Below are 139,215 nucleotides of genomic sequence, written 5' to 3'. Positions count from 1 at the left end.
GGGTTTATTAGACACACGTCTTAAAACACATTAAAGAGAAAAGCTGTGCTATAGGAAAACATATGCTTTTAGAGGTGTGTTCATCAGTTTGCCAATCAAAACATTGCTGATATAAAGAAAAGTCCAATTACTTGCTTCTTGGTTTTCAGTGGAGATTAAAGTTTCTAAGGGTTAAAAATTGTAATACATGTGTAATTAAACTACTAAAAGTAATAAGGGAACCATTTCAGTGTGTAAAGAAAGTAGGATATACATTGTCAGTGAGAGAAGGTATAAAGAACGGAAATATTTTTGTTAAGGGAAAAAAGGGAGAATAATTTTGTCCCAGAGCTGGTTGTTCCTGGATAGGGAAAAAATAATGGACAAACTAATATAGATACAGAAAGTGATGAAAGGTTTGTAGAAAAGGAAGCTTAAGGAAAGAGTTTTGCATGGGGTCAAGATTGGCTCATATTAGAGTGAATTTAATTAACTAAATGAACTTTGCTATTAAAAGCAAGCTGGTGCAAGACTGGAAGTGGTTTTCTCTCTCTGTTAAGAGAGCAAAATTTTCCTGGAATATTGAGCTGCTTTTGACAACAGGTTTTAAGTTTCCTTCTCTAGCTGACTTTGAGTTTTCCAAAGGGCTCCTGAGGCAACTCAGAGAGAAATATTAAACTAATGAAGATTATGTAGTATATTAAATTACACAGAAAACATTATATGGAAAAAAATTCTCTGCTGAAGTTGTCCCAGAGTATAACTAATCATGACATGTAATACTGTGCGTGGGCAAGCGGACCCAAGTTCAGCTTGGTAACAATTTTTGGCACCCCAGATGGGCTGGAAACCCCATTTGGGTCACCAAAAATTGTTACTGAACTGAATTTGGGTCCACTCACCCGCGCACAGTAAGGCCAATCTACTGACACTGGGTTGCAGTGAAAGAAAGTGCAGCTTTTATTGTGGGTGCCAAACAAGAAAGTTCAGATCTTTTGAGCATTAGCTGCCCAGACTCCTTGTTTGGCACCTGCAATAAACGCTGAACTTTTTTTCACCGCAACTGGTGTCAGCAAATTGGCTTTACTGCGCACAGGCAAGTGGACCCAAATTTGGTTCAGTAACATTCAGCCTCATCAATAAACAAACAGCAAGGAAAATAGGAAAGGGGAGCCATAACAGATTAAAAGGTATTTAAGAGCTATGAACCAAATGCAGTGTTTGGATACTGATTTAAGTAAGTCAACAGTAAAAAGACAGTTGTGAGCCAATCAGAGAAATCTGGACAGGGATGGAGATTAAAGAAGATGATGACAACGTGGTTGTGCTTTTAAACAGCCCTTTTCTTTTTAGAGATACATTTGTGAATGAAAATGATATGACATCTGGAAATGCTTTAAAATAATTCAGTGATGGTGGGAGGATGGGGATGTACAGGTGAAACAAAGTTATGCCTGAAGCTGAGTTATTGGACACGGGAGTTCATTATTCTAGTCTCTCTGTTTTTGTGCATGTATACATTTCTGTAAGTTTTTTTTTTAAAGCATAGCATTCTTACACAATTAAGTCTAAGTTTATGTTTTTATTGTGGTAAAATATATATAACATAAAATTTGACATTTTTTACCATTTGTAAGTGTACAATTCAGTGGCTTAAGTACATTCACAATGTTGTGTAAACATCACCGTTATCTATTTGCAGCACTTTCTCATTTCCCCAAACTGAAACTCTGTCCCTGTTAAACATGTACCCTCCATCCACCTCCCCCAGTCTCTGGCACCCGTCATTCTACTTTTTTTTTTTTTTTTTGTGGTACGTGGGCCTCTCACTGTTGTGGCCTCTCCCGTTGTGGAGCACAGGCTCCAGACGCGCAGGCTCAGCTGCCATGGCTCACGGGCCCAGCCGCTCCGCGGCATGTGGGATCTTCCCGGTCCGGGGCACGAACCCATGTCCCCTGCATCGGCAGGCGGACTCTCAACCACTGCGCCACCAGGGAAGCCCCATTCTACTTTTTGACTTTATGAATCTGATGACTCTAGGTACTTCATGTAAGTGGAATCATACACTATTTGTCTTTTGGTGTCTGCCTTTTCCCGGTCAGCATCCTGTTCTGGAGGTCCATCCATATTGTGAGGCACGTGTCAGAACTTCATTCCTTTTCATGGCTGAATAGTAATCCATTGGCTGTACAGACATTCTGCTTATCCATTCATCTGTTGATTGGATTGTTTCCACCACTTGGATTGTTTCCACCTTTTGGTGACTGTGAATAATGCGGCTATGAACACTGGTATACTAATATCTGTTTCAGTCCCTGCTTTCTATTCTTCTGGGTAATTTCTATTCTTTTGGATCATATGGTAATTCTATGTTTAACTTTTTGAGGAACCACCAGCTGCACCATTTTACATTCCCACCAGCAATCCCGAGGGCTGCAATTTCTCCACATCCTCACCAACACTTGTTATTTTCTTTTATAAGAGCCACAGCCAATGGGTGTGAACTGCCATCTCACATCCATTAAAGTGCTTTTGATTTGCATTTCCCTGATCATTAGTGATGTTGAGCATCTTTTCATGTGCTTATTGGCCACGTGCTTATCTTCTGTGGAGAAATGTCTATTCAAGTCCTTTGCCCATTTTTGAATTGTGCTTTCTCTTTGTGGCTGGACTATAATAGGTTTACATTTAATTTGTGTCCAGGAAGGGAAGTATAAGCGCTCTCTCTGCTGCCACTGCGCTGACTTCTGAGTCATCTGGAACGGCTGGAGCACTCCACCTGTCCACACGCTAAGTGGCATCCCAACCAAGGCCATCTGCCATTTGCAACAACTGTCTATGCTCAGAAGCTATACTTGCACATAAATACATTCTAATTTCCTTCCCAAAATTTAAAAGATTTTCAACGGGTCTTAATGCAATGTAAGATGAACCATGGTTTGATATATTGGTTTCTATATTCTGACACCCAAAGCCCAACTATAAAATATTTGCCTATATTTGAGAAGGTAGAATTTACCTTTGAGAATACCTAAATAGAAATCAGAAGGAAGAAAATAATCATCTCTCAGACGTAAGAAAGTACTTCAAGAGATTTTTCTAAACAATCGTCATAAAATGAGGAGGATAGCCCTGGGCACCCGTCTTTATTTTGAGTAGTTCTGCCAGCAGTGGGGTTAAGGTGTAGCTCAATCTAGACTCTCACGAGGTCCCTGGGACTCAGTTCATGGGAACTTGGGGTGACCGTGAAAGAGGGAGACAAGTGGACACCTCCCGCCCTTGACTGCGTCAAAGGTAAGCTACTAACTGTTACTCTGCTCTCTCAATTAGCGTCTATTTCAATGAAACTTAAGTGAAATAGCTGAGTTTTAAGGGATTTTTACAACTCATCAGACACCTTGAGATGACGTCTGGTCAAAGTCGGCTATTCACATTAAATTTGTAAATAGGAGAAGGTCAGTGATAAAAACTATTTTTAGTAGGAAAAAGAAAGATTGTTCCAATTACATGTCAAGAAATTATACCAGGAAGTTAGGAAGAGGAGGAAAACTGGTGTCATCTGTACAGAGAGATGAGAGAATTAAAGGAAAAGGGTTAATGAAACCAAGAGGGGTGACAAACCTCGGGGCCCAGGTGGGAGGGTGTGCCCCCGACACTCAGCCACGCTGAGAGCCCCACAGAGATGGGACAAGGCCAGTCACGGTGGGAGATGCCACGGGGGCTCTGAGAACAACAGGTCTGACAGACAAGAGAGGACAGGAAAGGCCTGAACCACAATTCGTAACCTCAACCTAATAAACAAACAGAATTCGCCAGAGAATGCACGTCCTTTCCAAATAAACACAGAATTTTAAAAAATTGACCACATAAGAGGTCACAATGGAAGTCTCAACAAGTTTCTAAAAACTGCCATCTTCACTGATCAGAATGCGATAAATAAATGTGAGAAATAGATAAAATGCTGTTCTTACAAAGAACACTCTTATCTACAAAACAGAAACAGACTCACAGACATAGAGAACAGACTGGTGGTTGCCAAGGGGGTGGGGGTGGGGGATTGATGGAGTGGGAGCTTGGGGTTAGCAGATGCAAACTATTATATATAGGATGGATAAGCAAGGTCCTAACCCTATATAGGGTTACAGTTCCCTGTATAGCACAGGGAACTATATTCAGTATCCTGTGATAAACCATAACGGAAAAGAATATGAAAAAGAATGTATGTATATATATATATACGTGTGTCTATATATATATATGTACAACTGAGTCACTTGGCTCTACAGCAGAAATTAACACAACATTGTAAATCAACTAGACTTCAATAAAATAAATTTAAAATAAAGAGGACAGAGTTCCTACTGCACAGGAAAGGGAGAAGTAACAGTACAGCTGCACCTGATAACTGGGGCTGCTGCGCAAGGACAAGTGGGTGCAGGGCGGCCCCCAGCCCAACTTCAGGTGGAGGAGGGAAGACAAAGCAGGGGGGCAGTGCCACCTTCCTGCCCAATGACTGTGATGGTGACAGGACAGAGGAGAGGGGAGCACAGAGTGAGAGACTGCCCCACAGCCCCGGAGCCTGGCTAGGGTTCAAGGTCATGGCCCCAAAATGTCACCTCACAACAACTGTGTCACCAGTGATCCTGGAGTGGGGCTGGACGGGGGAAAATGGTGTAGAGGATGTTATTGGGACAAGAGGCAAAATCTGAATTAGATAAGAGTATTACACCAATGTTAAGTGTCCTGATTTTGGCCATTGCATTCTGGTTATGTAAGATAATGTAATATTCTTTAACTGTCTTTATCACAGACTGAAGTGTCTGGGTATCAAGGGGCATGGTGCCCACAGTTTACCGTCAAATGGTTTAGGCTGCGAGAGACAGAACAAATGGGGCAAAATGTGAACAACTAGGGGTTCTGGGTAAACCTGGATGGGCACACAAGGAGCTCTGAGCACTCATCTTGGAATTTTCCTGCAAGTTTAAAATTATATAAAAAATTTTAATTACCATAAATAAATACAACGAATCATCTAAATCCAGGGTTCTACAGGCACCTGTCTGGCCCGATCTCTTCAAAATCTCAGTGCTGTAATAGAAACTGTGGGGTAGGGAGGACTGCTATAGCTTAGAGACAGAAAAATGTCACTGAATGCAACCCAGAAGCATGGCTGGGTGCTGGTTTGGAAAAAAACGCAGCCATAAAAGTCTCCTTTAGAACATCTGGGGGACATGGGAATATGGACTGGGTAGTAGATGGTATAAGAGAATGACTATCGACCTTATGAGGCGTGAAAACGGCACTGGCGTTACGTGGGAGACTCAGGCGTAAATATTTAGAGGTGAAGGGTCATGACATCTGTCACTGTCTTTCAAATTGTGCTGTGCGCGTGCACGTGTGTGTTAAACATGGTAAATGTTGACGGCTCAGACTAGGTGTGGGGAGGGCAGGTGTTCAGTGAACTCTATGCTCATTAGAAAAACAAAACAAAGGGAACCACCTGCTTGCAGACTCGTTTACCTTCTCAACTTCTCCACCTGACACCTCCTGGGCACCGAAAACCTAGCCCGTCGGACACAGAATGTGGATTCCGCCCCACCCCATCCTGCTGCTCCACACGTCTTCCCATCTCAGGAAACAGCACCACCCGCCCAGCTGCTCCAGCCAGATGCCCCACCGTGGTCCCCAATTCCTCTGCCCAGCAGCCCTACATCCAGCACTGCGGGCCCTGGCCAGTCTCAGCAGAGCGGCTGCGGCCTCTGACCAGGTCTGATATCTCCACTCCTGCCCACCCCCAACCTCTCCTCCTGGAGTCCAGTCTCCCTGCTGCGCAGCAGGGAGAGCCATCTTTGCAGCATGTCAACCAGACCCCACACCGGGATGGAAGTGGTCCATTCACCCTCGACCTGTTAGCCGCTTCCCTCCAGCCCACGGGGTCTCTGTCTTATTCAAGGTGCCCCCAGTGCCTGGGACAGAAGCCTGGTTAGAGTCGGAACAGACCTGTGGGATGAGATGTGTACTGAAATAATTTAGGAAAATCACTGAAGACTTTTGTGTATCATATCTTTCAAAATGTTCATGCAAGTAAGAGGGGGAAAGTCACTAAGGAAACAGAAAGGACACAAGGGTTTAAGCTACCTACATTCTAATTCCCCCCAAATTGCTACTGAGGTCACTTCAGCCTGTTTCTTGATGGGTCTTGTAATCTGACCCAGAAACAATCTACAAATTCAATGTAACTAAATTTCAGAAATATTCAGGAAGCCTAATACACATAAAAATTAATGTCTGGAAGTTTTTAACCTATTTAATCTTTGAGTATAGATAGTAACAGTTAAGTTTTTTAATTGTTGTAAACACCTTCATCATATTTGAATGAATCATATAAATAATAATTTACCACTATTAGGTACACACAGCCAACCATTAAATCATTTTTTTAAATATAAAAGCTTTATTTTATGACAATAAACCAAGTCTATCGCTAAAAAATAATGTTAAAGAGTAACCACACTATAAATCACCAGAAATGATCCATCAGCACAAACTGGACACAGGGATCGCTTTCAAAGGCAACTAAATATACAAGGAAAATAAGGAACTTGACTGAAATTACGAAACACACAAGATGGAAATGCACATGGGCACAGAAAAGGGAAGCGGAGAAGACAAACTCTTAGCACTGAGCCCGAAGGGCCTCACTCCAGGCGGCCTGGGGCGCTCGGCCGGCTGCTCCCCCAGGATCTAGATACGGAAGGCTCTTTTGCAAAAGGTTCCACGTTTACAGCGCCAACCTCAGCTCGGTTCTCTAAACAGATTCGTGCTGCCGTCAACGGCAGCGACTACACGACAGCCGGGACCAGCAGCAAAACCCGGACGCTCCTCACTAAGGCCTCATCCCATGCACCCCAATCCCCAGAGTGCTGAGGCCGGCACCTGGACCCAAGGTCCCCCCAAGGCAGAGCACAGAAGCCAATGCAGGGAATGTTCTCTCATCTGAACTCCCAAGGAGGGGGCAGGTGGGACCCTCACTCACACCCAGCATCCGCTCCCACCGGGAGCCCAGCTGGCTTGCAAGGAATCAACGGCTCCTCGGCCCAGACAGACAGGGTCAAGGTCGAGCTGGCTGTCCTAAGGAACTGAGATGCTTGAGCCCCCAAGTCCTCCCCGATCCCCCAGGCCGCAGTGTTTCTCTTCTCTGCCTTCTGAACACGTTTGAAATCCAGATTATTTATTTGACATTTAATTGCCTCTTTTTTTTCCTATTTGGGCTTTCTCCCTTTCACAATATCTTCTGAGGGGGGAAAAAAATCATATCCTACAGGCAGGTCTCTGAAACCCCTTTAAGCCCCCAAACAATCCACTGCACAGAGCAGGTGCCTAACTGCTAGCTGACCACCAATCCAGGCTGTGGTTAGTACCTGGATAAGTGATGCGCTGGGCATTATTCACACTGGACTCAGCATCTGACATTTGGTTCCAGGAAACAAAGGACAGTTTGGGACATCTTAGAGGAAAAAGGATACATAACAACACTGATACATTTACAGGACTGTGAAAATCTCCTGGCCTAGATACTAACCTTTTTAAGAGAATCTCCATGTGTTTCCTGAATATATTTCAGGAACGCTGTGGTCCACTGCAGAGTCGTGGCCTTATCGGTCTCAGCGTTGCAGAACGGGACTAAAAGATTCAACTCATCACAGCAAATGCGGATTCTGCGCCTACAGTCAAAAGCCAAAGGAATCACATAGAGAAGCTGAAGCAGAACAAAGGAAGAAAGCAGGTGTCTGTGTGTCTTGAGGAACCAGCTCGCGGCCTGGCCACTGGGAGCGTAGGAAGGGCAGGCCCTCACCTCGGGGCTCCCCTCCACGGCGGCCAGCCCCCCCTCCACAGCGGCCAGCGCCCCCTCCACGGCGGCCAGCCCCACCTCAGCGGCCCACTAAGCCCAGTCGCGCTCCCTGGAAAGCTTCCTGTTTACTTCTCCTGGGCCAGGAGTAAGGACCAGGTCCAAGTCTCTGGACCAAGGATGGAACCAAACCCCCTGAAACTGGAAGCAAAATTGTGTGTGTGTTTCTTCTGGGCAGGACATTCTTTCACTCACCTGCCCTCCAGGTGCCAAGGAAGTCACAGAAGCTAGGATTCACAGCTTTGATTCTCCAAGGGGCCCCGGTTCATAAAGGACCACAGACTACCAGCCTGTTAATATCCCCAAACCCAGTCTTCTTAGGGATGATTTACATCACAACTGGAGTCTTAGACCATCTTTAACTTTTACGTATTACGTTCAGATAATACGGCCCTTTTTTCTATTTCCCCACCTGTATGCTCAGAACTTTAGAGCAACTTTGTAAGGTAACAACAGCAGGAATTCACTAGATGCTCTGTAACTGCAGGTACTGGGACAGACACTACATTTCAGCTTGCTTAATTCTTGTGTCCCATCTACGCAGTAGGCAATATTCCTATTTTATAGACGAGAGACTCAGGTGGAGAGGTAAAGAATGCGTAGGAAGTTGTTAAACTAGGAAATGGCAGAGTAAGAATTAAAATTTTTACCGTCAACACGTAGTACGTATAAGGCTTTTTTTCAGATGGTAGGTGCTCAGGAAATGTTTATTAAATAAATATAAACAATGCCCATTATGATTCACGGTGAGTTCAGTGATGCCCATTACTTGGTGTGTATGTGCGGACACACCCTTAGGAAAGGGATCTAGCTGCCTAGCTTTAATATATCCCTTTAAATAAATAAATTTCCACTGCTCAACACTGTAGGTTCAGAGATGAATATCTGTCTTGCTCAGTGCTCTATTTCCTTAGCCTAAAACAGAAACTGGTACAAAGTACTCAATAAATGACTAAGTTAATTAACTGTATGTTAGGGAATCATCCCGTACCCAGCTATAACAGAAAAATTAACCACCTTTTGCTTCTACACAGAACAGCACAAATAAAATCCACGGATAAAACAACTTACATAAGCTGTAACTTCCTCCTTCTTCAATATCCTTAAAAGAACCAAGCAAAACTGAGTAACCCAGCGTGCAGGCAGACTCCCTCCCAGGAAGGTGGCCCCGGCCAGCACCTGGGAACTTAGATTTCGGGGGGGGTTCCCACCACCACTGGTCACTGGCTTCTGCTAAACACCAGCTTTCCTTCTGGGCATCTGGGATTTGGCCGCGTGCCAGGTAGGGAATGCCCCTCACGACCAGCCCCCAGTAGGATCCAGGGCCCCGAGTCTCTAAGGAGCTTTGCTGTCCGGGAACATGTCACCCGTGCTAGGGGGTGACAGGCATCTTGAGTGGCTCCACTGAGAGGTGTTCTGGGGAGCTGGCGTCTGGGGCCCCTAGACCTCTCCCCATGCGCCTCTGCTGACTTTGCTGGGTTCTTTGTCCAAAATAAATCAAAGCCATGAGTCCTCCTAATGAATCATCAAACCTGGGGGTGGTCTTGGGTACCCCCATCCACCTAGCAAAGCAAGGTGACCATTGACGCTTGCCAGCTTTCCCTCCCTTGAACACAGAAATGGCTACACCCTTGTTTTCTACAAACAGGTGCCTGTTACCAGCACTGACTGTCGTCAGCGTGGCGTCGAGGACAACTGTACACCACCAACAGCACGCATTACCTTCTATCTCTTTCCATGCGGTTGTGCCTCTCCCTGCGCTGGGACTTGCCCCGCGGGGGCCCGCTCTGCCTCTGCTCCCCGAGGGCGGCCTGGGGCGACTCCACCGACGGCCAAGCACCCTGCGCTGCTGTGGAGCCTCCACCCACATTCTGGAGCTCTCCCAGGGTTCTTCGTTCTAGGTTTGTGTCCAACTGATGTATCCTACTCCGACTCCTCTTATTTATTGCTTGTTTACATAGCGCTTCTTCTTTGCAAAAGAAGGAAAAAGTGGTATTTTAGTTTGTTTGTTCTTCTAACCTTACCCTCGTGAATGCTGAATATATTTTTTGGTATTTTCGATCCAAGATATAAACATGAATGGGTAAGGAGCACAGAGAACCAAACAGGAAGCACTCCAAAATTCCATAGAAACAGCCGGCACAAGGCTCCAGGTTTCAAACTATAAAACTGAACATAAACTAAATTAAAACACCCCAGAGGGCTTCCCTGGTGGCGCAGTGGTTGAGAGTCCGCCTGCCGATGCAGGGGACACGGGTTCGTGCCCCGGGCCGGGAAGATCCCACATGCCGCAGAGCGGCTGGGCCCGTGAGCCATGGCCGCTGAGCCTGCGCGTCCCGAGCCTGTGCTCCACAACAGGAGAGGCCACAACAGTGAGAGGCCCACATACCGCAAAAACAAAACAAAACAGAACACCCCAGGTATTATGTAATCAATACAGCTTATACAGCAATACAGTCAAAAGTCCCCCTTTTAAATCAACAGGCATTTTAACTGTCATCTATGAATAAAAAAACTAAGAAGTTGTTTGATTTTTCTGATATTCAGAATGGGAAAAAAGAAACAAACCTAGAAATATTTTCTCCAAAAGATTTTCTTAATATGCACTTATTCTAATATGACGTCTGATGTTCTAACTGCACTGCTCAGAAGAGGACAAACCCTAAATGCTTTAGGGTTAAACCTGCCCTCACCTTACAGGTGAGATCCCCCCACAAAAGGAGTAAGCACAGCATAGCTTTGACCTGTGCTACAGAAATAACGTCGAATTCCTATCAAAGCACAGCAGGCGTCTAATAAGTACCTGTGGTGATGTGCAGTCCCGAGGTACCGTACAAAGCCAAACCCTCTACAGTGAAAGAATCACTTAACACACATTTCAGAATGGTGATAACTTTTCAAAAGACATAGAGAGGAATTCACAAGTGTTGGTAATATTTTGGTTCTTCAGCTGAGTGGTCAGTACAGGGACTATTTTAATATTAATCTTTATACCTTACAAATGCTAACAGATACCTTCACGAGCAATGTCATAAGAACAATGGAAAATTAATCACTGGCGTGGGGGAAGGGAGGAGAGCTCCATCCCTACCCTGTCTTTATCAGCTCTTGAAAAGCTGAGTGTAAGCCGTGTTATTGTTGGATAACTAGAAAAAGAATGTTTTCCAGGAAAAACGGATTGAGGGTTAACGTCAGGGGTAAGCAAAGTTTGCCTTCAGAAGTTTCTTCCTTCCTAAAACTTTCTGTATCACCTTATGGCCTCTTGCTCCCAACTCAATCCTTTGCCCATCTGCAGATCGCCCCCTAAAGCTCTGAGCGGATTTCAGACTCCTGCCTCACTCATGAAGTATGAAATAAGAGAAAAAAAAAAAAAACCCTACAAGCGCTGTCGGTAACTTGAAGGTAACGAAGATGTACCTAAGTCTATCATTTTTCTGTTTAAGGAGGTTACTGTTAAGAAAAAGCAGCCCCTAAACTCAACGTTTCCAGGCCAACTATAAACGTGATGTTCCAAATTCGCAAGGATGTTCAAAGTGAGGTGACTGGGCGGAGGCACGGAAGGATTCCTAAGATGCAAGCAGGCTTCCGAGATCCGTTCATTTGTTTATAAACCACCTCTCTCCCCTCCCCGACCCGTGGCCAAAAAAAAAGGGGGGGGGGCAAAGACATCAAGCAGGAGGAGAAAGCACCTGCCGGCTTCTGTTTTATCGCTTACCTCCTAATTTAATCCAAACCTGCTCAGGCAAAGCTTTGTTTCTACTACCCAAAGTCTGTTTAGTGGATTCAATATCTTGCTGACAACAGAAAGAAAATGCTCTCGGCAATCCAATATCCTGATGCTTGGTAGCTTCAAGTACAGAACATGAGTTACTAGAACTCTGGGAAAAAATGAAGCAACAGGAACGTTATCAGCAGGTGACAATCTCCTCTCTACGCACAAATAAAATGCACTTTAATAGAAGTAACGTCAAAGCTATTCACATGAACTTGAAGAACTTTAGGTGCACTAAGGATTTTTAAATATCCCCGAACCACATAAATACTCTCGATTTTAAAAAGTTATCGAGCTCAAGGAAAGAAAAAAAAAATCCTTGGGACCTAACTAAAATACAATTTATCCATTTAATACAAAAGAGCAAAGCTTCGCACATCATTTTCTCTACCTGTGTTTGTGAAAGATTAGAATTTCCACTAGTAGAGCAACTATTTGCAGTAAACAGCGGGTATGTAAATTGCAGAGCAGTAGTTGCAGCAGCAGTTTTATTTTTCACTAATGTTGTACATTTGTTTTGTTGCTGATGAAGAGGAACGTTCATTAATTCGGATGGATGGCGAATAAGAGATACCAAACTGCCAAGACAAAAGAAACCCAGAAACACATGAAGAGTATGTGGCAGGTTAAGTTTCCTGAAACACCACAATCACTAACTATCACACACTAATGGCTAACACTTGATTTTCTAGATAGGAACTCGAATCTGTTACCATGAATGCCCCCCATCATGGAAATCTCTACAAAACAATTATCAGCTAGTGTTGTAGGGGACAAGTTCAAACTTTCTTCCTCACATTGGAAGGTGTAGCTGTGTGTCATCTTTTAGTTACACCTCCCTTCCCATCACACTTCTGACACCAATCTCTGTTTTTTGGGCCATCCTCCAAAATCTGACGACTATGGGCAAAATGGGGAAAACTACAGGGTGGGGACAGAGAGAAAGCTGAGGAGACGCCCTAGCAGACAGGCTACTCCTCCCCGATAGTTGTTGCTGCGAGATCACTTATGGGCTGGCAGTCTGGCTGAAGGATGAAGCGGCATTTTACACTCAAAGCCTCACAACATGACGTCTTTCCTCCCAGGGGATGCATCTGTGCAAGATGAGGTCAGCCTCAACCTGAGTCAACAGAAAGGGAAGCAGAGGTCTCTCCTGACATTTAGCTGGGTGATTTGGGGACAAAACCTTTGTTCCTCAGGAACATGTGTGCACTTATCTCAACTCATCTCTCTTCCACATGCAGACGCAGAGTGCACACCGCAAGGGTAATGCTGCAGGCTGTGTACTTAATATCTGCTTGCTGTGCTTGCACAGAGCACACAAACTTTCAGCTCAGCCTCCAGACCCACTGAGGTCTGCTCCCTGTTAAGATGCAAGCTGCAGTGAGGCCGCTGGCCTCTGCAAAAAGCCCTGGTCTACATCCAGGCCGAGGCTGGTGCTTCTTTGCACACGACCCTGGTCTACACCCGGACCCAGGCTAGTGCCTCCCTGCAGAGGATCCTGGTCTACACCCTGACCCAGCCGGGCCCGCTCCCTGGGGGATGCACCCACTTGTTGAGCGCCATGCCGGGCTCGGGGGGATCCGCGCCGCGCGGGGCTGGCGAGGACTCGGCTGCTATGCTGTTGAAGCGGTCCTCCAGGCGGACGCGCACCGCCGACTTGGCCCGCGCCTCGGGCGCACCCTCCACGTTCTCCTTGCCGGCGCCGTCGGCCGCCTTGGGCCGGGTTGCGCCGGCGCCCGGGCCGTCGGCGCCCGGCGTCTTCTCGGCGGCGGGGGGCGCGCCCGCCTCGCTCAGCAGCATCATGCGCAGCTCCTGGAAGTCGATGTGGCCCAGGCACTGGTTGGCGCCCGCGAAGCCGCCATCGGCCAGCGCAGGCGGGCACAGCACCGGGTACACGGGCGGCACGCCCCCCGACGCCGCGCCCCCGGCCGCAGCGAAGTCCCCCGACGCCGCGCCCGGCGCCGCCGCCGCCAGGAAGGCCGAGTTGAGGCGCGTCTCGAGCTCGCCGTCGGCCGCCACCGCCTCCATGTGCGAGTAGAGGATGTGCTGCAGCTGCGTGTACTCGACCTCGGTCATCTCCACAAGGCTCAGGTCGGTGGTCGTGAAACTCAGCCCCGCCTCGCCGACGGCCGCGTCCGCGCCCTCGGGGCCCGCCGGCCCGCCCGCCTGCGGCGTCTCCGGCTGCTCGGGGCCCGACATGCCGGCGCCAACGGCGTGGGTCGCGCGGGCGGGCCGGCTGGGCCAGGTCGGGCGTGCAGGGGCGCGGAAACCGCCGGGTCGGGCGTGCAGCAGCGCGGAAACCGCCGGCCGCAGCGCGCCTGCGTCGCCCGCCCGCAACGGCAGCCCCTCCCCGGCACCGCCCCGCCCCACCCCGCGGCCCCGCCCCGCGGCCCGGCCACACCAACCAACCGCCCCGCCCCCGCCGCGGCGCCTCGTCCCGAGCTGCGCGCGCAGGTCGGGGGCGCGGGGTTCGGGCGGCGAGGCAGCGGCGCGTGGGGCCAGGCCGTCCAAGTCCAGTGCCTGAGGGGCCAGACCACCCGGGTCGAGTGTCCGCAGGGCCGGGCCGCCCGGATCCCAATGTCCAAGGGGCCAAACGCCCGAGTCCAGTGTCCGAGGGTCAGACACCTGGGTCGAGTGTCTGCGGGGCCGCCCGGGGCCTGGCCGGGTATCAGGGCGCATGCAAGAGGCGCCTCTCCAGGTAACGGTTCACCTCGAGTCCACGTATCCACGGGGTGCCCTGCGGTCCCCCCCTTCTCGGGACACGAGGCCTGCAGTAAGCCCGAACAGTAGACAGGTGAGACAGCGGCCCCAAATACAGGTGTGACGAGTCAGGCTGTACGGAGGTGAAAACTCAGGCAGGTAAATCAATACACGTGGTGCGCGGTTCCTCCTAGAACCGGCAGGGCTCGTGTAATCAATGCACTGGACAGACACTGGCCACTGATGAGCTGGAATGCACGTGCCATGTGGGCTCATCCTTTTAAAGTGCGCTCTTCAGTGGTAGTGTGTTCACATGCCATCACCACAACCAGTTTCCGAACATTTTCATCACCCCAAAGAATCCCATACCCATTAGCACTCCCTACCCACTAACCTTCTTTCTGTCCCCGTGGGTTTGCCAACCTGGGTACGTCCTATAAATGGTATCATAGAACAGGTGGTCTTTAGAAGAATTATTTTTGCGGGCTCAAAATAATTACTGTACCCACCTCTCACCCTTACCCCCATCTCAACCAGTGGTTGTTTTCTGTATAGGAACCACGTGGTTTAAAGAAAGGCCTGTGATTTAGGCACAGTTTTCTTCCATCAGGCTCTGAATCGCTCATTCTGTCAGAGCTCAGACATCTGAGCTATTCATTTCTTCTGCAGTATCTTTCCTTTGAACAATGTAAGATCATCCTGCACTTCCCTGGAGGTCCAGTGGTTAAGACTCCGTGCTTCCGCTGCAGGGGGTGCAGGTTCAATCCCTGGTAGGGGAACGAAGATCCCACATGCCACGTGGCACAGCCAAAAAAAAATTTTTTTAAGGAAAAAAAATATATATATGTATTTGCTTTTCTTTTTGTCGACTTAATATGTCCCCAGTAGGAGAATGATGGACCACTTACTCAATAAAAGGTATCAGGTGTGGGGGGGAAAAAAGAGCACTTTTTCTCACACCTAACATAAAAATTAGTTTCAGATCATCAAAATACCTACATTTAAAAAGAAAATTATACAACTACTAGATATATAGGATGATATCGATAATATCTTTGAGAAGATTCTAAACATGACATCAACACAGACCGTAATGTGCACAGGCTCGCCCTGAGGATCTTGTTTAAAAGTAGATTCTAATTCAGCAGGCCTAGGTGGGACCCGGAATGCCACCTTTCTAAGGAGTCCCCAGCTGACGTGTGTGCAGCTGATCAGTTGACCCCACTTTGAGCAGCAAAATCACGGAGTATGGTGAAATTTACAATGTTTAAAAAAGAAAATAAAATCAAGATTATATACGACTTGGTTTTTCGCTTATTGGAAATAAAGACCATTGGCACCTACATTGTTTTTTGTGTTTCTTGATTTGGGCGGATTCCTTGCAGATAACAGTTTTTGAGCCCTCTTTTATTTAGACATGAAATGTGAGAATGATCTGGCTTTAGTGGGACTTATTTTATAAATAAAATGTGAAGAAAATATAAAACATGTTTTTTTCAAACTCTAAACGTGGCTCCAAGTGGTTCTGGTGTAGCCCTCCAGGGGTAGCCCTCCTTAGCTGAGGATCCTAGCTGAAGAGTCAGGCAGAGCCTGGCGGAGCAGGTCAGGGCAGGAGAAAGGCCCCACCTGGGCTCCCCTGAGCTAAGAACTAAACATGCAAAAAAATAAATCAATGAATAAGTCAACAGCATCATGGACCGATGCGAAGGGCTGGCTTTCGAGAACAGGAGGAGCTGCTCTGTGGACAGGCCATCGTGCAGGGGGAAACCCCCAGTGGGTGGCAAAGTCAGTTTAGTGGCTCCGGACTAACGGCCAGAGAGCCAAGCACAGCACCCGTGTGAGCCTCAAGGAAGGCGGGCAAGCGTCGGACATGACACGGTTGTACAAATATATGGATTCGGTGGAAGCAGCAGGGCTGGATGGCAAAACCAGATAGAGAAGAGAGACATAACAGGAGAGTAACACTACAGGCAGTATTGGACATGAACAGATAGGCAGGCATTCTTAACAACAGCTTAGCAAGTTGAATCCATCAAGATTTCTTAAAAAGAATAACTCATCGTAACCAAGTGGTGTTTATTCCAGGGATGCAGGTTTTGTTTACATTGGAAAATCAACCAATGTAAATTACTATATTCATAGAGCAAAGTGAAAACCCATATGATTACCTCAAAAATGCAAAAAAAAAAAAAAAAAGTGGCTGGCAAATCTAACATCCGTTCCCAATAAGAATTCAGCAAACCAAGCATGGAGGGCAAGTTCCTCAACGTGATAAAGGGCGTACATGAAATTACCACCACACCTCACATCATACTTAAATGGCAAAAGACGGAATGCTTTCCCTCTCGATGAGGAAAAAGGAAAGATACCCACTGTCGCCACTTCTGTTCAGCATTGTGCTGGAGGGTCTACTCGGCGTGACAGGGCAAGAGAAAGAAGAGCATGCAGGTGGGAAGACGAGAAATGGAACTGTCTACTTTCTCCCTAGACAGCACGATGCCCTGGGGAGAAACTCCTACAGAACCTACACAAAAGCCAGTGAGTTCAGCAAGGTCGGAGAACATAACAACATCCTAATACCAGTCACGTTCCTATACCCTAGCGGTGGACATGCAGACCCTGCAGCTAAAGTACAGTAGCACCTACGATCACTCAAGCGCACACCAAGGTGTGAGTGTAACAGAATGCGTATAGGACATGCATGTTGAATAGCATACAGGGTGCTTTCACTGCCCTAAAAATCCCCTGTGCTCTGCCTACCCATCCCCCTGCCCCTTTGCCCCCTGGCAGCTGCCGATCCTCTTACTGTCTCCATAGTTCTGCCTTCTCCAGAGTGTCATAGGGGTGGCATCATGCGGCCTTTTCTGATTGGCTTCTTTCACTTAGTTAAATGCATTTCAGGTTCCTCTGTGTCTTTTCATGGTTTGATAGCTGATTTCAGTTAGTGCTGAATCATATTCCATTGTCTGCGTGGGACACCGTTTATTTATCCGTCACCTGCTGAAGGACATCTTGGTTGCTTCCAAGTTTCGGCAACTATGAATACAGCTGCTGTAAACATCCGTGTGCAGGCTTTTGTGTGGCCGTGAATTTTCAGCTCCTTTGGGTAGGTACCAAGGAGTGTGCTCCTGGAGCGTATGGTAAGCGGATGCTTAGTTTTGTAAGAAGTAATCAAACCGTCTTCCAAAGTGGCTGCACCATTCTGAATTCCCACTGGCGTGAACGAGAGCTCCTGTCATTCCACATCCTCAGCCCCATCTGGTGTTGTCAGCGTTGCATGCTTTGGGCAGTCTACGAGATGTGCTTGACGGCCTTTTGAAGACTCAGTTACTGTGCCAGCTAGGTGGCAACCCCGCGCGGGTCAGGGCGGGGGCGACGTCTCCCGGGACACGGTCTGGGCTCCGCAACCAGTGGTGCTCTCGCTCCAGGATTGCTGGATCTGGAATCAAGGGGTGCGAATGGGGTGGCCCCTCTCCCTATTACCTCTCCTGATGCCCCGCAGAATCTGTGCTTCCTGTTCTGTGACTCTCGGTTCTAGAGGGCTCAGTCCCAAGGGGAAGAGACCTTCCTCGCGGGGACGCAGTGAGGCTTCCTGGGGCCGTCGGTGGAGGCTGTGGCCTGGCCACTTGGGACTCTTCAGGCCCAAAGCAGGGGTGGCAGGGCCCGACTGTCCAGGGTGAGGAGCCGGAGAACCAGGTCCTCTTCGTCCTCTAAGCCGGTGGACAGCCACAGCGATGCCCTCGGGCCCGACGGCTGAGGCTCAGACCCGGCACAAGCAAAGGTTTGGGTCACCCACCAGGCCACAAACCCCCAGCAGCTGCTCGGGGGCCCAGGGAGCGTGGACAGGGTCATGGAGGAGGGTCGGTGTCGGTACCAGCGCCGCGGCAGGCTGCCACCAGGAGTGAGGGCTGTGGCAGCCGCGCCTCGTCCTACTTCTGATGCAAACGTGCCTGCGTGTTTACACACCGCCCGCTTTTGTTTTCTCCTCCTTGCTCGTCCCTTGCTCGTAGGATGTGACGGGAATGGCCGGCCTTATTCCCATGGTCTGCAGGACCGGGCAGCCTGCCCAGAAGTGACGGGAGGTCCGGTCCCCTCTCCTGGGGAAGGGGACAGTGGCGATGGGGGCGTCGTGTTGGGCGGGAGGTGAGTTTGTGCCGGTCTTCCTTTGGGAATTTGGCTCAAAGGGCGGCTGTAAGCAAGGCATGGAGGCGCGTGGGGGGCCGAGATGATGGGCGGGGGGCGGCTAGCCGGGCCCCTTTTCTCAGAAGCCCCTCTGCTGCGTGTTCGCAGTTGAGGGCATCAGCAGAGACAGTTCTGCACAAGATCTGGAGACCAGAAGGGAAGCAACAGCCGCATCAATATTTCAACTCGGAGGGTCGATCTGGGGTCACGCGTGTGGCAGTCGCCTTGTTGGGGGTAGTGTCCCCACTGGCCACGCCGCCTCCCGGGATCCGCTCAGCCTCCCTCGGGCCAGGTGAGCCTCTAACCTGTATGACAAAGAGTGCCAGCTTCTCAAGCCGGCTGTCCGCACCGTCCAGGCTGGAGGTAGAGAGAAACACGTGAGAGGGGCTAGTCCATCCTCGTGGGGCCCGGCCTGGCCTCACCTCGCCCTCCACACCCTCCCCTCTGCCCGTCCTTCCCGTCCAGCTCTGGCCGCAGCAGCTCCCACAGCCGGGGCTAAGCCTGCAGACCAAGCCCTGATGCATCCCCCAATCCCTGTCTCCCTCTTCTCTCCCTCCCTCTCCTCTTCTCTCTGTCTCTCTCTGACCCAGATAACGAAGAGACGGTGAAACCCATGGCACCGGCATCTGTAAACCACTTGCTGCGCATCTTGTTATTGCTGTGATTTGTGAGTTTTGTTCGCTCCTTAAGTAGTAAAAGAATCGGAGAAAACTTTGTTAGAGATGTGATTTCAATCAGTGGCTTAGGAGAATTCGATTAAATACCTTTGTGACCGATTTCTAAATATTTGGAAAAATTGTTCAGTATTTAATTTGGTGTTTAAGTGTTTGATATTGTGTTTAACTACCTCTAAAACTATTGTTTAATAGATTTATAGGACTGAGAAATAGGACATTGAACAAAATACGAGTTTCCTTCTGCTTGCTCGAAAGTTCCTCAGCTATTAAAGTATTGGTTAATCACACACACACACGCACATGCACACGCACGCACAGAAGGAAAGACAAACCAAAGGAAAGTTTAAGGCAACTGCTTTTGAACTTCCAAGGAAATTAACGTGAGTCTGAGCTCGCGGGGTCAAGAGATGAACACTCCAGTGACGAGGGGCAGGGCAGCAGGAGTCAGAGGCCAGCAGAGGCAGGGAAGGGCCGAGTCTTCAGTTAAAACTGCAAAATCACAACACAGTAAAAGCAGCAAGTGGTGGACCCAGTGCTGGAGAGAATCGGGTCCGAATGCTCAGCAGGGTGGAGGGATTCCAGGACTGGCCTAGAAAAAGACACGATGCAGCAGGACGCCAGAGCCAGGGATGCACAGGGCCGTCCTGACGGGGGTGATGGCGTGGCTGAGAAAAGCAGCGGCAGAGGGACCTGAGGCTGCTGCCCGGGGCTCCTCTCCCTTCCTCTGCCCTCCTCCTCCCTCCCCACTCCTCGTTTTCTAAACAAAAGGAAAGCGTTCCTTTACTACTTGATTACACGGGTGGGGATCTTTTCTGAAAACCGAGAGCGCGCCACCACAGATGAAAGGATGCACATCGTCCAGGGAGAGAAGCGTGACCGCGGCCGGTTCGCCTTCCAGACTTGAGCTGCTTTCTTTTCGTTCCTGACACGTGTGTGCGTGTGTGCCAGTGTGTGCGTATGTGTGTGCGTATCCGTGTGCATGTGTGTGTGCGGGAGCTGGGGCTTATCCCTGGGAGCTGCCAGCCCAGCACTTGGTCTCCCTGTGCGTCTGGGTGTTGCTCACGGTCAAAGTCACAAGTGCAAACAGCTGTGCCTGCAGCGCTGCCATCGGACAGCATGCCCCCGTCCCCCAGATGCCTCCCTCGTGCTGCCCCTTAGAGGCTCCCCACCCCACCCTGTCTGCAACCTGCCCCCTCCAGCATGTCCCTCAGGGGGTCCTGCGGCCAGTGGCCTTGGTCTGGGGCCTCTCTCACTGGATGCACTTCCCTCCTCCCCGTGGCTGGGCCACGATCCACCCCCCGTGTTGACTGAAGGGCACCTGGGTGGTTTCCTGGTGTAGGCAACTGTGAATAAATCACTCGAAGTACTTGGGTTCTCATCCCCTTGGGGTGACATTGCCCTCACTGATGATGCATGCTTTGGGGTGAATGTCTAGCGGGGGGTGGCCGGCTTGTGTGGAATTTAATGACAAGTTACTGATTGGAAACCCGCAGCTCTTCTCCAGGGAGGTGCCACCTTCCCTCCCCGCCACCCCGCATCCTCGCCAGCACTTGCTACAGTCAGTTTTCTGACCCTTTACGTAAAGGGACACCCTGGGGTGGTGTCCACAGTGGCTGAATTCCTCTTCTTTTTCTCTGGCAGACCCTGATACCCTGATTTGCTGCCTTGCAGCCAGAGGTGGCCGTGTGCCAACCTGGCCAATGAGGTCAAACCAGACATTTAAAAGGGGAACAGAGGCTCTGTCGTTCCTGCTGGCTTCCTCCTGTAACAGTGAGGTGGTGACGTGATGGCTGCAGGGGCAGCCTCCTTGCAAACACGAGGACAAGCGTCATGAGCTGAGGTTGGCAGAGCACGGGGGACCCTCAGTGACATTGCAAGCCGCTCCAGCCACCAGGGCTGCCTGCCCCACCCTCGTGTGAAGCTCGAAGATGGAAAAAGTCTCTGTGCTTCCTTGGTGACCCCCCACCTGAACACCAGCAACATGGGTACAGGAAAAGTGGGCCAGAAACACCATTAAGAACAGTTGTCTCCAGATGGCGGCATTTGGGAGATCTTGATCTTCTTGGTACACCTCTTTCATATCCCACATTCTGGGAACACACAGGACCCCACAAATCTCCAGGGAGCCCACATTCTCTGGAAAGTAGAAGTTAGAAACTTTTGAACAACGTGAAAAATGTAAATGATGTTTTTAATATAAATATATTTATATATTTTTATTTTTGGCCGCGTTGGGTCTTCGTTGCTGCGTGCGGGCTTTCTCTAGTTGCGGCGAGCAGGGGCTACTCTTCGTTGCGGTGTGCGGGCTTCTCATTGCAGTGGCTTCTCTTGTTGCGGAGCATGGGCTCTAGGGCTCTAGAGCGCAGGCTCAGCAGTTGTGGCTCGCGGGTTTCGTTGCTCCACGGCACGTGGGATCTTCCTGGACCAGGGCTCGAACCCGTATTCCCTGAATTGGCAGGTGGATTCTTTTTTTTTTTTTTTTTGTGGTTCGTGGGCCTCTCACTGCTGTGGCCTCTCCCGTTGTGGGGCACAGGTTCCGGATGCGCAGGCTTAGCGGCCATGGCTCACGGGCCCAGCCGCTCTGCGGCATGTGGGATCCTCCCGGACCAGGGCACGAACCTGTGTCCCCTGCATCGGCAGGCGGACTCTCAACCACTACGCCACCAGGGAAGCCCTGCAGGCGGATTCTTAACCACTGAACCACCAGGGAAGTCCTAAATGATGCTTTTGATGAATACTTGATGCCTTTGGGAACTGCCCAGATTATAAGAAGTGAAGAAAAGATACAAGAATGTATAGAATCCCAATTTTGTAAAAGAAAAATAGAGGGGAAAAAAGATTAAGGGAAAAGATACAGGTGGCTACCCGTGGTGACCGCTGGGTGGAAAGTGTGGGTGGTGTTGGAGGGCCTCCCCTTTCCTAAATATCTGGTGGGAAGCAGGCGTCAGAGCCATCCCAAGCCAGGAGCTCCCATCCCCACCCTGAGGGGCCTCCCCAACCCTTGCTCAGGCCCCTTCAAGGGCACAGCCAGTTGGTCCCCGTCGCCGTGCCCTCACCCTGCTGTCTCCCTGGCCCTGGACCTGCTGGTGCGGCGGTGGGGAGAGTCCGGCCCCTGGGGTGTGATCCTCCCTTGGAGGCTGCTTTCAGCCTCCGCGACGGTTGCCTCTGCGGAGCTGGATGGGATACGGGGCCCTGCCAGGCACCGCGGCCCTCGAGGCCTCCAGCGGGAGGGAGTCCTCATGCCAGGTTTCCGGAGAACCAAGCGCTGCACGGCGCACCTGATTGCGTGTGAGGGACTTTGGCTAAACGGGGTCCCGGGTTGGAGCCGTCAGGGCTGGTCCTGGAGGAGAGCAGGGGTAGCCGGCAGCGTAAGGACAGAGCTGCGGGCGCCGCGGGAGGATATTCTGTGGAGCAGATAAAGCAGGGCTGGGGGAGGATGCAGACGTCCCAGCTGTACTCAAGGGACGGAGGATTTTAAAACTTGGGCATATTTTCCCCGACGTTTTGGGAAAACTGCTTGGACAGCAGCCTGCAGGCCGGAGGGACTCACGCGTTTTGGAGCCGGGCACAGTGCCCAGCCCTGCTCGGCGTCTATCCTGCAGGATTCGGGATTTCCTCTTTGGCAGGACCTCGCCGTAGGGCGGTCTTCCCCGAGGTCAGCCTAGCGCGGTGGGTTCTCCGTAGACGAGCGGCCACCCTCCTGGCCTCGCCTGGCCCGACGCCTTTCTGAGACGGCAGTGATGGTGGCGTCCCCCCGCGGGACCCCCGCTTTGCGGCACTCGCCCCTGGTTTGTCGTGCGCTCAGCCGAGTAAACCAGACCGCAAGCTACTGACTCTCCAGCCCACAGGGGTAGAGCCTGTCCTGCCCGAGGGATGTTTTCTGGCTGTCTGGGCTCACGGCGGGCGATGGGTGCACAAACTTGCTGAGAAGCTAAATGCTGGCACAAGGGCCACCAGGTTGGGGCCAGTCACTGGTGGCCCTGAAGTTCAAGGGCAAGGCCCACACCTTTGTCTTCTCCTCCCAGCAGCAGCCACTTCCCTGACCTGAAGGCACCGCATCTGCTGGTCCGGCCCCTGCCCCTTATTCCACCCAGCAAGGCGCCTGGGCCACGAGCTCCGCCTCACCACACGCTCGTGACCAGCCTGGTGCTCCTTTTAAGGCCCGAGTCAGCGGCCGGGACTTTTGGGTGCCTGCCGACCCTGCCGGTACCTTTGTCGACCGCCTGCCCCACCCCGACCTGGCCCCACGTCTCTGTCATCCCCTGACCGTGCGCTTCTCCGTCCTTCCCTTGGTGGCCTCGGGCTTCCTGCTCGACATCGGGTCCTGTGCTGGAACCATCCCGGGAACGGGGTGCATCCGGCAGGGGTCTTCAGGCCAAAGGGCACTGCTGCCCACACCACGCCGACTGCCAAGAAGCGGGAGCTGAGGCATCCCTCTCCAGACCCGACTTTCCAACGCGATGCCACACGAGACAGAAAATCTTCTGTAGATGTTTATTCTACTTCAAGTAACAAAGCTATGAAGTTCCATGTTTTAATGTACAGTGATATAATACTTTGCAATATAAAATACAATTTACAGAAATTTCTATTAAGTAAACCTAAAGAAACACACTCGATTTTTTACATTGGTTGTATTTAAATTAGAAAAATTTTGTTTTACACGTAAAAAAACCTTCACATCTCGTTAGATGTTGGAACTCGTCGCCACTTTAACGTAACCTACTGACAGGGTCTCTAACACCAATCACTCCAAATTGCTAAGTTCTCGATGTTCTCATAACTTAAACGTTTGTGCTAGAAAGTGAAAAATCTGTAGTGATGTACAGTGGAACAGACTCCAAAGAACAAATGAAATTCTCTAATTTTATATTTGCAAAAGTAAGTTTATGAAAATATAAAAAAATTATCAAAGTTTCTTTGTACAGTCAAATAAATTAGCAAGTTTTTTCTCTCTTTTGCACTTCAGAAGTACTTGGAAAATATACATGACGAGAAGCGGTATACTGTGTCTCACAGTGAAAAGCTTTCTAGTTTGCAGTTCTTAAGCTAGTATCACTATTTTCATCTCAGGCTTTACACAAATATTGTTCCATTTCAATGACAAACGTTGAGATTTGTCACCTGACAAGTACCACAGTGCGGAGCAGCTCGTGCACGTTTCCCGGGACAGAGAACGAACCGAACCGCTCAGATGGTAAAGTTCAACAAACAAAACGTTCCCGATTATCCAAATCAAAGAAACCTACTCCCTCCACCCGCCCTGCCTTTTAAAGTACACTTAACTGCTTTCTTTTCTCACTTTCTTTAGGCTGGTAAAATTTAAACCTTTTAAAATAAATTGTTATTTAAAATTCCACAATTTCTATTCAGATGTTGCTTTTAATCATGTTTGGGGGTGGGGGGAACATGTAAGGCGATACCTAAACACTGAGCAAAACCAAGAAATGTGTTTTTGTTTCCTGGTTGAAATTTGTAATTCAAATTTCTTCATGACAAGAGAAAGATGCACCTGTAAGTCTGGTGTTTCTCAACATTCCAGAGACGAGCTGACACAGCCATGCACAGAAACACGCGGCCGCCTGCCCCAAACCCTGTGAAGTCAGCTTCTGGAAACAGGTATCACAGATGAGATGTCAGGAAAGGTATGGCTCTGAGGTCCACTAAACTCCCTTAAAATTTACAATTGTCAAGTTATTAGAAAAGATAACTTTATAATCTGAAAAAGCAATATGCTTTTGTAGGTACTTTCCCATTTCAGTACATTAAATGGAAATGTTAAAGAGTTCTTAGTTTTTATTTAAAAAGCGTCAGAATTGTAAAGGTGTGAAATTTTGTAAGAAACCATCACACACAAAACTACAGTAATTTCTCAAGTCCAGAAGGTTCTGTCCTGTGCCTCAGCTCCCAGCTCTTTCCAAGACCACCTGCTTAGCACGTGAGCGCGGCTTCACGGGAGGCCCTAGGTCTGGGCGGCGGGGGCGGTGGCCCGCGGGGCCTCAGCCTTGGGGTCCCGGGGTCGCTCCGGGCTCCGACTGCGGTCCCTGCGGCGCTCCCGCTCGCGGGCCTTGTCGCGGTCGCGGTCCCTGCTGCGGGACCTCTCCCGGTCACGTCTGCGGTCGCGGTCGCGGTTGCGGCTCCGCTCTCGGGCCCGGTCCCACTCGCGCCCCTTGTCCCTGCCCGCATTGCGCTCGCGGCCCCGGTCCCACTCGCGGCCAGTGTCCTTGTCGCGGTGTCGGTCCCACTCGCGGCCTCGGTCCCAGTCCCGCTCGCGGCTCCAGGTCCGGCCGCGTTCCCGCTCCCAGGGCTTCCCACGCTCCCGCTCGCGCCGCCGGTCCTCGAGGGCCCGGCCCGGGCGGCTGTCCGGCGGCGGGGCCTCGGGCTCCTCTGGGGCCTTGTCCCGGGGCCGCCCCTCGAAGCCTGGTCCTCTGTACTCGTGGCCCCTGCCCTCGCGGAATTCGGCCTCGGGGCCTGGGGCTGGCGCGGCGGGTGGCGCGGGCGGGTGGCTGGGCAGCTCCAGCAACGGCCGGGGCGCCGGCTTGGGTCCGGGGGTGGCCGGGCCCTGGAAGTGGAAGCGTGGAGGCGCCGACTCGCTCTTCTCGGGGAAGGGAGTGCCCCCCCGGGGCCCCCCAAAGGGCAAGGGCGCCGGTGCCCTCTGGCCGGTGAACCTGGGCGGCGAGTGAACCCTCTGCTCTTCGAACTGCTGCGGCTGCATCCCCCTGGGTCCCGGCACGAATCCAGGACCTTGGCCCCGGGGGCCCTCAAACTGCCCAGGGTGCGGCCCCCTCGGGCCCACAAAGTGGCCCGCGGGGGGGCCTCTCTGACCTCCGAACTGAGAGGGAGGAGGGCCACCTCGGGGTCCTTTAAACTGCGACAGCAGAGGCCTCCTCTGGCCCCCGAACTGGAAAGGCGCGGCACCCCTGTTTCCCAGGAACGGGGCCTGCTCGGGCCCCTCGCACTGGCCAGGGGGGCCCGAGGCCTCACCGTACGGGGCCTCCGGGAACTCCCTCTTCTCCCCGTGGGGGTCCTTGCGGTCTTCAAATGGAGGCGGCCCTGCTCCCCTGGGCCCGCCCAGGTGGGAGGGGGACGGGCCCCTCCCGTCCCCGTAGGGAGGTGGCCCGTGTGGCCCTGAGAACAAGGAAGGGATCGGCCCCTTTTGGGGCCCGAATCTGGCTGGTGGAGGCCCCCCTCTCGGCCCGTCGCTATTAGAATTCTCTTCTGAGAACGGAGGGACTGGCCCCCGTGGGCCTGTGAAATTGGGGCCGTGAAGGCCCGACATCCCGAAAGCGCGCGGTGCAGGCTCCCGCTGGCCTTGGACCTGGGGCAGCGGCCCCCCTTTCTGTGCTGCGGTGGGGAACGCGCCGGCCCCCTCACCTGGCCTGGGCTGTGGCTCTCTGTCTCCTTCGGTTTCAGCTGCCAGGGAGTCACTTTTTTCGGGAAACTGAGCATTTCTCTGATCCTCGTACTGACAAGAGCCCAGAGGTTTTTCCTGAGAGGTGTACACTGGACCCGAGAAAGGATCCCTTCCTCCGGGAGGGTGGAAGGTCTGGCCCTCGTGCTGCGAAGGGAAGAGGGCCTGGAAGGAGGCGCCCGGCGGCGTGGGCAGCAGCACCTTCCGGGCAGGCCTGGCCGTGCCGTCCCCGCCGGCCGCGCCCTCAGGCCCCGGGCTTTCCGTGGGCTCGCGCAGGGGGCCGTCCTGCTTGGCCGGCAGTGGGGCCTCTTCGCCCGGAGCCCACGGTGGAGGGACTGTCTCTGGCTCCTCCGGGGCTGGCAGTGGCCCCAGGCCGGCAGCGGCCCCTCCGGGCGCTTCTCTGGCCGGCGGGGGCCTCGGGGCGGCCTCGCTCTCACTGCCCTCCGTGGCCAGCCGCCGGGCCTGCCGCGGGTCCCGGCTCAGCCGCGCCTCGGCGCTCGGGCCCGGGGCCTGGCTGCCAGCGGGGGGCGCGGCCGACTTGTACGCGGCCTGCGGCTCCTGCGGCAGGAGCGCGGCCTTGGGCGGCGGCGACATGAGCGCGTCCGACACGGAGAAGTGGGCCATGGAGGCCCCGACGGCCGCCCTCTGCTGCCTGAGCGCCTCCTCCTGCTCCTCCACCTGCCTCTGCTGCTCCTCGATCTGCTTGGTGAGCTCCTCTATCATCTGCTGCTGCTCGGCCAGGGAGGGCGCCGGCAGGCCAGGCCCGCCGTGCACGTCCGCACACATTCTGGTGGGTAGGTCGTCGACGGTCACTTTGGCTTCTTCTAGGATCGTCTCGTCCTCCGGGTCATAGGCCACCTCCTCCCGCTCAGCTGCCTCCGCGGCCTTGTCCGCGTCCTGGCGTCTCCCGCGGTCTCCGAGCTGAGTGTCCAAGGCTCTCTCAGGACCGTACTCTTCCTCGGGATCATACGGCCTGTCGTCTTCCTCCTCCTCCAGAGGTCTGTCTTTTGAGAACTGACCAAACTGCTGGACAATTGGGTCCAGCAGAGGCGCCGCCGGCAGCCCGCCGCCAGCTTTGGCTCTTGAGTCCTGGTGGGGGGCTGGGGCCGACTCGGCAGGCTCTTTGGTGGGGGAGTCAAATGCCTTCTTCTTCCCAAAGAGAGTCTGCAGGATATGTTCTAGGGGCGAAGCTGTTTTTGAAGAGGAAGTGACAGAGGAAGCGGCCACCGCAACCGTCACTGACGCGGGTGATGCTGTGACAGTGTTCGTGGCTCCTGGCTTGAGCGACGACAGTATCTGTAACATGGAAGACGAGGCCGGCGCACCTGGTGCTTCTGGAGGAGGGGGTGGGGGTGGGGGAGACCCCGGGGGTGTGGTGCTGACAGCCGTGTCCCCTGGGCACAGCGGGTACTTGGGGGGCTTCTTCTCAGGGAGCAGGGCTGCTGGCACCCTGGGGTGGACGGGATCCATTTCTTCTTGTGTCTGAATACGGGGCCGCTTCTCCTCTGTCTTGTCTAATTCGCCAGCATTTGAAGGCCGCTTTATTTTTTGGCAGATTACTAACCCCAGGATTATGTTTGGACGCGGTGACTCAAGACCTAAAAAGCAAAACAGTTGTGCAAGTTTTAGAATCGAATTGTAGCTTTTGTCCTTCAGGGGTCAACTCTGGGCGCGAAGGGCGGCGGCGGGGGGTGGGTGGGTGGGGGGGGGTGGCTTCCAGAGGGAGGAGGAGGAGATTCTGTGGCAAAACAGAACCAAGTGTTTGCAGACTGGCTGCAAAAGACGCAGACTGCTCCGCACACCTGCCCAGCCTGACGGGCCCACAAACCACAAAACCAAGGGCCCCATGCACACGTGCATTCGCCCAGTGCTAAAATTATTACAGATTTTCAATTATACACAACGCTAGGGTAGAGGCGCGCTGGGGGAGGTGGGGAAGGCCAGCACGCACACACTCCAGGCCGTTCACCTACTGGGAATGAAGCCTGTATGTACCAGGATGTTTTCTAAACAAACTCTTAGCTGTGTTCCTTTATCTGCCTCTTGCTACAAATCAGGAAGGCAGCACCCCCTTTCGACTTTAACTTATGAGCTGCAATATGTAAATTAAGCTATTCATACTAAAATTCAAGGTTCAATTAAGGACCAGTTCTACAACTCAATTATAATGATCAACAAAATTACACTGATCGATATAGCACACGCCATTCGGTAAGTTCATGAGTCACTGGTGTCAAAATTACAATTGATGGGAAAAGTGATGCTGACCAAAATGCCTAAAACAAATGTTCTTGCAGGTTTAGAAAGACATTCAATGACCAGTAACTTCTCAAAAGCTACCGAACGCTCAGGTCTCTGTCAACACAGGACGTGCGGCTTAAAGCCCAAAGGTGTTCGGGACAGGGGCAACAAAGGACAGACCACGTGGAGAACACGCTGGGAATTTCAGAACATTGCACAGTTCTTAAAAAATAATTATTTCTTAACAAATTCTTGGTCCACACATTCTGGACTGTGGTGTACTGGACCAGGGATGCTACTGTTTCTGTACGGCCCCTCCACCCACCCTCACAGTAATAACAAACCCGGAATACCAACAGGGGAACAGAGAAGCCCAAGTCACAGATCAGTAAGTTAGGGAGAAACGATAAACACGGGACCACAATTTTGCTTCAACAGCATACTTAAAATTAATCAAATCGTATAAACTCAATTTACACATAAATCACTATTGTGTAAAAGACATTCATGCTATATATTTTTTGTTGACTCACTAAAAAAGAAAATCAGCACTGTTTTTCCTATTCTTTCTGTGATTTTAAGTTGATCACAGATCAAATAGCTGTCTCTGGACACCCACTGTGTAGTTCTGAGCGCCTGTCACCCTCCCTAAATTCCAACAGAGATGGGTTGACATGCTGAACACGAGGGTGGCGGATGTCCCATCCCACCCCCGAGGAGGAGGAAGACCTGGCATGCCAGAGTGAGCTGGGCTGGCCCAGCATCCGCATGGATCGGCGAGGTACTCCTGGCCCCCCTCCCCACTGTGCTCAGCGCCTCGTTTCACAGGCTGACATTCAAGGGCTGAGGTGCCCATGAAGACACCCACTCATGATAAGAGGAATGGCTTCCAGAATGTCCTCTGCCTGCCCTTCTAATGACAGTGGTGACTCAGGGGAAGGAGGAGCTGGGCAAAGGAGGGCGTGGAGACAGGAAGGCCAGGCCCACTGCACTGAGCATGGCATCCAGATGGTTCTGCTCAGATGTGGAAGATATTCTATCAAGTTCGCTTTCTAATCAAAATGAATTATTTTACCTTAAAATTGTAAATCTCTCACTCACTGTAACAGCCACTTACTGAATAATTTACAGCTCACTAATATCCAGTCTGGGGCACAGTGAATAGCTCAACTGGCTCTCGTGGCCCTTTCTGGACCGACTGTCACTGACACTGCCCCAGAGCTGGCAGAACAGGTCCCCAGCCGAGCCACAAGCTGGAGCGCTGGCCAGCCCCGGGAGCAGAAGCAGCAGAGGAATGTGCTCGGCCCACGTGGGCGGGGGCGGGGAGGGCTGGGGAGCCCTGGCCGGGGGCGTCCTCTCAGCAGCCCAGGGCCCACGACTGTCCTCATTGTCCTCAATGCAGATGGGCTATGCTACCTCTGAAGAGCTAAACCTCTAAGGTGCCAACACCAGGGCTTGCAGCATGAATCGCGTTTCAGGTCAAAGACGCTGTGTGTGGAGGCTAAGTCACTGCGTTAAATCCAGGGAGATGGGGTCCTGTCCTCGGGAGGTGTGCCAGCCCTACAACTTGCAACAGCTTTATATGCTTCCTAACAAAAATGATATACCCCAGACTTGGCAAAATTCTCTAGACTCTACCCTTTGTGGTCACAGGCATCACAGGTGAGGTTAGGATTAAATTACTTAACATTTACATTTGTTTCAAAAACAGTAAACTCCCTGCAGACCAGCATCTAACTAAGCAGCTAGTATTTTTAAATGCTTTCAGCCCTCAACTCCTTCATCTACACACACCCGTAAGCGATCTAATAAAGCTCCAGAGTTGGAGGAGTGTTAGTTTTGCATTTCCCCACTTATCTTCCCCAGGATTTTACATTTAAATTGGGCTGTGTTTGAAGCAGTCCAATCTTATCTGCTTCACCTGTGCACGTTATGGCTGCATGGAGACTTGACATGTAACTAGCACCGCGGGTGGAAGAACATGATTCACTGTGCTACCGGGGCCTCGGCAGGGACCGCTAGGGAGGTGAGGGCACGTCTGGTTCCCCCCAGCTCCGCACCCTCATGACAGGCGCCTGGCAAGGGCACGCTGGACACAGTCAAAGGGCTACTACCACTGGGACGGTGGCAGGGACAGCTTTCCCCCGAAGGCCCCATTTCCTGCCTGGGGCCCCTGTGGGCGCGCCCACTGTTGAGTGTGACCCCTGGAGAGGAAAGGGCGCCCCGAGAAGGCGCAGCAGCAGTGAGCACGCTGGCTGCGTGCAGAGACAGGGCTCCCGCCGGGGGCCCGGGGCGCCCCCCCCGGCTCCGCACAGGGCCTCTGTCCCATGGCTACAAGCGGGTGCTTACTTACCGACCTCCCTTTGAGGGTAGTGGTGAGGCTTATGACTCATCAGGTAGATGAGAACTAGGTGGGAGGCCACTGAACTATCATTTCCAGACAAGGGGTACTGGTCAGACTGAGCACCGGGGTGTCGGCACCCCTGCCCGACCCCCTCCAAATTGCAGGAGCAAACGTGTCCACGATGTCCCGTGTGGATGAAACAAGCCTTCTTAGCTGCATCTAGGTCCCCGAGTCTTCACGGTGAAAGGGTCAGCCCCAGACCACCCGTACAAAGAGAGAAGTGGACAAACCCAGGGACGAGGGACAGCTGAAAAGGTGTGTGTGGATTTCCTGAGCCAAGACCCAAACCACGATCTGTGTCCAGGTGTGTCAGCAACAGGGCCGCGGGGGAAGCAGCCCCCATGCACCTTGGACGTGGCACAGCGGGGGACGAGGTTTAGTTTTAATTAATAAACCAGCTGAAAGCTGCCCAACTACCAAATGAGGCTTTTACCCCTAAATCTACCTGGCATGCTCCACTATTCAGTATTTACAGTGAACACCTTCTTATGGTCTGAGTCCGACGAGACAAAACGTCCACACCTGCGGGAACAGAAACTGCTGGAGTTAGCAGCAACCGTCCTCAAAGAGGACTTGGGCAGAGACCCAGCAAATACAGGGAGAAGCAGCTGCCCGCCCGCCACACTCAGCTCCCATGCAGACTTCGCCCGCTCCCACTCTTGGGTCCCTAAGACCTGTGCAAAGCCAGGGCTCCACGTCCCAGTGAGGAGAGCGTCATCCATCCGTCCGCCCGCCCGTGTCCAGGCGCCCCCAGCGCAGCACCGCCGCCCGCACAGCCGGAAGCACACTGGCGTCGGCTGAGGCAAAGCAAGGTGGAGACAGTCCTCCGTCACAGTGCATCTGGATGGGCACCAAGAGCTACCAAACGGTTCAAATTCAGACAAACAATGACCAGTTTCCATGAAATATTTTTATTGATTTCAAAGGAGAGAGAAGCACTTTCCATTCAGCACGATTTTGCCTTTGATACAACATCTGTACACAGCTACGCAGGCAGACACGCAGAAACTGAAGACGTGCTTTTACCTGACAATATTGCAAGTCACGGAAACGGTCTGCTAATTTAGGAAGCAGTTAAGAGTGAGGACAGAAGGCAGACACCACAGATGGAGCCAGCCTAAGAGAACAGCCCTCTCCCTGCAATGCCTCGGAGGGCAGGTCCCTGTCCTCTGCTCAGGGTGGTCCACACCTTAGATGCCCGAGGGCCCTCGACAGGCGCCCTCCACCCCCTCGGGAGGGCCGGGCGCCCTGGCCTAGGCCCAGCGTCCCATCTGACTGGTCTTCCTTCTGTGAATAAAGCCCCTAGACGCGCGGACCAGCTGAGACCCGAGTCCCCATGGGTGGAGCCCCGTCAGTGTGCGTGGGACTGAGCTGAGCCATGTCCACAGTGGAAGGACTGTCCGCTGGCTCAGACTTACGTGGGCCTCCCAGCCGTCCTCCAGGCTGTGTGACGTGGTGACGGCCTGGCGCCTCTGGGACAAGTCGAGGGAGCCCGGGAGGACAAAACGCCCTGGAGGCAGATTGGGCTCAGATGGGCTCTGTTGCCGTGCAGGGACTGGGCTGTGGGTTCTGCGTGGAGACCACCCCACGTCCACCATCCAAGCGCGGGGTGGAGAGGACGCTGACCACGAGCAGGCCACGCAGGCCTCTCCGGCTCTGCACATGGGTTCCAACACCTCGTGTCCTCGCCTGCTTCTCCAGTGAGCCATACTGTCAAAATCTATGGGGCTCCCAAGTCCAGAGACGGACGTGCCCAGTCAGGCGCTCTCCACTCCCACAGACCTGCCCTCCTCCTCCCAGAGGCCCGCCCGCTGGCGGGCTGCCCGAAGGCCTTGGGATAGAGATGCGGCCAGGGCGGACCCTGACTCCATGCTCACTGGCCCTGAGACCTCAGGCAACGACAACCCTGGGCAGTGAGGGCACTCCCAGCTGCGGGGCTGACGTGGGGGGTCAAGGGTGCTCCCGTCAGGTTGTGGGGCCAGCGCTGCCGGGCAGCATGTGCTCAAGCCCACTGGCTGCTCCATCGAGGGACACGGCAGCCCCTCAGACTGGACCTGTGCCGTCAAAGGATGCTGTGCAGAGACAGGAGGAACACCCCCGGCCCACCTTCCAAACACTCATGCACACACAACACGCACATGACGCACACACCACGAGCCTGGGACACACGGACGTCTGTACCCAGGGAGCACCAAGTCACGATACTAATGTGCCAAGCAGCTCAGGTAGGTAACGTGGCCTGGGGCCAAGGGAGTCTGGCTGATGTACAAGTGTACAGAACACACACAGACGTTAATATCAAACAAAGGTATCAGGAGAATTAAAAACATATATACTAAATTAAACAAGCTGAAATTTAGAAGCCCTTCGATTTAAAAAAAAGTCTTTAAAAGTTTATGGTAAAATTTCCCATACAATCACGTTTCCAAAACCCCTCTTACTACTTTATTTTAATGAAACACTCGTTCTCTATTGTGGATGAAAACCTGCAGGCTTTTGAGCATCCCCTTCAGGAAGTGACAGCCTTGGGAATGCAGGTGGAGGAGTAATGTCCACTCCGCTGGTCATCAAGTGTGGTCACTTAGCAGATGAAGTGAGCGCCCTGCCCAGCCTTCCTTGTCCCAGTGTCACCCCGAAACACCCAGCACGGCCCCCTCCCTCTGCCAGCCGGGCCCCAACCCAGCAGCACTGCACCAGCTCCCGCCGCGGCTCCAACTGGGGGTTTCCTCGGTGGCCCCCGCGCCCCTGCCTCCTCACCACGCCTGACCTCATCCACCTCTGCCCACCTCAGGGTCTGTCTGTGGCCCCAAACCCGGCAGCCCCCTGCTCGTGTGACAAGGTGCACTGGGACGGAGTCAGGCAAAACCCCACTGCAGGCTCTGCAGGTGGAGCCGTGAGAGGGGCTCCAACATGGCTGAAACAGGGCTTCGTCACCTCCCAGGTCCCGCTGCTACAGACGCGCAGAGTGTGCGTGTCACAGGATCTATGCTCACACTAGGCCCCGCACAGGCTTCCGCCCTTGTGACTGACCGGAGGCTCCTCACGGTATCGGGAAGTCAGCTTCACCACCGTCACCGCTGTGTCAGGAACACGGCATCCAGGGAGCCGGCCGGCACCCCAGGAGCTGCCCGCCAAGAACCTCGGCCACAGCCCTCCCTGCTGCCCGTCAGGTGGCACCGCTTTAGCGCGAGGAGTGGGACAGCCCCCTGGAGAGCTTGGCTTCTAATGTGTTTGACACTGAGACAGTTTCGTGTGTTGTGTCAGGGGACACGAGCCCTGCGGTCACGGGGACCGACCAGGACGCTGGGCCCAGCCACAGAGCCACCGGGGTGCGTAAGTGCCTGGCTGTGGCAGAGGCGCTGGCCATGGACACGGAGGCGCTGGGCGCGGGCGTAGCTACCGCCTGTAGGAGTAAGTGCTTCAAGAGCGCTGACCGCAGGTTACACTCAGCATCTTTTAGGCTTAGCCGTTTTGGGGGGCGCCACGGCCAAGGAGACACTCCCATTTAGGCGAGACTTAAGTCCCGTCAACTTCTCAGGGTTAAGAGGAGTTGGGTCCCCAGAGACCACGTCCCCCTTGGAATCACCTTTAGCTCCCTTGAGAAGCCTGAACTTTCTTTCTGGTCAGCCTGTAAGTAATTCTTTAGAAGCAGCACTTTCTAAGGAATGAGTGAACAGAACGTGGTCTGCCAAAGACAAGAATTTGAGCAGATTTCAAAGTGACTATTTCTAGAACCAGTTCCTGTCTCAACGCTATTTCTCATTTCTCCTCAAAATAAATGCCTGCAGCGAAGAGGCTCGGCCTGACGCCTGCAAGGAGGCAAGCCCGCAGGCCGGGCCCAGGCCCCACCCTCCCGGCACTGCCTAGCCCCTGCCGCCAACACCCTGCTCACGCCAGGTGGGCGGGCTCCGGACGGGTTTGTCCCTCTTCACGGGACTTTTCGAAGACAATTCACACCTTCCTCAGGGGACTTCAGGTGCCACCCTCCACTATCCAGGAAGCCCCACAGCTCGACGCTGCTTCACCCCTGCTCCCAAGTTCCGCTGCCAAAGGCCGGGTCTGGGTGAGGCATGCAGCTCGCTGGGACAGACTCTGCAGGGCGTGTGAGGGATGTGTGGGCAGAAGGCTGGGGCCTACCTGGTCCCTCAAAGGGCAGGAGTTTGGAGGGGACGGGGTCCGTGGCACTCAGCGGGATCAGGTAGAGGTCCTTGACGTGCCTGCTGTTGTTTGCCACGACGCCGAAGCGGCCGCGGCTACTGAAATAGGAGTACAGAGAGATGTAGGCCACCTCCTCCTCCTCCGTCGCGGGGTGGAAGCGGATCAGACACAGCTCCTGCAACAAACAGAGGGCGGGGAGCATTGACCTGCGGCCACTCGGAAAGGCAGCCGCTTCACCTTGCACCTAAGCCCCAAAAGCAGGAGGGAAGCGAGGAGAGAAGCGACCAGCTCTAATTCTGACTGTCACAGCCCTGCTGCCCAACACATCAGAACAATAAGCTGCTGAAGAGGACACAGGCCCGAGTCTCAAGACTGCTAGGTTTGATCTTGGTTTCAGAGGACCTGCTTTAAAACTACTTAGTCCCACTGTCCTCAACACAGAGCCCACCTCCTGGGGCTCTCGTACTGATGGGGTACTCTATGTGCAGGGCCAGTCTGGGGCAGTGTCTGACACAGAGCTAAGTGACCACTAAGCGTGTGATGAGCTGCCCGCAGCTCCGAAATGGGAGGGCTGAACTAGACCAGGGTCGTAACCCTTCTGTGACCCCAGTGAAAACCAGAGCCCCTCCCCCAAAGAGCACTGCACACGCAGACACACAGATGTGTCCGCATCTCAGGGATTCACAGACTCCAGCCCAGCCGCCTGCCCCCACCTCCACTCCCTCAGCTCAGACAAGAAGGGACAAAGCATCTGTATTTCTAACTCTGAACCGCACATGCGCTTTCACAAAGCTTCCACCGTCGTGCTACTCAGACACCCCTTCGCAGGTTAGCCAGCTATCAACTTCAACGTCCACCTGCAAATATCTCACGAACTAGAGGCATTTCAAGTATTAACACGCAAGACGAGACTTCAGAGAGAGCGCCGTGTGTCAACAAACCCCTTCTTCCTTGGGTGCAGGGGTCAGACTGTGGGCAGGTACCTTAGACACTGAAGATCTGAGTTTGCCGACGTAATCCCAGACTGTCTTCGGGGCAATCCGTCCGCCGATGTGAATTGTGTCGGGCAGGTCCTAAGTGAAATGAACTCTGATTCAATAGCCGGTGGAACCGTGGCGGTCACAGAGAGACAGACCCCAAACTACCCGAGATTCACAACTAAGACAACTGCAACTATCCCAAACAAAGCAGCAATAACTGTGTCAAATGCTGCTTAGTTGACTAACATCCGGGATTATGAGGGACCAAACCCAAGGGTGGTAGGAGGATAAGCTTCTGCTAAATAGGATGACATTTAGCAAAGTGTTTCACTGCTGTCTTTTATGAACATACACATGTAGTAAAGACCCAGGTATGTCTCAGAAGTGACTGAGCACTCTTTGTTACGTCTGAAATGCTAGGGCTGCTGTGTTCACTTTGAAACATAGAAGACCTGTCACGTGTGCCCCTCCACACCGAGGCAGGTCACGCGTGTCTGACCACACCTGCAGTGGGCACATGCACACTCAGGTTTTGCACAAGCTCTAGCGGAACAGAGGGAGAAGGAAGACAAGCTTCAGCTTTTTCAGAAAAGAGGGAGGGTCTGATTTCTCATTTGAATTTTCGCCACTGTCCAAACTGCGTAGCCTGCTGACTCGGCCTGGCAACACCTATTTTGCCTTCAGAGGTGCTTGTGCGTCCAGACACTCAGCAGGAAGGTGGTCACACACCTGACTCCAGCGCGGGATCAGAGTGCCTGTGGAAAACGCGCACATGCACACGCACACACATACTTCTCTCCCTCCTGGTTCTAACCTCACTGAGATAATCAAAACATCCAGAGACAGGATACGCCTTAGTGACAAACTTCGCTACACTCTGCATGTTAATAAATCCTTTCCAAATGGTGCTGAGTCGAGACAAAAAGAGGGTGGTATCTCCTTCTGGAGGGGACCGGGACTCTGAAATGCTGTAAAACAAAACCACAGAAAATACGTGAATCTTTCTCTCTGCCCAAAGAATCCCCAATATTTATTTATTTATTTATTTATTTATTTAACGTGTTTATAAAAGCAAAGTGAATTCCTGCAAGTTTTGATAGCTTACTTTTTCAAATTAATTACCTTAATCATAATGATATGAACACATTCTGGTCAAAGAAATATAAACTATATAGGCAATAAACTGGATGGCTGTAAATTCAAATTCCAGTTTTCAAGAACCATATTTCTAAGGTGATAATTAGTCATCCTAAAACTGAAGCTTTAAAAAAACGCCTTTTTAAAATAGAAAATTGAGGAGAGTTGTATATCTGGGTGGATTTCAGAGCTGAACGACTGAATCACTCATTACTGCTCCTTCTGTTCATCTGCAAGAGAGGCCACAGCTCAGCGGCTCAGACCACACACGGGGGCCGCACCTGATGCTTGGCGACGGCGGGACCGACAGGAGGTATCTGGGCTCGGGCGACGTGGACGGCTTGGCCAGGATGGACTTGGGCACTGTCACGGAGGTCGGCACAGGCTTCGGGACATCCTGTCGGGGCTCCGCTGGATGGACGCTGTCTGGGCGGGCTGCCGAGGGAGCCGTGCCCGTGCTCGGCCCGCCTGGTGCAGTCCTGGGGTCTCGGCCGGACACCGTGACTGTGGTGAGCACTGCGCCGCCACCAGGGGACGGGCAGGGGGCGCCTTCCAGGGCGGAGGGCTCGGGGTGGCCGTCCTCTGGAGGCACCGGGAGGGACTTTCCCTCCACATGGGCGCGAGCAGGGCTTTCCAGGTCTGGCTCCGAGGCGTGTTCAGGCCGAGTTTCTGGGGCCGCGTCATCGGCTGAGCTGAGAGCGGGCTCACAGGCAGAGCTGTCACGCTTGGACGCTGCGTCCTCCTTCTTGGCACAAGTTGACCACTTTTGTCTTTGCGGAGCTGGCTCATCTTCCGACGATGGAACCTGACCTGGAGAACAGAAGGCAGGCCTTCGTGAGAAGTCCCACACGCTCGAGAGCAAAGCCTGCCCCTGGGTAGACAGACGATCACTGCTTTAAATCAACAACACTATACAGGTAGGGGCTCACTTCCTAAGCTTGAAGAAACGATTCTAGCCTTTCCACTGTGTAACTTGGTTTGAATGCAGCTGTCCTGAGAAGGGTCTCCACAGTCTCCCCCCCGATCTGCTCACCTGTGCAGATCTTACAGTTCAGGTCAAAGAGGTGCGCACGGTGCTGCCCGGTCGTGTCCTGCAGCATGCCGCCGACGAGGCCCAGCAGCGGTGCTGCGCTCCGCTCAGGGGCCGCCCGCACCGATTCTTGCTGTTCCTAAAGCACAAGAAGCAGAGGATGTCATTTCTTTTCCACCCCCTCTCCAAATGAGCAGCACCCATGGAAAAAACATCTCACGTGATTAAGAACCACTGAAAGGACTACTGAATACAAGTACTTGAGAAGCAATACAACTACACACACTTGTGTCTGCTCAGTGTCTTGCCCAGTAATTCAGGCACCTAACGACGTCTGGAACGGGATCACCTTAGTCAATTCTCGTGAGCACTGGAAATCCTAAACGCTTACATCAGAATCTGATACTGGCGGAGAATCTTCCATATCGGGAATAGTTTCCTGTTTAACGGTCGGCTTCTTAGTCTCATTATGCAATTTAGTTCTGGACTCCATCAACTAAGATGAAAAAGACAAACAAACGTGAAGCCTCAGCCCTTCTTTCCCAAGGGGACTCTCTCATGCCAACAGGCTATTAATTCACTCTGGGGTGGGGTGGGGGGGCATTGGTGTCAGGCTTCTGACACCCGCAGCTCCTCTCCCATCGGCACTCACAGGCTTTGACGATCTCTCTTTCCACATGGAAAGCTCTTTGGACACAAGTTCTTCTGGCTTCATTCTCACAAGTTTTGCCAAAGAGATTTCTTCACGCAGAACACGATGGAAGAGCCCCTGTAAACAAACATCTCTTGTTCACTCGTTCAAAACCCTGTAAGATACTAGAGAAGATGTGGAGGCGGGCAGCAAGGCAAGCCCCTGCCCCGCGGCAGGACGAGGGCCCGGAGCATCCCATCGATGCTCGGAGAACAAGGGCCCTGAGGTCGGGCAGCTGATCTCGAGTATCCCACTGCACTGACCCTGCTACAAAGACCACTTCACAGAAAACACAATCGACTGAAGAAGGTACAGCGTTAGGGACAAAGGTAGAAGAAATCCCTTCTGCCAGGGGGTTAACACGCGAAATGGAAAGTCAAGAGTATGTGCCCTGCTTCTAAACACAGGTAAGAGGTCAAGAGGCCGATCCAGACAGTGTGGGCCCCGCAGGCACACAGGCGCGCAAGTGGCAAGCACCTGAGCAGGCGAGCGCCTGGCCCCACGGGAACAGCGTGCCACTCACCCGCCGCCGCAGGGGGACCCAGTGCCCTAACCCAGGCCTGGGCAGCCCCTGGCCAGGACTGCCCCCACTCCTGACGGTCGGACACGCACCTGGTTCTTGGGGTCCTTGAGGTTGAACATGAGGCTGCGGTACTTGCTCTTGTACCGGCTGTCTGTGACTCGGAACAAGTTAAACATCTCCTTCTCGATGTGCAGAGCAACTTTTCCCACTTCATTTTCTGTCATGATTAAGTCATCGCTGTCCGTGACTCTAGATGGAGTGAAAAAAGCCCCACGGTAACTGCTGCACTTACCATGCCACGTGGGATCTCAGCTCCCCAACCAGGGATGGGACCCCGGCGCCCCCTGCGGTGGAAGCGTGGAGTCTTAACCACTGGACCGCCAGGGAAGTCCCACATGTGACATTTTTCTTAAACAGCGGGGCCATCGTGAAACCACCACCCTTTACGGGGAAAACGTTCCACTTGAACAGATAAGAAACAAAGTGGAACAGCCCACCTTTTCCACAAGATCTCCTTCAAGGAGCGTCGTATGTTTTGCCGAATCTGAGAATTTGGCTGTGACGAGGCGGGGCCCGCGGGGCCCAGGCGTCCCGGGGCTGGAGCGGCCGGGGGAGCCGAGGTGGCCCCAGGCTTCCTGATGGCGCCCACCGAAGCAGCGGAGCTGGGGAACTTTCTGGAAGCAGACGTGGCAGCAACAGGTGCCAGCCTTGCCTGCTTGGCCGAGGGAGCGCTGCCCGAGGGGGAGGGGGCAGCCGAGAGCCACGGCCTCTTGGGGATGGTGCCCTTGAACCCCGGTGGCGACCTTTTGATGGCCGGTTTGGCTGCTGCTGCATTTGCAAAAGGAGGGGACTTCTTTGGAAGGAGACTTCTGGGCGAGGGTTGCTTGCTGCCCCCCGAGGAGCCTGGAGGAGCCACCTTCTTCGGTACCGCTGCCACCGCTGACTTGGCCTCCGCGCGTCTGTCCTCCTTCACGGCTGAAAAGAGAGGGGCCGCTTAGTGAGGCAGGGGTGCAGAGGACCCCACACAGCATGTGCACCCGAAACCAGCAAAGCTAATAACCAGGCATCACTGTGAGACAGATTTAAATAGGATTTTTAAAGTAACTGTTAAATTCAGAAAAGGAGTGTAAAAAGGGCTACCAGCAACATTTATAATAGTGAATATACTTTGTTTCAGAAAGAAATGCTTTATTATTAAAACTTTTACTTCAACCGATAAACCAGTAAGCTATCAAAGGCTTGATTTAAACCGTTAGCCTAGCTTGGAACTCGAAGGGCCAATTTCGCTGTATCAAGAGAAGGCATAGATTTCGAAGACCACTCGCGTGGAGAGTCCCAGTGCAGTGTTTGGTGAACAGGAGCTTAGAAACTCTTTCCAGGGTGGATCAGACACATTCTCTCCGAATGCATATCCAAGCCCCACCTCGGGGGCCCTTGGGGCACTGGAAGGACTAGCAAGAGTCCACCCTGGGGTTAGGGGCTCACAGGTGTTCATCGTCCCCTTGGACAAAAGTCAACTGGACATGGTTAATAAATCTATAGAATGTTGGCAGAAAACTGCAACGTGGGGGGAGACCAATTACTTTTACACTAGGAGCTGGCTGGCAGGAACGCCACCTGCTGTCATTCACGTTCCCATTCACACCCCTCTAGCTGCAGCTCGCTATTGGGTAAGACAGTAGGTTAGCACTTTTAATGCAAACAAGGATTACAGCCGAAAGCTAAAATGAGAATCTTTATGCCAGTACTTCGCATGGATTGATTCCACTTAATCCTGTATCAGACCATCAGAATTACAGTCAGAGGCAAACAAAGAGGTTCATCCTAAGACCAGTCTCTCGGTCTTAGGGGCGTGCGGCCCAGCAGACGTACATGGGCAGCCGCGACGGAGAGCAGGGGCGTGTTCCCAGATGGCCCCGCTCAGGCCCACCGTCCAGAACCTCTGGGACTCAGGGCAGAACGGTGTGTGTGCGTGGCGGGGGGGGCGGGCAGGCAGGTCCAGGGAGCAAGCCAGGAGAGCACAGGGACACCACCTAGGGCCACGTCACACAGGACCGACGGAGAAGCCGCTTCCCCAGGCGCAGGCTTTTCTCAAACTACCCACAGCGCAATGAGCCCACAGATGCTAAACGGGAGACTTCGAGATGCTCTAGCAGCCTTCTGATTTTACGCAGGGGTTGAAGACCCACCAATGCCAGTCAGCTGCAGGTGATTCTTGCAACTGTCCTAGTGAAGCAGGGAGAAAATCTGAAGACCGGGGACAGAGGTGAGACCCTGTCTACAAATAAGGCCTGACCCTACAAGAGCCCCCAAGGCGTTCACAGCCTACACCCTGCGTGACCATCCTGGCGAAGGGCCAGAGCGCTGCCCTCAGGACTGCCTTCCTCCAGCACTGGTCAGGCCAGTTCAGCCGCAGGTGTTAAAAGCCCAGGCACCGCGAGATTTTTCCATTTCACAGTACAGGTGAAATTACTTAATTTTACAAAGTTTGCCACAGCGCTACACACATCCAAGACTTAGAACCATGTTAGGAGTACTTCATTGTCATCAAGCAACAACCCTGACTGCAAATCTCCTATTTTCATCTCCCAGAGCACCCCCCCCCGACCTTATGTCCCCTTGTCCACGGTGTCCCAATCACTGGCCCCACGTGTGCAGGCACCCCCGGGCTAAGCTGCCCAGGCTTTCCCAAGACCACCCACTCCCCGCTGAGCAGCACGCTTGTGCTCTACATCCACCCTGCTGGCTGTCACCCGTGTCCCGTCAGCAAGTCACAGCTGTCTAACAAAGTAGGAACTGGGGACATCATAGGAACTAAGAACTACGTTTCTACGTATATTATTCATCAGCTCAAATCCATATTCCTAAGGCGCTACCATACCTCAGTACATGGAAACTTATCTTTACCAGCTCAGCCTCTGCTAACAGGGTCCACAGCACCTAATCTGGGCTGGAGGGTGGGGGGACTGCTAGAGCTTAAGTTAAATGAAATGGACAGAGGCCCCTCTTCTTGGGGGAAGGAACGAGAGTGGAGTGGAGCAGGACACGGTGCCAGCTGTGACTGCCAGCAGGGGATGAAGGAACAAACCCGTCAGGATTAAAATCACGTCCTAAAACCAGCTCGGTCACTGACTTTATACAAACTTTGCCGAGATTACTTTAGTAGCACACTTTTAAGCAACTCTAAAAAGCTGGCCTAAGGTGCTTCCAGAATTCTCAATGAGGCACCCATGATGGGGCCCCAAACAAATCTTATCATGTGACATTTACACTGTTTCAAGTGACAATTCCTGTTGACTTCGAACACATTCACTCCCTAAGATCAACGCTTCTACTGGTCTAACCGGTGTTTTGTCTCATTCAGGGAAAACAGAAGCCAGGAGCTTATTTTTAGGACATTCACAGTACAGGGGATTAAAGTGACCTGCTATCCAAGAGTGGTAACGGTAAATGAACGTAATCTATTTAAAAAGCAGGGGATGGTTTTCCTTAACCACTGTGCTGCTCTTCTATAAAATTAGCTGCTTCTGGCTTTTAAAAGTCAACTTTCATTATCCCTCACCTGCGTCTCAGAGCGTATGTAAGTATAATTACATAAATAAAAAGTTGGTAAAATGTGGAAACCGGTGGACCCCAACAGCAAGTCGGCTCTATCCCTCTTCTACTTTGAGGAAAAATGCTCAAAACAGAAAACAGTTGCATCTGGTCCCACCGTCAGCTGGATGTGGGTTAGCTGCTGCTGGAATGAATGGCAGTTACACCGTGTAGTGCCCAAGTGTCTGACAGCGACAGAAGCATTACTCCTGAGTAGAGCTAAAATCAGATTTGCAAATTCTTCATCCAAATTCCCTTTTAACTGTATTACGTGCATACAATCACAGAAGAGCAGGCGTAACCGACCGACCACGAAGCACCAGTTCTAGGACAGCAGCCCACCCGCCCCCCGCAGAGTGGCTCCAGCAGTGGCAGGGCCCCCAGTGCTGCCAGCTCGAGGCAGGGTGACCACCTGCCCACGTGCCGGACAGAGACGGCCTCCTGGGAGTGTACACCCAGTGTGGGCCATCCCGGGGGCTGCCGAGGGGGAAAAGAGTGGCCCGAGTTCCAGGCCAGGTGCTGTCTCCGGGAGCAGATACAGGAGGCAAGGCTGGCCGGTGGCCAGGCCACCGCCCCAGATGACGTCGTTTCTGCTGGGTCTGGCCATTGGTTTATACTGGAAACGAGTTGTTTGTGGTGAAGCCCGGTAGGAACCAGGCAGGCCGGTGCGCTCAGGGACCAGCAACAATCTAATTGGCTAACTTCCCAATAAGCATGAAACTGGGGGCCTTGCCACCCAAGGTGGGCCGTGGTGCTATGGCATCGCTGGCCACTGGGTGGCACTGGTGAGCCTTGGTGGGGACAGGAGGAAACGGGAGTGGAAGCTGTGTTACTCCGAGCAGCCAGTGCTGTGCAGCAGGACGAGGAACCAGCGCTGGGCAGGAGCCGAGTCGCACCGCACAGCACAGCATCGCGCGGCCCCTGCCCAGTCACAGCTCAGTGACAGCCGTTGCCGGGGTGGCCCCTCACAGGGACCCGTGAGAAACCCCGAGGGACGGTCACTGCTTTATACCTTTTGTCCTGCCCCAAAGAGGTGCCAATGTATCCTAAAAATCCCCAGATATGAGGCTTTCAGTCACACTGACACGGTGGGGGGTAGGGGGGGAGACACTACTCAGAATGATTGGCTGTAAATGCCAAAGGAATCAAAGAGCTTCTGATGTGACCAGGCGCCAAGCAAGCCCACGTGGTGCAGGTCGGAGCGTCCCCTCCCCCCCCATTCCCACAGGGCCCCAGATCCACCCAGGCTCAGTGGTGAGGCCGAGGCAGCTACCGCCACAAGGCCCGGGTAACGTAACAGGACCAGCCAGGGCTCAGAGGACACAGTGGACCAGCGGCAAGGGTTGGGGGGAGTGGACTCTGCTCACTGTGACATCAGCCCTATTTTCAGCTCAGCCTGACACGTGTACGAGGACGTTTCTCATTTCAACTTTGTTTCTTGGCTGTCAAGACTTTTCCTAGCGTGAAAATTCAAGTAGCAAGAGAGAACCATTTTACTTTTGTGCCTTTGCTTAAATATTTTGCAGTGAATTATTCCTGTAGAAGTTATTCTTACACAGAAACAGAGAGAATCGCCACCGAAGACGGGAGGCCTGACCTCCATCTCTGGGGCCCTCACGCCAGCTGCCCTCCATCGCTAGGGGTCCGTATGTGGGTCCACAGCCAAACTGCCATGATCTGGGGCTACACAAAGCTTGTCCAGATTGACTTTTTTCTTACTGATGTGCAGTATTTGAGCGACTTACACCTCAAGAGAGATGCACAGAACTGGCCGTAACAAGCTTGCAAAAAACCAAGTACACCTCCGGAGGCAAATGGACCCTTCCTTGTTTTCAGAGTTGCACAGATTTTGAAAACCAAAACCCAATTCATGTTGGACTGGTAATATATGAAAAAAATGGTCACATCATCCCTCACCATGAACCACGAGAAGGAAACGGGGCCGAGGCTGTGTGTGAGGCAGGCGTTCCACTCTCCTGTCTACGCCAACTGGACTGGCGGGGACGGGCCGCCAGACCTGACACTCAGCTGGAAGTAGAATTGCTGCTTTCCCTCACCTCCAAAACCCGCCAACAGGCACTTTCACCACTTTGACAAGGTTCAACTTTAACCGTTATCTGTGCCTGCATCATCTGCTACTTCAAGCAGCATGATGGGGCCGAGGGTGTGTTAAGACTCTGGGGCACATAGCCCGCGGCACCTGCTGACCCCGGCGGGTTAAGCGGCCGTTACCTTTGTGCTCGTCTTGCTGACGCCTCCAGGTGCACGGCAACGCCCCGACCTTCGTTGACAGAAATCAAAGTGGAAACCCTTCTTATCGATCTTCCAGGTTTACTTCTTTAACTTTCAGAAGGTTAGACTATGACTAGGTGCACGGTGATGTGCAACACGCAAAAAATCAAAAACATTACAGCTTCCAGTATACCTGAGACTCCTACACCGTGTGGGAGGGCGTACCGCTGCAGCTTCAGAAAGATCCCTTGGGACTCGATGCCACCTAAGGGACTCTGCCGCGGGACCATCTGTGAACAGTGCCACAGGAGATGCAGAGCCCCAGAGGCCACACAAAGGCCAAAGGGCAGGTGAGGTGAGCAGGATCAATCCTGCTAGAAACTTCTACCCCGCTCCCCCGCTAAAGCACATGAGCTAAGGGGGGCAGCCAGGATACATCTGAGGGTCTCTGTCAGAAAAAGTATATGTACATGCGAAACCTTCCCTGCACTAATTTTCTGAACAGTTGGCTATTTAAAAAAAAAAAAAAAAAAAAAACCTGTAAAAACTAAAACACTTAAAAATACGAGAGAATGCCAATGACCAAGAAAATTCCAGCTATTTGGATAACTTTAAAAACAGCTGTCAAGGTAAATCCTTATCAGGACAAGTTTTGGTTCTCTCTCCAAATGGGGGGAGGAAACTGGTGAGATGTACAAGGCTGCTTTGTCCCCACCCACATTTTTTTTGCCACTGAAGATCTGGAAGAGACAAACAGCTCGTGCAGCTGTTAAAACATGCCTCTCCCACCGTTCCATTCCTACCAAACACCCCTTGGTCCCAGGCACCCCCCCATCTATGTCACCATGGGGACTTGTCTTCTCTTACTACCTGTGAAGCGTGCTCCCAGAACTCACACCACCAATCCCTGTGAAATCCGCGCCCCCAGATCCACTTCGCCACAGCACAGGGACCGGACATGTGGCACTCGGGGACGACGGGCAGCGCTGGCATCGGGGCAGGATGCTAACACCTCACTGGACCTGGGTGCACAGGTTCTGCCAGGGGTCCCCATTTCAATTCTCAAAGCTACGTGAAACTGCAGAAATCTGATTTTCCAGTCAAAATTTGTTCAGGTCCCCGGAGTTTTAAGTCATCTCGGAGCCATTTAGGGAGCCCCAAACATGGGGACATGTGCCTATGCCTATCACAATTCCACTTCCAAACCCTAACCAACCAGGGCCACTTTAGAAGGACATCTTCAGCCCTCTTCGTGCCTGTGCCTGGACAGTAACGAGAGGCGATGAAGAGGAAATGAAGAGCAACCATGAGGAGGACTACGAGACACAGGGACCTGGGGGAAAATAAAATGGCAACTGTTTCCGTAAGTTACACTGTTTTTGTTTTCATAAACTCTGAAAAACAAACAAAAAAAACTCATCAGAGAACAAGTGCGTGTTAATCCCATCACCCTGAGGACCTGAAGATCTACTGACTGTCCCACGAGAGGTCAGAGCCTCTGTGTAGCAAGGTCTTGCCCATGATGCTCATGAAGGGCTGCCCTGAACCCACAACCCAAGGCCAGTGCCAATGGCCTGGGAGAAGTGGGGTGGAGGGCAGAGTACCTCCAGGGGCCGCACACTGGCTGCCCAAGGATCTACCCAAGACTTGACCTGAATTCAGGTCAACATGGAAAACGCCCCCTCCTAAGAGCTGTCCCAGCATCGCCCGCACCCAGAAAAATATCCCGCGCTGCAGCCAGGGAGGCGGGTGGGGGCCCTGGTGGGGATGCAGGGTTCTGCTGAGTGTGTGCGAGGGGCCATCCTCCCATTGTGCCTGTGTGTGGGGCCCCGGGGAAGGTCCACAGCCACTGCCACCGTCAAGTAATGGTTTGGGGAAGAGGCAGCTGCTACTCACCGAGGCTGAAGTCGGGTGTTTACCAGAGACCTTTTACACTCCTCCCAATCATCTTTTGGGAAGATGACATTTCTGGGATAACAGAAAATGATCAGAAGCAACTAGCTCAAAAGCATGTCCCTTATGCAGGCTAGAAGCTGTGGCTGTCCATCCACGTAGTTCTGAGACGTAAATGTGCTGGGAAGGTGCTCAGTGAGGAGGTGATGTGCAGGGGAGGGGGATGGGGCAGAGGGAAGAGAAACCCGGCCTGTGAGCAGAGCCACCACCTCCTTGCGGCCGGCCTCCCTGCCCCTCCACTCCGATCTTCCCTCAAACACCAGGAAGTCAGAACTGGGGGTAAGTAAGCACCCACCCCTCCCCCAAACCCCGCCAACTTTCCTTTCTCACTGTGCGCCCTACATCTGACTCCACACTCGGAGCCTGGGGGCAGTCTCCCAATTCTGGTTGACAGAGATGGAAATCAACTGAATTGAAATCAATCACCCAGGGTTTTGTGGCTACACCTCGGTTTTCCTTTTATTCTGTCACATGCCTATAGCCAACTGAGAACATTTAGCACAGGATTCCAACATGACTGCTCCCCACCCATTCACAGCTGGGTGATGCTTATATTTAGGTCCATTCGTAACCCCTGTAGAGGCGCTACTGTGTAGAGGCGCTATAATTTGATGGATATTTGCGACACGTTGTCAGCATGAAGTTCTTGGTTCAAACAACCTGAGGTGTATTGAGACTCATTTTAATACAGCAACTGGTTAATTTTGTATTTAACCACTCACTCCAAAAATCCAAAAATAAATAAACAAATAAATATGTATATATACATATACACACACAGTATTGCTTTGCAGTTTACTTGCAACTCCATTTCTTAGGTCTTGGGTCATTTACATTCTCAAAATGCATCTAGTTATGCAGTTTTCTAACCACACTACATCCACAAGGCCTTCCCTCAGGTCTCTGGCCTAATCAGCCGGCTGAGAGGAGGAAGCAGCACATGGCTATAATCCTGGAATTTAGGGCCATTTAACCTCTTGTGCTTTTAAAAAAAGTTGCAAGAGTATATAAAAGATAGCATAAATAAAAACTGAACACAAAATGACCGTAATCATAGAATAAGATGTGCCCCAGAGCAATTTAAATTTCTAAAATTTAATTTTGGAGAATGAGCTGAAAAGAAGAAAGAGAAAAGATTCAAGCTGCATGATCTCATCTGGGATTGCAAAGGTCTGTCTGAACTTGAAGCCTGGGGTGGGATGACCCAGCAGTGCACGCCAAGACTCCTGGTCTGGGTGCTGCTCAGAGTGGAGAGACGTTGTGCTCACTTACCTTCAAGCACAGGAAGCAGGGTAAACAGCCTTCAAGACTGGCATGTGTGTTTATGTTGTGTGTAGTATGTGAATTGGACATAAAAAAAATTCCGGTTCGGTCAAAAATAATATAACTCCTGAAAATCATGCTTCAGTTGAAAATCATGCTTCAGTTGAAAATCAGCTACAGCACTACTGTGCTAATAGTAATAGGTTCCCACGATATACAAAGAAGTGAGGGTCACGTGTGCTGGGAGCAAACTGTGTGGCAAGGTCCCCGCGTGGAGAGCCCACGGCGGTGACAGCGCTGTGGTGAACACCTGGATGACGGAGGACCTTGAGTGCCGGGCAATGCACCCCCTTGTCAGATTCTGCTGAAGATACTACATATACTTACCAGAGCCTGATAATAAAGAAAAGCGATTAAAGACATCAATCGTCAGGTGAGACATTCAGCAACGGGGCTGGTACAGCTTTTTGGAAACACGGACAGGAAGTCCCGACAGACTAAGGACGGGCACACGGGGCTCAGGAGGCCTCCTGGACTTGGGCAAGGGCTTTGACCTCTGCAGGTGCAGCAGAAAACACGGCTAGAACTCCTAGCTCTGGACAGGCCCGAGTGCACGGCCGTCCAGAAAGACCGGGAAGGGTCCAGAGCTCCCCCCGGGTGATACATACATTTATACAACAGTGGCGGCCAGGGGGCGGTAGTCTTTTCTGGCTTTACTGCATTGTAATTGTGGTCGCTGGCCCAGGACGGCGTGCTGCTCTCACAGGGCGGCTCCTTAGCGAGGACCTCACTCCTTGGAGGCACCACGGCCACCTTCTTCGCTGTGTTCTCCTTCTTGTCTGGAGCCAGTCTCTTGTGCACAGAAGAGATTTTAATGCCTGCCTGGATAATCAGTAAAGCCCCAATCATTAACGAGGTCAGAAATTAACCTTTGCTCATTTCACTCGGCAGTTGAGGGTCCCGACTCAATCAGCTCCTGGGCCATCCTAAGCCCAGTACACTGCATCTGCTCAGCAGAGGGCTTGGCTACTCCCCCACATCCAGCAGGCCCGCATCAACATCTGAGCGATGAGAAGGTCCCTGACAGAATAACCCGTCATCCTACCATCCTGATGAGGCGTTAGGCCGCCAGGATAACCGAGGGGCCATGGAGTCAGGCAGTGAAGCAAGGTGGAGAGCACGGCGGGCCGGGGCCCCGTGTGAGAACGCGCCCAAGCAGCACTGACAGGCAGGAGCTGCAGACACAACAGCACGTGGAGAAAGGACAGGTGTACAAACGACATCCCTGTACCCCACCAGGCACTCAGTGCGGCACGCCCAGAACCCACTGGCCACCTCGCTGCCTGCGCTTCAAGTCCCTGCACAGAGTCCAGCAGGGACTGCTCTCCTCCCAGCGGGGCTGGCGTGTGGGTGGAGAGTTATTCCACGCAGCAGCCGGTTCCCACGTTTCTATCAGTTACTCCCTCGGCTAGATGCGGAGAAGGAAAACATGAGAACACGTGCCTATTTGTGATTCCGACGAGAACACTGGTGGGCAAGGCGGAGGGCAGTGTGAAGGTGCCTGCATCCCGTCCGGGCCTGTGTGCCCGACACTCTCCAAATCAACCCACCGAGCCTGTAACCTCCAGACGCTTTTGGTTTCAACTACACAAATGGTTGGTCTCAGTCAACTTACCTGAACGCTACATTTCTGAAGAATGATTTTTTCCGGCTTTGTCTTGGGTTTCTCTTTAGGTTTTGGTTTCTGCTCTTTCCCTGCGCTCAGGAAGCGCATGGTGGCCGCGGCGTGTTTCAGGATACACTCGCTGCTGCAGTAGACAGAGTCGGGCTGTGCCACGCTCGAGCACCCGGGGCCAATGCATCTGGCGGCACCAGGTGCCTCTACGACCTGCAGGATCAGACGTGGCTTCAGTGTACTCACCCACTTCGGTGGGTATGGCACTTTGTAACATAACTATTTATGGTACCGAGATGACTGCTTTTAATCGTGTATGAAAAATGATGAATAAAAATGTACCTTTGTTTATTCAAAACACACAACTCTACCTCCCCTGAGTAAGGCCCTCAAGTTCTTAACTGCCCTGCAGGCCACGCAGAAAGGCAGAACTGTAAGCGGACCCCGGCACTCACGCTGCGCACTTCTGAACACAATGGGATTTCACACCACAAGTAGGTTCCCTTATCGGGCAAATGGGCAGGGATTTTACCAACGAATTAAGATCCCAAGTGAGAGGATTCTGAGTTAGTCCAAAGGGTCCAACTTCATCAACTGAAAACCCTTCCAAGAAGAACGGAGCCTCCAGAAGCTAGAGATTCCACTGCTGGCTCTGCTGAGAGGGCGCCCATGCCTAGGCTCGGCGGGCAAGGTTGGGAGACGACACCCAGGACACCCAGTTAAACGTGGCTCTCAGAAACAACAGATGACTTTTTGGTATTGCCAGGCCACAAAAATTGCCCGGGACATATTTTTCATGCTAAATCAAGTCAGAGCTTTTGGAAGTGGATCTTTCTCCCCAGCCGAGCCTCTGATACCTCAGCCCCCACCGACACCTGGAGGGCAGTCTTGTAAGACCCAGAGCAGAGGGGGCCCAGCTAAGCCAGGCCTGGATTTCGGAGCTAATAAATGTGTGTTGTTCAAGCTGCTGAACAAGTCTGTGGCTGCCTGCCGTGCAGTAGGAACCTGGTTCACTACGAGGGCTGAACACAGCTGTCCATTATCACTAGAGCATGTTTTGATGGTCGAGACTAATAACGTACATGAACATACTCCTCAAATGTACTGGAGCAAAATCTTAAATCTCAAATTATGCACCAATTGTTTTTCCTTCATAGAATCCAACTTTTACTCAGAGAAATACTTAAGTTTATGTGTAGTCTCAAACACATCAGCAATCACAGGACATTTCCTATTGACTTCCATTTCCATTCATTCTTCTTCCTTACCAGTTATCATCATACTTCCACTCGATGCCTCCTCATACGCCCATGACAGGTAAAATGTAAACAGTCCAGCCCTCGAGGCTACCTCAGTGCAAGGGGGAGACGGCGGGGAGCTAGGACACGGCCACCGCAAAGTCGTCTGCATGCCCAACACTGGCTAGAGAACGGGCTGTGGGCTGCATGGGCCCCCAATTCAAGGAAGGCCTGGGGTGAAAACATGCTCTGAGTAGGACAATCATGAGCGCCAGAGACAGCTCTCAAGATGCACGGAAACCATGACAAAGAATCACGGCCCCCTGGGCAGGAGACACGAGTGATCAGAGCTGGGAAAGGAGAAAATAGAGCTGCACAAGCACCGGTGAGTGGGAGAACACCACACCAGAGGGCGTGCTAGCCGCAGCTGTCTTGTCAGCCTGGGGAGCCGTGCGGTCACTACCGCTGGCCTTGGCATCTTGCTGCGAGGCAGGGACAAGACCACTGGTTCTCTTAAGGCGGTGACGGGTAATATAGGTGCACACGTGCCCCCGTGACTCAAAAATAATTTTGTTTGTTCACATATGTACTTCAAACTCAGGATCCATTCATGAGAAAATTTAAGGGAAGACTTAAAAAAGTGAGTCCACTTATGGAAAATGTTAAGTCAGTAATAACAAAATAGGAGATAGATATGATTAACAAACATAGAGAAAGAACAGATAGGCCTGCCAGCCTTGAGCAGGTGCATGGACCTGGGAGCTCGCAGAGCTCAGCCCCGCGCCCAATGCCACTCCTGGGAAAAGCTAACTTATCTCAGGAGACAAACGCTTCTGTCTTGACGTTTCTGCCAACGGCAGTTGAGAGCTCCACGGTCACCTCTACCGCTCACCTCGGGAGACAGGTACTTACGGGCTGGAATATCTTGAGTTTTTTCTTGCCACTTGGGTTTGCAGCTTTCTCAATTCTACCCTTAATTCCTTGGTCTTCACTCGATTTCTGCTCCACAGTTCCTATACTTGTACAGTCCGTGCCGTCGGCATCTGCAGGTCTCGACCTCGAGTCCTGCGTGCCTGTGGTCTCGGAGCTGGGCTCGTCCTGCACTTGCAGGATGGTGCAGTTTGGGCAGATGTAATCCTCCCCGTTCCTTTCCAAGAGCCTCCCTCGAGCCTCAGAAATGCCCACACAGTCGCCATGAAACCATTCTTCACATCGGTCACAGCAAATCATAAACCTGGAATGATAAAATAAGGAATGGATTAACAGTAGTATTAGGAATGGAAAGTGAGAGACCAACTCAATTTTAAACACAAGTCAAATTTCAACATTCTATTATGAAAAAAAAATATTACAGGAATGTGGAGAGAACAGAATAAACAGCATCCACGTGCCCTTCTCAATTTTACTAACATTCAATCAGATTTGCTTCACCTTTTCTCTGAGGGGAGCACTCTGCCCTGGACACCACAGTTCTTGTCCACAGGAGGGCAGCCACGCCTTTACCCCGCCCCCGCCTCCATGAGCTGCCCCAATGTCCACACCACAGCCCAGTCGCAGCCGGTCTGGAGCAGCGTCACCCAGCGAGCTCTCTGGGACAGCAGATCCCCTCTGGTCCAGGCCGCCCTGTCCGTGGCTGGTGGGACCGAGGCAGCCAATGTCCCACGCCAGCCCCCACCTTGGTGGAGGGTGTGGCTCTTGGCAGTGCCCACCCATGCCGTGTTTGTTTTTGTTTTTTGACAATGACTTGTTCGTCCTTCCCAAGAGAACAAGTCCCTCATTCAGGCCACCCTGGGACTCTAAACTAAGACGAACGGAAAACCCTCCCTGGCCCTTTCCACAGCTCAGACCCCCCCGGAAGCCTGGGCAGCCGCTCCATCCTCCCACGACCCACCTGTTGTTGTGAGGCTGGCGGCACAGGCAGTACAGGGCATTGGGGTCGTACACCTCACATTCGGGCTTGTGTCGGACTGCGTCTCCGGGTTCCTCTGCATTCCCCCCTGGGGCCGCCCTCCCTTCCAGCTGGCTCTCTCTGTCCATTTTCGCCGCCTGGGATGCAGCCCCCAGGTCGGCCTCCGGCTCCTGCGGGACGGGCCGCGAACCCTCCATCGCATCGCCTGCCTCAACGTCCATGGTCTCCACCGGGTCCTCCTCCCGATGCTTCTTCCTCAGGCGGTTCTGGATGCCTCTTGGGGGCCTGTCGGTGGGCTCCTGCTCGCGCTTTCTCCGCAGGCGATTCTGGAGTTCCTTCAAAGTCAACCCGTCACTGTCGCTATCGGAGGTGTCATCCTCGTCGCCACCCCTTCTGGCCTTTGCCGAGGAGGCCGTTCGGTCCTTAGCACCCGTGGAGCCAGACCTGGGAGCGCTCTTCCCGTCCGAGGTGCTCTCCACGCTCCCCTCGGAGGCACTCTCCGCATCTGTCACTGGACAGGACGCCGGCTCCGCTGAGTCCTCTAGGGACACAGGGGTGCCCCTCCGGCCCCGGCGCCGTACCGTGGTCAGGAACTCCTCCACCCGCTCAGTACGCTTCGGCTGCCTTCCGCTGCGACGCAGCGACGGGCTCTGCTGCTGCCGGGGCAGCGGCTCCAGGGCATCCACCTCCGCATCCCCGGCGCCCTCACGCTTGGCGATGGTGGTCCTCCGGAACCCCCACGTCTTCCTGAACTCTTTGCTGGTGGGCTTGATGGCCTTGGGCGCGTCCTCACCACTCGGGTCACCCTTCTCCTCCATACCTAACAGGGAAATGCAACCAAACCACACCTGGCGTCAGCCAGGGCCGCGGTCCTGGCCCAGGACCGGCCCCCACCAGCCACGAGAGCGCACGAGAAGGGGCACCACCCGCACGAGGAAACCCAGACACAGTGAATCGCAACAATTCTCCACCTACAAGAACCGAAGGCGTTTCCTAAAGTGCGCTGAGAGGATTCAAGGTGATCTCTGAAGAAAAGCTAATGTTCAGCAGAAAAACACAGCTAGCAAACCAAATCTGTGCATCTGTCAACTGCTGAGGACGAGGATTTGTACAAGAGGTAGCGGGGAAAGAGGAAGCGAGCAGCAGTGCTGCTAGGACAGGACAGGGTGGCGGGTGCCTCGGGCTCTCCCGCACAGAGACGCGGGGCCCACTTGGCTCTGCCCGCAGAGCTCGGTGGACAGAACGCCATGCTGGCTCTGGGCCTAGTGCGGGGAAGCCCCGAGCTGCGTGTGAGACGTCTGAGCACGCTGCTGGAGGGATGACGTGGAGATGGGGGATTCGGACCCTGAACACCCACACCCAGCCCCCGCTGAGCCCCGCCCAGATTCCCGAGCCACGACTGTGTTGACACAAGATGGGCCCATCCAGCTCTGCGTGCAGTAGCAGTAGCAGCCGATCGATCGGGCACTGAGAAAATACTGAGCCACGTGGCACCTGTGGTGTATACTTCTTCTCTCCTCTTTCTAACAGACTGTTTAAAGGGTCGTGTTTGTGAAAACTTCACTCCTGTTTAAAATTAAAAAGGCTGAAAAAGATAGTATATACCTTGAGAGTTTTTTCCCAAGCTGCGCAGGCTTCAATTACATTTAAATGCTAACGATGACTCAGGTTTTATGCCATGTTCCATCCCAGCGGGGGGGGGGGGGGACTAGTGCAGAATGAAAACCTTCGAACAGAAAATATACAAAATTAAAAATCACACGTAACTGAACTCTCTTTTTGGTTCCCACTAAGTATGGTCACCTCCCATTTCCATGTCCAGGTCTGCAGCTCCCCCACCCTGGGCCTAGGCCCACACTCTCCCAGGCCACTTGGAAGCTTGCAGGAGTAGCTGTGACATCAGCACTTGTGCCACCAAGGACCACGGCACTGTCCTGGTCACCCAAGTCTTTCTGCAGGAAGGACTCTCCTCTACAAAACACAGTTCTCACCAGAGAGAATATACAACGTCATCGTAAATGCACTAAAGAAATCACCCATGTAAAAATAAAATAGTGCTCTGAATCAGATTCTTAACACACAATTAGACACTCTTCAAGAAATCTTGGGCTAAAGCTTAAACCATTTCAAACAAATACTAATGTCACATCAGTTTCTTTACATATAATGCCGCTTTTGAAATAGAAAACATGACATCAAAACTTAAAATTGTGTTGCTGGCGTTTAACACTATTGCCACGTTACCTGCCCCACACGGAAGCTTGGGCGCTTCTTCCGACTTCCTAAAAACAACGAAAACCTGGCCGATGCAATTGCAGGGTCCAAGGGAAGCGCCAAGCCCCAAAACACTGCTGCTGCCGGTCACTATTCACAGATTACAATGCAGATTATCTCGAGACTGTCACCACGGAGTAAGCTCCTAAAAGAAAACAACAAAACAGTTTAAAAATTTAAAGCAACTAAAATCATGTTTAAGAAAAAAAAGGCATGAAGCTTTCCAAACAATCTCTTATTTGAATGTACATTACGTGACCCACAAAGACACTGGGCGAGTCGACAAACAAAATCCACAAAACAAAGTCCCCTGCTTCCTTAAGGACTTTTAAAGAAGGGAAGATACTTTGACTACACTCTGAAAGCAGGGGGCTGGACAGGCCACGGCTGGCGCACTGGTGGGGAGGAAGCTGGTGGGCAGAGAGCAGAGGCCTCAGTGGGAAGGAGGGTTTCAAAACTGATCATTGGTACCAGCTGCTTTCCAATTACAATCTTACTTTTGAGATGGACCCAGGTCAATAAAAACACAGACAGAGAGAATGGAACAAAAGATGAACAAAAAGATGACACGTGAAAATCATTATTTAGAAATTCTTTTCTTTTTAAATCTATTTATTTAATTTTTGGCTGCGTTGGTCTTTGTTGCTGCGCGTGGGTTTTCTCTAGTTGCAGCGAGCGGGGGCTACTCTTCATTGTGGTGTGTGGGCTTCTCATTGCGGGGGCTTCTCTTGTTGTGCAGCAGGGGCTCTAGGCGCACGGGCTTCAGTAGTTGTGGCACGTGGGCTCAGTAGTTGTGGCTCGTGGGCTCTAGAGAGCAGGCTCAGTAGTTGTCGCCCATGGGCTTAGTTGCTCCACTGCATGTGGGATCTTAAGTTCCCTGACCAGGGATCAAACTCGTGTCCCCTGCCTTGGCAGGTGGATTCTTAACCACTGTGTCACCAGGGAAGCCCTAGAACACTATACCTATGTCATCCTTTTAGTTAAAAATCTAAGGAAGATTTCAGAGGACTAATGTTATGATTATTGAACATCACCGGGGTACAGCTCATCTATGTGTATTTACATATTTAAAGAACATTTCTCCTCCTGTGCCCTCATTCAATCACGATACCTAGTTTGCTCCACAAACGTGTCTGTTTCTAGGTAGGTCCTTGGTGTTAACATTTTAACACATTTCGCATTCTAGATCCAGGACTCCCTGCCCGCAACTCTCCTCCTCCTCACCTCCCACCAACTGCCTCCCCTGTAACTGGGGTCTCCTTGGTGACCTCAGAGCAAACATTCCGTCCCACCTCCTTTTAAAGAGATAGCGACCATCTCACTCTGGTCACCCCCGCCCCCCACATGGCCACCACCTCTCTCACATGTGGTCAACCCATCTCAAAATGAGAAACTTCTCAGGAGAAACTGTTCACAACAGTGAACATTTATAAAAGCAAAGAAATTACTATGTTCTCAGGAATTAAAAAGTTTTTAAAATTTGTTAATCTGAACCCACCCCCAGAAAAAACCCATGCCTCTGGATTTGAGTTCTGAATAATCAGAAAAGGAAAATCCAGTTATTTCTGTTAAGTGGAATGAAGTACTTTATTCAGAATAAATCATATCATTTTAGATAATCTGGTTCATTTTGGTTCATTCTTTTTTATTTTACATTTGCAAGATCGCTTTCATAATTTCTTCCCAGAAATTCTAATGTAAAATTTCAGGTCACGAAACAAAAACAAACCCCTATGATCAAGGCAAAAGTTAAAAAAGAAAAGTTGTGTTATGTTCCTAACACAACTTAAAATGTGGGTCCACACACAACAGCAGGTCACCAAACGGTGGTCACACCGTACTAGTAACAACTTTTCCCCAGAGGAGAACGGTGGGCGGGCATCCCTGAAACTGCTGGGAAGAAGAAAACCTGGATGCGAACATGATGCACTGATAGTTTTATATCTTTACATTTCTAAGTGCAAATGTCCTCTCAGCTGAAAACGGCTCCATTTCCTAAGCAGACCTACGAATACCAACAAGAAACCTTAGGTTCCCCCAGGCCACCCAAGGGCAGGAAGCAGCCCACCACCTCCCAGGGAGCTCTGCAACATTTTGCTGTCAAGGTCCCTTTATACCCTTAAAAACTGAGGACCCCAAAGAGCAGTTGCTCATGTGGGATATGTATTTCCAAAATTAAACCTGAGAAAGGCTTTCAGAATTGTGGATGTTCCCTGATACCACATCAAACCTCGACAGGCCGCAGTTCCATTGAAAGTAGTTGTGACACGAATCTGCAACCACAGCCATGAATGCTCCACACCTTCCTGTGTCGTAACGCACTCTGAAAACATCTTTTGCCTATGTGCACGGTGGCCAGTTGGACACATGTAGAGTCCACACGCTGACACATTTCATTAGACGACATGAGACGCATCTGTTAATGTTAGCGCCCATCTCCTGAAATGTCTTTCATTACTGGGAAGCCAACAAGCTCAGGGTGGCAGATAAAAGCTTTTCAAAATGCTAATTTTCGTTTAATGCCGGAATTTTGTCATCAGTAACAAATATTGTCAGTTGCTTTCCTTGAGTCTCACACTGTGCATCTTCGAGAAAACGCCTGCCACACACCACCTGGAAAAATGCAGTCCATCGGCGCTGCTCTGCGGCCCCCGGCTGCGGGCGCCTCTGGCCCCTCAGGGGCACTACCAGGAACCTCTGTGCCAGCAGTGCAAACGCCGACCAGGCAGGGCTGTCTCACGAGGCCGACTGTGACCCTGGACGGGGCTTCTGAGCTCTTAGCCTCCAAAGGGTTTCAAAACACACCATTTCCGGTAGCTCAAGAACACTCTGGCTACACGCCAAGCACTCACATGTATCCGCACTTCAGTGTCAGAGGAGAGGAAACATTTGCTTCCACAAAACTGTTCTAAAGCCACCACTTCGTTTTCCCTTCAGACTATCCAACCCTTGGAAAACGTTAAGCTGCCAGAAATGATCTTCTTTAAAGCAAAACCCAAAATACGCTCCCCAAGCAAACAACGAGAGTGCTGCTGCCCGACTCTACAACCACGTAAATCTGAAGGCTCCACTTCTACAAAGCTCGCGACAGGTAAGTAACCGCATCTTACCCGTCTGAAGATGCTTAGTTCTATGGACTGGAGACTAATTTCTCTGAGATACTTTAAAATGTAACATATAACCACAATGAAGCTCCTATTTTCACAGCACAGCAAACACGAGAAAACAGTTGCGGCTTCTCAAAAACATAACACACAAGCGTACACCTGCCCTGCCCACCTAGCGGCAAAACAAGGTGATCCTCCGAATCTCACACCCCGAAACAATATTCAAAGCTAACAATTTTAATTTTGAAACAATTCTAACCTGCCGGTCACAGATTATATCCAATGCTACAACGTAACCTCATGATTTCGGACTCTGCTAACTCAATTTACGGTTCTAACAGGCTGGGCCAAAGTTCACAGTTACTGATATTTCACGTTAAGAGTCTTCCGTCTCATGACGAATCCTTTGCTGGGGATGAGGAGGGATTGAGAAGATGCTGAAAGTTCTATGAAGTACTGAAAACAGCAAGCTTTCCCAATTCAAGCCTCTTTCACAATTCCGTTTTTATTAATGGGACAATCACTAACGAGGGCACGCCCAGGAATTTGAGAGGACATGCGACATCCTGCCGACCTGGCAGCGAGCGGTCCCTCTCCACGACCCCACGTTCATCCTGACTCGACTGCACAAGTGGCACTGCAGTCCTTTAGGTGGCCTATCCAAAGTCTGCTGCTTTCCAAATAACACTGTCATTATTCAAATTCCACTGAAGCAAAAGGACCCATAGCACAAGCGGTAACTACAGAGAGAAATCTAGGAACCACCTGCTGTTCAAAATTTCTTAGGTGTTTTTGCTTTACAGGTCTGTGCAGACAAAAAGTAAAACTTGTTGCTTAAAAGCTCGCCAGGACTGGTGCCTCGGCCAAGCTCTGGTGAGGCCAGGACCCCAGCTCCCCCATTGCGGGTGGGCAGTGGGCACTCTGGTTTCTCTCTACCCACTTCCTAGTGAAAACACAGGCTTGTGACCTCGGTGGGCAGCTCTCCAAAAGCGCTTCAGGAACAACCAGCAGAACCACCTGAATGCGTCCAGGTTAAGGTGGAGGAAACGAGGCTTTCCCTGTTCTCTACGGAACCGCTTGTTACCTTGGATGGACTCCTGCTGTGGTGTGCACGTTTGTGCCCCCGGGGCCCTCCTGAATGGGATATCTGCCCTGGAAAAGAGGCCCCAGAGCTCACCTGGCCCTGCCACCGGGACCCAACTGCCCCGGCATCCTGACCTCGGGCCTCCCGCCTTCAGAGCTGCAAGAAATCAAGTCCACTGTGTCAAAGCTCCCAGTCTGTGGTCCTTGCCACGGCAGCCCGAGTGGACTGAGGCAGCTCCCTCTTGTCTCTCAAGGAACAAGAAAACATGGCTTCAAACGCTGGCAAGGGACTCTCTGAATCCTACACCCTGGGGGTTGGTGCTTGTAAGACAAGGCCCCCGCCAGGGTCTTAGGGACCCTCTGAACTGCACAGGCTCCTGTCTTCACCGAGTCTGCAAGATGGGGCAGGTCTGGCTAAATGCCCAGGACAACACTAGGATGGGCCCCCAAACGGGAGCCTCCCCTCTCCTTCCCCAACCAAGACAAAGGGTGTGACTGTGAGGTGGCGGGGGAGGGTCACAGACGGGACCTGGGCACAGTAAGTCGCTCCCCAGAACAGTCAGCCCTGCTGGGCACCTCAGGGGTTGCTTCCTAGGGACCCTGATCCTCCAGCTCCGCCCCCCTAACAGCCCACCCTATCGCTTTCACATCCGCCGTGGTCTGTCTGGGCCCCGAGTGCACCGGGCTGGCTACTCCCTTCCAGCACCCACCGGGGCGCTGCTGCCGGATCCCCGTGTCACCCGTAGCACCCAGTGCAGGCCCGGCGCACCGTGTCTCGCTGCGGCAAGAGCTGTTGGTCAGGATCCGGTGAGAGGCTGTGGGTGAGGACAGCCTACGATAAAGGCAGAATGCCACCGTTCCCTCAGGCCCAAAGACCCCTGGGGCCTCCTCACCTAGAGCGCACCCCGGATGTACTCTGGGACTCTGGTTCCAGGCGGTCCACTTTGTGAGGGACGTGTGCACTGAACCGTCTTCACTGGGGACCACAAACTAGCCAGATATTCCACGCTCTTCCCAAAAAGCAAGAACGTGGTTGAGTGCCCCCTGAAAACATTGCCTATCTTCTTAAAAGTAACCCATTTCCCCAGGTGTTAAAGTTCAGAGTCAACTGCCTTTTGAAATTCCCATTTCTCAACAACAAGAGCATTTCTAACCATGACCTAGAGCAGAGGTTCTCAAAGTGTGGCCCCCGGGCCTTTCAGGAGGGCCCCCCCAAGGTCAAACTATGTGCACAACACTAAGGGCACGGACGTGGTGGTTTCTCAGAAGCCAAATGACAGAGATAGGACAAAGGAGACAAGAGAAACCAGCTACTGTCGCTTAAGCCAGACGTTCAGGAGAGCTGCAAAACCCTAGGACAACACTACCTTTCTCATTAAATTGTTTTTGTCTTGGAACATAGTTTCCATAAAGTGTTATTTATGTTATTATTTTTAAGTATATTTAAATGTCTCATTTTTAATGCCAAATATGGAAGATATCAATAGACACAATGTAAACAAAAGCCCTTTGGGGTCCTTGTTAATTTTAGGGGTAAAGGGGTCAGTCTGAGAATGGCCAACAGCACAGACTCGACACGACTGGCTACTTCAAAGGGCCGCTCTTGATGGGCCAGTGAGCCTGCAGGGCCGGGACAGTGACGCTCCAGGAGGCTGCGCTCCCAGACCCTCCCCACCTCTCCTCGGCTGACTGAGAGGCACCGGTTATGAAACGGCGGCATTCAGAGGGACGGCCACCCAAGTCCACAGAGAAAATGGCTGGAGGACAAAACCAAAGGCCTGTGGCTGTCTCCCAAGCACCTGCTTCATGAGTGGAGCTGCACCTCATGCCTCAGGCCAAGGGGCAAAAACAATGCTTGGAGACCTTGGAAATGCAAACGTCAAGAATTCAACTGGGGCTTCCCTGGTGGCGCAGTGGTTGAGAGTCCGCCTGCCGATGCAGGGGACACGGGTTCGTGCCCCGACCCCGGAGGATCCCACATGCCGCGGAGCGGCTGGGCCCGCGAGCCATGGCCGCGGAGCCTGTGTGTCCGGAGCCTGTGCTCCGCAACGGGAGAGGCCACAGCAGTGAGAGGCCCGCGTACAGCAAAAAAAAAAAAAAAAGAATTCAACTGTATACTTGAGCTGGAATCTTCCTTTCTTTCTCTGAGATTAGAAGAGGCCAATGTCTAGCTTTGGGGGGCAGTGGGGAAGGTCCAAGCTTAAATAAAGCAGTTATTAAATAAAAACAGGATTTTCTGTACTGATTTTTACAGATCCATGCAGAGCTCAACTTGAGGCAACTTCTCCGACTCCTGCCACCGCTGCCCGGGTCGGGAAAGTGCAGAAGAAAGCCACCTTACTACTAAAAACACAAATACTGTTTAAATTACAATCTAACAAACCTAAAGAGTCAATGGCTAGCCCTGACCTAGCCCTGTCTCCATGGGGCACTGGGGGCATTTCAGGGGGACCACTCCTTGTGCCGGCTCAGCATCCCCAGTCCTGACCACACCCACACACTAACAACTAGGGTTAAGTCCTCTGATAAGCAGATAGGGGGCTGGGAGGCTCAAGGGGCAGCACCACGGAAAAAGGCAGGCTTCACGCCAGGGTGTCCCTGCCTTCAACCCCAACTGCAAACCTAACAGCTAGGTGTGCTGCCCAGGGAAATGGGGACAACTGTGAAACTCCATCGTGTCAAGTGCCAGTCAGAGTATGATAAATAGCCTGTGTCATTTATAAGGGTGCTCCCAGCATGCTTTTTTTTTTTTTTTTTTTTTTTTAAACTAAGGGACACAAACCAATGTCCATCACCAGGAGACCAGTTTGAGAAAAACCTAGAAACAGCCACATGATGCAATTCTTTAAGACTGTAATTAAAGGATGATGAACTCTACAGCCCCTGCCATGGAAAGAGCCCCACACCCTTGAGCGAAGCCAGCAGGTAACAGTTCCCAGCACATCTTGACTCCCCCCCCACCCCGCCCCAACCAAGTTCACAAACACATCCACAGCTGTAACTGGGCTTCCATTCCAAATGGTGCCATTTCTGGGGTTTCTGCTTTCTTTATATCCTTTCATATTTTATATCCTAATTTTCTCTCCCTATAAACTTATCTTTGCAACCCAAACACAGTATAGCTCTCTTTACATTGGGAGGGAACCTCATTTCCCTTCCTGTAGTAAAGGTGTATTAAATACCTCTTGAGTGTCTCTATCAGCATATGAAAAACAAAACCATAGCACTCAAGAGAGAAACATCTGCTTTACAAATTACAAACAAGATAATCACACCTACTAAGTAGGTTTTACAATCACGGCTACAGCAATTCTTATTAAAATGCGTACAATTACCTATTCAACTTCACGTAATAACTTACCCTCAAAATTAGAGGTGACCTTTGAACAATGCAGGAACTGGACTCCCATCCAATTCCTGTGTATAACTTACACTTGGCCTCCGTATACAGCAGACCAGTACCGTAGTATCTACTACCGGAAAAAGTCCCTGTGTAAGTGCACCCGGACCGTTCAAACCCATGGTGTTCAAGGGTCAACTATACTACTCAAAAAATAAAATGAAGAGAACAGTATGGAGGTTCCTTTAAAAACTAGAGTTGCCGTATGATCCAGCAATCCCACGCCTGGGCGTGTATCTGGAGAAAACTCTAATTTGAAAAGATACATGCACCTCAATGTTCACTGCAGCACTATTCACAATAGCCAAGACGTGGAAGCAATCTAAATGTCCACTGATGGATGCAATGGATAAAGAAGATGTGGTTAATGTATACATCAAAACATTACTCAGCTATAAAAAAGAATGAAACGCCATTTGCAGCAACGTAGATGGACCCAGAGATTATTATACTAAATGAAATCAGAGAAAGACAAATATATATCACTTATATGTGGAATCTAAAAAAACTGACATAAATGAACTTACTTATTACAAAACAGAAATAGACTCAGGCGTAGAAAACAAAGTTTATCCCACTGCCCGCATGCTCGGGCAGGGGGATAAATTAGAGTATGGAATTTAAAAAAAAAAAAAAAAAAAAAAAAGGCCTAAGCAAGAGACTCCAGGAAGTGTGGGCACTTAAGATCAAGGGAGCTCAATGTAGACCATTAGGCCTCCTCCTTCCCAAATAGTACATGTCCATTAGCTGTTAATCACAGAGCCTTTGCAGTGGAATTAACACACATCATTTGATGCTGGCCTTAAAGAGAGTAACATTAGGTTTCCACTGTACCTGACGCCACCATTTAAGTAAAAAGAAATGCAAAAGGGACTGTTTAAGGAACGTTTTTCTTAAAGGACTTCCCGAAGCCACCAGGTGTATGAGAAATCAGGCCTCTACTGGACACAGTGCCAACTGCAGGGACCCAAGGACAACAGTGAACTGACCTGTAAACATTCAATCTTCGCTCTGTAAGAGCCAAATGGAAGTCACTTGGTAGCTTGCAACACGTGTATAAAAAAGGTAAAACACGTCATGTTAACAGAAATAAACAATCAGTACCTGGAACGTCTGGAAAACACACACGAAAAAGACCCAGTCCGCGGGCTGCCAGGGAAAGAGCTCCGAGCCAATAAGGCACCCTGTGGTCAGTCACGGAGACTTCCAGTGTCAACAGCAGGACCCACAATTCCACCGCCAAAAAGAAAACGGGAGCCAAGTCCCCACTCCAAACCCTCCCCACCTCACCAAGAAGATAAACCCCACCCACACGAAGGGCCACCTGAAGCACTGGGAGTCGCCCCGTGTCCAGGTTCCAGTGACACATTTCCTCAACAAGCCATGGTGATGCTCACACACGCATACATGCTGGGAGGCGCACTGTTCGCCAGAAAGAAATGGTGACCCCCGTAACAGCAGACAATCAGGGGAGGAGCCAACTGCCCAACTTTTAATTCTGCCCTTTCTTATCAGAGCATAACTCGCTTCGCCTGGAACAGCCTGAATTTAATCGAATACTAATAGAAGACAGTTCTCGGTGGAAAATCAGAAGGAAATTAAAGATACACCTTATTCCTAAACTCACTGTTAACCTAAGTCTGCAAAAACACGGGCAGCTAGGAAACAGAAGGTGCTCAGGAAATGCATTAGGCAGAACGCTTCACAACAGGGTTGGGGCTGGGCCTCCCCAGGCGACACCTGAGACGTCTCTGCCGTGTTAAGATGGGAAAGCAGAGGACTAGACGTGGAGACGTATATGTTCAACACATGCCACCCTCAAGTGCCAAAAAGGGGTCCCAGGCTCCAGGGACATGGCTGCCGACCCTCACAGGTCCCCATTACACACGTCTCCAGGGTTGGGAAGGCCACCTTTCTGGTCCCTGCTACAACCAAGGTGCTTGGCACGCAGGATGCAATAAATATTTGTTGAATATAACGAGAAATCGTTCTAAAGGTCACAAATCTTATTTCCTTAAAATCCATGGCTAAGATATGGGGATATGTGCATGTGTATAGCTGATTCACTTTGTTATAGAGCAGAAACTAACGAACCATTGTAAAGCAACTATACTCCAATAAAGATGTTGAAAACAAAAAATCCACGGCTAAAACACCTTTCTTGGAAACATGAAGCCAGGGACTACGTAGCTCTGGGGAAATCATGGAACATTTGTCTGGGGTTGGCCCAACGGCCCGGTTAGAATCCAGCTCTGCGATCTTGGGCAAGCTCCTTAAAGGTGCTTTGGCTTCTTGGAGGTTAGAACAGGTACAGAAGCATCCTACTCGCTGAGACGAATTAGCACACGTCAACTGCCCAGAACAGGGTCAACCTTGGTGGAATGCCCACTGTGAGCTGTTGTTGGTGCCAACTGGAGGCTCAGCTTCCCGCTTACCAAGCTATGGGTAATGAGCTTATGTGAGCACACTGAAAAGATCTTAATATCCGCCCTTCCCTCCTGCAAAATACCCTAGTACATGAGGTTCAAATCTCATTCCACCAATGTGCAAATTATATGGATATTACCTAAGACCAAAACATGAATTAAAGAGTATCTTCAACTTAGCTCAGGTGCTGTCGTTCTAAGGTCCTAACTCTTAAGCTCATTGACTGAAGTGCTGGATTCAGAGCAGAAAACCTGCCCTGACCTCCAGGGTTTCCCAACCTGGCGGGGGAGCAACCAAGGGGGAAAGAAAAGAGAGCAAATGAGGGCATGGGATCTGAGCCCCAAAGACGTGAGCCAGAAAGGGCCCGGCCGGGCACACTTCCGGTGGAAGGTGAACGTTGCTCCTTTCTACTCTGAGGTTGACCAGAGGATAAGATATAACACAAATTTGTGTCCTACATCAAATCGACACGTCACACAATAAAAGCTAAAAATCCGTATTTTACGGCTAGGCACACACTCAATAAAAGAGCGAAACCGATTTTCTGAAGGCCTTTTTTGCTTCCTATAGCATCAAATATCACGCAACTATCGTAATGTTATTCTTTACGAGAATAGTCGACCAGAAACCAAAACCATCAAGCGAAAAGAACCACACTTAAAAAAAAAAAAACCAGAATGAAACTTCATCTCCTTTAAGGTGTCCAGAGCAACTAGACACTTGTTTAAAAAAAAAAAAAAAAAAAAAAACGGAGGTGGGGGATTCAATCCTACGTTACACAGTTACTTGAAACAGAATCACTTCCTCCACGCACCAGCAGCGAGACCAGGAACTTCTAGGAAAAAGCATCGCCCTCCTCCAGCGCTGCCGCTGGTGGTGGTGGGGGGGGGGGGGGTCCACCGGGCGGCGTCCTGATCGCGCACCTCTCAGGCCGTCCACACCGTAACCCAGCCCCGAGGACACGCCCGCGGCGGGCGGACCGGGCCGGGCCCCGCGGAGTGGGCCCTGCCCGGCAGCCCCGGCGCCCCCCTCCCCTCCCCCTCCCCGCGGCCGCCGCCATCTTCTCAGCTCGACAGAGCGCGGCTGGACGCGAGCCCTGCGGCGCCGGGCGGGCCGGGCTCGGGCGCCGCCACCCCCGCCCGTCCCTATGCGGCCTCGCAGCGGCCGACCCTCCGCCCGGCGCACCGGCCGCCACTCACTGCGCGGGCCGCAGGCCTCCAGGATTCCGCAGCCATTTACTCCGAGAGCCTCAGAGTGGGCGGGCGGGGTCGACGCCGGCCACCGAGATGCGGGGGGTAGAGGGGCCGCCCGCACTCTGAGCGGAGGGAAGACGCCGGCCACCGAAACGCGGCGGGTAGAGGAGCCGGCCGCGCCCCGAGCAGCGCCCCCGCGCGGCTGGCGGAGGAAGGAGCCAGACCCAGGCCCCGCCCCTGCCCTGCGCCGCGCGGTTCCCGAGCCATAAGGCCAAAGCTGGGAGCAGAGGCGGCGTGGCTCCAGTCGGCTGGCCACCCCGAGCCCCAGAAGGGGCCGGGAAGAGGATGGAGGAGCAAGGCGCATCGCTCCTTTCCCACCTGACTGCGTTCCCAGCTTCTCTGGGACTCGAGCCCGCTCCCCACGGGGCCAAAGAGCTCAGTGCCCGGGTCGCCCCCGCCTACCCAACCGGGCACACCTGCCCACGAGGGCTGCAGGGCACTTGCCCATCCCCAAATACTCAACAAACGGACTTCAGAGGGGAAACATCTGCTACCTTGGGACACTGGACAATGGCCCCCGAGGACAGCAACTCTCCGGACGAGGACCTTTGTCCCCATCGCTGCCGCTACAGCTCCCTGCTTCCACATTCCTTAGTAGAAGGAACCGCTGGGCAAAAAGCAGAAAAGTGCCCTGTGTGCAGTAAAGCTCCACCCGAGACTCTACAGAGGACTGCCAGGTGCTTCCGTGAGAACCAGGGGCCTGGGAGCAGGTGTGCTTCTAAATAAACATCTCTGAAGACCACACGGCCTGCCAGGTTCTCAGACTGTCCGTTTTCTTCAAAGGAATCCAACACAGCTTGTTTCTGTTGATGTGATTCCATTAGGACTGCTTCCATGGACTCCTGCAAGTATGAATTCTGCACTCTTAACATCTTGATTGGGTGTATGAGAAGTTCATAAACCAGACAGAGTTGAAACTGGCTTGAACCAGTAGTGTGACCTTGGGTAAGCTGTGTGTAAAACGGGACTCATGCTGGGGTGCAGGGGAAGCTCACAGAAGGCCTCCCTGCAAAGGGCTCCCTAAATGGGAGTCGGAACGGGGAAACCCCACCCAGCCTCTTTAGCTGAAAATCTTTACATGAAGCAAACCCAGCAGCAATGTCTTTCTACAAGGTGAGGTTTTAACTGGCTTGCAGCTTCAGGCGGGTGCTGGGACGCACGAAAGACACTGAGGACCGGGATGCCAGTGGAACAGGAGGAAGCTCCAGGTGGAAAGCCCAGTGGACAGAAGGGAGGCCCAGAGGGGAAGCCCCGCCTGTATCACTGCAGTACTGGGGGGCTCAGGAGGGCTCTCGGGCAGCAGAGGAAAGGAAACTGCACCCCCACCAGCCCTGCAACTGCGCCTCCCTTTCTGATCTCCCAGCAGGAGCTGGCCCTGACCATGAGCCTCCAGGCTCAGGGGCACCTGCCACCTGTGGGAGGAGTCAGGCCCTCGCCCTCCCACCTCTTCAGGTAACTCCAGTTCACCTCTTGTCACTCCTCAAGGGAGCTGCTCTTCCCTGGTAAAAAAAAAAAAAAAAGGCATTTCTGGAACTGCAGTTTGTATACTTTTTAGTTGAAGTCTGCTAGCTGAGGAATACCTTTTCCTAACAAACTTATACCCAGAGGAACAAACAGATTAAAAAGGAGTCTACAGTTGTCTCAGATTCTTTCCTAAATACACCAAATACACAAAGAAAAATCCCAAAGTTCGGGGGACTGACAAGTAGCTCAGACGGCAGGAGGGAGCAGGAAGCTAAATAGGCTCCCAGGACTCAAGGGGGTTTCAGTCTTTGAGAAAATGTATGATTGGTGCATGCCCAACGTGTGTGGACACCAGGTCCTGCCACCAATACCCATGGGCAATTCGGAGGAAATTTATAAAAGCAGAAAAGCACATCCGGAAGAGTGAGCAGTCCTTTTAAAAGACTGCTTCCTGGTGTCCAGCCTCTTCTCACCCCCGAGTTAAAGCCCGTTGGCACGCAGGGTCCCGAGCAGAGCACCCCTCTCCTTGCAGCCAAGCGCAGCCCCGAGAGACAAGGCAAGGGGCGTCTGGGCCCTTCCCAAGGACAATTTAAAACCAGGCAAGGTGACAGCCAAGCAGCTTTATTGCTACTCTCATTTGGAATTCAAAGGCAAGCAAGCCAGCACCCTCCCAGCAGGCAGGCAGACAAGGGGCTGGGTAGTCAAGGTCTAGGGTGGGGCCACTGCCTGGCCCTGGGCAAGGTCCCCAGTGAACCTGGACCCAAACTCAGACCCAGGCCTGGGGCAGAGGAGAGATGCCAGGGAGGAGAGAAGAAGCCAGGGGGCAAAGTCAAGGTGGGATCCCCCCTTAGCTCCTCCTCCCTAGCCTTGGCCAGCAGTTTGGAGGAAAACCCTCAGGGTTTCTTCAGAATAGCTACCGTAGGTGCCCTCTGACCCAGGGGTCATGGGCTGCAGGGCTCAGAGCTCAGAACAAGGCTTGTTACTCCCGCCTTTCAGGGTGGTTCCTGTAACTCTGAGACATCTACTTTTCCCTGCGAGTTTAGTGAAAAGTAAATAAAGTTAACGTCAGAAGAAATATTTTTAAAAAGTATAAGGCATAAAAAGTGTATTTCCTTTCTGGTTGGTTTCATCTCTTAGCAGTCTCTAAAAGGAACACACCAAATGCAAAAGCCAGAAAAATCAACGCCTTTCACAGATTGACAGAAAAGCAGTTTAAGAGTAAAGCAGAGGGCTTCCCTGGTGGCGCAGTGGTTAAGAGTCCGCCGGCGGATGCAGGGGACACAGGTTCGTGCCCCGATCCGGGAAGATCCCACATGCCGCGGAGCGGCTGGGCCCGTGAGCCATGGCCGCTGAGCCTGCGCGTCCGGAGCCTGTGCTCCGCAACGGGAGAGGCCACAGCGGTGGGGGGCCCGCGTACCGCAAAACAAACAAAAAAAAGAGTAAAGCAGAAACACCATTGGGTGTACTGGATCCACCATGGCATTGTGCCCAGATACACCATTTACCCTCACAGCTCATCATACCACAAAGTACGTAACAGGAAAAGGGAGAAACAAGCCCACAGATCTGAACCGAATTCCTAGGGCAGCTGGTGAGCAGGAACAGGAACCTCCACAGTCTGGGAGAGAACAGTCAACTGAGACAAGGAGGGCCCAGGGCAGGGCCCGCACCTGGACTGTGGGGCCTCAGGGGCAGGCACACAGCGACAACTAGCTGTACCGCCTACAATTTAAGAGATTTGTTTTTCTGAAAGAAAATACTTGAGAAGTCAAAGATAGTTGAAAGTCAGGTCTAACAGTGGCTTTCTGGATTTGTCCAAAAGAGAAAAAAATGTATAAATTCCTGCTCTTGCTTGGGTCACAAAAACAAAATGGTGAAAGTGAGAAAAGAGTATTTGAAGGAAATACCAACAAGAATAACACAGGTTGAGCTATTAGGAATTTCAAAAGGATACCCGAAAGGTTTTATTCTGGGGTAGCCCTGATTTCAATGAAATCAATACCCATAAATTACCCTTTCAATACCAAAATAGTTTTGAGTTCCAAGTTGAACCAACTGCTTCTGAAATTTAGAAATCCAAGGAGAAATAGGATCTCCCAAATCTGTCCACAAAAGGTAGGAGGACAAGAATGTTGCCTTTTACAACTACACAGCAAAGTGACAAATCTTGGGAGTCTGTCAGACACACAAAGTTCCTCTCGTTCAATGGAAAGTAAAAACATTTAAAAGAGTAAATATAAGAGGATTTTAAAGTCAAAAAAGAAAAAACAAAATTTGGCGAGTGTTTTTTAAAAGGAATGCGTGGATATCGATTGAAAAAATGCCTCATCTTCATTCAGTGCTTCTATCTCCCAAGTCAGACATCTGATCAGAACTGGGCTCATTCAAAAACAAAACCACCAAAACTAAACAAAAACAAGAAACCCCTCAAAGCATATACAGATATACAGCTACACACGTATACGCTATAGGTGTTTATATATACAGGTGCGTGTGTCTGTATGGATCTCCGGTGTGTGCATCAAAGCCCTAACCAGCCAGGTGTGAAGGGAAGGGTCAAATTCAGCAGAGACGGTCCGCGAGCAGCGCCCTGACTGGCAGCCTTGTGAGCACGCTGCCTGTGCCCCTCCGTCCGGCCCCCACCCCACCCCAAGCGTTTCAGGTGGCACTGTGCTGGACACAGTTTACGTTACAACCTCTGCAGGAGTTAAAAGGTCAAGAAAACTATTACTCTAAAATATTACTTTACCCATCCAAAGAAACTTATGACGAAACCAGTGCTTTCTGATTTAGTGATATAATCGAGAAAGGGAAATACAATCCTGCAAGGAGGGGGAAGGCGACCATCTCAGACCCCATTACACGTGCTTCACAGAGTCTTGAATACATGCAGCAGAACTAAACAGTAACAACAGTCTTCCTTACTCCTTCCAACAGCTTCACGGAGAACCTGAAGACAAGATACTGTGTGAAGCTGAGGCTATGGGAACTGACTTTTTGGAGTTTACTGCCCACTTGTGGTAACGATTCCGAGCAGCAACAACCAATTAGCTTATACCTTATCCTGAAGAATCAGGGTTGATTTGCCAAATCCCCTGGAAAGCAGAGCTCCAGCATGTAGGAGTTTGATTTTATGCTTTGAGGGTATGAGAATAAGACAGAAACACCCTCCAAAATACTGCAATTCTGTAAAACATGGCTGATACCCAGGTTGTTGAACAGTCCAGGATTGGATTAAAGGAGCACTGTGTATTTTATTCTCAAAACGCATTTCCTTTTTTAAAAACTCTTGTCTGCTCTTTTGAAACTAATAAACCTCAATGTCTCTCTTTAAAGAACTGCTGACCTGTGGATCACTACGTTGTACATCTGGAACACATAATATTGTACATCAACTATACCTCAATTAAAAAAAAAAAGAAAAGAAAACCAATTACAAAGAGAGAAAAAAAGAACTGTTAATCTGTCAGAATGAAACGCTCCACCAGGGCTTGGAGAAGAGCCCGAGCTCTGGGCCCCTTGCCTTCCTATCGCGAAGTCAGTCAACCACCCCAAGGGGCTGAAGTCTTGGTCAACCTGCTCACTGCCCCAGATGATGACCAACCTGGCCCTGCACCCCCAGCTGCTTCCTGCTCCCCGCTCCCCTGCTGCATGTGGGTGTCTTCAGGGCTCGGCCCAGGCCGCCTCTCTCTTCACTGCGTACTCTCCATCCGGGGCCTCACGCCCTCCTGGCCGTGCTGCTGTCCTTCACCATCCACTCGTCTGTTCCCCTAACCTCTCCACTAGATGCCTCAAACGCACCGCAAAGCCTAACGCATGCGAAACGAGCTCCTGACTTCTGAGCTCCCCGCTGATCCCGGCCCTCCTCTGGTGTCCCCATTCAGTGGTGGGTCGGCCCTGTGGACCCAAAGGCACAAGCGCGAAGCCCAGGGTTCTCTCCGACACACCGGCCTCCCCCTCAGCCATCGAACCCCGTGGCTTTAGCGTCTCCCGTGACCAAGTCCACCTGCGAGCTCCTCTGCACACGTGCTGCAGGGCCCTGGGCGCCTCTCAGTGTTAGACACCTCACCCCCTCTCAGCTCACCGCGATCTGACATTTTCCGCCTTCACCGGCTCACCGAACTTCTTGCCCTGTCACAGGGGCAGCTTTTGGTGAATGTCAAGTGGCCTGCCCCACCAGTCGCCAGTCGCCCTGCTGGAAGCTGCGCCCCGAGGCTCCTGGAGAGCCCGGCAGCAGCGCTCCGGCCCTTCCTCCCTGCTCCTCCTCGCCACGGACTTCGAGTAATACGTTTACGGACTCTCACGAGCTGTTACCAAGAAACCTGCACTTCCAGCCTCATCGTTCCCTCCAGCGTTCCATGGTCCACCCTGGGCCCCTAACCACCCCTTCCCTCCTCCCATCTCACTCCTCACCCTGCCGGCTCTTCCTCAGTTGGCGCCACCATCGACCCCACCAACTAGGCTCACATCCGAGCGCCATTCTCGACTTCTTCCTCTGCTCTCACTCCACTGGGACTGCTAACTTCCCGTCCTCTGTCCTTTTTTGCTGAGACTGCTTCTAGCGAAGGTCCTCACCCTCACTCATCTATTCCTCCACGTTCTCAGCAAGTATCTACAGAACCCCTGCCACATACTAGCCGCTTCAGCTCTTATGAAGGTCATGTGTCATTGGTGGTGAACTGTGACACACTAACAGGCATCAGTGACATAGAACGGTGTGCTGAAGGCAACGAAGGAATCGTTTAGGGACCACGTGAACACGAAGAGATGGCACGACATCCTGCTTGTCGGGATGGTGTCCCCACTCCCAGGAGCCGGCCTCAGGAGTGTTGCACGCAGACCCAGCTCCTGAGAGCCCAGAGGTGAGAGACCCTGGTGAGTCCAGAGTCAGGGTAGGAGTGGTGAGGCTTTCAGCTGTGCTCACTCTACACAGGCAACTGGGGAGTTGCCGATGGGTGTGAAGAGGGGGCCAGGGACAAAGAGAGATGATCCTGCCTGAAGTGTGGGTTTCAAAAAGCAGCCAGGGCCTCCCTGGTGGCGCAAGTGGTTGAGAGTCCGCCTGCCGATGCAGGGGATACAGGTTCGTGCCCCGGTCTGGGAGGATCCCATATGCCGCGGAGCGGCTGGGCCCGTGAGCCATGGCCGCTGAGCCTGCGCGTCCGGAGCCTGCGCGTCCGGAGCCTGTGCTCCGCAACGGGGGAGGCCACAACAGTGAGAGGCCCGCATACCGCCAAAAAAAAAAAAAAAGCAGCCAGTATCTAGACAGAATTCAGGCTGTGCAGGACCACTTCCGGGGTTGACGGGCCATTAACCTATGACCCGCACAGAAGGTGCACATGAACCTTCTTTAGAACCCTCTAGCCTCTTAGGGCACCAGAGTTTTGCTCATGCACTCTTGAAAAGAATTTTTAAAATCTGCACCCCTCGCCCATTATAAAGTTGACATCTAAAGTTGTTTATAGGATTAAGTACTTGAAAAAGGATGTTATTACAGACATATATTGCATTTGCGTCTGCGTTTTAAATAGATTTGGTCAAAGCTTTGGACCTGCAGATTTAGCTCATTTGACTAACCCTAATGGAAAATATCCACAATTAGTCGTCACTGTCAAACCTATTTGCCAAATTCCACTTACTTTCTGCAATAAGTCCCATACCACTTCCACGTTATTTAGTTCACTCCCCAGCAATCACAGGAAACCAACTAACGCCCGAATTCTAACTCAGGAGGACACCGGACTTCATCCGATGGAGCAAAGGGCTGCCCCTCAATTTCCTTCCTGAAGGGTTCCAAAATCTTTTAACTTTACTCTCCAGAAACAGGAAAACGAGACCCTGCTCTGAAGGAGTCTGCACTCTTCTCCAGCAGATAAACGCGCAAATGACTGTCTGCATCTCCTCGACCACCAGATCCCGGCCGCGGCGCAGGGAGACCCTCCGTTCTCCGGACAGCGACCGCAGCACCTCGGGGCCCATGTCGCACAGGCCTGCAGTCCCCGCCCAACCCGAGCATGGCTTAGGGACCACGGGCTGTAAAGACCACCGGGCTCCGGGCCGCAGGGATCACGGGCAGGAAAGACCACCCGGCACCGGGCTGGTAAGACCGCCGGGCCTGGGACCGAAGGGATCACGGGCGGGAAAAACCACTAGGCCCCGCGCCGCAGGGACCACAGGCGGAAAAGGCCCCCGGGCCCCTGGGAGGTTCCCCGAAGGCAGGCCCGTCCGGGTTGACTCAGGCGGCAGCGAGCGAGTGCGCGCTCCCCGCCGCGGTCGCGTGCCCGGGAACCTGCCCCAACCGTCGGAACCGAGAGCTCCCGCTAGCCGAGTTCGGGAGGCTCCTCCCGGGCCTGCGCGAAGGCGAGCACCGGGTTGGCAAGGACCCCGCCTCTGGGCTGCGCGGAGCACCGGCGCCTGTCCCCCCCTTCCCGCCCCATGCCCTCGGGCTCACACAAACGACTGGAGGGACGCTGGGACCTCAGCCTTCGACTCAGTCCTGATGTCGCCGTCCCGGCTCGAAGTTCCCCTACCACGACGCCTCCACGGCGGCCATCTTATCCAGAGGCGGCCACCGCCTTTTGACTCTCGCGCCAATCCGTAGAGCCAGGGAGCCGTGAGGGGAGTTCTGCGCAAGGACGGAAGCTGGAGTCCCGCGCTTCCGGGCGGCCGCCGCGACCCGCACCCTCGCGAGAGCCCTTGATTGGCTGTCGGCTTGCAATCTCGCGATTTCGCGGGAAGTGGCTGAGGGGGCGGCCGCCGGTGCGTCTGCCCTCCCGTTCCCCGCCTCCGCCGCGGCCCCCGCCTCTGCCTCCCCCTCCCCGGCGCCGCCGCCGCCCCCTCCCCGCCCGGGCCGGCACCCCGAGCGGCCGCGGAGACCGCGCTGCGCGGCAGGCGGGATCCTCACGGTAAGATGGCCGCGGCGGGCCCAGGCGGTCGGGCGCAGCGTCCCCGCGGGAGCGCGGCGAAGCGGGGCGGGGAGGCGGAGAGCCAGGAGAGGGCCGGGGCCGGGGAGGGATCGAGGCGGCCGGGGAAGGGGGCGGGCCGGGCCGCGGGGGTGCGCCGACTGGCCGACCGCGCCGGGGGGCCTTCCGGGGTAGGGGGTCCGAGCAGGTGTCATCGGGCCGCGTTGTTCGGGGAGGCGGCGCCCTCGGGGTTTGCAGGTCCAAATGCCCCCTTCTCCTAAGGCGGCTGAGCCCGAGCGCCGAGACTCGGTGTTTGTTGTTGACGAAGCGCGTTTCGAGGGAGGTCTGCACATTCCGAGGCGGCGTCTGCTAGGAGGTGATAGTTCTCGACACGTCGCACAGGTGTCTCTGCGACGGGAACCGTTTCCACCCGGAGCCGCGTCCGAGCAGAGGCTGAGCTGCAGAGGCCGGACGTTGCTCTTGCGAGCAAGTGTTCCTCGCCGTCCGCAGTGGAATGTTAAATTATGCCTGTGGGATTTTTTTTTTCTTTTTCTTTTTTTCTTTTTTTTCTTTTTGCGGTATGCGGGCCTCTCACTGTTGTGGCCTCTCCCGTTGCGGAGCACAGGCTCCGGATGCGCAGGCCCAGCGGCCATGGCTCACGGGCCCAGCCGCTCCGCGGCATATGGGATCCTCCCAGACCGGGGCACGAACCCGTATCCCCTGCATCGACAGGCGGACTCTTAACCACTGCGCCACCAGGGAGGCCCCTGCCTGTGGGATTTTTAACTGCTGAGTTCTTCCTGCACAAAACAGAATGGGACAGTTCTCCAAAGTTGTTACTTTTTCAAACGTCGCTCTGCCGTCCAGGACTGAGAATTTGATCTGAGTGAGTTACGCCACTGGCCCGTAGCTTAGAGAGATGGGTCCTTGGGTGAGGGACAGCACCTCTTGATTGTGTCTTAGGACAAGTGTTCTTCTGCGGATCAGAGTTGGGCATGGCATCCCCCACGGACCGAGGACTTTGTCTTGTACCCCTTTGCTTCCCCACCTACACTCTCTCCCTGGGCGATCGATCTCTTGGCTTTCAGTCATTTTGTGGCGGATGTTTCCCTAATTGTTTCCAGCGCTGAGCTCAGGACCTGTAATCCAGGTGCCTGCTTGACTTCTCCTGCTGTGGGTCTGATAGCCCAAACTTGCCCGGCTCCTCAGACCTGTTCCTCTCCTCATTTGTGGCTTCATCCTGCAAGGTCTCAAGCTTGAAACACCCCCCCCCATGGTCCCCGAGTCTTCCGTTCTTTTATCCTTCAACACTGGATCCAGCAGCAAGGCCCACTGGCTCTGTCCACAGAGTCTCGATGGGCTGTGCTCTGTGGCTCTTCTGCTGCCGTCCTCTCTTGTTTGGGTGGCTCCTCACTGGTGTTCCTGCTCAGCTCTCACCACCCGCACGGTCATCCCATGTCCACTGGGCAACCAGAGCTGTCTTTAAACATTTTTTTAAATCGGTTTAGCATGTGCTTTGCTATGTATAAAGTAACATCCACGACGTCTATGTCAGTTACAAAGGATAAACCTGACATGGGCAGTGGTGGACTCACCACCCATCCCGAGAGCCCAGCTGGTGCTCCCAGGGCCCCCTTTCCTTGGTAACCACCTCCTGAGTTTCATGTTTCATGCCCTTACTTAAAACAATGGCAAAACGGTTTTGCTATGAACGTATAAATGTATTTACTGCTAAGCAAACATTGTACAGCTTGTTTTTGTTCTTTACAAACCGCCGCACTTGGGTCTCTGCTGTGACTTGCTGTCTTCGTCCAACTGGTTTTTAAGTCCCCCATGTGGTCACATTCATTTATTTTGCCTGCTTTAGTAAATCCTGTTCCGTGGATACAGTCACAGTCCCTTCTCAGTAGTCCTAAAATCCACATAACTCTGAAAACCAAAAGTTTTTGGTTTTCTTTTTAATCTATTAGATGGCAAAACCTCACCTGGCAAAGGCTGTTTAGTAGCTTCTGTTCCACTTGGTATGAGGCCTCATACGTTTCACTGAAGAAATCATATCTGATGTGGGGTGCTTGCCCCACACCACAGAGAAGATGGCGTATGATACGTGGTAAAATGTGCACATAGTCTTTGTACAGCCTGAACAGTTCTGAAGTCTGAAACCGATCTGCCCGGGGTTTTGGTCCTATGGGACTGTGGTCCTGTGAACCACAGTCCACTTGTCTGTGCTGTTGTTGGCTGAACATCTGGGTGGATGGCTTCCATATTGTCGCCATCCTGAGCAGTGTCTCTGTGGACAGGCTCGTCTGGGTCTGGGTCTCAGTCTCCAGGAGAAGAGCTGGCTGTGAGGGGCGCACGTGCACAGCCGTGCAAAGCGATGCCAAGTGTTTCTGCTGCGCGGTCCGTTGTGACCGCAGGGTAAAGGGGTTCAGGAGAACTCCACGTCTTTGTGAACACTTAGTGTTGTCAGACTGCTTCATTTTTGTCAGTCTGGAGGGTGTGTGATGTGGGCTTCTCTTGAGCACACACATCGCAGCACGTGATTCTTCAGCCTGTACCTCTCGTGGCTGCCCTTTGTGCTTAGAGGGGAGTCCATCTAGATCCCCCTTGTCCTGTAGGGCCTTAATCGGACCCCAGCCGACCTCTTGACCTCCTGGTCCTAAGACCCTTGGCTCTTCCTCACGTTCATCCTACCTTCCGAACACCCCAACCTTCGCTTTGGTCCCTGAATCTGTGTTTGAGTCTCACGCCCTTTGCATGTGCTGTTTTCCACATTTTAAGTATCTTCCCACTCTCCCCCTCTTACTTCTTGCTCTGTCGCCGTGTTTGTGTCTGAAATGATCGCAATTGTCGTAGAATTCTTCACCGATTCTTAAAATATTACCTTTTTTCCCTGTAGAAATAAATCAGAATGAGTTATACAGAAAAACCCGATGAAATCACAAAGGATGAGTGGATGGAAAAGCTCAATAACTTACACGTCCAGCGAGCAGACATGAACCGTCTCATCATGAACTACTTGGTCACAGGTAAGGGGTGTGACGAGGGTGCCGCCCCTTGGACATCCTTATCCCTTTCTGTGCACACAGTCAGGACTTACTGAAGTTTTGTGGTGCACTTGTGTTCAGGCGTCATGAAAATGCAGTGTTCTTTTGATAAACTTGTAGTTACGGATTTAAAGAGATATCCTCTTCCGGAGATGAGATCATGATTCCAGGTCTCTGAGACCTAAGGAAAAAACCTGTTTCTTGGCCTTTGACATTTTTGCAATTGATCACCGTAATTAAGAAAGTGCTGAAGTACGTTTAAAACCCAAGTAATTAATCTCTTCTGGCCAGTCTGGTAAGTGATACTGGACTGTTTCTAGAAGGTGTGTCCAACTCAAAAGAAGAAAGGGGGAAGGGCATACGGAAGGAAACGCACATGCTCTGCTGCTAATACTCAGTCCTCCTTGACACTGGGAAGCAAAAGGATAACTCTGTACGTAGTGAGAAAACCCACATGTTTCCAGAAAGTGGGTCTCCTTCCTGTGAGTTCCCAGTGGCCACCACCCCTCCCATCAGTCTCTGATGTTGAAGAGAATTGTAAACTCACTAAGAGTGGGAGTAGCCAGGGCCTTGCAGGCTTCCCCTGCAGCAGGTCGGCAGCTTCTCTGCATTGGGCCTGGACTGCAACCCTCCACCAGGGGCCACACCGGAACGTGGGGCCTCAGCACCCATCCTCACCTGGCTGGGAGGTTAGAGTGTTTGGGCTGTGGGGGGAAGGAAATGAAGTACTACGTCTGCATTTCTGGGGCATAACTGGTAAGTCACAAAGGTATTAAACCCAAATCCCCAAGAAAGTGCAGTTATATCAGAGGTCTTTTTATTCAAGGCGGATGGGCTTTCTGGAGATAAAAGGGCTTTGCATTGATGTCTTGCTGACCTTCTGAGTGGTGAGGATGGTTTTCATTTTCAGAGGGCTTTAAGGAAGCAGCAGAGAAGTTTCGGATGGAATCTGGGATCGAACCTAGTGTTGATCTAGAAACGCTCGACGAGCGAATCAAAATCCGGGAGATGATACTGGAAGGCCAGATTCCCGAGGCCATCGCACTGGTCAACAGCCTCCATCCGGAGCTTCTGGACACAAACCGCTATCTTTACTTCCACCTACAAGTGAGTCTGGTTTGCAGACACTTGACAAATAAAGGTTCTTTATGGGATTCGGAAGTAACGAGGCTAATTCGCCTTAATAGAACGTTGCTTTAATTGACGTGGGGAAGGGGTTAGAGTTATTAGCTGCTCTTCTGTGTATCTCAGAAGCTGTTTGTTGCTTTAAAAATGCAAATGTAATAACTCGGAGTTGCTAGACAACTTTGTCCTTTGAGAGGCCCTTTCCATGAGAAGCAGGCACGGCCGCGGGGGTGTCACTGGCCAGGTGGCCAGGCGCCCGGCGCTCACCCCGTCTGCCTGGCCCCCGACCAGCAACAGCACCTGATCGAGCTGATCCGCCAGCGGGAGACAGAGGCAGCGCTGGAGTTCGCACAGACCCAGCTGGCCGAGCAGGGCGAGGAGAGCCGGGAGTGCCTGACCGAGATGGAGCGCACGCTGGCCCTGCTGGCCTTCGACAACCCCGAGGACTCGCCCTTCGGAGACCTGCTCAACATGATGCAGAGGCAGAAGGTGGGCGCCGGGCGGGTAGGGGGCTTCCGTCTGCATCCTCCACAGATGGTCACGGGATTTCCAGAGAAACGGGGTGGTGGGTGGGTGGTGTTGCACAGGACAGCGTTTCTGTCCGGGACACTGCTGGGAGGGCATCGGCTGTTCCCTAGCTGAGACTTCCATCATGTCACACTGGGAGCCCAGGGCATCGCAACTGTTACACAACAGTCAAGCCTCTTCGCCCATTTTTCTTGTTTATCTGAGCCTTCTTCCTGTATAGCTGGAGACTCGTAGGAACAGGTGTTTCAAGTACCTCCTGATTAAAAGCCCACACTTGCTTCGGACACTTTGGCGCTCCCCGTTGCAGCCTCTGTGTTCCCGCCGGCATGGTGGCTCCCCGGCTGCAGTGCTCCTTCCCCGCCACCCTCCGCTACCCTGGAAGGAGGGTGTCCTTGGGGTCCACCTCAGGTGTTGTCCTGGGGCTCGTTAGGATGGAATCGGTCCCACCCCCACCCTGGTCTGCCCTCTCTGCCAGTCCCCTCGTGCCCAGCTCCTGGCATGTCACCGCCGTCCAGGCCGGATGTGATATCTGCTGACCACACCGTGAGTCCTCTGGACAAGTAGTGTGTTTTACATCCTCTGGAGCGCCTGACAGTCACAGGCTTCGTGTTTGTTAAATAAGTAACCAGCTTCTCACGTAAAATTGGTTTCCAAGACGCATGAAATGCATCTTATGATGGACCCTTTTTGCGGGCGCTCTGCGTGTGTGGTGGTTTTTATTGGCTGCCGTTATTTTCTAGGTGTGGAGTGAAGTGAACCAAGCTGTCCTGGATTATGAAAATCGTGAGTCAACACCCAAGCTGGCAAAGTTACTGAAACTACTCCTTTGGGCTCAGAATGAGCTGGACCAGAAGAAAGTCAAATATCCCAAAATGACAGACCTCAGCAAAGGTGTGATCGAGGAGCCCAAGTAGAGTCTGAGTAGGGGCCCCATTTCACCGCCCGGGCCGGCAGAGGACCATCTGGGACTGAAGATTTTTACGGCAGCAGAGAACTCTTTCCTCCCCACTTTTACTTTTTTTGTTTGACCCAGAATCTTTTCGAAAGGGAAAAGTAGCCCTTTTAAGTGCTGGAGAACGCGCAGTGAAAGACACCGTCTCTTCCGGAAGACTGGCGAGGGCCACACCATGGCCTGACCTCAGTGCTCTGGGGGTCTCGGCTCCCAAGGCGCTGCATCTTAGGGACACTGGTCCTCCCCGAGGCCCCCGCTCGGAGCATCTGGGCAGCACTGATGGCCGTCTCGCTCTCTGTTTGTGTCTAGGCAGATAGCGCATCCTCATCCTCCCACGTCTCAGCTGGCCTTCGTGTAGAAGTATTTCCTTCCCCCCTTGGTTTTTGGTTTGTTTTCGTTTTTTCATAGGAAAGACTATATAAATTTGTAAATCCCAATTCAAAGACTTCTTTTGTGTGCGGGTCCTGAGTTTGATTTTTTTCCCTTTTGGTCTGGGTTGTGTGGCTTTCGGGGAGATAAGTGCGTGCGTGCATGTGTATATGAGGGGCGGGCTGTGTGTTTTTTAAATTTTCAAATATATATTTTGGTGCTGTACGTGGTGAGAGACTCTTTCCTAGTGGATCAATGAACCATCTCTCCTGGGCAGTTATGTTGAAAATAAAGGTTTCTCTTTAATTTCAAGAATGACCAAAATGGTCTCTCAAAAGTTTTAATCATCTCCAGCACACCTTTTGCTTCTGGGCTGGCTTCCCCATGTGACGGCAGTGAACCATCTAGTATCTGCAGCTGGAGAGACGGGTGACTGCGCCGCGGCGTGTGCCGTGGTGTGTGCCGTGGTGTGTGCCATGGCACAGTGGACTCTTGTCACCTGCGCTTCAGCATCTCTCACACTGTCAGCCAGTTCTGTGCCTGTCCTGCTTCTGTGCCCTCACATCTGTCCCCTGCCCGGCACCCAGTGCGGTCGGTGACACCCAAATGCAGGCTCAGGTGTTGGGGTTTGTGGCAGGTGGCCCAGGGTGCCGGTGCTGGAAGGGGTTTTGTGGATTGTTGCAGAGGCTTGTGGAGGTGGAGGTGGAGGTGGAGGTGGAGGTGGCCCCAGCACGCGGAGCTGTTGGGGCTGGTGGCTCCTGTGCGTCCTCTGGTGGGAGCGCCCATGTGGCTGAGACTCAGTTCTCCCTCGTCTGAGCCCTTGTGCAGGGTGGGCTGTGCTGGCACCCGGGCTCGATGGAGAGAAATGCCATTAGCAGCCGAATCTGGGGAGCCCGTGGGCCTGGATGCACAGCGAGGCAGGTCCTCGGGGAGGTTGGGGGTCTGCCTCCGACACCCCGCGTGTTTGTCCTGAAGCACCTGTAGCACCAGCTCTTCCCTCCACTTAGCATCACTTTCGACCTGCGCTTGAGTCTGCGGGGTCACTGGTTTTCAGCGGGTACAGCTTCAGGCAGGATTTTCCTTCCCCAGGTGGTTGTGTAATTCAGTCACGGGTGCAAAGGCAAATAGACCACTCAGGCCCTAGACTGGCCCCTTCATGCTGCCCTTTGGACCTTGTGAGGGTTGGGGGGGGTGTCCTTTCCTTACCCCCAGAAGTGATGAGTTTCACCTCTCGGTTGTCAGCCTCAGGTGTGACCTTTCCGTACGATCGTTTCCTCTGAGGTTTGAGGATAAAAATAAGTTAGGGAGAAAGGGGGTTTTAATCTTCAGGTAATTAAGACTTAATACAGCAGAAGCTGGAAGAAAAATATTAGGGAAGTAGACATAAAACTACATTTTTTTAAAAGCACCAGGTAATTCAGCATATTCCTAATCCTTTATTATTAGTGTATATAAGATTGTTTATGTGCATAATTAATATATAATCAATTTGAAATATTTTTCAACGGAGAGGGTTTGAGATGTACAGTAATGGGCAAGAACCATCCATAAACTGTCAGGACCTGAATGGAGTTTGTCACGTGCATGAAATGTTAAACGCTTATGAGAAGTGTTGCTATTTTATTCACCAGTTCAGTCAGTGAGTGACTTGATCAGCCAGTGCTAAAGCCCATGTGAGCTGGGTGCTGGCCAGACTCGGAGAATTCAGATGTTACTCTTCAGCTCTTTACCTTTGTTTAAGGGGTTTAGTTCCTTCCCCATGGGCTGGGAATCTTCAAGGGGGTGGCCTTGCAGACTTCTCTGTTTCCTCTTTTTTGCAGTCTCTCTTTTCAGCAAGCAAACTACCTTAAGCCATTTCAAGATAATGAGCATTAAGTATGCTGATTTTTCTGCTTCGTCTCGTTTGGATCTCGCTGTTGTGTTTGTTAAAATGTAATGTTCTACCAGGGTAGTTTCTTTCTTCTTTTTACACTTTCTGGTGGAAAGTGCCTTGAAATAAATAAAATGTGAGAATATTCTGGTACTCCGTGTTCCTGATGTTGTGAAGTCACATGAGGAATGACCCCTAGTCTGGATTCTTCCAAAGGGATTATCTCAAAGCAAATGAGAGCTAACGTGTTTTGCCATTTGAATTAAGTTTTCCAGTTTCTAGAAAAGGCAGCTGTTGGTTGGGACTGGTCCTGGCGTGGACTGAGATGCCGGGAGCGAGCCTGGGGGTCGCAGGGCTGGCTCCACCATCCAGCCAAGACGCCCTCTGAAGACAGACATGCAGAGAAAACGTGCGGAGGGCAGCTTTTCTAAAGCAGTGTGATGTCTGTACTTTCCCACTTCTCTCTGCTGTTTGTTTGGGGGAGCGTGGCAGAACCAGGAGTTTCAGAGAGAATCGTACACATTCTGTGTTAAAAGACACTGCCGTCCTCCGGATGACGGGGCAGGACTCCTTTCTGGGTGACCATTGCCAAGTCTCAGTCTGAACAAAAGACCAGATTAAAGGCGTCAGGTGTGGTGACTGCAGGCTGGGCTGCCCGTCCCCAGCCCCTGGACACCAAGCGTGTTGTTCCTGATGACGGGTATGTTTCCATTTCAGAAATACGTACTGCTCTTTTGGATTTACAGTCAGTTGTACTGTTGGCAGCAGTCGCGTGAGAGCCTGTGTAAAACAGTCACCCGCCCTAGCACTTGGTGCCTCTGATTCTGTCATTCCAGGCGATTCCCGGGGCGCATGCGTGCAGCGCCCACAACATCTGAAAAATGCAGAATAGGTTGCCTTTGCTGCCTGTTCTTAATTTCATAGTAAAAGTTTGCACATTTTTCTCAGAGTGTTCGTCTGAAAGCTCTTCCCCCCGCCCCACCGCTGACAACGTTCTAATGAGAACAAAGAATTCCGTGCCACACTAACACGTTTGTATGTAGACCTGGAAGGGTGGGGGAACTTTGGTTCCCGTGCGTCCGTGCTTTGCTGTGGCTCCATCACCACTCTGAAGCCTGCCGTCTGCTCTTCTGCACTGGCACCTCGTTTCAGTTTTGTGAAGGAGATGGAGCTAGTCGGCTCCATGCCCACCGTATGACTTTCAGCTGAATTGGAACATTCTAAGTAATTTTTTTGTGACATACGAAATTTCCAAACCTTCAAAGAAAAAGGGCTGCTCCAACAAGCCTGGGGCCGCCGCTGTGGTGCCCGTGCCGGCGTCCAGCGGGGCGGGTTCCCGAGCACCCTCTGTGGAAGGCCAGTGCGGGACCCTGGACGCAGCTGGAGGGCGATGGGCGGGGTGCAGAGTGCGGCCCCGTGCCTGGCAACGCGCAGGGGTGTCGGCGCTCGTGGTGATGGGGACAGGAAAGGAGGGCCCTCCCCCGTCGCTGACCCACGGCAGGGACCTCTCCCGCCTCACAGGGGCGGCCAGGTGGCCCTTGCCGATGCCCCCGAGCCCTTGGCTTTGTGCTCACCTCCCCCAGGGTGCTCAGTAGGGGCTGGTCCTGGCACGGGGCCCACCCACCCTGGAGGCTGTGCCTCAACACTGAGATGCCGTCGAGGCTCTCCCTTCCTTGTGGTGGTTTACCTATGTAGACGTCGGGTACGGGGTTCGAGTGGGCCTTTGGCGTGAGTCGCTGGGGCGGGTGGAGCGTCCTGAGCGGCTTTGCCTTTGCGGGATGCCGGCCACAGCTCTGTGGTGAGCAGACGGGCCCAGCCCCAGTGGTGGGAGGGGGGAGGGGGGGAGGGGTGGTCTGGGGTCACTGACCACGCTAACCCTGCGCTGACAACAGGGAGGTGTTTCCCGTTGTGGGGATGGGGAGGGGTTAAATAGGAACACGGGGCTCAGGTTGTCTGCGGTTTGGAAGCCTCCCAGCTGGAAGGCCAGGTTCACGGTCACATCCAACCGAGGCACAGAAGGAAGTCTACCGGGCTCGCTTACCCCCAGCTCTGACCAAGCGGAGCAACGCCTGGAGGTGCGCAGATTTTGCCCACGTGAACCCTTCTGAGCGGCTGCGTTCTCTCCGTGTCAGATGCCCATGGAGCAGCAGACTCACTGCGGCACGAGGCTGAGACCCCGACGCGCCTCTGGAGCTGGGGGTGGGATGCGCCTGGCTGCCGGGACCCCAAGGCGCTCCGCGTGTTTGGGCTGCACGTAAACTTAGTCACCAGAGAGGACGGAGGGACGTCTCCTCCTCCGGTCGTGGCTCCCGCTCTCCGCAGACTCGGCCGCGGGCCCTGTCACATGAGGTTTTCTCTCCCACAGGTCATGGTGTCTCACAATCACACTAATTTTACCAGCTGGCTTCCGCAAGTGAAGCCAGCCCAGCCGTCACGGAGGATGCCACGCCGGGGCTGGAGGGGCGGGAAGGGAGGTGGTGGGTGGTCAGCCGGAAGCCTGGAAGGCCGTTGACCACCCTGACCAGGGTGAGGGGACGGGGCACTGGCCCCTTCTTGGCCACAGACTCATGGGACTGGTGAGTCCTTAATCTCCGGGTGTTCTGTTGTATCCTGAGTGTAAAACAGAAGTGTTGAACAGCAGTGTTTGTGAGGTTCAAATAATGACCTCACCAGCACTTTGTCCCCACTTCCTGTCTCCCCCTCCTCAGCCCGGCTGGGCTGCCTGCGGTCCTGGAGCTGGCCCTGGGCCTCCGCCCGCCCCGCCCGCGTGGCCTCCTCCTTCCCTGTTCTCAGACTTGACTTGTATGTCTTTCTGGGGGCTCCTCTCCGCCCGTCCCACGGCAGAAGCCACCCTTCCCTGCCCCACTTGGTCTCCTTTTTGTGTTTCGTCTACACGCCCTGGAACATCAGCTCCAGAAGGAGAGGGACTTTGGGTAGGCAAATGACAAATGCCCTCACAGTGTGGCTCCTCGGGCAGTGGGTGAGAGTGAGCTGCCAGGAGGAGGGTGGGGCAGTGGGTGAGAGTGAGCTGCCAGGAGGAGGCTGGGGTACTGTCGTAGCTGAGCTGAACGACGATTCTCACCCTCTTCCAAGTCGTCGTGGGCTCTTTGGGGGAACGCGCCTCGCTCCAGCACCATCCTGCTGCCCCGTCGAGCGTCATATGGGCGGAAGAACAGCAGTTTGTTCGGCAAGCGTACATGGAGCCGGCTGGGGTAGACCCAGGCCCGCGGTGTAGGTTCGGAGGGTTCCCTCCTGGGGGGATGTGGCCACGTTTGCCAGGCTGCCGTGTGTGTGGAGGATGGATTGAGGGGGTAGCGGGAGGAGGGGGCGTTGCAGGGTGAAGAGGGGCAGCTGGCGGAAGCAGAATCGCCCAGAAATCCACCTGCTTCCAATGTGTCCCAACCCTCACAGCGCTGGCTGTGCGCGGCATGTGGGCGTGAAGCCTTCTGAGGTCAGGTGGAGCCCTGAGACTGATGATCCACAGGACTCAGCGTGGGGCCCGGCACGTGTCCGTACTCGGAACACTCAGCACCCCCCCCCGCCCCCCGCGAGCGCTGGGCTGCCCGGGGTTCACAGGCTGGTCCAGGGTCACAGGGCTGGAGCCCACCTTCAAAGATCCATTTAAAAAATTGGTTCCCCTTGAGTCTTACTGTCCTTGCACAGGTGAGACGACCCCGAGCTGTCACCTGATGCGTAGGCAGCCCTGCGAGGTGAGGACCACCCCACCGCACCTCCATTTGTGGATGTGCGCGCAGGCTGCCTTGCCAGCAACGTGTCCAGGCTGGGATCACGCCGGCTCAGCCACTCCAAAGCCCCATCCTTCCTGCCGCCTGCAAGGGGAAGTGCCCGCGCCATCCCGAACTTCCGCGACCGGCAGCGAGGAGGCCCCGGGGCGCGAGGGTGTGACCCACCCGCCCGCAGGAGCGCCAGGTCTGGCCTTTCCGACGGAGTGAGCGGGGCGGAGGCCCAAATTGCGCGCCCCGCCCCACCCGCCGCGGTGGCCGTCCGGGGGCGACACGTCCTGGGAGTACGCCGGACGGAAGCGCTGCTGGGACTGACACGTGGACTTGGGCGGCGCTGCCCGGTGGGTCGGCCGGGCGGGAGCGGACCCGGACACCCTGTGCCCGCGCCGTCCGCGCCCGATGCAGCCGCCCCCGGACGAGGCCCGCAAGGACGCGGCCGAGGACGCCCAGTGGTCCAGGTGGGGCCTCGCACGGAGGGGGGGTCGGGGGCGGGGCGGCGGTCAGGGGAGGGAGCGGGCGTCCTGTGCAGAGACGGCTCCCCGCAGCCCCGTACCTTTGCTGTTCCTGGGGGGCCTTGCACCTCCACGCCTCCTGCCTTCCATCCAGGGCCAGTGCCACCCCCCACCCACCCAGAGCCCCCTGCACTCTCTCCAGGCCACCCCGGTCCTGGGGATGGTGCGCAGTGTCTTGTCCTGGGAGGCCTGCCTGGCTGGGCAGGGTGGCTCCCAGGCACGGCCTCCCCACCCCCCAGGACCGCACCTGTGACCACCCACTGAATGCCACATGTGCAGGCAGGCAGTGGGCTGGGGGGCGTTGGGGGGGCCACGCCAGCACCTGCAGCAGTTGGCTGAGCACTGCCGTAGTAGTGTGCCAGAGATGTGACGCCAACAAGGTCCCCACGGGGGTGTCGGTTGTGGGGGAGGAAGAGCCCAGGCAGGCCGCCCTCTTCCTCTGCCGGGTGCAGAAAGCCCTGGGACGGGGATCTGCTCACCAGCATGCCTCACACGGCGACCAGGAACGAGAGGCAAGCCCTCAGAGCAGCCCCCAGGCCGCCCGCGGCTCAGAGCTCCCTCCGGTCCTCCAGTGGACCCCAGGCCTAGAGTCAGGCCCTGCGCTTCCAGGCCCGTCCACCTCCAGCTCCGAGTCCCCGGGGCCTGCCCTGCTGCCTGCGGGACCCGCCTCCCAGAGCTGCTCACAGGAAGGCCTCAGAAGCCAGAAGGCTCCCTTGGGACAGGGCCTGGTGAGGGCGGGAGCCCCAAAGCCCAAATCGCAGCACGGGGTCTCCTTGCCAGGTGCCCAGGAGGGCGGCAGGCATGCGGGGCGTGCCCAGCCGGGGAGCGCCCTGCGGCCTGCCTCTGCTCCCTTACTCTCTCCCTGCCCTGCTCGTTGTCGAAGCGAGGCCCCGCTGACCCAGGTGGCAGGTGGCTCCGCAGCCAGCTGGGCAGAGGGCTGGGACCTCTAAAGAATGTTTTGCAGGGGGCTTCCCTGGTGGCGGCGCAGTGGTTGAGAGTCCGCCTGCCGATGCAGGGGACACGGGTTCGTGCCCTGGTCCGGGAAGATCCCACATGCCCCAGAGTGGCTGGGCCCGTGAGCCATGGCCGCTGAGCCTGCGCGTCCGGAGCCTGTGCTCCGCAACGGGAGAGGCCACAACAGTGAGAGGCCCACGTACCGAGAAAAAAAAAAGAATGTTTTGCAAACTTCCCCCTCGGTTATGCTTTAACGGATCTGGATCTGGCTGGCTTTGCCTTCACCGCCTCCCTCCCTGCCCAGTTTAGAAAGGAGCACCTGAAGGTGGGGTAGCGGGGGTCCTGGGTGGAGTGGGGCTCAGCGGGAAAAGGTGGTTCGCACCCCCGAGTGGCTAAAGGTGATGAGAATCGTGACAAGGGTGACCGTGGGCGGCTGCCGCCAGGTGATTGACCCCCGAGGCAGGGCCACTCCCCAGGGATGTCCCATCCGGGAGCCGGCACCCTTGGGCCCGCAGGTTCTCTCCGGCGGTTGCCCTCTGCCCCTGCTTGCCCTCTGCCCCCAGCGCCGACACATTTCCCTTTTCTGAATCGAGGGTCCACGTGACCTTGTGTTTGCTCAGCCGTGGGTGCTTCTCATGCACAGGGGCCATTTGCAGGACGCAGAAGGTTCTAGAAGGTTCACAGGAAGCACCCTGAAGAGGTGGGGGCTCAGCCCGAGGCTCGGGAGTGGGCAGAGTGGGCTGGAGGCAGGTCTTCAGGTCTTTTGTGGCCGATTCTGCCGTGACCTTCCGTGTTCCTAGCAAGCCCGTCGCAGGTCCAGGATTCTGCGTCTGGCGTCCTAATCGGGCCTCCAGCAGCTGGACATGTCTGGGTCACCCCCTCCAGCCAGGCCTCCAGCTGGCCTGTTCTGTGTCCCCAGCAGCTGTGGAGGACATCCCTTTGCCCACCCAGTGGCACTGCCCGCCAGCTCAGGGCTAGGGCTGCGGGGGCCTCCGGGGCCCAGGGAGGAAGCACACAGCACCTGGCCCCCCAGCTCCAGAGGGGTTCCCATGCCAGCGCCTTAAACTCAGAGTGGGCTGGTTGCCTGAAAGCTGACGGGCCCTTCTTGACCTCCCGGGACCACAAGGAGGCAGGGGGCGGCACCGTATTCTTGGTGCCCTGCCAACGTTCCAGAGCAGGTCAGTCTCATCTGGCTTTCCCCTGTTTCTAACTGGACTTCCCATCCAGAGAGCAAACAGAGCCAGGCTCCCGGGGTGCCAGCACAGTGCATCCGAGGGAGGGGCAGGTGCCGGGGACGCGGTCCCATCTGCGTGCAGGTGACCCTCCGCCGCTCTGACCACATAAAGGAATAAAACTTCCTTTTAAAGGCAACTTCAGGCTGTGGCTGTTCGTGGGAAGTTCGAAGCCTTGCTCCCCAGCCCCTGCCGCTCCCCTTGTGCACCAACCGTGCGTGTGTGCTTGCCGAGGACTCGCCTGCAGGGCTGTGTAGGTGGCCCTGGACGGGCGTCGGAGGCCGCGGCAGGGCTGGGCTCGTGAGTCCTCTGCTGGCTCCATCCCGGTGGGCCCGGGTGGCCGGCTGGGCTGGTTTTGGTGGGCAGTTTGGACTGTGCCTCCCACTAGGCCTGGGGGATGTTTGCTCAGAGGGAGCGGTGTCCCCGATGGCCTGAAGTGCTGGGCTGGGAAACGGGGGGCAAGAGGGTGGACTGGGGGTGTCATTCCCACGGTTGGAGCCGCGGAGGAGATGGGCCCTGAGCCCCCAGGGGTCGCATGTCACAAACTCAGACATTGAGCCGGTGCCTCACTGGCCTGGCAGAGCCCCCGCCCCGCCCCCGCCCCGGCCCTCACAGTCTTTGGCTCTGTAAAGGAAACTAGCATCTGGGACCACCAGGCCCCAGGTGAGTCCGCGAGCTGCCCCGTGGGGTTCCGCCCCCTCCCGCCGCCTTAGCGCCTCCAGGGGGGAGGCCACTGAGACCTGCCGCATGCGCTGTGCTACCGTCATCCTCACTGTCTTGGCTTCTGAGTCATTCCAGGCGCACTTTACGAACCAGGAAGGAGGGTGGGGGCGTGATGGCCCCTCCCTCGTCACTGAGGGTCACTGGGCAGTTTCCGAGGCACGGTCCAGCAGCCGGCTCCTGGAACTGCAGAACGGCAGGCTTTCCAGCACGGGATGCTATTTCCCACTGGACTCGTATAGGAAGTTCTAATATAAAAAGCAACTCATCCAAGAGTGCTGCCCGGGAGCCCCCCCCCCCATGGCACCCCTCCGGGCACCCAGAGACCCAGTTTGAAATCTATGGTCCAGCGCACACGGGGAAACGGAGGCACAGGGAAGGGCGGGTTTCCCCGAGTCAGGCCAGGGCCCAGAACGGCACCCAAGTCTCTCCTCCGGGACAGTCGGTCACCACATCAGACCACACACATCACTGAGGGCTGCAGAACACTTTGGACTGTAATTCCCAAACTCCAAACCGGGCGCCGCCCACAAACGCGGCTCTGTCTGGGGACAGCAGGCCGGGCTCATTCACCCCAACCCCCCGAGGGAGGGGCTCGAGCCTGAAGTCCGCTGTCTCCACGAGTGGGGTCACCAGATGCTGCAGCCTCCTGGGGGCAACAGCTCCTCAGCCGTGAGGACAGCAGCCGGGACAGCGAGGGCCTCTGCAGGCCTGAGACACGGGGAAGGCTCTCCGACTCGCTCCCCAGACTGTGGAAAAGTACACTGATGTGCCAGGGGGAGCAGAGCCGGGGGAGGTGCCCACGGAGGAGGAGGACGCTGGTGCTAGGCCTCTCCCAACCCGCTGGCCAGTCGACAGCTCCTTGTTGGGGCTCCAGGAACTGGTGGGTCACCTTGCTGCTCACTGACCTGAGAAGGATCTGGGCATCAGGGACATGAGCCCATCTTCACCGAGGAAACTGAAGCTCAGGAGGCTGGGCGACGGGCCCCACGTGCCACCACCCACCCCCCGCCCCGGCCGTGACCAGGTCCAGGACAGCAGCTCCTTCCCGCCCCGAAACTTTCCCCCAGTGCCAGGGGTCCGGAGTCCACCCTGCCAGGAGGAGGGTGCTGGCCAGAGGGGGTGGGGGGCAGCCCCACCTCGCTGCTGGCCCAGCGGTCCTGCCCCAGAGATAATGGACACGGCCGTCGCACCCACTTACCAGCTTCCTGGTGCGGGTGCTGCCTGCCAGCAGGCAAGACCCTCAGGGCCTCCGAGGTCTCTCACCCCCGGGAGGCGTGCAGGTGAGGGCTCTGGCCCTCCCAGGGGTGGTCCTGGCCTCACCCTGGACTGTCCCCCAGGAGTCGGCTCACAGCCCGAGCCTGGGTGGGGCCCACAGGCAGGGGACCTGCCCGTGTCCGCAGATGGAGTCCAAGCTTCCACTGCCCTGGGCCCCATTGGCTGTTCTTTGCACGTGCCCGGCCAGCGGGGGGGACCCCCAGCCAGGTCCAGACAGGGGTCCAAAGGGGTTTGGGGAGCGAGGGTGAGACTCCAGTGTCCTGGGTCATCCGCCAGGTGAGAGGCACCCTTCCCTCTGTTCTGAGAACTGCCCGTGCAGCTCCTGCCGGCCTCACCCTCCTGGACACCTGTCCAGTGGCCTCCCCAAGGCCTTACAGCACTAATGCCTCAGGCCGCTTTGGGCAGGCCTCGGGGGCCCCGGGCTTGGAGCCCCTGCCCCGTGCCTTCCCCATAGCCTGAACCTATTCCCTTCGTGCGTCTCACACCACCACCCTCCTCCCCACCCGGGGAGAACCCTTGCCCCAGTTGGGCAGGTGAGTCCAGGTGCAGGCAGGACCCCCAAGGCCCCACTGAGACTGCTTCAAGGCCTGTCCACTCTCCCGACCCACCCCCCAGTTGTGGCCCCCACCCTCAGGGGACGTCCCCGCCCTGTGCAAAGACATCGCAAGTCACTAGTGGTGCCCCTCCCCCAGGCCATCCCCCACTGGGCCCCCCCACACCTGCACAAAGAGCACTGAGTCTCCTCTCTCTTTTTTGTTAAAAAAAAATACCAATCCCCCTCCCCAAACTTTGTTTTTAGGGCAGTTCTAGATTTACAGAGCTACCGCAAAGGCAATACAGACTGCCACACGCTCCACACCAGTGTCCCCCATTCACGTCCTAAGTCAGTGTCCATTTGTCCCCATCAGTGGACTGCCGTGGACAGTACTGCTACCAAAGCCCATGCTGTGCTCGGGTTCTGCACTTTCCCCCGATGTCCCAGGACCCCACCCAGGGTCCCACAGGCACTTGAGTCTCCTGGGCTCCTCCAGGCTCTGGCAGTTTCTGACTTCCTGGTTTGGTGACTGACAGTCGAGGGTGCTGGCCAGGAGCTTTGGGGACTGTATGGACTTGGTCTGGCAACCTTCCCAGGCGGCCAGGGCTGCCCCACTGCTGCCCAGTCTCCTCCCAGGGTCTGCCTGCCCCAAGGTGGTCTGCTGGGCAGACCCAGCTTTCCTGGGGACCCTGCGGGGGCCCATGGTGCTGTGGTTCCCTCCCTTTCTGCCGCGGCTGGGGTCCTCTTCTCCAGCTCATCACCCCCTTGGCCGGTTACCAGCTGTCAGCCTGGCTGCCTTCCTGGGCCCTTGGTCCATGGAAGTCGAGAGCCCGGGTCCTAGAGAGCAGCACCTCCCCAGCTGCGGCTCTTCAACCTGCCCTGCAACGGCCATCCGGGCGCTCCCACCTCTGCTGCTTGAGGGACCCCGTGCATCATTTCTTGTGTCTGCCCGTTTCTCCCAGGAGTCACCAGACATGAGCAGGTGGACATTTGAGAGGTGGCCGAGGTGCCCCATCCAACAGCCTCTCCTGGGCCTGACCGGGCCCTTCTCTCCTCAGACCCGAGTGCCAGGTGTGGACAGGGACGCTGCTTCTGGGGACATGCCTGCTCTACTGCGCCCGCGTCAGCATGCCCGTCTGTGCTGCCACCATGAGCCAGGACTTCGGCTGGAACAAGAAAGAGGCCGGTGTCGTGCTCAGCAGCTTCTTCTGGGGCTACTGCCTGACTCAGGTGGTGGGTGGCCACCTGGGGGACCGGTAATCCCTCCCCCCGCTGCAGGGCTTGGGGAGGTGGCTCCTAGGAAGGGAATGGGGGGAGGCCCCACCCACAGCAAGACGGGAGCTGGGAGGCCTGAGGGCTGCGCAGGGGTGGGCTGGGGCCGGCTCTCAGCTTGTCTTGGGTGCTTGGTTCCCTGGGGAGCAACCGGCATCCAACGAGGCAGCTCTGGGGCCCATGGGGACAGAGGGACCAGGCTGTACCCTGCGCGCTCAGCCTCGGCCTCCTCTGCAGAGGGTATGTGGCTGCAGTGCCCACCCCAGAGGGCAGCTCCAAGCGACGGATGGTGTCGGCCCCCTCCCCGGGTTCCTCCACGGTAGGGTCTCCTGGTCCGGCCTGCAGCCCAGCCGCACAGCTCCCCATCACTGCCCTCTTGTCCCCCGTGCAGGATCGGGGGTGAGAAGGTCATCCTGCTGTCGGCTTCCGCCTGGGGCTTCATCACGGCCGCCACGCCGCTGCTCTCCCACCTCGGCAGCGCCCACCTGGCCTTCATGACCTTCTCTCGCATCCTCACGGGCTTGCTCCAAGGTAGGGGAGCTGCAGGGGGCTTCCCCCATGCTGCCAGCATTGGACCTCTGGCCCACGTGTCGCAGAGCAAGGGGAGTGTGTGCACGGGTGTGTGTGCACGCATATGTATGTGCATGTGTACCAGTGTGCGTGGGCGCGTGTTCAGGTGCGTGCTCATGGGCGTGCACGTGTGTCCTCGTGTGTGCCCCTGCGTGTGGTGTGCCTCAAATCAGAGCGGGTGCATCAGTGCTGCAGCGCTGCTGCTGCTGAGGTCACGGGTTCTCCTGCCTGGCAGGTGGACAGCTCGGGCTGTCCCCGCTGGCGGGCTGCCGGCTCTTGGCTTCACTTCCCTGCAGCGGGGTTTGTGCTTCGATGCCGTCGCGCCCAAGGCACTTTCCCTGTCTAGAGTCACTTCACAGTCTGGCTGGCACATTTTAATGTCACGTGTCCTCCTCTGCCAAAACTTCCGCTCCAGGCATCCAGTGTCAGCCAGGTTGCCACGTGGCACCGTCGGCTCCACCAGCCGCATGGTGGGCACGTGCCCAGTTTCTGTGTGCTGCCAGCTGGAGGCCACACCCGCGCCGGCCGGGCCAGCAGGCTGAGGGGATGCCAGCTTTCCCAAGCCCCCGCTCTCGTTCTTTGGGGATATTACGCTTCTGGAGAGAGCCCCCCTCAAAGACCCCCAGTGGCCTGGGGGAGCTGGTGGCAGCGGGGAGTGGGACGGCCTTCGGAGCTCCTGCCCTACACCAGCACGGCAACTGACAGCATCCGTCTTCTGGACGGGACCCCGTCCTCACCACGCCTCCCCACTTCCCAGAGCTCTGGTAGGGCGTGGGCCTCCAGCCCGTACCCCCAGGACCCCAGATGTAGATCCTGGAATTGGCCTCTGCCTGTTTCCTGATCAGCCCCACCGGGCCGGCCCACATGTGGTCCTGGTGGTCCAGGCAGTCCAGCGCCTGCGCTCCTTTGAATTCACCCCCATGTGCTCCCCACATGGTGTGAGCAGGGGCCCGGGGCCCCAGAGGGAAGGCAGGGACCAAGTCCTGTCCCTATATGCCCTGGCCTCTGAGCTTCCCCAGGTGCTTTTGGAGAAAAGCACAGTGTAACGAGCAAGAGCTGCAGTCGCCAATGCAGTTATTTTTTTTTAAAACTAGATTTTAAAATAATTATAGCTTTACAGGAAGTTGCAGTGAAATGTACACTCCCTCGGGGGAGGTCCCGAGCTCCCTCCCCCACCTCCCTGTGGTGACATCTCACGTAGCTACAGGGCAACGTCACATCCAGGACCTGGCAGTGCAGTTCCACGGGGCCGTTCAGGTCTCACCGACGTACACGCGCCGTGTGTGTCAGTGTGTGTGCGTGTGCACTTGTCACTTGTCACCTGTGTGTATGCTTCTGCGTGTTGGTGCCAGGACTCTGGAGCCGTGTGGCTCTGGGAGCTGGCGTGACAGTGGAAGAGCGCCAGCTTGGGCCCAGAAGTCCCCCTGCAGCCGTCCTGGTGGCAGGACCTTGAGCGAACGCCCCGCTCCCCAAGCTGCCTCCTTAGCTGAGTGTTGGGAAAAGCCCAGCCCTGCTGGTCCCTGGGGGTGACAGCGGGAGGAAGGAGACCCAGGCTTGAATCATCACCGAGGGCCCTGCGGAGCTTCCAGCCCCTGTCTCACCCCTCCGCCGGCCACCCCGGCGGGGCCCGCAGGCCAGCTTGGGACACAGCTCTGCGCGGGCCTTTGCCTTCTCTGCCGCCCCAGGAGTTTACTTCCCTGCGCTGACCAGCCTGCTGTCCCAGAAGGTGCGGGAGAGCGAGCGAGCCTTCACCTACAGCACCGTGGGGGCTGGCTCCCAGTTTGGGTAAGTCCCGGCCTGGGGGGCGCCGAGCGGGGGGGGGCGGTGTGGGGAGGCGAAGGGCGTGCGCCTGGCAGAGCGCCTCGGTGTGTCTGGTGGGGACAGGCCACGTGCACAGCTGGTTCAGGGTGATGCAGGTCTGGTGACTCTGTGCTCTGGGAGGACTTGCCACCCCCATCTCCGTGCATGCTCTGTCCCTCTCAGGCCAGCGGCAGGTGACCAGAGCTCTGGGGCTCTGGCACATGGGCTGGGGTGTTAAGTTCCCTTCCATCTGTGCTGACAGAACTGGATGGGGTGCCCGTCCCGATGGGGGAGGTGGCCTGCGTTCGCCCCAGACGGTACCCATCATGGTCCAGACGTGAAAAGTCCAGACCTGTAAGGTCCAGACCTGTGTCCCTCCCCACTGCACCCCCCAGAGCGCCAGACCCTCCGTGGGGCGACCACACTAGGGCTGGAAGGACGTCTTGCTGTCCTATCGGGGCTTCACGACCCCCGGGGTCAGGGCCCTCACGTTACTGCTGCCGAGGTCCAGGCAGAATGCAGAGGGGTGAGGGGTGCCTGCTGGGGGGCTGGGAGCGGCCCAGATAGAAACCCAGGGGGCCTAGTGACATGTGAATTTCAGAGAAGCAATACAAGGACAGGAGAGTTTCATTGTTTATCTGAAATCCTGTCTCACTGGGTGACCTGGGCCTTCCGGGGAGGGGGTGGGGTGCAGGGGAGGTACAGGGAGAGACCGTGTCCACCCCCTCCCCGCAGATGGGGAAATGGAGGCTCAGAGCCGAAGGCATCCCTCCACTGGCCTTGGGGGAAAGCCTTTCTCCTTCTTTCTCCTTTACCTGTCTCCTGGCCAAGCCTCAGCAGGTGGGGGGCAGCTGGGGGGTAGCCTCTGAACAGACAGGCCGGCCTGGGGGAGGGGTGGGCCCCGAGGGCATACTTGGGACAATAGCATTGGCAGGACCTGGGGAGGCGGCTGGGTTGGGTGGTTGTGTTTGCGTTTTGAAATCTTTCCTCTCCGCTATGAGCAGCTGAAAACAGCGAGGAGGTTTTATGTTTCACCGTGTTCTTGTCGCCGCTGTCTTCTCGTTGCCTTTTTCATTTTAAAAGGATCCGCACACAGCTGTAGGCCAACTGGGAGGCCTAGTGAGGAGATACTAGGGCAACCCAGGACCCCTGTGCCACATCCACGCTGGCCCCCATGGCACCGGGAGTCCCCGGAAAGCTTGCCTCTGTCTTAAAAAAATGCACAACGTGAGAGCTGTGGGTTAAGTCTGACTTGGGGCAAAATGAGGGCTGCAGCCCGGGAGACAGCATTTCAGAGAAACTGCTCCCAGGAGGTGAGAGGAGGAGCCAGGATATAGAGGAGTTTTGCAACACAAGGGCAGGTAATGGTCAAAAAATTATTGTTAATTAAAGAAAACCGATCTCTCAAGTGTAGGAATTTAGCGCTTTTCTATGGGAAGATGCAGGAGTCTGGGCTCACTGAAATCATTCCTTTGATGTGCACCTCAGCTCCCTGGGGCCAGTGTCCTGTATTTTCACATCCTGAGTTTCCGCAGGGCTCACCGCAGGGAGTGGCTGCAGCCTGATGGCTGCTGGATGGCAGGTATTCTTTTCAGCCCTGAGTTTCCTCAGGGCTCACGGCTCACGCTGGAGGGCTGCAATCCTTGAGGACTGTGACATCCTTCGTTTGTTGATGTGGCAGGAAATATTCCATTTATAAATATTCCATTTATCACATCCCTAGCAAGCTGCGTGGGGACCAGCCTTCCGGGCAGTTGCCTCACAGGGGATAGAAATGCCCTCTTTTCTAGGGACTCAATTCACCCGGGGTGGGGGTCTCGGAGATGTCTCCACGCCCCAGTGAAGCGAGGGTCCCAGCCACGCCCCTCCCTGTCGTTCCAGGACGCTGGTGACGGGGGCCGTAGGCTCCCTGCTCCTGGACTGGTACGGCTGGCCGAGTGTCTTCTATTTCTCTGGTGGGCTCACCCTGCTGTGGGTGTGTTACGTGTACAGGTGTCTGCTGGGTGAGAAAGGTACTTGCTGCCGCCCGGGAAGGGCGGGGGCCCTGGCACCTTGTCCCCTCCAGCAAGCGGCCACCGAACCCCCAAGAGCAGGCCAGCTCGGGGGCCCCAGGATCCCCTAGGTAGAGCCTCACAGAAGACGCCCACTCCCTGAGTCTCAGCCAGCTACGGTCAAGTCTGGTGTGAGAGTCGCCGGGTGAACGCAGCCGTGCAGGGGGCTGCCCAGCCGGCAGAGGCAGATTGCAGGGGTAGAGGTGGCTCCCGGTGACAGGAGTGGGGCCTGGAGGGTTTGAGGACTCAGGGGACAGATGGCCAACACTACTGTCCACCCTCGAAGGCAGATGCTGCCGCCCCCAGGCTCTGGCGGAGAGGACAGGATGGCCCCCAGGCACAGCCGGGGACCCACGAGCCGCCCCCAGCTTCTGGCCTGTGGGGGCAGAGCCGTCCACCCTCTGTGAATGGCTTTCACGTGGGGATGCCTTGCCCTTCAGATCTCATCCTGGCCTTGGGCGTCCTGGCGCAGGGCCTGCCGGTGTCCAGACACACCAAGGTGCCCTGGAGACAGCTCTTCCGAAAGCCTTCCGTCTGGTGAGCCGGGCTGCTGCGGGGATGGGGTTTGGGGCCCTGGGGACCTCGGCCACAGGGCGAGCGGCCCACGCGGGGCGGCTCCACGCTGGGCTCCACACCCTCAGGCCCCTGGCTGCCCTGGGTGTGGGGAGGGGCTGGGGGGGTGTGCACCCTGAGCCTGGCCCCGCCCCCAGGGCGGCCATCGTCTCCCAGCTCTCGGCGGCCTGCGCCTTCTTCATCCTCCTCTCCTGGCTGCCGACCTTCTTTAAGGAGACCTTCCCCAGCTCCAAGGTGGGTTGGCCGCCCGGCAGCTCGCAGGGTTGGGCGGTGCCGCGAAGCACATGCAGAGGGGCCCTGGGTTCCTTCCGCTGAGCTCTGGCGGTTCTGGCGCCTCTCGGCTCAGCGCCCGCACCTGGGTGCACACAGGAGAGGCCCAGCTGCTGCCCCGGCTGCCTGCCTGTCTGCGGACAGTCCTTCCTGGGGGGCGGGGCACACAGGGGCTGTGATGTGGGCACAGATGTCATCTGCTGGTCAGCCTGGCTGACTGCACCCTGGCCACCCGGCTATGCTCCCAATTCTGGTGACCAGGACCCCCTGGCTGCACACTCTGGGCAGGGTGCGGCCCCCCAGCTCTGCCCCGCCGGGCGTGGGGAGCCATGAGGGAGGTTCTGCCTGCAGGGGGTGATAGCACTCGAGGGCCCAGCGCTCAGTCAAGGTCGGGGATGACTTAGGATCTCGGAGGCCCAGCCTGTGGGCAGAGAGCCTGGTGGGCAGTGGTGGGTGTGGGCGGCCGCCTGGCCTGTTCGTCCTTTCCCTGTGGTCGGGCACCTGCCCTGGCGGCCTCTGAGGCCCCTGCACCCTCCTCCCTGCAGGGCTGGGTCTTCAACGTGGTGCCCTGGCTGGTGGCCATTCCTGCCAGTCTGTTCAGCGGGCTTCTCTCAGACCGTCTCATCAATCAGGGTGAGCCCTGGGGGAGGGGCCGGGCAGGGAGCCATGCCTGGGCTTTGCCTCACTTTGGGGGGCAGAGACGCACCCCCTCCTGGGGTGCACCTGTAACGATGGGAAGAGGCCACGCCCCCGAGGACCAGGCCGTGAGAGTGGGACCCCTGGCCCTTAGAGTCAGCCAGGTGGGCCCATGGAGCCCGGCTCCCGGCCTGACTCTGCTGATGACTGCCTCCAGCTTGTCACCCCCCAGCCTGTTTCCCCATGAGGGGACATTGGGACACAGTCACACTGCGATGGTGTAATTCCTCCACCCGGGGGCTGGACACAGCCCCCAAGCCTCTTCAGAGGAGGAAAGGGCACCTGGTGAGGTCAGAGGTCTCAGGCCTGAGAGCCGAGTGCACACACCCCGAGGACAACTGTCCCGCAGACACGCACGCTCCCCACGACCCTGCACTGCACGTCCTTAAATGTCAGTCTTGTCCTAGTTACAGAAGAACCACCCACTCATTGTGGAAAAATTAGAAAATTGGTAGAAGCACAAATAAAGCACTTTGTAACCATAGAGTGGCCTTCCTCAGGTGCGTCTGCCAGGCCTCTGCCTTGGGAACCCTCTAAGTGCACACGCACTCACACACGTGTGCGCACGGCTCACGGTGGTGCAGGCTGCCCCACCTTGAGCCCAGCCCGGCCCTCCTCTCCCCGCTCCCTCCCCACAGCCATGAGGGTGGGACCCACTCTGGGTGCCGTCGGGGGTGGGACAGCACGGTTGGGCCGACAGGATGTCTCCTGGTCTCCCCGTCTAGGTTACAGGACCATCACTGTGCGGAAGTTCATGCAGGTAGGAGGGTCGTGGGACGGCTCTCTCCCTCTGGACATCCCTGTTGTGTTCCCGGGGCCCCTGACCTAGAACGTGGCTGGTGTGGCACAGTGGCTGGAGGCCACTGTGGGTCAGTGCTAGGGACTGGCTTGGCTGACCTGAGGCCCTTCCTGGGGCCCATTTTGTGGCCTGGGTCGGCTCACGTCGAATGGGCTGCGACCAGCAGGGCCAGATCATTTCTGTAGCCTCGTCCCAGTGGCCTCCAGGCAGGCTCCAGCCCGGGAGGGGTCCCCACCGACCCTCGTTCAGTGTGGCCCAGGAAGGGGCGAGACTCCCACCCCGTCCCCACTCGTCTCTCCCGCAGGTGATGGGCCTCGGCCTGTCCAGCGTTTTTGCCCTGTGTTTGGGCCACACCTCGAGCTTTTGTAAGTCTGTGGTCTTTGCATCGGCCTCCATCGGCCTCCAGACCTTCAACCACAGGTAAGGGCCAGGTACCTCGTCCACCAGAGCCACCCACACTGCCTTTGGGCTCCCGGGTCCTGGGCCCCTGGCTCGGGGCGCACATGGAGGGCAGGCGCATGGCAGGTCCCCACACGTGAGCCACGAGGCAAAGGACAGTCAGGGTATCAGGCCGGCGAGGACCTGGGCCTTTTGGGAAAACAAAACGGGTGCCTGGGGAGGGGCTGGCAGAGGAGATGACGGTCCCCAAGCAGCATCTTTTGAACCCAAGGTGGGGAGCGAGCCCATCGGATCCCATGTCTTGTTCTGTGGGCCTCCCGGTCTGCGCAGCAGCTCAGTGTTTAGTCAGAAAAACTGCACTGACTTGTTTTGGGAATCGGCGCCTCGATGTCGTTTTCCAAATTACCGGGTAGCAAATGAGTGTGAGTCCAAGCAAACTCGCCTCCCTGTCTTGTTTCATCCTGGGAGTGGGTCCCGCGCGTAACCGCTGAGCTGGGGCTGAGCTCCTGGCATGGCCAGCCTCCGGGATCCAGGCGATCCGAGGACCGACCACCGGCTTGGCGGGTGGCGTCCGCCCTGTGGTCACTCGCCCGTGTCCTCTCCTCTTCCCGCAGCGGCATTTCCGTTAATATCCAGGACCTGGCCCCGTCCTGTGCCGGCTTTCTGTTTGGTGAGGACCTCGGCCCCTCGTTGGACAGGAAGTGGCTGCCCCACCCTGCTCACCACCCTCCCCCCCCCCCTCACCACCCTCCCCCCCCCCGCTCCCAGGGCCCCCAGGGGCCACCCCCAGGTGGGTGCGCCGTGGGAGGGCCACAGTGGGCCTCCGCTGACCGGTCCTCGTTCTCTCTGTCCTGTTCCAGGTGTGGCCAACACAGCTGGGGCTTTGGCAGGTGAGAAGTGGGCTGGGGTCACCTGCCTGCAGGTTTCAAACCCAGAGTTCCCCGGGGCGCCGCCCCACGCCTGTGTCCTCCCACCTGCTCCACTGCTTCGGCCCTCAGGGTGGGGTGTGGCACCGCTCGGAGGGTCCCCACAGTGTCAGAGCAGTGGCGGGGGGGGGAACCCAGACCCCAGAGCTGCCGGGGGGAGCCCAGAGCCGTCTTCCACGGTGCTCCTGCTTCCAATGGCATGTGACCGTCCCCAACCACGTGACCCGCAGATGTGAGTGAATCCCCGAGGTCCAGGGTCCCCAGAGGCCGAGTGCCTGGGTGACGGTGATGGGGCTCATGCCCTCAGGCCTCCCCGCCCTCAGCTCCTCTCCAAGCTGTCCTCAAAGGGGTGGGATGGCCTGTCACCCCGCCTGCTTGTCCCCTCTCGAGGGTGCAGGAGTCGTGGGCGTGTGCCTGGGTGGCTACCTCATCGAGACCACGGGCTCCTGGACGTCTGTGTTCAACCTGGTGGCAGCCGTCAGCAGCCTCGGGCTATGCACCTTCCTGGTGTTCGGGAAGGCCCAGCGGGTGGACCTGAGCCCCGCCCACGAGGACCTCTAGCCGACAGACCCGCTGTCCCCGAGGACCCAGCGCCATCAGCCTCGGGGACAGCGCTCAGCTTAGAGGCCCCTTGATCCTGGCCCGCAGTGTGAACAGAGGCAGGGTCCTCAGCCCAGCAGGAGGGTGCAGCCCGGTTCCCCCGCCCTTCGGGGTAGCAGCCTCCTTCCGGGTTGGTGGGACCTCACGGTGGGTGAATTAGTATCTTTAGTAGCAGCAGCTTCGTCACAGACACAGTCTGTTCCTCGTAGATCCGTACAAGCCCCACGTGGTCAGCCCGCCCCGGGACCGTGTCACTGTAGGGCAGGGCGCCCCACTAGAGTCTCTCCCCAAAACGTGCTTGGCGCTGTTTCTCAGCTCTTGGGGCCTGATCATGCTCTGTGGTGGGCCGTCCTGTGCACTGCGGGGTGTTTAGCAGCATCCCTGGCCCCCACCCACTAGATGAGCCCCCCCAGTCATGACAGCCAACCCTGTCTCCTGACATCACCAAGTGTCCCCAGGGGACCCGCCCCCTGGCTGAGGACCACAGCTCTAGAAGAAGGCCGGGGAGGGCTGTGGTGTTCCCGTTTCTCCAAGCAGCCAGGCTGAGGCCCTCCTGTTCAATGGGTGGGCAGAAGCGGGGGCTCGAGGCCCTTGTGCATCGTTAGGGACCCTGCCCCCGGCGTCCCCTCCCATGGATTCCCAGTCACTGGCGATGCGTCCTGCTCCCCTGGCGCCTGGCGAGGGCGCGTGGGCACCCGCTCCTGGCCAGGACACGCCCTGGAACCAGCGAACCCACCGGTCCACGTTGTCTTTCTCCCTCCTTGTTTACAATAGAGGGGCTGGTCGTCTCGCAGATTAATAATAGATTTTGCAACATGTATATGCAGAGAAAAGAAACTATGAGAATGTGGAAAAGCACACCAAAGCCTTATTTAAATGATGACTATTAAACTATTTAAAAAGAAGACCATAATGTTATTTAAGGCCCTTCTTCTAAAAAGAATAAACGTGTGTTAAAGGTTTATTTCACTAGTTCGAGGAAACCAGCAAAGTGTTTCAAACAGTCAAAGGAAAATGCCAAGAACAGACATGCTGATCCTCCAGGATGCTGACACACATGTGCAAATACAGCCGAGGTGGGATTTCCTTGCTCCCGCTCTGGACAGACCCCGCCTGTGCGTCTGGGTCGGAGCTGCTTGGTGTAGATTCTAGAATCAGACAACTCCTAATTTTCCATGTAAGCAAAGACTTTCGCCAGCAGTCCCCCCACCTGTGATCAGAAAGAATCTGAAAGAAAGATTCACGACTACAAGGCAAGTCTGGCCTCTGTAGGTTTGGCCTGATTGTTTACGGAGATGCAGCCAGAATGTTAATTTACCATAAAGGCCACGCTGTTTGCTCCACTGGGGATTTTCATGCAAAACCTCGGGTGGATTTCTAGGCTGTGCTGTCCTGAGCTGGGAGCCCTGCCCAGGAGACTCCCCACGGCAGGGTGGTTTCCGCAGGACACAGGACACAGGTGTGTCCTCATGCCCGTTTTTAAGTGCAGCGCAGAGATGCTCTGCCTTCACCTTTTTGGGCAACTGTCACCACCATCATCGCCATGACTTTCTCCTCCCAAACTGGAACTCACCCCTCCCCCTCCCCCAGACCCTGGCGCCCGCCATCTGCTTTCTGTCTCTATGAACTTGACCCTTCTAGGGACCTCATGGAAACGTATCATACGGTATTTGTCCTTTTGTGACTGACTCATTTCGCTAAGCATGGTGTCTTCAAGGTTCGTCCGTGCCGTAGCGTGTGCTGGGATTTCCCTCCTTTGTAAGTCCGTGTCATACTTCATCGTATGGCTGGACCACGAGTTGTTCAGCTCTTCATCCATCGGTGGACACTGGGCTGCTTCCACCTCTCGGCCGCTGTGAGTTCGCTGCTGTGAGCATGGATGTGAGAGTAACACCTTTCTTTCTAACCCACAGCAAATTGTAAACTCTTGGAGAGCGTGAGAGCGACGGCTCTTCCCATGGGAACATAGCCGTCTGGGGTCTCAGTGCTTGAGCTCTGAAGGGATGCGGGACACAGAAGGTACTGGTGGGTCCTGCTCAGCAGGGGGGCCTAGGGCGTACGTGTAAACAGGGATCCCCGGCCTCCTGGAATCCGAGTCTGGTCCCACTTTTGTTAGCACCTGGCAGAATAGGGGAGGGAGAAGCCAGGATGTGGGGGCCCGGGGCCTGCTGTGCAGTAGCCGGGCCCAGCCTCCTCCCGTCACTGCCGTTCCTAGTCCTGAGTGTCACCTTGGAGCTGGGGGCGGCCCCTCTACCCTTCCCAATGCCAGTGTTGGGCCCTGGGTCGGGCTCCATGGATTCCAGGTGAAGATGTTTGTTGGCGGGGAGGGCACTGTTAGCACAGATGGGTGGGAGGATGGCCGGGCCCCGCTGTGCGTTATCTGGTGCAGCCAGGCTCAGACACGTCGCCAGCCCGGGTGGCCCTGGCAGGATCCCAGGGCCGACACCAACCCTGAGTGCAGTAGGGGGAGAGCCGGTCAGGAGTCTGTAGGGTCACCAAACCCCAGACACTCAACGTGCTGTGCCTTCACTCCTGAGAGGAGAGGCTCTGGCCGCCCGGGACCGAGTGTGCATTGGTGCATGGAGTGTGTGCAATAGTGCATGTGTGTGTGCGCATTTGTGCACGTGTGTGGGTACGCCTGTGCCTGCCCGGCCCACAGCCAGGAGGCGCCTCGGGAGGGCCAGGGCGCTGTCATCCTGCGGCTGGCTGACAGAGGGCGCCGTCCGACAGGGCTTTTTCCCCCGGCCCCAGAGCAGCCAACCTGACTCTTCCCTAGGACGCCAGGTGGGGAGCCGAGGGGTCCAGCTGGCCACCCTGTGCGGTGTAGGCCGGTGCTCTTGCCCCTCAGCTCTGTAGGAAGGGACGGGTTGGAAGGACATTCCAGGCGCAGGGAGGCTCGGGGCTGGACCCCGAGGCAGGAGGGGGCCCGAGGAGTGGCAGGACCTGGGGGGTGCGCATATGGGAGCGGGGACCCTCTCCTGCCACCCCTGCCCCAGTCTGGGTCCCCACTGTGGGTCCCTCCCGCTGGCTGCTGGACGTGCACACACGGGGTTACAGCGTCCACTTCTTCTTTCTATTTATTTATTTATTTATTTATTTATTTATTTTTGGCTGCGTTGGGTCTTTGTTGCTGCGCACGGACTTTTCTCTAGTTGTGCCGAGCGGGTGCTGCTCTTCGTTGCGGTGCGCGGGCCGGGGCTGCTCTTCGTTGCGGTGACTCTGTTTTTTTTTTTTTTTTTTTTTTAATTATTTAATTAATTTATTTATTTTTGGCTGCGTTGGTTCCTTCGTTGCTGCGTGCGAGCTTTCTCTAGTTGCGGCGAGCGGGGGTTACTCTTCGTTGCAGTGTGTGGGTTTCTCATTGCGGTGTCTTCTCTTGTTGCAGAGCATGGGCTCTAGGCTCCCGGGCTTCAGGAGTGTGGCTTGCGGGCTCTAGAGCACAGGCTCAGTAGTTGTGGCACACGGGCTTAGTTGCTCCGTGGCATGTGGGATCTTCCTGGACCAGGGCTCGAACCCGTGTCCCTTGCGTTGGCAGGCAGATCCTTAACCACTGTGCCACCAGGGAAGCCCACGGTGGCTTCTCTTGTTGCGGAGCATGGTCTCTAGGCGCACAGGCTGAGTAGTTGTGGCACGCGGGCTCAGTAGTTGTGGCTTTCAGGCTGTAGAGCGCAGGCTCAGTAGTTGTGGTGCACGGGCTTAGTTGCTCCGCGGCATGTGGGATCTTCCCGGACCAGGGCTCGAACCTGTGTCCCCTGCATTGGCAGGTGGATTCCCAACCACTGCGCCACCAGGGAAGCTCTGTGTCCTCTTCTAACAAGAAGACAGACAGCAGCAGGACTCCGTGGTTGGAGGCCCTGGGGGGGCCGTCCCCCCCGTCCTCTCCCCAGGGCACAGGTGTCCTCAGGGGCAGGGCTGTCCCCCCACCTGGGACTGCAGGAGTTTGGCCTCAGGACGGTCTGGGGTCCCTCTGGGGCCCAGGATGTGCCAGTCCAGGCTCCCCCCGATGTCCTGTCCCCAGACCCTGACAGCCCCACGCAGGCCTCGCCGGGCTCCCTCCCCCACCTCCCGCTTTCAGGAGGGGTGTCCCCTCCTGGTCACCATAAGTGATACTTTTCTCTCATTTCTTTAAAACAGGATCTTTAATGGCCAGTTAATATCTGTAATTAGCATGTTAATTAGCCCCTCCTCTAGGGGCTCCCCCCACCCCCATTTCTGGCTTTGTCCTTCAGCTGTAGGACAAGGCCCTGGGGGTCCCCACTTGCCCCTGGGGGACCCCTGCTCGCCTTTCCTGGGCGGGATGTGCAGGGCCCATCCTGGGCAGATGGGGCGCCCCTTAGGCTGCGGGCTGTGTTCTCTCCAGTGGACAGCGGAGCCTGCCGTTCGTTCCCTCCGCTGGTTCCCCGCGAAAGGAGCAGGGCTGCGCGTAGGAACACACTTTGGATGGGGATTTGCTTTATCATGTTTAATTGAACACCGTTGAAGCCGTGTCATGAATATTCAGCGAGGTGGCTGGAAGCCTCATCTGATTGCGGGACGTGCCCCAGCACGGCGCCTGTCAAAGGGGGAGCGAGGTAGGGAAGCTATTAATTGAAATAGCTTCATTAATTAGTAATTAACAGCAGAGAAATGACTGTGTAACACGTCGTATTTCAGTAGATGCCCTTCATGTGTTATGGGACCTTTAATTAAAGGACGGGGCATTTTAATTACAGGCAAACTTGGCCCTTTGAACTTCGGAATACAAAAGAGGCCCCCAGCTTTCAAGGAAGCTGGCAGGGAGGTTGGTGCAGGTGCAGGGACCCTGCGCCTGGCCACCCCTGGCTCCTCGGACGTGTGGGTCTGGCTTCTCCTCCCTGCATCTGGAGGACGTGGCCCTATGGGTTCTCCTGGGGTCACAGGCCGGTGCAGGGGAGCGGTGGGGCGGGAGGGAGGACCCAGAGGGTGACGCCCGCACCGCCCTGCTGGCCCCGTCCTGCAAGGAGGGGCTGAGAGCAGTGCCCTGAGGCCAGACGGAAGACCCCGGGGCCGGCTGCGCCCGCCCGCCCCGCACTGGGCTCACGTCTCTGCTCTGTCCTGATGGACAGCAAGAAGTCCAGAGACGGTGCTCGTCCAGAGCACCCACACGGCGGGGAAGGATGCGCCCAGCGCCCTGAGTGCACGGTGGTCCCCTCCTCCTCTCACGTGGACACGCTGAGCCCAGCGGACAGACCCCCGAGCCCACCCGAGGCCGCGCTGCTCCTCACGGGCTCTGCAGGGTCCCCTCCCTGCCGCTCCTGCCTCCTGCTGGATGATGAAGCAGCAGCTGTCGGCTCCACGTCTCTTTCCAGCTCAGGCTCTCTGTCTCTGTCTCTGTCTCTCTCTGTCTCTGTCTCTATCTCTGTCTCTCTTCATTGTCTCTGTCTCTATCTCTGTTTCTGTCTTTCTGTCTCTGTCTCTCTATCTCTGTCTCTCTTCATTGTCTCTGTCTGTCTCTGCCTCTCTCTCCCCAGCGGGGTCCCGGGCCCCTCACCCCGGCCATCTGTTGACACGACTCTCCTAAGGTCCCGGAGACGACGAAGTCCAGCTGTCCCTCCAGCCTCTCTGGGCCTTACTCTGAGAGGCTCCTCCTTAAGCCTCTGAGCCACAGGGCTCCGCGCCACCCCCCAGCCCTGGCTCCCAGGCTCTCGTGGTCACTAGATGCGCCTGCCCGTATTCTCCCACCTGGAGACTTTGGCCGGGCCTCTGTCTCCGCCTGGACCCCCTCCCCACTTCATCTAGTACACATGTGCAACCCTCATGAACATGCACGCGTGTACACAGGCACACGAGGGAGCACACTCAGGCACACACGCACGTGGTACTGATATGGGGGTCCCTGCTAGCCAGGGGCTCCTCTGTGCCCCCCTCCTGTGTGCTCCTTGGCGAGGGTGCAGCCTGCACAGAGCACAGGAGGCCTGGCCTGGGGGTGTATGGCACACACTGTCTGCCTGCCAGGACTGCCTGCCAGGAGGACCCGGGACTCCTGCGTCCCACACTGGGTGGCAGAAATCCTGGGCCTGTGGTCTCGGCATTGATCGGGCACTTCTGGTGCCCATATCAGGGGTGGGGGGAGGCAGGTAGTGGGGAGGACCCCCGCCCAGCCCCAGAAGCCAATCTGGCATAGGATGCTGCAGCCGTTTCAAAACCTGGCCCCCAGACTCCTTCTCTAGAGAGATGGGGCCTGTGTCCCCCTGGGATCTGGGTGGGCCTGTGAGACCAGAATGGGACACTGGAGGTGGTGAGCCTATGCCCTGCTCTCCTGGGGCCGCCACGCTGTGAGGAAGCCCAATCGGAACTGCCTGGAGGAGCCCACCCCTGCCAAATGCCCGGCACAGACACAGGCAGAGAGCACACGATGACGGACAGAAAATCACGCAGGTCTTGGGATGATTCACTGAGCAGAATAGCAACCAGGTAAGAGCTGGAGAGAAGATCCCACAGGACGGACGGGAGGCTTCAGGAGAGGGGCCGTCCAGGGGGCTGCAGGAGCAGGTGTGTTTGAGCTGGGTCTGGGGGAGGCTGGCGGGAGGTGGGGCTGTGGCTTGGCGAGCACAGCCCTAGGGACAGTCCCACTTGGCCAGGCAGTGGGGACCTGGCTCCAGTCAGTGCCACCTTCGGAGGGTCACTGGCCACTCTGTGGCTGTCCAGTAGATGGGAGAGAATTTGACCCCCTCCCAAAAGCGTGTCCTGCCTTTGGCCAGGTGGGCAGTGGACCTAGGAGCTGCTTTAGGGAAGAGCCAGAAGAGCATCAGTGCCAAGGACAGACCTTGGGAGACACCACGGAGCGTGCAGGGACAGCGACGTGAGATACAGCCTGTCCAGCTAGTGCAGCAGCTAACGCATCATCTTTCATCACCATCCTGCAAGCCTGTGCATGGTTCCTGCTCTCCCTCCCTCCTCTGGCTGGGAGAACCTTCAGCCAGCACTCAGGCTGGGGTTGGAAGGAGACCTGGGAGAGGGGAGGTCTGGCAGGGCTGGGGTTGGAAGGAGACCTGGGAGAGGGGAGGTCTGGCAGGGGGTGGGGGCGTGGAGGCCCCCTTGCTGCCTGCACTGCCCCCTCCCTGCCACACCCGATGGGACACTTTGCACCATTTGGCCCCTTCTCCTCTTGCCTTCTCCTCTCATGCACGCCCGTTGACGCGTTCTTACTAACAGAACCCGGCACCTCCGCACAGAGCAGCCAGCGCTTTCAGGATGGGTCTGGTGGTGGTGTCCTAGGGCTACCAGGACCAAGCGCTCAGAAAGGGGGTTTGAACAACAGCCACAGATCCTCTCACAGTCCTGGAGGCTGTAAGTCTGAGGTCGAGGTGTGGGCAGGGCTCCTCCTGAGGCCTCTGCCCTGGACATGTAGACGGCTGTCTTCTCCCTGCATCCTCACGTGGTCATCACGTGTGCGTCTGTGTCCTGATCTCCTCTTCTCACCAGGACACGGTCAGCCCTGTCCAGGGCCACCCTAAGGGCCTCACTTTACCTTAATCACCTCTGGAAAGGCCCTATTTCCAAATACAGTCACATGCTGAATTCCTGGGGGTTGGGACTTCAACATATGAATTTGGGGGGACATCATTCAGCTCATAACAGTGCGGCTCCCCCGTTTCCACCTACCCTGAACCGAGGGCCACAGGAGCCAGGAGAGGCTGCTGTGGAGACCTAGTGGGTGCCGTGGGCCGCCTGGATCCCCCGTGAGGATGCGGAGGGGGCGGCTGACAGCTCACCGTTGAGTCTCTTTCCCAGGGTTGACCCCCAGTGTGACTTGTCAGCTTGCAGGGGATTAAGGTCCCGCCTCTAGGCCTCAGTTAGGACAATCCGAAAGGTCATCAGGCTCCAGAGTTCCCCATGGGGGGGTGGAGGCTTCTGTTGCGGTGCACTGCACCCCAACTCCGGCCCTGCTCCCCCCCGGCTGGTGTCAAGACCACCCGCATGACCTCCCGCAGCCAGTCTCCAGCTCGGCCTCATCTGCAGGGGGCCCCGCCTGAGGCAGGCCCCGCATCCCAAGCTGGGGGCTCCCAGAGCCCCTCCGAGCTTGGGAGGGACGTACGTCTGCCATGTCTGGGACTCTCCATACGCTAAACAAGGAAGAAATGCCTGAGCTGCATTAGGAGACGCAGCAGGGATGAACCGCTCCCAACGCCCAGGGAATGGAGGTAAGTTGGTGACACTGCAGCTGGGTCCTGCTCCCAGAGGAGGTGGGGCAAGCCCCCAGGCGCCCGGGCGCTCATGCGAGGGACCCTCGAGCTGGGCACGGGCAGCCCCTCCCCCCTTGCCTGCGGGACGAGCTTGGTCGGGCTGGGGCTTCGGGGGTGGGAGCCGCGCCGCTCGCGGCACTGCAGCACCTTGCGGTCCGGGCCGGTGTGTCCCCGAGGACCCTCAGCGGCACGGGTTCCTGGAGTTTCCTCCCCAGGCCAATGAGTCTGGCCTCCTGCCCTCCGGCACTTTTGCCCCAAGTGGATGATCTGCACACGGACGGGCCCAAAGGAGGCAGCTGGGGAGGGTCCCAGAGCTGCAGCCCTGTCCCCACCACTGTCTCCCGACGGGGGGCGTGGCTGGCTTCCTCAGTCGTCCATCCACGGGGCCGCTCACTACTTCCATCATTTCTGTTTCCATGTTTCCTTTTCTGAAATGATTTTCACCAGGGTTAATTCTTTTTTTTCTTTTCTGTTTTTCTTTTTTTTGGCCACGCTGCGCGGCTTGCAGGATCTTAATTCCCTGACTAGGCACTGAACTTTTGCCCCCTGCGGTGGAAGTGCGGAGTCTTGACCGCTGGACCCCCAGGGAATTCCTAGGGTTAATTCTTTTTTTTTTTCTTTTCTTTTTTTTTGCGGTACGCGGGCCTCTCACTGTTGTGGCCTCTCCCGTTGCGGAGCACAGACTCCGGACGTGCAGGCTCAGCAGCCATGGCTCACGGGCCCAGCCGCTCCACGGCATGTGGGATCTTCCCGGACCGGGGCATGAACCCGTGTCCCCTGCACTGGCAGGCGGACTCTCAACCACTGCGCCACCAGGGAAGCCCGGGTTAATTCTTTTATGTGAAAAACACACAAGGCTCAGCTACTTGGTCTATGTCAAAATCTGCCAGTCATAAGGTCCAGTCTCTTTGGGGCCCGTGGCCACCTCACCCTCTTGTCCTGGGCACGTCTGAAGCCCTAACTGCCGCCAAGCAGACGTTTTCCTTCCAATACCCGTTGCTCAAGACAAAACGCAGCCTTGAGCACCTTGCAGGCCCCGGGCAAAGGCCGGGCAAAATCTGGGCAAGACCAACATTCTTGGGCCAAAGCAGCTGAGCCAAAGTCCCCACTGCCGGCCGATCCCTCGTCCCCGCCTGTGCCCGACCCGAGCTTGAAGCCCCGGCCGAGGGCGCGGCTCCTGCAAGCCTGTCCTTCCTTGCCCGCATCCGGCAGGGCTGGGGGGTGCTGGGCTTCCTGCCGCTGCCGCCGGATGCAAGCCCCTGTGCATCCTCAACAGTCCGTCCATGTTGAGTCGAGACTGTGGCAGCGGGCGGCCTCGGGCCAGTGTCTGTCCCTGGGACCCTCTGTTGTTGGGACGCAGCGGGACGTGGGCAGGGGCGGCCGGGGGTCTCAACCCTGCAGCAGGAGACCCCTCGGAGCCAGCCCGGCCCTGCTCTGGCTCCTGAGTTAGCACCCCCGGCCCCGCCTGCTGCTCGGACCCCATCCTGGGCCTGCGCCCGTGAGTCCCCACGCGGACTTGTCTCCAGAACTGGCCCTAATGGGCAGCTCTGGGGGAAGAAGAAGCGGGGGCCGGCAGCTGCCTCCTTGTGGGCGGAGGGCCGACCTCGGCCCCGGTCAGCGGGCATCCCAGGTCCCACGCTCTGTCCGGGGCCCTGACGGACGCCTCTCCTCTCCCGTGTCCTGTTCTGTCGCTGTGGCCACTCCAGGGACTCGCCTGCCTGTTTACAAACTCGTGTCTTTGTCCCGGCAGAAACAGTCCTGTCTCCTGCTCACCAGCAAGATTCAAAGGGGTTTGAAGAATAAATGTTTTCCTAAGTTTTAGCTGACATTCAATTTTAATGACTTTTTAAACAAAGTGACTGTTAAACGTGTGCGTTTTACGGCCTCCTGATGTCTGACAGGTGTTTTTGCCCATGTGGGGAGCAGATGCTGATTGCGCTTCCCTAATAGCTCATAAATAACGAGCGCTTGGTGCTTTCCCTTTGTATGTGGCACTGCCAATGGCCGATTTGTTCCTCAGAAGTGGCCACGTTGGCCCGTCAATCAGCTCTTGCTGCAGGCACTTTTTGGTGATTAGAAGCCGCTTGGAGAGTGAGAGCTCCAAATTAGTTTTAAATAAAAAATAAGAATATTCATGCTGTTGAACATCTAAAGGTAAGAGAAACAACAGAATCCAAACCTGCTGGCTTGTGTCCTGGTGTTGCTGGCGGAGAGGGCTGCAGGCCCCAGACCCACCGGGGTTCCCCAGGGACCGGGCCCGGGACAGAAGCCGGGGGATCATCAGGGCATGCAGGTGACCTGGGTCAGCCTGAGACACGAGGCCATCGGAGAACGGGACGGGCAGAGCATTTCCTGTCGACTCTGGGCCTTTGTGGGACATGAAAGCTCACCCTGAGGAGGAGGGAAGAGGCTGTCTCCTTGAGAGGAGGACAGTGTCCCCTTAGAAGAAGTGGCGAGGACACAGCGTCTCGGCTGGGGGCCATGTGGGCACGTGGGCTGCCAAGCGATGCCAGCTCTCCCCACCTCCTTCACCCCACCTTCCCGCCTCTGACATCTCTCCCAGGCCAGGCCGGGTGGTTCACCCCTGCTGCTATATCACACCTGCTGTTGTCCCCTCTGGGAGTCGAGGTGATCGCCCTGTGAACCCCTCTCGGGGTCCTTGCTGGGCTCCCCGTCCCAGGCCCTGGTCAAGGTGCTGACTTGGCACCAACCCAGCTCAGCAAACAGGCCGAGGGGGTTCCGGGCAGCTTACCCGAGGTGGCGTCTTGCTGGGATCTGGTGGGTGCGACGGGTGAAGGCCCCCCGGGGCTCCGGGAACAGGCATGCGAAGGCCCAGTGGGCACGGAGGGGGCAGGTAAAGGCCTCACTGGGCCAGCTCAGGGAACTGCTGTTCGGAGAGAGACTGTCGGGATGAGTTGGTGGCATGGGAGCCTCCAGGGTCTCCTCTGCTGCCCGGAAAGTCCTGGCACGAGGCTTGGGGATGGATCCGGGGGTGCAGAGGTGCGCTGGCCAACGTGTCGTGGGGTCTCTTTGGGGGGCTGTCTCTGTCCTGCAGATGGGTGATGCAGGCAAGAGGCTGGGGGAGCAGGCTGAGTGGAGGCAGGGGTCCTGGGGTGGGCCGGTGCCATGGCTGCACACAGGGTGGGGACAGCGGGGGGCCCCGGGGGTCGTGAGAAGTGATGGGCCGGGAGAGGAGGCAGTGGGCCGGTGAGAGCAGGTTGGGCCCATCCAAGGCCGGCGGGGTCTGGGTGCAGGAGCCCTGCTCGCTGACCGCCGGCCTCTCTGGGGACGGGACGTGTGACCCGCAGTCCCTTGGACCGTCTCCCCAGGTTGTGCCCTGCAGTGCCCTCTCCTCCAGCCTCCCCTCCCCTCTGCCACCTCCCAGGAGTGTCCTTGTCATGGCCAGGTGGATGCTCCAGACCCAAGGGGGCTCAGTTTCCCTGTGGTGTCCAGGACCTGTCTTTCCACACTCTGTCCCTCTCGACGTCTCCCGTCGGCCCGGTCCTGGGGTGGGTGTTTGGGGATGGGGTCCCCAGACTGTGTGCAGCCCCAGAACTTGGTGCCCTTCTCTGCTGGAGGCTGGACCCAGCAAGGGCCCAGGAGTTGGTGCTTCCCCAAGGGGGCGTGGTCGGGAGCATCCCCTCCATCTCTAATCTAAGGTCCAGTCCTGGTATCAAGCGTCCTTCCCTCTGGTCCCAAGTCTGAGGGCAGTGGGATGAGCCTGGAGAAAGTCTTATGTTTAGGCCAGAAAACAAGTGAGGGCCTCCCCTGCCCACCCTACCCAGCCCCCATAGCCTGAGGTCGCCACTCCCAGACCCATACCTGCGGGCTGTAACTCCCATCCTCCCAGGGCTCCCGGGTAATGCCTCCTTAACACGCGAAGATAGATCCATCTCATGGCCCCTTTATCCTGGAATTGACCCTCAGGACTCTCCGGAAGGAGCCAGGTGAGCAGGAGAATCTGCTCTTGTCTGAGCAGCAGATGCCTCACTGGACACACAGGGGTTCTTGTTGCTTCTGGAAGGGGGCATGTATGTGAAACTCGGTGGTGGCTCCTTAAGGTGGTCCAGGAGAGGGTGTGGGATGGAGATGCGCCCTCACCTGGCACCAAGCCCCCTGCCCGACAGTGGGGGCCCTTGGCTGCCGGAGCCAGGATGCAGCCCCATGGCCCTGGCCAGCCTCTTGGGACTTCTCAGGAGTCTTCGATCCCGGGGTCCTCACTGCAGGCTGGACGGGAGCTCTGGACACAGACCTGGGCTGAGGCCCTGCCTGGAAGCTGCATGACCTCTGCCAGTGACCCTGGGGTCACTCTCTGGAGAGTGTGAGGGACCACGGCTAAAACAAGGCCATCATGGGAGGAACTTCCCTGGCCTGGCCCATGGCAGGGCTCAGGGAAAGGTTTGACTCCAGGCATGCGAGCTGCCCTGGAACCCACCTTCTTTCTACAGGGGTGACCACTGCTCTGGGGACCCTCCCCGCCCTGGCCCTGCACCCCTGGCCTCTGCTCAGCCGGGCACCTGGCATCACCCCCCCAACCGCGTCCCTCTCCACCGGGTCACCCGTCCGTCATCCCTTAGGGCCATGCTGCTGCCTTGGGGCCTCTGCACCTGCTCATCCTCTGCCTGGATCCCCCACCCCCGTCCTCCCAAGCTCCGCCCAAGGTCACCTCTTCCAGGAAGTCTTCCTTCGTCTCAGGCTAACTTATCTGGTTACTGTCTGCACCTGCTCTCGACTGTGTGTTCTGCCAGAGCCGAGGCCAGCTGTTCTTGCTCACTGTTGTGTCCTCAGCAGACAGCTGTGCCCAGCACCCGGGGACGCTTGACCATTAACAACCTTTGGTAATCGATCAGGGTAACTTTTTCTTCACCTGAAAAGGGTACCTTGTACCCCTTAGCAGTCATCCCAACCCCCTCTGACCCCCAGCTCTTGGCAGCCACTAATCTACTTTCTGTCTCCCTGGATTTGCCTATTCTGGGCATTTTGCAAGTGGAATCACACGTTGTGCGGTCTTTTGTGTCTGGCTTCTCTCCCTGATCATGATGTCCTCAAGGTTCATCCACATTGTCGTGTGTAGCTGAGTAATAGCCCACATCTAGATGGACCCCTTTTGTTGATCACAGCTGGTGCGCATTTGGTCGATTCCCGGTTTTGGCTCCTTTTTTTTTTTTTTTTTTTTTTGCGGTACACGGGCCTCTCACTGCTGTGGCCTCTCCCGTTGTGGAGCACAGGCTCCGGACGCGCAGGCTCAGCGGCCATGGCTCACGGGCCCAGCCGCTCCGCGGCATGTGGGATCTTCCCGGACCGGGGCGCGAACCCATGTCCCCTGCATCGGCAGGAGGACTCTCAACCACTGCGCCACCAGGGAAGCCCTTGGCTCCTTTTTAGTATTGAACAGCACAAGGAACGTGCTGAGGGTCTGCGTGGACGCATGTGTCCAAGGACTTGCATCCTGTTTTCAACTGTGACTGTCCTGGGAGTCCACAGACCCTCCCTCAGCCTTAAGTTGCTCCCGGTTTCGAGGGGGACAAGGCGTTCCCAGCCCGAATGGAGTGAATACTAACTTTTCAGCCAGAGGAGCCGCGCCCACCAGGACGGGGCCTGCTATCGCTGCTGCCAGGGCCACGGCCTAGGGGCTCAGTGGTTCTCTGCTGGAGTGGCTGGCATCCACATATGCCTGGCAGCTCAAGTCCCCAGCGAAACCCATGCCACACTCTTAAATATTTTAGCAAATAAAAAATTTTTAAACTGTGCGGCCAGATGTCCAAGTTGACAAAGTGCTTAAGGCGTCTGACTGATAAAAAGCCAGAGCCCCTGGTAAGTGGGATTTAAAACAAGCCCCGAGGCAAATGTGTGATACTAGAAACATCCCGGCCCTCGGCGCCGGGCTCGGGCACAGGGGTTTGAAGGCGAGCGTCCATCTGTCACACCATGCGTCCTGACACTCAACAAAAGCTGCATGGATCTCAGAGCGGCCGCCACTCTGCTCTGCAGCAGGCCCAGGCGGGACTCCTGTCACAAAGGAAGGGCTGTCAATATTCATGGTGGGGCTGCTGTGGGGCAGGTGCCTCTCGTGGTGGCGGCTCCTTTTGCTTTGGCTGCAAAGAGTCCTCCAGAGTCTGCAGAAGCATCCGAGAGACAGAGGGACCCACGGAGGCCACTGTCCTCGCCTGGGCAGAGGGAGAGGTCAGCCCAGGGCTCCCGTGAAGGCAGACCTCTCCCCAGACTGAGAGGTAGAGAAGGAGAAAGGGGGCCCTGGGGGATGGGAGGCCCTGGGGGGGGAGGGGTATATGCTGAGAACTACCCGAATCAGCAGAAAGCCTGAACTCGATTGTTTTTAAATCCCGGGGTTGAGTTCCAACACTGCTCTCCAGATGTTGTGCGCGTACCTCAGGAAGAACTGACCACAGGGTCTGGGATGGTTGGGACAGTTGGCCTCGCCCATGGGGGGAGGGGGTACACGAGCCGGGTCTTCCAGGTGCGCCGGTCCTGGTCTCGTTTGCACCCCGGAGTTGCTGGTTCTGACCATGCTGGTGACAGTGGTGTTGGTCCTCGGTGTCCCCATCACCTTGAGCTCAGGAGGGACCCCTGCAGAGCCCAGGGGGAGGGGCACTGGTTCAGGCCACTGCATCCTGGGTCCCAGCATCTGAGAAGCACTGCACCCCCGTGGCCTCCCCGTGGCTGCACGGACCCCAGCTAGCCCTGGTGTCTGGTGACCTAGTGAGGGTCCGAATGAATCCCGGGAGCTGATCCACGTGGGGAAGAAAAAGGGTCATGTCTTGGAGAACAGCGTTATCACTGGGAAAGTCACGCACAGGTTGGTTTCCGGGACCCTGATCGACCCTTCACGTGATGCCAGGGGACCCAGGCGGGCCATTAGTAAGAAGGCGGAGCCCCCTGGGTGTTTGCTTGTCCCGCAGGCGGCAGGGCTGGGGTGCACCTCCCGGCCCGGCAGAGTCTTAACCCCCATTTCACAACCCAGGATGCTGAGGCTCTCGGCAGCCAGCAGCTGGTCCAGGCCTTGGGCCCTACCTGGTCAGGCACGCCTCATCTGCTGTTCACAGCCTCCCCCTTTCCAGCCAGATCAGAGCGTCTGCAGTGGGACAGGGACTGTGGGCTGTTCCAGTCCCAGGACCCCTTCCATGTCCCAGCAGAGCACCCCCTCCAGAATGTTCTAGCACAGCCTGCATTTCAGAACAATGGAGACTTAACGAAAATACCACAGAGGAAGTTTTATTATTGTGGTTTTTATCACCGACCCAGAATGGCCACTCCTGTGATACAAAGTCATTACGGCAGTTAAACCCATTCCGGTAACAAATGCGGCATTTATTGCTGCCCATAAAGGTTGATACCAGGGGGTTGATGGAGCCAGCGTATCGGACGCTGTGCCTCCTGAGTGCTCGGGCTGGGCGTCGGGGGCCGGGGAACTCACTGGAGGTGGCTGGGGACCCTGTTCTGGTCCAGGGTGACAGGTCACATCTGCTTATCAAATGCCTCCTACTTCCGAGCACGACCCAGGCACTGAAGGTGGGGCCCAGGGGACAGATGTGGCCCAGGGGACAGTCAGCAGAGATCCCCAGAGAGACAATAACAGTCTGCCCTCGGAAAGGGTTGACGAGGAGGTTCCTCACGTGTGACCCCGGTTGAGACAGTTACATCCGACTATAGAACCTGGACACTTTGACTTTGACGTATGCTTACGTCAAAGAAATGAACGTCTAAAGGTTGAATTCAGACCTTGTGATTATGTGAGGGAACATTGTTACATGTAGGATGGGGTATCTATGGGGGATTTTCATTCAATCCCTTCAAGGGTACTATGCTAACGTTGTAGCCTTAAAATACATCTCTGAACTCTTTGACAATCCTCGCCTCAGGAAAAGGTTTAATTCCCTCTTCTTGAGTGTGGCCTGGACCTAATGATGTGCTTCTAATGAATAAAAAGTGGTGGGAGGGTTGGCCTATGATTTCTAAGACGAGGTTATCCATCACTGTTGGCCCCGGGGACCAGCTGCCCTGTCGTGAGGACACTGGGGCAGCCCTGTGGATAGTCCACGGGGCCAGAAACTGGGGCTTCCAGCCCAGGGCTGCATGATCGAGCCAACCTGGAAGGGGACCGTCCAGCCCCAGTCCAGCCTCCAGATGACCAGAGCCTCCACTGACACCTGGACTGCATCTCACCGGAGACCTTGAGTGAGCTGCTCCTGAATGCTGAGCCTCAGAAACTGAGAGATAACGAATGAGTGTTATTGTTTCAGGCTGTGAAGTTTGGGGCTTATTTGTAATGCAGCAACAGCTACCTGATACACCCAGTAAGGATGCAGTCGGGTCTCCAGGTGGGAAGAAAATGTTAAGGTTGCTGTGGAGTGACCAGCACTTGGGTTGGGGACCCCTTGGCCCCCGGTCTCTGCCCTAGGGCCTCCTCCCCCTCCCCACATCCCCACCGGCTCTGCTCATGGTAAAGTACCTCCCACCATGAGCTGGATCCCATTGGGTGGGTCATGATCTACCCCTCGGGGTCAGAGGCCAAGGTTGGTCCTGCCTCACCAGTGCTTTGGGGGGCTTGGGACCCTGCAGAGTCCCTTCCTGAGGGAAGTCATCCACCTCCCTTGACTGGGCAGTGCTTGTGGAAGGAAGGAAGGAAAGGACTCAGAGGGACCCAGCAGCCGCCGTGACCCGAGACGGCCCTTCACCTGCTCCGTCACCTCCCACCTGTGACACATGAAGAAGGTTTTCCTAGGACGGCTGATGCCTTGGGGTTGCTGGAGCGTCCAGCAGGCGCGCCCATCACATGACTGTCAGGGCCTGAGTCCACGTGACCCTCCCACAACTCCACGACGTGGCTCCTGGTGGTCCAGAGGCCATGGGTCCATCTAAGTGGCTCTGCACTGTTTCTGGGGACCTGCGGGCTGACCTGCAGACAGGACGGGGGTGCTGTGTGCACCCAGGGGGTGGTGTGCACGTGGTCGGCCAGGGGCCTGGAGCAGCCGCCACTGACTCTTCCCTGCCCTCCTGTTCCTCTGGGAGAATAAAGCCATAGAGGAGCCTGGCCGAGCCACGGAGGAGTTGGCTATGCCACGAGGGGCGGTGGGCGCCCTTGTACCTTCCAGGGTGGGCTCTGCAGTGGCTTCCGTGGTTACCATAGCGGAGCACACAGACTGGCGTTTGAACAACAGAAAAGCAGTTTCTCCCGGTCTGGGGGCCAGAGGTCCAAGGTCAGAGTGCAGGCATGGCCGTGCTCTCTCCAGAGGCTCCAGGGAGGGTCATCCTTGCTGGGGCCCACTCTGGCCGTGGCCGTCCATCTGTGGCTCGAGTCCCCAAACTCCCTCTGCCTTCTCTTATATGGACACACGTAACGGCACGTAGGGCCCACCCGGATAATCCAGGTAGCTGCCTCTTCTCAAGGTCCTTAATCATACACTTTGCCATATCGACCAAGATTTCAGAAATGGAGACCTGACTGAAATTAAAAGGAGTTTATTTGGGGTTTGTAAGGACTGCAGCCTGGGAGACACAGATTCAAGAAGCACCTGAATTGTGTTCTGTCAGAGTACAGAATGGGAGGGATCTTATAAAGGCAAAACCTGCAAGGGGGCTTACCTGGTGGCGCAGTGGTTGAGAGTCCGCCTGCCGATGCAGGAGACACGGGTTCGTGCCCCGGTCCGGGAAGATGGAGTGGCTGGGCCCGTGAGCCATGGCCGCTGAACCTGCGCGTCCAGAGCCTGTGCTCCGCAACGGGAGAGACCACAACAGTGGGAGGCCCGCGTACCGCAAAATAAACAAAACAAAACAAAACAAAACAAAACCCTGCAAGGTTACAGTTAGTTAAGTGAGTTGTTGATCAGGAATTATGATTGGATGGCTTCCCTGGTGGCACAGTGGTTAAGAATCTGCCTGCCAATGCAGGGGACGTGGGTCTGAGCCCTGGTCCGGGAAGATCCCACACGCCATGGAGCAACTAAGCCCGTGCGCCACAAGTACTGAGCCTGCATGCCACAACTACTGAAGCCCGTGTTCCTAGAGCCCGTGTTCCGCAGCAAGAGAAGCCACCGCAATGAGAAGCCCACGCACCACAATGAACAGTAGCTCCCGCTCACCACCACTAGAGAAAGCTCGCGCACAGCAACGAAGACCCAATGCACCCAAAAATAAATAAATAAATAAATAATTTTAAAAAAAGAATTATAATTGGAGCTGGCGAGAAGTGAGGCTGCCTGTGAAGTGAGGCTGCTGGCTGGGGTACGAAATGGCTGCATAGTCACCAGGGGAGACCTTGAGGCCACAAGGTTTCAGCAGGCAGGTGGTGTCCTCGGACCTGTTACAGTTCAGAGAAAGTTCAAGTTCTCGGTGGGGCAGGGCCGCATCTTGACACCAGATCCTCAATGGCCGCTTGACTCGACTTTTGTTCGCCTGAACTGTGGTCACTCCTTTATAATTTCAATTTGTCATCAGCCATATAAGGTAGTACCTGCAAGGTCCAGGGATTAGGATGTGGACATATTTGGGGGCCACCACTCAGCCCATGACTGCTGCTTTCTGGTTTTAATTAAAGACATTCCCGGTGGTGGGAAGAGGGCTCAGAGTATGGAAGTACCCACCGGGAGCCACTTCCCCTTTGACCTGCCTGCTGGGCCCTGAGCCCCCTCCTTAGGAGCCCCTCAGGGCAGGGTCTCGTCCTTCCAGCGAGACTTTACATCTGTGTAAATACCCCCCCTTGAAGCCTGTTGTAAACAGTGCTTCTTGTTGCTTTTTCACGTGGTCAGTCGTGGAAACAGCCCATATCCGTGAGTGTGATCACCCTGGTTCTGGCCCATGGGTGCGGCCAAGTGGCTTCCTGGCCCTGTCGCTGGCAGGAGGTCTTGGAGATGTCTTTCTCCAGGGCCCCGACTGTGCCGAGGGACGCGTTCCCACAGCAGGACTGCTGGCCCAAGGCCTGCGCCTTTTCCACAAGGCCAGGTTGCCTTTCCACAGAGAGGGCAACACAGCTAAGCCAGACCTGTCACCATGTTCCCAAATGAGCAAAGTGTCCAAAGGAAGTACATGTGTGTGCAGGCGTGTGCACGCATGTGAGCATGTGTGTGGATGTGTGCAAAAGTGTGCATATTTCCATGTGCGTGCAGATGTGAGCACATATCTGAATACGTGGTACACACATGCATGTGGAGGTGTGTGTGCATGTGTGTGCATGTGCGTGCCCGTGTGGGGGGTGTCTCTTGGGTCCCGGAATGAAAGGGGCCATGTGGGATGAGGAGGAGGGTGGTGGGAAGGGGGCGTCCTGGTCGGGCTGGGTGTGCAGCCTGGGTGGACTCTGCGACCCTCCTCCCCCAGCAGGACCGGCTTCGCGGGCTGTGGTCTGAACAGCGTGCCTAGAGCCCGGCACTCAGAAGGCTGTTGCCATCCTGTAATTCTGAATCATTTTGGGACTAGGATCCCACATTTTCCTTTTACACTGGGACTGCTATTCTGTAGCTCATCTGGCCCCCAGGAAACCCACTGAGTCCTTGGAGGCAGGGCTGCCAGGGTGGGGTCTGCAGCCACGTGAGTGGCCCTGGTCAGTGGGCTTCAGGGAGGCTCAGGGCTAAGTGTGGAGGGGCCGAGGACAGTGGCCAGAGCAGCAAATACCAATACAGGACACCCACTGAAATCTGAACGTCAGATAATCAAGAAACACGTTTTCAGTGTATGACCCATGCAATTATTTCAGGCAGAGTCTTACTCAAAATGACTCCTGTGTTTACCTGGCAACCCAGCTGGCGTGTCCGGCCAGGTGGATCTGTCAGTGGGCACCAACCAGCCCTGGCTCCCAGGCGGGTTTGCTTCCGTGTGGAGTAGGCAGGCGGGGTCGGGAGCAGAGGCATCTGGGGAGAGCGGCGTGGACCGCACCACCCCCAGAATTTTGGCTGCATTTAATATGCATAATGGGGAGGAAGCAGGTCAGGGTTTGAGATTAGCACCCATCACGGAACGAGGGCAGCAGCCGTCCATCTGGACGCGCTCCTGTGGGTCCAGTCTGCGGCTCAGCCCACAGGCCTCGCCCACTGGCGTCTGCTGGTCTTCATCTAATGAGTGATTTGGGATTAAAGTGGGAGCCAACAACAGGGCCCCGATCTATATTAAATCTCCGCAAAATGAAAATTGCAAAGATTTACTTAGGGTCGTTACATGAGGAAATTTAATCACAGCCTCATCCATAACGTCCCCTCGCCACCGGACAGATAACTGAGCTGCCACACGGAGGATTAGGAACGCCTCCTGTTTGTGAAGACAGCTCCCCGCTGACGTCTGTGCCCTGGGCACCCGCAGGTCCCACCGGGACAAGGCAGGCAGCATATTGGGGGCACTCAGGTCACACGTGGCCTCAGCCCATGTAAATGGCATCAGCATTTACCCTGACGACAGCCCATTACAGGCACTTTGCTTCTTAGAGCCTTCTCCATATTTTTCTCTATCAAAAAAGCACAACAGGAGAAAAAAGCGGACACCAGATTTGAGCAGAAAACCCTCAGGCATGGTCCCGTTTTTGCGGAGACAGTGGCTGCGAGGCGTGGCCCCTTGGGCCCTGGTTTATGTCCCAGCTACGATCTGATCGCATCTCCCCGGCCGAGGCCCTTTGCACGTGTGTCAGCATTTCCCGTTTCCTTACGAGAGTCCGTGGTTTCTGGCTTCTGTTCCGTGGTTCCCAGAAAGGGGCTGGGCGTCTCCAGGTTAACGCTAACTGACAAGCAGCTTTAGTGGCAGCCCGGGGCGCTGAGCTCACGGAAAGGCGATATCACGGGGCACCTGCCTCCTGGCCCTCCCGGGGCCCCTCCGTGACCACTGCTGTCATCCTCATTCAATCAGTGCTTAGGGCGCCCACCGCAGGCCCGCGCTGTTCCGGCCCCTCACGAGGACGCGCGTGGCCGTCGGGCCAGCTCAGGGGCTCGGCCGCGGTCACCCTCCCTCGCCTTTCCCGAGCCTGGACCACATCAGCGACTCCTTCCCAAACCCTCACCACCCCTCACCCTGTCGGGGAAACCACGCCCAGGTGTTCCTTGAGAGGACGTGTTTTTGGAAAGAGGAAGAAATTCAGGAGACAGACGGGCAGTCGGCATCGACGGGGCTGTGGATTCTGGGCCTCGTTCTGGGGCTGCCCTGGACGGCCAGCAGGAGCCATCTTTGGAAACCTTCCCATAAAGAGCAAGGTGGGGCCGCTCACTTCCTCCCCCAAAGCCTCTGAGATCACAACGGCTCACACAGGGCTGCTTCTGCAGGAATCAAGCTGGCCCATGACTTTCAAAGACTGGCACCCACGGTGGGTGCAGTAGGATCATGGTGACAGCAATGCACGGCCCATGGGGGCAGGTGAGGGGCTAAGGGTTAGGAGACCCCTCATCAAGCTCCCCCAAGTCTCCTGTGCCACTGAGATCACCGCCCCACTTCACAGATGGTAACCTCGGCCAGGCTCGGACATACTAGGCTGAGTGAAGAGGCCAGACCCCCAAATTTCACACTCTAAGAGTCCATTTAGAAGACATTCCCGAAAAAGCAACACTATAGGGCCAGAAAGCAGACCAGCAGTTTTCGAGTCCGGAGAGCACAGGTCTTTCTGGGATGAGGGCAAGATTGTATACCCTGCCCAGGGGTGGCTCACGGCCGCATGCGTTTACCAAGATTCAAGGAACTACATCTAAGGGGGGTGTGCGTTTTACTGGGTGTCAATTACACGTCTATAAGCCTGACTTGAAAAAATCCAATTGTAGGTGATAACAAAGTCCTAAAAATAGATGGTGGGGATGGTTGCGTGACCTTGTGAAAGTACTTAATGCCGCCGAATGTACACTTAAAACAGTTAAACGGTAAGTTTTACGTTAAGTATGTTTCACCACAGTGAACGGAGGAGATAGCAGCTATGTGAAGAATGAACGCATGGCCCCTCTGGAGTGGCTGCCCCGCATCTCCTCCACTGCAGGCTCTGCTGGTGGCCCGAGGCGCGTCGTGGCCTTCAGCAAAGGGCCACCCCGAGTTGGTGGTCGCAGACGTGGGGCCGTTACCTCACCTGGCCCGGAGCAGAGCGGGCGTTGATGAAGCACCGAGGGGTTTGGGGGCCGAAGCCGCATGTCAGGACCCCCCCTCAGTCCTCCTGACAGCTCAGAGCCCGCGGCTACCTCACCAGGGTCCCTGGACGGGGAGGGAACGGATCCGGGGCTCCGCGGTCCCGGCCCAGGACACGGGGCAGAATGCCTGCCGGAGCCGCCTGCGGGGTCCCCTGACCTTGTTTGTTCACTTGTCATTACTCTGGAAACACTGTTCGCTCCCCTACAGGGAGGGCGGCAAGGAACAGTTGGACGCAGAGCACCTCCTTCCAAGCGACGTCCTGAGCGGTTCTGTGGGCTGTAACGAGGCCGCTTAACGAAGGCAGCATCCTGGAAAGTTCACCCGTGACCCTCGTCTGTTGGCACAGCCACTTCCCGACACGGTAGTAATTCACCATCACCTCCTGCAGTGCAGAGGGAGTGCGCCACGAGAACGAACGGGTTTAGGGGATGCACGGCCCCTCAAAATCACTGTTTAACCAGCCTTATTAAGTGGAAGATAAGGGCGGAATCGCCCGACAACATACTCGTTAGGAGGCGCTGATCCCCACCCGCCCCTGTTCCTACAGCTCAGTTAGCAGCTGCAGCCTCCGGCTTCCCCTGACGCCCAGAGACCTCTGTTCTGCAGGGAGGGCTCCCCTCTACCTCTGTTGAAATCAGGATGGGGCTGTGGGTTAGGTGGGGAGGGTCCGGCGCTGGGGCTGGCCAGGCTGGGTGACCAGGGAAGTGACCGCAACTCAGGGAACGCCACTCTCACCCGCCGTATAGCTCTCCATGACCCCTCTCTGCAGTCACTCCTGACTGTGGCCACACGGCCATCCAGGCTCCCTCACTGTGAGGACATTCCCTGAGACCACGTGGAAACCTCCTCTCTTGGGTCCTGTCTGCTGCCCGCGAAGGGGCATCTCACCCACCTTCCAGGACAGCCGAGCAGCAATGAGCTCCTCTTCCGGCCCCCATGGGCACGAGTTGGCCTCGGCAGGGGATGAAACAGTTTACAGCGTGACTTGCATGTATATTCAGGCACGGACACACACGTGCTCACCCACGCGCACACCCGCATGTGAGTTCGGGTGATGCTTGGGCAGAGAGAATGGTTGCCCCAGCCTGTGTCCACCTGGCTCCAGGCCGCGCTGAAGGCTGAAGGCGGCTGGTCAGCTGTTCTCCTGGATCAGGCATCCCTTCCCAAAGCACATGCAACCAGCACTGCACTGGGGGCAGTGACCAGGGTCATGAGACCCCAAATCTGTGATATTTGAGGGCTGCAAGGACACCGGCAGTTGTGCTGGTCAGGGATGTGCTGGAAGGAGGAAGGGTCTTAACACCCAGAGGCTTGAGACACGGCCCCTCCCACCCACAATCTGGGCGCCACAGGCCAGAGAGTGACTCACAGACAGTGGGGTTTCCGCGTCCCTATTACTAAACCGTGTAGATGTGTCCACTCCTGAGCGACCAGCTTGTGGTCAGTGGACGGCGTCCAGGCTGCTCTGTACAAACCGTCCCAGGACTTGGAGTGACTTTGGCAGAGGGGACCTGGCTCCTGCCTGCTCGGTGGCCATGCGGGGCTGGGTCACACGAGCCGCTCTCCGGACCCCCAGGCAGGTGCGGGCTGAGCCCGACCCTGACTCGTGTCGCCAGGTGTCCGCTGGCTCTGGTTATACGCACGAGGTGCAGAGACCGGCCGCTTGTTCCCAGGGATCTTGTAACCTGGGTGCCACCTGCAGTCAAATGCAGGGACACACTGGGAGGGCCAGGACACAGCTCCGGCACCGCAGGCCAGCGGGCTGCAGGGTGACGAAGGCGACAACAACGCATCCTGGCAGATGCCTTGTGGATATCAGAGAGCCTTGCGGGTCCTGCATGTGTCTCGGGATTTGAAGCCAGGTTCCCAGGCTGGCCTGGCCTCATTAGGGCACCGAGAGCCGTCCTCGGGAACTGGGGGGACTGGGCTCCCGTCAGGCCGAATCAGGGCCCCCAGGAGAGTAACTGACTGTGGGCTCATTGCTTTAGACAAAACGGGGCTTGGAGGCGGAACCAGGCCGCTGGGAAGGCTGGGCCACTTCCAGCGCACTGGCGAGCTGCTCCGCGAAGGCCCTGAGCTAGGACCACGCTCCCGTCCCTGGTGGCAGCACCGTGCGTGCAGGCCGGCTGGCACCGGGTGGGGCTGCCACCCCAGGAGGCCTTGCGTGTCGTGGGGGACAGAGGCCCACGTGTGGCTCTGCACTGCGTTCTGAGGGCTGTGCCTCGAGGACACACAGGCTGAGGCCCTGGGGCCACGAAGCAGCTTCCCTTTGTATCCCCACCAGGCACCAGCTGGTCAGTTCCACAGAGCCGACCACAGAGCAGAAAGGGTTTATTCAGAGACCCCCTCGCACACGTGCATCTTACAAGCCTCATGTTAACCTCCAGAATAATCCTGGCCGTCTTCCCACTCAGAGAGCCACACTTGAAAATTAGCTTTTATACCGTGATATGAACGCATAGGCCTCGGGCACTTCAGACCGGAAAGAAAACGGCACAAGTCACTTTTTAAAACAGGGAAAACACTGGATCAAAGGTCACTTTGCTAATTATTTCAGCCTTTCTGCATTTATGGTAATGTGGGTTTTGCTCCTTTGGGGTTAAATGTGCAAATGTGTATTAACTTTCTAATTTTATGGAACAGACTTTAGTTGGGGAGTTGAAACATCTAGAGTTACGAGCCCAAAGAGGTAATTGTTGGAGAAATGATTTAATACCTCATAAATCCCTCTATTTCCATCCCTTCAAATGGGATACCAAAAGCGATTAAAGACTAAAAACATATCACAAGCAAATTCACATGATAACATTGCTGTAATCACTCTCTGTTGGATTAACCAGGGCCCAGAGGCCTCAGCTCCGAGGCTGCAGTGGGAGCCCTCGCAGACGCCGAGGGAGAGGCCAGGCCGGCCGCACCGGTCCAAGTGATGGCTGGTGCATTTCCCCCATCATTTCAGGAAAACAGTATCTGTCCTTTCTGAGGCAGAACCTCTTCTCTTAACGTTCCCAACCTGCAAGGAAATAAGACAGGCGTATTTGGCAAAGCAAGTGTCAGATTACTCCTAAGGGGAAACAAGGCTCCCCAAGGATTCTTCTGTGAAGAACTGAAAAGGAAATCCCACCTTTGGGATGAAATCAACAAACTGAAACAGTGGAAGCCACGTGCCTGGTACTTGAGGACCTGTCTATGAACTCATGTGGGCTGGATGGCCTTTGCGTGGTCCATACTCCTGGTCCTTGGGGGCAGAGCCAGGTTTGGGTAGAGTTCTGCCCTCGGAGTCTGGATGCCATTACTGGAAACCAGGGATGCTGTTTTAGGTGCGTGAATTTCCTACCAGGGAAAACAAAGATCTTTGGGCGTAAAGTATCTTGGGCACCATCTGAACCAAAAGCCCCGGGGCCACGCCAGTCATGTTGGTTAATGAATGAAGATGGGGTGCAGGAGCTTGGCGGAGCCAGTTGCCTCCTCTGACCCCAGCCAGGGACCCCTACGGAGCCACTGGGCTTGAGAAGGCTGCCCCAAGCCCCGAGGAGCCAGGCTTCACGGGCTCCTAACCTGAGCATGAAGGAGTCTTGGTCTGAGAGTCACTCAAGCAGCAGCCAGTGTGGCCGACCCCTTCATTTGTGAGGTCAGTAGAGGAAGAGGCTCTGTTGGCTCAAGACAATGCCTTGGCCAGAGTGGGGAGGACCCCACAGTCACTCCGCTGCCTTCCTAGGTGTGGGTGTGGTTGGCTCGTACAAGGCTGATGCACTGGGACCAGCAACTAGTAGACGCACGGCTTCCACTCTTGGTAGAAAACTCACGATGGTTCTTCTTGCTGCCCGCCCCGGCCCCGGCAAGATTGGTGACCCAGGATTGAGAGAGTGACAGGACAAAGCTTTTCCTATTTGTCTAGCACTAGAATGTATTCCCTGAATTTGCGGAGGTTTCCTGCTTATTATTCAAATGCAGTTTGAATGCTTTGCGTTTTTACCACCTATCTGCTCTCTCCACTGGGGCGGCCACAAGCCACACGTGGCCACTGAGCACTTGAAATGGGCTGTTCTGAATTGAGACGGGCTCTGAGCGCAAGACATCGGGTTCTGAAGGTTCGGCAGAAAAAAGAGAGAATGTGAAAGGTCTCCCTGAGAATTTAAGAATATGGATTACATGTTGAAATGGTAATAGTTGGGCTATGTTGGAATAAATAAAAGTCATTAAAACGAATTTCATCTACTTCTCTTTCCTTTTCTTAACGTGGCCACCAGAAATTGTAAGATTCCACACGCGGCCGGCACTCTCCTTGTTGGGGTAACCCCGGTTTAAAGGGCTCTCATTAGTATCTTGCTCCTCTGAGAACAAGCTGTGTCAAATCCAAGCTCCAGGCAAAGCTCTTTCCTACTTAATTCCTCCCCCAGTGCTGGCGAAAGGCGAGCTCTGGGTTAGGTGCTCTGGGTTAGGTGCGGGGTGATGAGTTTTTTCAAGTTCATTCACAGCAATTCGTGCCACCCCTGTAGGAGAGCAAGGCTTTGGGGAAAACACCAGAACCCCCATCAAAAGTTTCCAGAGAGTCTCTGGCAACAGAGACAAGCAGCGCCAATAGGCACCCCTTGTTGGTTATACTTGGGGCAAACAGGCCACGGGGCGGGGGGGTGGGGGCAGTCAGACCTTTCGAGCTGGGAATGTTCTTCCAATGTCTAGGTTGTCTTAGAATGAGGAGTTTGCTGTGCAAACTTGGGAGAGGCCAAACGACATTTATTTTGATATTCCAGGTTGCTTGATTAGCAGCTGCTGTCAAGAAACCCACCAAACTTCACTTTGAAAAACTCCTCCACTCAACCCCAGGGAACAGCACGCTGACATTTTTGGAGAACAGTTGATAAACAGCTTTGTAGCTTTAAGAAAAAAAAGAAAAGTTTAAATTTAATTTAACTTTTACTTAAACGAAGTTATTGGAAGGACTTCTGATTACTTAAATGGCTCTTTTTAAAAATTCTTATTTTTCACCTAGAGGGGGCAGAGAGATTTTTTTCCTTCACAGTTTTCTTATTATTTCATACATTTGCTGAGCGGCTGCCTACAGATAAGTTGTCTGTGTCTTAGAGACTCTTTGGACTCTGTGATTTAGAAGCATGTGGCCCAAACTGACACAGCTCCCTGAACACTGAAATTATGAGTTCAGTCACAAACGAACACCATTTAAATTGATATTAAAATTTAATCATATTATTCAAAAAATTAGTTGAAATCAAATACTTTATTCTGAATATAAATGATGTACTTTAACCAGAATAAGCAACTCTGTTTCAGATGATAAGTAATTTATAAAGTTGATTTAGGGTCACTTTGAAATGACCCTAGAAGTTGGTGACACTTGGGTATGCAGTTATCTAAAAGAAATTTGAAACAGTTTCCAACACTCAGCTTTTTGAATGTGCAAAACTGATAAACTAGTCTGTTATGGGAAAAAAAGACAATAAGAAATAAATATGGAAATTAGCAAAAACCAGTATTAAGCATATGTCTTTATGAATAAGACTTAATCACACACTTCATTTTGCAAATACAAAAGGGTCTTTTGAAATGTATTAATTAAAGTTAACTGCTGTAGACAGGCTGCTTTGCAGGGCCGAGGTCCTCTCTCCCTATTAGCATAGCATTAGCGACAGCCGAAGAAATTGGGTTAATAAAGCCGGATATCGTAGCAGAGCCGCTCCGGCACAAACTGGCGAGGACAGCTCGGTCCCCCAGGGCGGCGGCCGGCTGTGCTCGGGGGCGGGGGGGCGGTGGACCCCGGCTAGTGGCAGAGTTCTGAGTTGAGCATCGACTTTAAAAAACACAGACCCCGTTCTCACACCGACTTTAAAAGAGACCCCATCACGGTTCGCACCGGCCAGGGCGCGGCCCCCACCAGCGTACTCACCGTGGCCCTGTCTCCTCTCCCGGAAATGTGCGGGGTTGGTGGGCTGGGGGCTTGGCCGGTCGCCAGGGCTAGACCAGGCCCTCCCCTGACAGCCCAGGACCCCTCCTCCATGCAGCTGCCTTTAAGCAGAGGGCGCGCCGAGGTCTCCATCCAGCTCCACCCGGGCCGTGCCGGGCTGTGGACGATCCGGCGGGGGCATTGGTGGCTGGGGAGCCCAGGGGCTGTTTAGGGAACGAATTCTGCAGCCGGTGTTAGCGTCCGCTCACCTCTAGGCAAGCAAGAAAACAAACACAACAGACTTGGGAGCTGAAAAGCTCATGGCCGGGGTCTTCTTGCGCCCGCGGCCCGGCTTCTTTGAAAACGACAGCTGCGGAGCCGGGGCGGGGCTCATCCCGCAGCTCCGCTGCTGCGGCGCGGGGGTCCTGGAGCAGGCAGAGGGGGAAGGTGCCGGGCGCGGTGCGTCCTCGGGGACACGCCCACCCGGAGCGCGGCCCGGAGGTCTGGCGAGAGCGGCCGACGGGGGCCAAAGACGCGCTCCCAAGCGAGGTCACGACCCGCCAAGGTGGGCTACGCTCTGTCCCGCGCTCCGCGAACCCCCGGGTGGCTCAGGGAAGGACCACCTGCCCGGGGGTCGCGACCATCCTGGTTTTCTTTTTGAGGCCGAGCGGCGGCGGCCGGACAAGCACGTATGGTCACCCCCGTCCCGTCTCCAGGGTCGAGGGCTGGGGCGTCGGGAGGGGTCCCATTGGGCGCTGCGGGCTCCAGGGCATGGATACCAGCGCCCCGCTGTCCGGTTCAATCCCGCGCCCGGATGGGCTTTGCGCTTCCCGCGGGCCCAAATGTTCAGCACGCAAGGGCTGGAAGCGAGGTCTGGCCGCCTGCTCCCCGTGGGCGGGGTCCGGGGAGGGCAGGGTGACACAGTCATGGGGGCAAGGTAAAATGCAGGACGCGTGCGGAAGGGGCGGCCCGCGGCCCTTACGGCTTCCCGTTACAGTGTTTGCACAGCGCCGAGGGCGTCCCGGAGAAGGCGGCGCACTTGTCTGGGCAGGGCAGCGCGGCGCCGGCGGAGAAGGGGTACACGGCGGCCTGGCCGAAGGGCGTCAAGGGCGCGGCGGCCAGCGGAGCGGCCAAACCCTGGCCCTGGTTGAGGTAGGCCACGAGGCGCCGCATCTCGTCCAGGGCCTGCGCCTGCATGAGGATGTAGTTCTTGGCCAGCAGCAGCGTGGCGATCTTGGAGAGCTTGCGCACCGACGGGCTGTGCGCGTACGGGATGACGGCGCGCAGCCCGTCCAGCGCGTCGTTGAGGTCGTGCATGCGCCGCCGCTCCCGCGCGTTGATGCTCAGCCGCAGCGAGCGCTGCTCCCGGGGCCGCCGCCGCCCGTCCGCCGCGCCCCCGGGTCCGCGCCGGCGCCGCCGCTGCTCGAAGGCGTCGTCCTCGTCGCCGCTCTGCTCGCCGCTGCTCTCGGCCGCCGCGGCCGGAACTCGGGGCGCGGGCGCCGCGGGGAGGTCTCCGCCCGGGCCCGGCGCGCCGTAGCCGCGGGCCGCCTCGGGCCCCCGGGCCGCCCCGTAGGCAAGGCCCACCGCCGCCGCCGCCGCGTAGCCGTGGCTCAGCGCCAGGTACGCGTCCCCCGACAGCGACTTGAGCTCGGCCATGGCCGCGCCTCCGGGGCCCGAGGGCTCGTCGGGCAGGCAGGTGCTCATGCGGCCCGGCCCGCGCCGCCCCGGGGTCCGCGCGCGCGCCGGACGCTGCCGCCGCGTGGGTGCCGCTCACCGGCTGGCGCGTCCGTCCGGCAGTCGGTCGGTCCAGGGGCCTCCCCGCGCCGGGGCCTCTGGGTCCCGCCTCGGCCCCGCCTCCTGGTGGCCTCCGCCCCCTCCCCTCCCCCCTCTCTCTTCTCCGTCCTCTCCCCCGACCCCCTCCTCCCCACCTCTCGCTGCCGCGCGCAGGGCTGGGCTGCGGAGGGCTCTACCTTCCCCTCGCGCCGCTCCTGCTTTAAGGTGCGGAGGCGCCCTCTGGGACTTCGCGGCCGTCCAATCAGAGGGGACTTGGTGACCTCCTCTTCCCGGAGCCCAGCTCCACCGGCGGCGCAGACCGATGGCCAGGGGTAGGTCGCCGACGGGATGGAAGGAGCTGGAGATCTGGTTGGAGACGGCTGTGGAAGCCGTGGGACCCGGGAGAGGTCTTCCTGCTTCCCGGCGTCTCCAGCTTCTGCCTCCTGCCGCCCCCGGGGGTTGCGGGCACCGTGCGCCCCCGTCCCTCGTGGGCGCCTCAGGCCGCCTTGTCCTCGTCTTCGGTACCAATTGCAGGAGCCACACCTCCGGCGTCGTGCAGCAGGGATCGGAGCAGGGAGCGCGCAGCCCACCGGGGACGCCTGATCCGCCGAGGCCGGAGGAGGTGCGGAGCGCACGCCCTCCAGGAGCGGCCTCACAGCTGGGTAACCCGCGGGGCAAAGGGCGCGCTCCGAACGCCCTGAGGCCCGGCTGGGCTGGGCCTTCCCCGCAGCTGGCCCTTTCCTGGGTCTCCAGCCCCCGCCGCGCAGTTTCCGGGGACAAGTGCGTCCTGAAGTTGTTGCCACGCTCCCTGGAGTCTTAGTGATTTGAGGCAGGGATCGGAGATTTAAGGACAAAAACCTCTTGTTTAGGCAAAACCTTGTTTCAATTCTCTGCGATTTCCGGTGAAAGGTTTTTTCCATGGCTTGCCCTACCATAGAGGGGGAATTTTCTCAGTTTTCTACTTGGGCGGGGGGCGGCGGCGAGGGCTCCACCATGAAGTTGGGGAGGATGGCAGCTCTGTTGGAGAAAGCAGATGCGGGCTGCACCAGAGAGAGGCTGGGGCGGGGGCGGGTCCTCTGTCCTGGCCTGAGTCTCAGCCAAGAAACCCCTCCAGGGACTGCTGTGGTGCCCCCAGGTGGACGTCAGACCAGGGGTGTTGTCTGAGCACTTGTGGGACCCCGGGATGCAAGATGCCCGGTTCTGCAATTTCCCCGCCAGCCTGGGCCGGGGAGGGTGTGGGGGCTGGTCATTGGGCGCAGCTTGCCTCAGGGTGACGCACTGGCTGAGCTGGGGTTGCCAACCAGGAGAGTCCCCATGGCTGGGAGGTTGGGGGCAAGGATTAAGGCCAGACCTGTCGGAAGGTTTGGGAGGGGTGGGGTAATGATGGAGTTTCTAATACAGGTTGAAAAACCCAGGGAGAGTAGGAAGCTGAGAGCAGCCTGGTTCCTTTTTCAAACCTGGGTCCGGTTTTGTGCAATGGCTGTGGGATGGTTTAGGGCGTCGGTGCACGGCCAGTGCAGCGCCACCTGACCTTTCTCCACATTCTAAGTGCAGTGAGCACACACTGGCCGCAGGGCTTTGGCAGAGTTTCCAGAGGTGCTTCCTCCTCTCGGATTGAGCCCCATCTGGGGGAATCCTGTCAGCCTCGGGGCTTACCTTTTCAATCCTTCCAATGGGAGATGAAGGACCTCAAACTTTCTCCAGGTGGGAAGGTGCCTGGAGGTCTTGTGGAGCTGGTGGGTGATGGTTGCTTCCCACTCAGTCAAGAGATGGGTGTCACCCTGGCCTCCAGCTCAGTACTGCCTGGGAACCACTCATCAGGCCCTGCTGTGTGACCTTGACAGAGTAGCTTAACCTTTCTATTCTCCAGGTTTCACCAGGGAGAGGAGTAACAGAGATGATCTCTGTGTTGTCGAGTGCTCGGGGAATGTGAGCAGGTGCCAGGTGCTTTTTTGCAGCGAATGCATGAGAGATGTGTTCACTCTGGAAGGTTCTGGAAATCCAGCACTGATGGGGATCCTGGCTCTCAAGGGCTTCCATGCTGGATGGGAGGAGACAGGCACAAACACGTGGATCATCAGTCGTGGGAAACACCAGAGTCTCTGTGCTTTGGGCCCTGCAGATGGATGAGGGAAAGGGAGCCCAGGGCTGATGCTCAGGAGGGCAGGCCTCATCCACCAGCCTGTCCCATCTGGGACTGAAGGTGGGCTCAAGGACAAGAAGGGTCTGGGAGGGCTCTCTCCAAGGGGCCCCTGCACTGCCTCCTGGGCTGAGGTCAGGCACGGGCAGGGTGGTGGGGACAGCCCGGAATGGACAGGCCGCCATGGTGTTTGGGCCATGGTCTGAAGGGTGAGTGGGTGTCAGGCCAAGCACCTGGGGTGGGGGAGCACCCTCTGGGGCAGGGGGCTTACAGGCTGTTGGAAGGGGCGTGGCACATTGGAGGGGGCCGCAGGGGGCCAGGGTGGGGCCCAGAGACCCAGAGGCGGCCAGGCTGGTGGGGAGTTTGGTCTTTGCTGGGAGGGCAGAGGCCGCCGCCGTAGGAGCTCAAGGAAGCGTTTTCTGCAGACCACTGCTCCCGCTGTGGTCAGGGGGTTTGGGGTACTTCCTCCCGGCTGTCCCTCCAAGCCTGGCAGAGTTGCCAGAGGTGACAGGGGACGTGGAGAGAGGTGGGCCAACTCCACTGTTACCCCCGCTGCCGACACGAGCGGTGCGGCCTGATGGGGGCCAATGACCTCCTACCTCTGGGACTCCGGGCTGGAGGGGGGGTTGAGGGGGCGGGTGTGCTATGGACAGATTGAGTGTGAGGGCGTTTGAACCACCCAAGGGGTGTCTGGCAGGCCCTCACGGGGACATGGAAACGTCGTCAGAGCATTCAGTAATTGAAGCCACAGGCACCCAGGATATTGGCCTTCAAAAGAGGGGATAGACTAGAGCCCCTGCTGTGGCTGCAGGTCAGCATGGCCGGGAGATTAAATTAAATCCGACGTTGGGCCCGGGCCAGGGGGGTCTGACAGTGTCAGTCTGGGGTTCAGCCTGGCCTTTGGGATGCCTACACTCCAGGCCAGGAAGCGAGGGCTCTGGGCCAGTTTCTGAACCTTCAGCAGCTCAGAGAAGGGATGGAGGCGGGGTGGGGGGCGTGGGCCTTCCTCTGAGGTCCCAGACCCTCAAGCAGCCTCCCCGGAGGGCCCAATCCGGGCGATGCTCAGCCACAAATCTTGAAAGCACAGGAAGAGGCATGGTTTTTGGTCAGACGCCGCCACCTGCTGGCCACCTGAGAGATTGCACTCCACCCGCTGGCCCTGCTGGTTAATACTCGTTCTCAGGCCCTCCCCGACCCTGTCCACACAAGCCTCACCTCCTGTCCACAAGCGGGAGAGCGGGGCACAGCGAGAAGCCCCCGTCTCTGACTTCGGAGGTGGGGGCTCCAGAGGCCAGCGCTTCACCAGAATCAGGTAAAAGACAAGGCACCCAAGCATGGCTGCTGGACATAGACCCACTGGCTTCTTTGGGGGCCACACCAGCCTTGGGGTGGAAGATGCCACCTTCCACACTTGGGCATGAGAACCCCGCTCAACTTCCCACCACCTGTTCGTAGGGTATTCCTCATTCCTTATATAATTTCTGATGTTTCAACAGTTTCCTTCCAATCATCACGGACAAGCAGCTTGTTTTATGTTAAGAAGCCCCATGGCCATTCCTGGGCTGAAAGAGACCCAAAGAATATTGATTTCAAACCTCTTCGTGTTTTTATTGGTTTTGTTTTGCATCCTCACACTTGCTTTTGGGTTGTGATTTTTTTTCTGCGATATTTCCTAGGTGCAGAAGGCTAAACGCGCTCACGGCTCTTTGCTGTTTGGTGTGGACAGCTCCTCCGGGGTGAGGTCTCCGCGGGGAGGCCGAGGGCAGCAGGTTGGGGCAGCCAAGACAGCCTTGGGCCTCGCCAGGCAGGGAAGAGGCTCAACGGAGGCTCCTTTGGGGCTGCCTTGGTCCTGCGTCTCAGCTGAGACTCCGCCCCTGCCCCCATTGTTTCCATGGGTCTCTGGTGATGGAGCGCCAGTCCCGAGGCTCGTTTCAGGGGCTTGTGTCTCCGTGTACCTCTCGCCAAGTGCCTCTGGGTAGCACTTGGTAATTGTCCTTTAAGTCCCCCGAGTTGTGCCTCAGAACCTCTTGACAGCTCTGGCCTCTGACTGTCCGCAGTCTCCATGTCCCCCTGGGGGGAAGGTAAAGAAAGATGGCCCCCAATCCACTTACAAGAACCTGTTTTTCTTCAAATTGTTTTTAGAAACTCCACAAAACCACCACCTCCTGCATTTGGACAGGACTTGACAGTTTACAAAGCCCTCCCTCCCCTGTCCTTTACTCCCCCCACCCCCCTAGTGGACACCGTGCCAGGTTAGTCCAGGGTGATGAAAAGAAATTTTTTTATAAACCCAGCTTTACTGAGATATAATTCGCGTACTATACATTTCCCCCCACTTAAAGTTTAAGATTTGGGCTTCCCTGGTGACGCAGTGGTTGAGAGTCCGCCTGCCGATGCAGGGGACACGGGTTCGTGCCCCGGTCCGGGAAGATCCCACGTGCCGCGGAGCGGCTCGGCCCATGAGCCCTGGCCGCTGAGCCTGCACGTCCAGAGCCTGTGCTCCGCAACGGGAGAGGCCACAACAGTGAGAGGCCCGCGTACCGCAAAAAAAAAAAAAAAGTAAACTGAAATTGTTACTGAGTCCAAGGTCATACTTCTGGCCGCACAACAGGCCAATAAATCGAGAGACTAGTTGTTGGGACAAGGAATATGCAGAAGCCAGCAGATGGAGAAGAGGGTGGACTCATGTCCCAATGAAGCATCTTGCCTGAGTTAGGGTTCAGGCTCCTTTTACACTAAAAGGGGAGGGAGTAAAGTCAAACATTTCCTGGTTCCCATCAGCCTCCGGAGGGCATGTGTTAATTTCTTCCTTCCTGCAGTCATTCACAGGTGGGCCTGGGCAAGATGTTTCCTGGGAGCTAAACAAAGATATTTGAGCTGAATGCTCATTACCTGGGAGGCAGGGTCCTCAGAGATGGGCCATTAAGTGTACTTTAAGCTTATAGGCAACATCCCTTTAGTGATGACCTTGTAATAGACCACAAAGGGTCTTCCCTGTCACCAGCCTAGCTGGGCTCAGACCTGTCCTCCATCCAGAGTCCCAGGCTCAGCACCTGATGAATGTGGTAATTTACCTGGCCACTCTTCGGCGATGTCAGTGGACACCCTCGTGTATTACACCTTTTCCCCTTTCAGTCAGGAGAGCCATTCTGGGGGGGAAGGCAGTCACGCTCTCCTGCTTTTCCTAACTTCCTGACACGAGCTTGTGCAGGGGGGTGCTCACCCCCTCCCCTTTTAACAGAGAGACAAAGAGGGTCCGGGGGCTGGTCTGCTGAGTGGAGACGGGTGGAGTTAATTCAATGCCCTTGAATAGGGCTTACAGTCATCAGGGGGTGCTGGCGGCGGGGTGGGGGGTGGGGGGGCGCATCAGGCGGTGCCCAGTGACAGCACAGGTACCAGCCTCTGGGGGCCCAGCCACCAGATGGCCCTAATGTGCCACGAGATCAAGGTGTGACGTGCGTTTTTCTCCTCCCTCCTCTCCTGTGCTGAGTCCCCTGATGGGGAGGGGCTTGGGCACTTCACCCCTCCCTCCCTCCCTCCCAACGCTCTGGAACGTGAGAGGCGCCCCTGCATCTCCCATGGCCCCTCCCCCAGGATTTCTGCTCCGGGCGCCCCGCTTCCAAGGGCCTTGGACGCGCAAGTGTAGGCACCACAGACGCAGGGGCCTGGCAGGGCTGGCCAGGCTTGCGGGGGCTCCTTCCAGCCTCGCCCTGGGGGGTGGGAGACCGGGAGACAGCCCCTCCCCTGCTTTTCCCCTAACAGGCCGTGCTCCCCCAGCTGCCCTGCGTGCAGCTCCAGGGAGCTGGGGTGCCCTCCTTTCAAAAATGGCTTCTGTTTTAAGAAGCTCGACTCTCCGAATACGTGGGGGAACCGTATCCCACAGAAGCAGCTGCCCTACTTATGAGCGGGGAGGTGGTAGCAGAGCCCCGCGGAGACACAGGGCTGTTCCTCTGCCTGTGACGACTCCTGCCCTCCCCGGGGGAGGGTCCAGATGCTTCAGACCCCCCAGGCCTTTCCCATCTTTTTCTGCAGTTCAAGCTCGACGACGCGCCTGCACGCCCCACCTCCCCGCTGGGCCGGGCCGCTGCGCCGCGGGGTGCGTTTAGGTCCCCCCACGAGCTCCACTGGACATGGCACCACCAAGGGCAGGTCCACGAGCTCGGTGTGTGGCGCTGCCCCGGCCGGGGACAGGGGCTGCCTGGGTCCGTCCGCAGAAGCCCTGGCCTGGGCTCCACTGGAGCCTCCGTCCCGCGTGGCCTGCGCCTCCATGTGAGTTACTGACAGTTTTCTCTCTGGTCCTGTGGGGAGTGGGTCTGAGGCTGTGTGAGTGCAGAGGCGCAACAAGAAAAAGTAAACATTTCATGTTCTAGACCAGTGAGGGGAGGAAATAAATAGCTGCATCCTCAATTAAGTGCAGGCTTCCACAGAAGGGTTGGAGGGTCCTGCCTTCTGGTTTCTTGTTTTCTTAACCCTTTTAGGGCAAAATTGCAAACCGCCAAGATACAGTCGTGCTGGGGGCAGAATCGGGGCTGGAGACAGAGAACCAGGCCTCTCAGGGTCTGGGGGCTGTTTGCAGCAGGTGGAGGGGGCGCTGGACCAGAGGCCAGGTCTGGGCTGGCGTCCAGTGACTAGGCCTGGGACCCCTGATACCCTGTGTCTGCTGGAGCCCCGAAGCTGCGTGACCTTTGCCAACGTTCAGTGCTCGACCACCCACAG

The 139,215-nt window shown here is 55.5% G+C and overlaps 5 protein-coding genes across 10 annotated transcripts in view; 2 read left to right on the top strand and 3 right to left on the bottom strand.

Moving 5' to 3' along the window:
• Nucleotides 1-13,862, bottom strand: part of TCFL5 (transcription factor like 5) — an 18,142-nt gene extending 4,280 nt beyond the window's left edge. Inside the window, exons 1-5 of one of the 3 annotated variants that reach the window (XM_060079340.1) lie at nucleotides 13,213-13,862; nucleotides 12,052-12,238; nucleotides 11,604-11,766; nucleotides 9,611-9,857; nucleotides 7,562-7,703 (exon numbers count right to left, since the gene is read on the bottom strand). In XM_060079340.1, coding sequence (XP_059935323.1) covers nucleotides 7,562-7,703; nucleotides 9,611-9,857; nucleotides 11,604-11,766; nucleotides 12,052-12,238; nucleotides 13,213-13,862 — 1,389 coding nt within the window. The remainder of the gene's footprint in view (nucleotides 1-7,561; nucleotides 7,704-9,610; nucleotides 9,858-11,603; nucleotides 11,767-12,051; nucleotides 12,239-13,212) is intronic. The other 2 variants (XM_060079341.1, XM_060079343.1) reach the window with 2 other exon arrangements.
• Nucleotides 13,863-23,783: 9,921 nt separating this feature from the next.
• DIDO1 (death inducer-obliterator 1) lies at nucleotides 23,784-75,280 on the bottom strand. 4 transcript variants are annotated; one of them, XM_060079333.1, is made up of 17 exons: nucleotides 75,120-75,280; nucleotides 55,906-56,080; nucleotides 55,267-55,387; nucleotides 53,644-54,481; nucleotides 52,665-52,986; nucleotides 50,515-50,727; nucleotides 49,508-49,721; nucleotides 40,295-40,772; nucleotides 39,887-40,046; nucleotides 39,236-39,352; nucleotides 38,975-39,079; nucleotides 38,587-38,722; nucleotides 37,835-38,363; nucleotides 37,231-37,384; nucleotides 36,420-36,509; nucleotides 35,416-35,611; nucleotides 23,784-28,231 (listed from the first exon to the last, which is right to left on the bottom strand). In XM_060079333.1, the coding sequence occupies exons 4-17, from the start codon at nucleotides 54,477-54,479 to the stop codon at nucleotides 25,185-25,187; spliced, it is 6,597 nt and encodes a 2,198-aa protein (XP_059935316.1). In that variant the 5' UTR covers nucleotides 54,480-54,481; nucleotides 55,267-55,387; nucleotides 55,906-56,080; nucleotides 75,120-75,280; the 3' UTR covers nucleotides 23,784-25,184. The 4 variants fall into 4 exon arrangements, with proteins under 4 accessions (XP_059935316.1, XP_059935315.1, XP_059935317.1 ...); XM_060079332.1 differs by lacking the exon at nucleotides 75,120-75,280 and adding an exon at nucleotides 67,152-67,247; XM_060079334.1 differs by lacking the exon at nucleotides 23,784-28,231 and having other exon boundaries at nucleotides 32,227-35,611; nucleotides 75,118-75,276.
• Nucleotides 75,281-75,356: 76 nt separating this feature from the next.
• Nucleotides 75,357-81,665, top strand: GID8 (GID complex subunit 8 homolog). Its single transcript, XM_060079347.1, has 5 exons — nucleotides 75,357-75,571; nucleotides 78,468-78,597; nucleotides 79,526-79,722; nucleotides 80,032-80,229; nucleotides 81,009-81,665. Exons 2-5 carry the CDS (start codon nucleotides 78,480-78,482, stop codon nucleotides 81,180-81,182), a joined length of 687 nt encoding a protein of 228 aa, XP_059935330.1. The 5' UTR covers nucleotides 75,357-75,571; nucleotides 78,468-78,479; the 3' UTR covers nucleotides 81,183-81,665.
• Nucleotides 81,666-87,329: 5,664 nt separating this feature from the next.
• Nucleotides 87,330-103,294, top strand: SLC17A9 (solute carrier family 17 member 9). Its single transcript, XM_060079344.1, has 13 exons — nucleotides 87,330-87,660; nucleotides 93,492-93,689; nucleotides 94,097-94,236; nucleotides 95,961-96,060; nucleotides 97,957-98,087; nucleotides 98,567-98,663; nucleotides 98,837-98,933; nucleotides 99,515-99,602; nucleotides 100,391-100,425; nucleotides 100,769-100,884; nucleotides 101,478-101,533; nucleotides 101,724-101,753; nucleotides 102,187-103,294. The coding sequence occupies exons 1-13, from the start codon at nucleotides 87,602-87,604 to the stop codon at nucleotides 102,348-102,350; spliced, it is 1,311 nt and encodes a 436-aa protein (XP_059935327.1). The 5' UTR covers nucleotides 87,330-87,601; the 3' UTR covers nucleotides 102,351-103,294.
• Nucleotides 103,295-131,564: 28,270 nt separating this feature from the next.
• On the bottom strand, nucleotides 131,565-132,290 carry BHLHE23 (basic helix-loop-helix family member e23). Its single transcript, XM_060079346.1, has one exon. It carries the CDS (start codon nucleotides 132,288-132,290, stop codon nucleotides 131,565-131,567), a length of 726 nt encoding a protein of 241 aa, XP_059935329.1.
• Nucleotides 132,291-139,215: the final 6,925 nt, after the last annotated feature.

Source organism: Mesoplodon densirostris, chromosome 16 (genome assembly GCF_025265405.1).
Source record: "Mesoplodon densirostris isolate mMesDen1 chromosome 16, mMesDen1 primary haplotype, whole genome shotgun sequence".
Taxonomy (NCBI): Eukaryota; Metazoa; Chordata; class Mammalia; order Artiodactyla; family Ziphiidae; genus Mesoplodon; species Mesoplodon densirostris.
This window is presented reverse-complemented; position numbering and strand designations above follow the sequence as displayed.

Bases quoted from the DNA above. Each gene is read 5' to 3' on its own strand.
- SLC17A9 (XM_060079344.1), top strand. From the start codon at position 87,602: ATGCAGCCGCCCCCGGACGAGGCCCGCAAGGACGCGGCCGAGGACGCC. The intron at 96,061-97,956 runs GTAAGTCCCGGC...CTGTCGTTCCAG, and splicing joins GGGGCTGGCTCCCAGTTTGG to GACGCTGGTGACGGGGGCCG. The intron at 98,664-98,836 runs GTGAGCCGGGCT...CCCCGCCCCCAG, and splicing joins TTCCGAAAGCCTTCCGTCTG to GGCGGCCATCGTCTCCCAGC.
- DIDO1 (XM_060079333.1), bottom strand. From the start codon at position 54,479: ATGGAGGAGAAGGGTGACCCGAGTGGTGAGGACGCGCCCAAGGCCATC. The intron at 39,080-39,235 runs GTGAGTGCCGAT...TTTTCATCTTAG, and splicing joins AAGAGAGATCGTCAAAGCCT to TTGATGGAGTCCAGAACTAA. The intron at 38,723-38,974 runs GTAAGCGTTTAG...CTTGTGCTTTAG, and splicing joins CGCCAGTATCAGATTCTGAT to GAACAGCAAGAATCGGTGCG.
- BHLHE23 (XM_060079346.1), bottom strand. From the start codon at position 132,290: ATGAGCACCTGCCTGCCCGACGAGCCCTCGGGCCCCGGAGGCGCGGCC.
- GID8 (XM_060079347.1), top strand. From the start codon at position 78,480: ATGAGTTATACAGAAAAACCCGATGAAATCACAAAGGATGAGTGGATG. The intron at 78,598-79,525 runs GTAAGGGGTGTG...TTTCATTTTCAG, and splicing joins CATGAACTACTTGGTCACAG to AGGGCTTTAAGGAAGCAGCA. The intron at 80,230-81,008 runs GTGGGCGCCGGG...GTTATTTTCTAG, and splicing joins ACATGATGCAGAGGCAGAAG to GTGTGGAGTGAAGTGAACCA.